The sequence below is a fragment of the Spea bombifrons genome, chromosome 11 (genome assembly GCF_027358695.1).
Source record: "Spea bombifrons isolate aSpeBom1 chromosome 11, aSpeBom1.2.pri, whole genome shotgun sequence".
NCBI lineage: Eukaryota > Metazoa > Chordata > Amphibia > Anura > Pelobatidae > Spea > Spea bombifrons.
The window spans coordinates 18,883,277-19,005,568 of NC_071097.1; the positions used below are offsets into that span (position 1 = coordinate 18,883,277).

At 37.7% G+C, this 122,292-nt stretch overlaps 2 protein-coding genes and 1 long non-coding RNA gene across 5 annotated transcripts; 1 reads left to right on the forward strand and 2 right to left on the reverse strand.

Moving 5' to 3' along the window:
• The first annotated feature begins 2,423 nt into the window (after positions 1 to 2,423).
• Positions 2,424 to 95,683, forward strand: PLCE1 (phospholipase C epsilon 1). 3 transcript variants are annotated; one of them, XM_053451278.1, is made up of 33 exons: positions 2,424 to 3,681; positions 31,916 to 32,177; positions 53,033 to 53,349; positions 63,725 to 63,870; positions 64,547 to 64,805; positions 66,126 to 66,334; positions 69,588 to 70,260; positions 73,165 to 73,347; positions 73,918 to 74,035; positions 74,675 to 74,837; positions 75,173 to 75,295; positions 75,377 to 75,513; positions 76,468 to 76,706; positions 77,215 to 77,276; positions 77,362 to 77,527; positions 78,095 to 78,202; positions 78,467 to 78,583; positions 78,678 to 78,836; positions 79,115 to 79,241; positions 80,943 to 80,984; positions 81,533 to 81,657; positions 81,769 to 81,886; positions 83,034 to 83,165; positions 83,460 to 83,750; positions 85,123 to 85,286; positions 85,952 to 86,213; positions 87,707 to 87,825; positions 88,260 to 88,388; positions 90,054 to 90,269; positions 90,359 to 90,526; positions 91,406 to 91,624; positions 92,414 to 92,626; positions 94,519 to 94,606. In XM_053451278.1, the coding sequence occupies exons 1-32, from the start codon at positions 2,518 to 2,520 to the stop codon at positions 92,591 to 92,593; spliced, it is 6,897 nt and encodes a 2,298-aa protein (XP_053307253.1). In that variant the 5' UTR covers positions 2,424 to 2,517; the 3' UTR covers positions 92,594 to 92,626; positions 94,519 to 94,606. The 3 variants fall into 3 exon arrangements, with proteins under 3 accessions (XP_053307253.1, XP_053307254.1, XP_053307255.1); XM_053451280.1 differs by lacking the exons at positions 2,424 to 3,681; positions 31,916 to 32,177 and adding an exon at positions 42,560 to 42,686 and having other exon boundaries at positions 92,414 to 92,531; positions 94,519 to 95,683; XM_053451279.1 differs by lacking the exons at positions 80,943 to 80,984; positions 94,519 to 94,606 and having other exon boundaries at positions 2,425 to 3,681; positions 92,414 to 92,666.
• LOC128469460 (uncharacterized) lies at positions 42,577 to 44,290 on the reverse strand. The gene is made up of 3 exons (XR_008345941.1): positions 44,230 to 44,290; positions 44,065 to 44,103; positions 42,577 to 42,639 (listed from the first exon to the last, which is right to left on the reverse strand). It is a non-coding gene; the product is annotated as an uncharacterized LOC128469460 (long non-coding RNA).
• Positions 95,684 to 98,121: 2,438 nt separating the features above from the next.
• Positions 98,122 to 119,091, reverse strand: NOC3L (NOC3 like DNA replication regulator). Its single transcript, XM_053451281.1, has 21 exons — positions 118,993 to 119,091; positions 117,385 to 117,592; positions 116,992 to 117,115; positions 116,560 to 116,717; positions 115,457 to 115,513; positions 115,238 to 115,368; positions 113,952 to 114,113; positions 111,453 to 111,546; positions 110,736 to 110,911; positions 108,648 to 108,776; positions 108,039 to 108,170; positions 107,730 to 107,810; positions 107,021 to 107,121; positions 106,294 to 106,366; positions 103,966 to 104,029; positions 102,660 to 102,731; positions 100,803 to 100,984; positions 100,434 to 100,562; positions 99,605 to 99,702; positions 98,601 to 98,685; positions 98,122 to 98,513 (listed from the first exon to the last, which is right to left on the reverse strand). Exons 1-21 carry the CDS (start codon positions 118,999 to 119,001, stop codon positions 98,394 to 98,396), a joined length of 2,385 nt encoding a protein of 794 aa, XP_053307256.1. The 5' UTR covers positions 119,002 to 119,091; the 3' UTR covers positions 98,122 to 98,393.
• Positions 119,092 to 122,292: the final 3,201 nt, after the last annotated feature.

Below are 122,292 nucleotides of genomic sequence, written 5' to 3' on the forward strand. Positions count from 1 at the left end.
CAATCCACACATATATACCAATCCACACATATACACCAAACCACACACATACACCAATCCACACATATATACCAATCCACACGCATACCAATCCACACACGCATACCAATCCACACACGTATACACCAATCCACACATATACACCAATACACACATATATACCAATCCACACGCATACCAATCCACACATATACACCAATCCACACATATACACCAATCCACACATATACACCAATCCACACATATACACCAAACCACACATATACACCAAACCACACATATACACCAAACCACACATATATACTAATCCACACATATACCAAACCACACATATATACCAAACCACACATATACACTAATCCACTCTCACTGTCACTCTATGCTTTCCTACCTTTCCTCTTTCAGTTTCTTTGCCTCCTCTTCGCTCTTCTTCTTAGTTCTTCTGTCTTCTCTTCTTCCGGGTCAGAGGGCACGGAGACCGGTGGGCGCGGCTTCAGTGCTGTGCGCCGGGATCTGACAGCAAACCCCGGCGCACAGCAGCTGTTGCCGCGGGGATCACAAGGGAGCGGTATCGGAGGTCTGTTAAAGACCTCCGATACTGCTCCCTTGCGAGCCTGCTCCTCCAGCGGCGGACATTACTGTCCGTCTCTGGAGGGGTGCCGGGTGCCCCCATACTGGCGGCAGCGGACCCCGCGGCGGCAGGGGCGTCGGACCGCGCTGCGGCGGACCCCGCGGCGGCAGTGGCGTCGGACCGCGCTGCGGCGGCGGCGGACCCCGCGGCGGCGCCCCCTGGAGTGTGGCGCCCTGTGCGGTCGCACAGGTCGCACACCCCAAAGGCCGGCCCTGTGAGCTATCACCATGCTTCACAGCGGGCATGGTATTCTTTTCGCTATATGGCGTGCTGACCCCTCTTCAAATATAGTGCTTACAGTTGTGACCATAAAGCTCTATTTTGGTCTTGTCGCCTCAAATTACAGTGTGCCAGAAGCTGTGAGGTGTGTCAAGGTGGTGTTTTGTGGCATTGACGCAGTAAAGGCTTCTTTCTGGCAACGCAACTTTGCAGCTCATTTTTTTGTTCAAGTGTCGTTTTCAAACAACCACACGGTCTTTTCCCAGAGCAGCCTGTATTTCTCCTGAGGTTACCTGCGGGTTTTCCTTTGTATCCCGAACAATTCTTCTGGCAGTTGTGGCTGAAATCTTTCTTGGTCTACCTGACCTCGGCTTGGTATCAAGAGATTCCAAATTTTCCGCTTAAGTGATTGAACAGTACTGGCATTTTTGAGGCGTTGGGTATCTTTCTATATCCTTTTCCATCTTTTTAAAATTCCATTACCTTGTTACGCAGGTCTTTTCATAGTTCTTTTTTGCTCCCTATGGCTCAGGATCAAGCCTGCTCAGTGCATCCACGTGAGAGCTAACAAACCCATTTATACACAGACACTAATTGCAATTTAAAAAGCTACAAGTGTGGGAAATTAACCTTTAATTGTCATTTTAATCTGTGTGTGTCACCTTGTGTGTCTGTAACAAGGCCAAACATTCAAGGGTATGTAAACTTTTGATCAGGGCCGTTTGGGTGATATCTGTAATCATTATGATTTCAAAAGGAGCTAAACAACTATGTGATGATAAAGGGCTTCCTATGATCTCGCCTTAAATAAAAGATGTTTTTTTTGCATGATCCGAAATTTTAAAATCAATGCCAACATTTCAAAATTTCTGCCAGGGTATGCAAACTTTTGAGCACAATAATATGTAAGCATCATTTTATTATTATTATTAACAGTTCAAACTGTTTAACAGATTTATTCTTTTCTGCAAGTGATTATTGTTAAGCTTCTTGGTGTGTGCAGAGCTTCTTATTCTGTTGACATAGCAGGAGTTCGCCGTTCAGAGTTTCTGCATTAATATCATTATTATTTGTCTCTATGAAACAAAGTATTGTGAGGTTAAACTCTTTCCTGTTTTAGTAATGTATGGGACATAGATTTTTTTTCTTTAGGAGCAACTTACTTACTCGTAAAACAACATATTTAATCTCCAATCTTGATTTTACTTTTTTCAAACCATTAAAATCGTTTACTTTTACATATAGGGTTTTATTATTTTGCATGGTTAATTATATTCTAATCTATTAGCCTATACACAAACTATTAAGCATTCCCTTATTGTATTATAAAATAAACGCATGCATACAATGTGTATCTTATCTATCACTTTTGTTTTTACAGAAATGTTGTTTCGTTCAGGCCACGGCAACAGTAGAGCCTCTTCGGAACAGAATGGACAGTCGCGTGATGGTTATCAAAAATTGAAATAAGAACTAAATAAAGAACTGATAAGAACTGCTTCCATGTCGCTCGTGTAAACAGCTGGATCAAACACGTCTTTAAAATGCATACTCTGTGACATGCTGTTTCTTAAGGGTTTTGAAAGAATATGACCTTCCACCAATAAACTGCTAACTTCATAAAATCGGTGACAAGGAAGACAGATAGTCGTTGTCTGAGTGTCGAGATGACCTCTGAGGATATAGCAGCTTCTGTTGTTTTTCCACCAGCGGAGGGGAAAGTGATATCCACTCAGTCAGCCGGAGATGAAGATTCTATGAATGCTTTGGATACTAATGTTATAAAAAGACGAACCACAGAGCTGGAATGTGAGAAGGCTGATACTTTACCCTGCTTAAGTAGGTTAAAAGGCCAGTATGTCCAGAACTCTGTGACCAAGACCTTTTCACTAATGAGTAAGGAGGAAAATGCAGAAAACCTTGATAATATTGATGCCGTGGAAAAAAACTCTTGCATGTCACATTCAGTTCAGTATTTCAACGTTAACTGCAAACTCTTAGAGAAAACGTGCAAGGCTAACCTACGTTTTAATCAGTTTTGCAGGTCTTACAAGCCTCTGAAAGTTAGCGAACTTTGCGTGGAGCCTAGAATTCCTGCAATGCTGACTGAAATTAATTTTAAAATGGATAGATCTGCAATGGACAGGAGGGCATTAAAGAGTCATTTAATAGTGGATGAGTGCTGCACAGATGCCATGGGACACATTCCAGAGTTACAGATAAGTTATTCCGCTGAGAAGGGCGCTTTATATGCCTCTAATAACCGTTATATTTTGGGAAGACACTCGCATTGCACTGACTGCTACACCACTTGCGCTTGTGATGTGAAGGAGCCCTCTGATGGTTGTGGTAGCAAAGATGGTCAGTTAGTCCTCTGTTGCGAAAATGATTGTGTGAACGCTCAGTTGAGGTGTGGGGTGGAAAAGGCCCCAGTCTTACCCCAAAACAGCAGCAACAGGCAGACATTGCCATGCAACATGCTGCTGAAACCCTCACAAAACTTTTTGGGGAAAAGTGAACACTGCTGCGAAGACGACGTAGATAATGATATTTCGAAAAACAAAAAGGACCGCTCAACGCTACTGATCAGGAGGTTTTGTAAAAACTACAAGGAAGTGAAGAAATCGGTGTATACTGGAGCAAATTCAATTGTTAAAACATTACCTTCAGGTCACATTGGAATCAAGGCTTGCACTTACATTGAGAGAAATCCAAAGAGCAGAAATGAGCGCCAGTGTTTTGGGTTTGCAGATGAGCACTCGTCACATGTCCTCAGTACTATCGGGAAAAGCGGTTTTCTATACTACTTGGTGAAGAGCACGTTTTGCCAGGTAAGTGTCCCGCATTCGTAATAAAACTGTGAATATCTTTGCCCGCTAGGGACACTTTCTTTTACTCTTTGATGATCACATTCAAGTAAATTAGTTTACTGTGTTGCTATGGTCTTCTGATTTTGATTTGTAATTTTATTTTTTTTTATCTTTTTTTTTTAAAGACCTTGATATAGCGTGTGAATGTGTTAATTTAATCACTGCTCTAAGGTGAATGACTAAACAGTAGGTCTTGTCATCATTACAACCAATTGAATGGTCTAATGACCTAATTAACAGCTCATTGGTTGTTTATAGAGTAATAAGACCATTTTTCTAGTGGTAACATTTTACACATAACCTCCATAGTGTTTTAGACTGTCCTCTATGTATGTGTGTGTATATATATATATATATATATGTGTGTGTGTATATATATATATATATATGTGTGTGTATATGTGTGTATATATATATATATATATATATATATATATATATATATATATATATATATTATACTTATTGTAAAGTATTTTCTTAATCAAAGTTAGGACATGAGGTTAAGGTAGGTCACTATATTACCTGGCGTGAGGGTAAGTTGGGTAGCTCTTTGTGAGCACTGGGAAGAAGACATTGGCATTTTGTTTCTTGAAGTTAAGGTTTACATGGTTTGACTTCACTGAGAGGGTGGTAGATAAGTAGAAAAGCATCCCAGCAGACGTGGTGGATACTAATACAATGAAGGAGTTTAAACGTGTATGGGATAGACATGTGGCCATGACTAAAACAACATATGTTTAATGGCCAAATGAAAAAGTAAAATAAAAAAAATAAAAAACCAAAAGCAAGCTGTTTTATGAGTGGAAAAGGGAGCTTAGCCCAAGACATGGTGGTAAAGAAAAATGAATACTGCTATGAGGTATTCTCTTAAGCGCTACAATTCTGAAAAGAACTCTTTATTCTGGCCAGCCAGAGCTCTTTACAGCTTTTCTTTCTTTTTTGTATTTTTTTTAACATACTCGTGGTTAACAGAGATAGAGAACTCGGTTAGATGGGTCGAATGGTTCTTATCCGCCATCAAATTCGTGTATTTCTAATTTCAAACATTTATGTAAGAAAACCACTGAAGTAAAACAGACAGAATACGCCATACAGACATACGATTTTGGCAGTTTTACTGTGACAATGAGGCAAATGAAAAGCCATTCAGTGCTGTGCTTCCCAACACATTTACACAATTTGCTTTTAAAATGTTTCCCAGGGTTGTGCTTTTATCCACTTAGTGCATGGCCCTCTTGGTAATAGACACAAAATGCAACAAGATGATGGCATCTTCTGATTCTCATTAAGGAGAATGTACACTTAAGTATAAGAATTCTCTGAATAAGTTACCATAACTTTCATTATTCAATATAGTTGTAAATCCACAAATGGTTGCAATTTACTGAAAATGAGAAAGCTTGTAATCAACCTGAAATTATCATCCAATATATTTGTAATTACAGTTTTAAATGTAAAGATTTATTCATTAATAGCAGTCATTACTTGTTGGCACTGAGCTCACATTTCTGTCTAATGCGCATTGTAAGAGCTCAGACGTTGGTTATGTCTCGATGCGGCACGATTAAGTTAAATTACACGGGTGAAAATTATTTTATTGCTTTAAATTATTGTGCTATGTTGGAGGAAGAAAATAGCTTAAAATCCCAACATCTTCAATGATTACAGCACTTAACCTGCAATATGTAGTGTAATATACAGTGTCAATCCCAGTTCAGGTTTTCTTTGTATTAAAAGTAACTTGATATGTAAAAGTATTTATGGTCTCTATTCTATGGATGACTGCACTGTGTTTTTTGGCATTTGTTAAATAGAAGAAATCGACTTGTTTTTGTAAGCTAATATTTAAGTACATACACTACTGTTTCAAAGCTTGGGGTCACTGCAAGGTTTCCTTATTTTTAAAAGAAAAGGAAATTGTGTCCATTAAAATAACATGAAATGGACCAGAAAGAGAGAGTAGACATTGTTAATGTTGTAAATGACTATTGTATCTGGAAAAGACTAAGTTTTAATGGAGGCCCTTAATCGCTCCCATCACTCCTGTGTTCCAACGGCACGTTGTGTTCGCTGATCCAAGTTTAAGTTTAAAATGCTTATTGATGATTAGAAAACCCTTTTGCTTTTATGTTAGCACAGCTAGAAATGTCCTTGTTTTCCCATGAAAAGTGACCCCAAACTTTTGAACAGTAGTGTATATGAGTGTTTATTCAAATGCACATATGCGTAATTTTATTTTGTTAGCCGATTATGGATTTAAGTGACATTGCAGCCATCATGTGCACTTTATTGTCACTTTTTTTTGCGTGCAGATGTATAAACTCCTTTCTGGATTTGCTCCTCTTTTCCAAACCAGCTGTTTGCATTTCAAGAGCCAAGTTCTGCTGAATGCTTCTCCTGGGGCAGCTGTCCGCACAGTATCGAAACCCACCGCGCTCATGCGCACAAAGCATTCTCTTTATCTTGCCCTCTTCTTGCCTATCACAGCTCTCCTACCTGATTGTGGATTAGCATCTTACTCGATCTCCTGTATAGTTTTGTAAATAAAAAAAATTGATTCAGATTGGCCATCTTCATTGTTTCTAAGTTGGACTGCCATTAAGATACACGCCACTGCATGTCATAAGAGTAATTTCAGCGCGAGGGCACTTTAGGTCATGTTTTATTTCTGTATAGCTGAAGTTTGCAAGACGGAGTCAGCTATTTGCGTGGTGGTAAATATTGTGTTCTTAATACCCCAAAATGGTAGATAGTTGACATCTTTTGATGTCTGCTGAATTTTGCTTAATGACACTGTAAATGATAAAGAATTTCAAGTGATATACCGTAAGTTGTGTTGGTGAAAAGAGCATGTTGCTTTTGTTCGGCATAGGGACAATAAACAGCCAAATGTCTAAAATAGGAAATGTCTTTTTTTTTTTTTAATGCCATGGAATATGACACTAAACCTAATAAAATCAGTATGACAGAAGGCATTCTATAATTGGCAAAATGGCCTTTTATATGAAAGAAGCTATGGACATCTGCTCTGTATGTGAACTGTAGGAAATTCCCAAGGATCACTAACTGCAGATTTTCTGTTTATCCAACCCATAAAATAAGGACACAATGTGTTTTTTAAGATAAGTTTAAAGTTATGTTGATGAACTTTCTGGTTTTCATAAAGCTGAACTGATCAGTCTTTCTCCACCTCATTGGATCTGTCTTTCATGGGATGTTCTACGCGAGCTCGCCTCGCGGTTTGCTCGTAAGTATTTTTTTTTGCGATTTGTAATGTTGGATAGAAGCCACTGGCTTGAGATGCCTCATAAAAAATGAAGGAGTGATTATTGTTTTGTAATATACACCGTTTCACAGCATGTGCACAAGTTGTATACAAGGCAGCATGCAAATACATCTCTTTGTGCAGGACGTTTTGGATTGTGACCTACTTATTTGCTAGTAATGGCATACCTGCTACCGGTATTTCACAATCTGTTGAGAAATATTCTACCTTCACTTTTTTTTAAAGCTGGATATCTGATATTATGTCGTACACTGTAGAGAAAATTATTGGGAGATATAATTTATGTGAACTGCCATGTAAAGTTTTAGGCGTGTGATAGGTATGTATATTTTGAATGGTAGTATACATGTAGGGTTATAAGGCTATTATATGCCCAGTGGTTTTGAAAGGAACCGAGCTGCTAAAGATTTTAGTAGGACAGCTTCTGAGCATGTGCTGGAAGCGTACTTAGGAATTCTTCCTGCGTTAACTTATTAAGTATCAGTAGAGACAGGGGAGAAAAATTACATAGAAAACCAAAAAGGAGTCCAATATGATTTAACATGAAATTAGGGTAGCTGTGGCCCCGTTAGTTTAATATGTGTTGTGTTTAATTAATTTTAAAAAAAAAGCAATTATAAAAATACTAAACTGATAACAAAACGTATTTTTCTATAACATCTTGGTTAGGAAATGGATAATAACTTACAGTAATCCTTTTGAATTTCTCAAACATTGTTAGCTGACATTTGTGCTTGTAATGCTTGCTTTGTTGGGCAATAAAACAAAATGTACTTGCACATAGTTTTTTTTATTATGTCACATTTGACACACTCCCATATCCAAGGGACAAACAAGTATGTTGGGGGAAATCAGGGTAGTATCTTTATGCTCTTTGATTTAAAACAGGAAAAGGGCGCACATCAGGCGCGGCAAACAGGTCTCAGGTGTTTCCCTTTTAGCAAACAAGGACTACTGTTCATATAGTTCATAGGATGGGTCAAATATCTTTTTAAATGCCACTGTAGTGGGTCCTTTTTAAATGTGTTAACAGGAAGTGCTGCACATCCAACTGAAAGTCCTGTTTTATTTTATAAAAGATTTACTGATGAAACAAAAGCCCCTCCATAAAATGTGGTTTCTTTGTTGCCTACATCTGTTTAGAACACTTTAATGAATACATGATGTGAGTGACCTCTGGTGGAGAATGGCAGATGTTGTCCTCTGTTGGATTTAGAAATGTAGTATGTCAGCTTTTGTTGTTCAAGCTGTGGAATGTGTCATGAAAATAAAGAATGTACAAATGAGTTCCCTAAATCATTCTATATACATCCAGCCAACCAAGCAGCTCGCAAATATATAAATCTATAGAAAGGTGAATATTTAGAACACTAAGGATTATTACATTTACTCGTTGTCCTATAGACTTAGAAGTAAGAAGCTCAGAACACTTAAGACCGTCACCGATAATAATATTTTTGTCTCCATGTAATTAAAACTAATCACCAATATTGTTTTTTGGATTTTACAGAACATGCATATCTATAAGAACAAAAGAATGTGTAGCCTGTTTTTTCCATTCTGCTTATTCCCGCCATTAGATTTGGTGTTGGCATACTTATTATGATACAACCATTCAGTTGTGATGAAAGTAATCTTCTACCAACTGATGTCTACTTGTGATTATCCATTCTATTATCCATGGTAAACAAGTGAAAGGAGCCACCATGCGCACCAAACATTGATCTAAAGGTGCCATAATGCCACCTACTTTATTAAAGAACCGCAGTAACTGGCCATATCGCGGCACAGATATGTCATATGACATCTCCTTATCTGTGACGTAATCCATAATTATTAAAAAAAAGGTGGTATTCGTGCATTTTTATACTGCATGGCTGGTGTTTCATGTGTTTTTGGCGATCCCCAATTGCTGTTCCTCGCCTGTAGCACTTCCATCTAACATTGAGCACTATGTAGGACCTCGTTTGTTTATTGGCATAATTACATAATGTACAAAGAAATCTTATAACCTTCCACGTATGAATAAAACATTGAAAGCATGTTACATATCCTGAAAACCCACGGAAACATTTTATATCTACCATAGTACTGACGAAAACACCTACGGCATAATGTTGAGTGCTGCAAATAGCACCATTATTTATGGATTCCTTGTAGTGTATAGCATTTCAAGAAGAATGACAGCAGGTGTAGAGCTAGAATAGTACAAGTGATAATGTTTAATGACTTGATCTGTAACACAAACAGCGTTCAGTTTCTGTATTAATAAAACATTTAATGAAAACATAGCTTTCCGTTTTATTCCTCAAAAGGGACAGTTTAATGTCCCAGATTGCTATTCCGAAGAATAATGCATATTTAAGTACTTTCTGAGTACTTTAATATATACATTACTAAAGCTCCATGTCTTCTGTGCTCCAGCAATTATTATGATTACTTTTCAGATTTTTTTTAACCATCGATTTAAGCAGCCAATCGGTGGCAGGAAAGTGATCCCATTGAAATCTATAGGAGCACTTTTCATCCATGTGCAGTGGCATTTCCAGAGCTAGAGGTGACAAATTCATACATGAGTGCCATTATATCTGCCCCAAAAAGCTAATGAAGAAGAGTGATGTTATTTGTACATAATAATACATATGCCAACGCTTCCATACAGCTTCTATATTCACTGTATGAGCTGTTTCATAGTGCATGTGTGTCCTTTTGGCTGAAGTTGGATATGATCAGTTGACAACTTAGTGAATAGAGCCAAAAGGTGAGGTGCTATGTCTAAATAATACTATTCTTACAGTTACTATTCACTTATTCTACTACTACTTCTAATAGTTGGACTCAAAAGGTTTATATATTGCCCCCCCCTCTCCACAACACACAGGTTGAGGGAAGAGAAGGAGTTGAGTGTTGCCTCCCCTTAGTTAATATAAAGTGCTAGGGAGACTTGTTTCATTTATCTTTTTTTTTTTTAATGTTTGATGTGACACACAACGTGATTAAAGAATCCTCTAGTCGTATGTTTTTGTTTTTTTTAATCAACTCAACACTCCTCCAGTCCTTAATTTACATACATTTAAATGTATAACTGTGATTCTGGTGCAAGTTTTTTAAAAAGTGGCCTTATCACAATATTAATTATAATGTAATGGTCCAGTCAGCATGAAGATTTAATTTCTGCCTGTAATGGGAACCAGGGGGTCTCAGTGGATGTCCCTGGCCTCCTTCGTTGCAAAAGGTAGCTACAAGATGGGTGGCAGCTCCAGGTCTCAGAGTAAAGGTGCTCCTCTGGAGAAAAGGGGTCTCCCAAAGATCCGTACCACCAGTCACAACATGACATGCCAGTCAGGGAACATGCTTTATTAGGACTGGGCATAGTGTATATAGCCACTTTACCAGGTGAGGGGAAATTAACATACACAGGAAAGGATTAACATAATTAACACAACACAATGGCAAGGGGTTACACAGACAACATCGGCACCAGACTAATTTCATCACTCATAAAACTATGGCAAATACACAAGAAGTAAAGAGATTAGGGAAGTAACACTTAAATGTAGACTAGATGGTGAGTCATTCTTAATGAAATGTAGAGTGTGAGAAAATATAAAACGTTACACTTAAACCACTGCAAGTCAATATAAAATTGCAGTCCCAAAAATATTCTTAAAACAGGACACCAATGTTAGAACTATAACCAACAATACAAATACACAGTAATTTCTACATTAAAACATTTCAATAGCATGAACAAAACAGGGAAACTATAATAAGTGATATAACCAAAATAATATTGTATTAACAGAACCATATCCCGTTACATCTCACCCTTTTTCAGTCATTTGGGAACAGAGCTGCCTTGCTACGGAACTCTGCTTACCACTATGGAGGGACCAACAGGTTACTTGTCGTTGTCGTCGTCGTTGTCGTCGTCGTCGTCGTCTTATGATATAAAAAATAATAAAAAGTCTAATTATTAAAAAAAAATCCTGACCAAAACATAGAAAATATAACAGGGATTTTAACCAAAATAATCTCATAGTAAGAGAACCCATGTTCTGTTAAGATGGCTATAGCAACAATATTGCTTTTCAAACGTCTTAACAGAATCATTTTTTATGAAAAAAGCTTCTCATTCGTATTGATCTCATCGGGCTTTGTTTTGCAGTCTGCTGTGCTTCTGGATACATCTGATGCTCTTGTTCTTTTACTTTGTTCATGAGTTACTGAAACCCTTTATAAACACCTCCTAATTGCATAATTACAGTATCCGCCTTTTTCATGAGTTTGTTAATGTTCCTGCTCTTGGCCTCACATTAAGCGCTGTCTGTCTTGACCTGTTGGTCTATGACCCAACTACGATTTTGTCTCTCATCTCAATACCTCGCCTGCGAATTCTACTTTAATCACCAGGAGGAAAGTGGTCACTGATTGTCTGTCTAAAATATGAGTCTCTGCCTGTTAACCCATAGCTATTGCATCATTAATCAGATCTTCCAAAACCAATCTCTCATAAAATATTTTAGATCTTATGGATCTATTTTAGATGCAACAAATGTTACATTGTATAGCCTCTCTTGTTAATTTTTAATTATAAATATAATAATTACCTTTTTGGTGAGCTTTGGATCGTATATGAAAACAAGCTTTTTACATAGAAATATTTCATTGATCAATCAAACAACAAAATACAATTGTAGACTAGTTGCTGGACGTTTGTTCTTGTGTTTTACAGTGGGCGTTTCTCTTCACAAAGAAAACAAAACACATTTTTATTACACTGTTTAGATCTTACAGAATTATCTGTTGACTTAAAACAGGATCCCTATAAAATGTAAATCCTTTGCATTGTTTGTGAAGGCGTGGTACCCATACCATAATCAACATGTAATGAAGGATATCACCTATAACTGACAAGCCTTGGCTAGTTAAACATTTAAAAAAAACTGCCTAACAAGCATATGCGCTAATTCCGGAGATTAACACCTTTCAGCAGCATAAGAATCCTAAAGTTAAAATAACAGCAGAGCAGGTAGAGGCATCAAGTCTTTCTTAACATTGGGCCTTTTCAGATAACAAATCATGTTATAGAATATGGGCCTGGGTTTAACATGGTCAACCACTGTATATTTAAGAAAAAATAAAGTAGTAGTGATTGAACTGGGCTAATCCACCTTAAATCAAGTTCCGTAGGTTCTTCTTTGTCTGTATTTATTTGACCGTCTTGCCAATAACACTTTATTTTTTAACCGTTTTCTTTTATTGTGCTAAACCTCTGGATCCCGACCATTCTTCTCATATATTATTGGTAAAATTGGCAAGATCTTTTTTTTGAAATAGATATTCCGTTCTAAACGTTATGCATTCGTTTGTATAGATCGAGATTTGTACCACGCTACAATGTGGATAATGTTGTACATTGTTATACAACACATTGTGTAATATATTTATTGAGGTTCTTTAATCTGGAACCATATCCAGGGCCGTTCAGTGAATAATAGACCTACAACAGTATATGGAAAACAAGATATGTTCTTTGGAAAGTTGCGGTGGATTTATTAAGGCGTGATGTCTAGGAGAGTTTTCACTCCAATAAGCTGCGTTTCCATTATTTTTTGAGATATGTTTAAAGTGTTTACCGTCTGGCGAAGCGTGTTGGAGTGTGAGCTGCTTAATATCAGTGTTTTGGTCCTCAGGCACGTAAAGGGCTTCCCTTACATAAGGGGTGAGTCTGGATTAACGAGCTGATCCCGGGGTCTGTCCTTGCTCAGCTTGTGCCGTGCTCCCCTCCACTGACATAATTAAACACTTGATATGATAGCACAGACACCACTGAGGTCTCCCCGCCGTGAAATATTTCTTTGTCGATCTTGTATTTATAAGAAGTAGCAGAACGTCTTTGCCTGGTTGATTTATATGCCAGAAACTGATCACTTTGGTAATGGACTAAATTCTACCAGTTAGCGCTTTAATTTCCACTACTTCACAAATACAGGAAATGTTATTTCCTAGTGAGAATTGGGTTTTTAGAATTTGTAGCTGGTGGGTCATGCAGATGATTATACATTTTTTTAAAAAATCTGGGTAATTGTAGGTTTTAATGAATTTCTTTCAAGGTTATAGTGGAATAATGCAAATAAAATGGTTGAAAATGAAGTGTTAGGGTCACATGACCAGGAGAGGGAGACATTGCCATTTTGTTTGGGAAAGCAGTTCAAATTAATTGTAACCAGCACATCTTCCAGTGTTCCTTGGCTCTTAACGTAATGGGATAAGTAATGTTTTGAATTTCCCATATAAGGGAAATTACACTTTATTCCTAAACTCATATAATTCCGAAATGAGCCGGCACATTTTGAAAACCTAATAAAGACATTTATCACCAATGACATTTATGCTTGCTTTGAATCATGCACTGTTTGTTCTATTGAAGCAGCGTAAAATATGCCCAAACTGTATTTGCAGAACAAAAAGAAACCTCCATAGATTGCAGGAATATTCTTAAATTCTTAGTTTGTTTTTATGTTTACAGCTAGCCTATTGCATCAAAGGGTTATTACTATGTGCATCTGAATTATTAGGAGTAATCTTATTTTCTTTTTGCGTTCCACCACCCATCCTTAGTCATCTCTGGTAATGCGCAACTGTTTTTAATGATACATTACATGACTTTAATTATCAGCAATGTAAACATGCAAGCATGAGTGCGCGTTCACAGAAAATGACAAATGCCAGATATCAGCTTTAAGTTTTTTTTTTTCTCTCTGAGTCTTCAAGGAGCCTTTTCCTCATTAACTGTAGCAACAAGTTTCACAGGATCTGCTGAGGTGAGGCAGGACTATGTGAAATTCAGCAGAACGATTATGATTTGGCTTCCAACTGCTTTTCTGTTCATTCATAGACATTTCCTCTGATGAGAAGCATACTCGGTACTGAAGTGCTTGTTCCTCCTGCCTTTTTTTTTTTTCTTTAAATCCGCTTTTGTTTCGCAAAATTTAATTCCCTTTTTAAGTGATTTGTGAAGAAGTAGATGGGACCCAGGAAATGTGTTGCTTTCTAAACAGGTACACAATTTTCTTTACTTGATTGTAGCACTGTATGTAATATTGGGAATTGTCATATATTTTTTATATGTGTTTTATGTGTTTTATGTCAGAGTACATAAGATAAGGCGAAGCTTTGTTGCTTTAACATTCATAGTATAAGTACAAAACAAGTTCAATGTATTGATGGCTATGCTGTTCTAACTAGCTAACTACCATAACACTTGCATAACTTCCTATTGTATTCAGTTTCTAGGAACAGTCTCTGTTTTATAAATCCAAGTATCTTGCCACTACATTATTATTTACAGCCGCTCTAAAATTAGGGTTTAACAGACTATGCCATTCCCGATTTGTGGTTAATTTATTTTACGTATTGTGATTGGTGTTGTTTTAGTTTCGTCTAATGGAAGAGTTTGAATGGAAAACATTTGAAATGTTGTTAAACACTGTTCTCTCTGTGAATGTCTCGCATTGGAATTAACACAGCATTGCCATATTTCACACGTGAACAGAGATATATTAGAGTTGTATTTTATTATAATAACATGAGGACGAAGTATGTAGAACAGTAATGGTTACCGTCTTAGATAACGATGATATAGTGGTAGCGTAGAATAATTGGGACAAAGAATCGTAAATAAATAGAATCATGTCTTATGTATCCCCTTGTTTGTATCATGCTTTTGTTATCTTTGAAAAACGTTGCCATTAAGTTCATGTTCCACGCTTTTTTTATCATTATTATTATAAGCGAAGCAGTACTGAATTCGATGTTATTGAGTGGTGGAACTGCGTTTTATATCCAGTCTCTTTGGGGGTTATGAAGGAAAGGTGATTCTAGTGCAAACTTTTAAAAAGGGTCTTATCTCCATAGCAACCAGTGCAATAAGCAGGGTCATCCCATTGGTTGCTATGGGGATATATATATATAACCCCCCCCTTTGTTACCTTAGCAATACCCAAAGGGTATTTTTACATGGAAACCTTTTAATTACGGCTGCAACTAACGATTATTTTCAGAATCATTAGTTGGCAGATTGTTTTTCAATTAACCGGTTAAAACAACAATATGCAAATTTATTTAAAATAATCTAATGAACAAACTGGGTGTTAAAAGCAAACAGCAGAATAAAAAAACTTAAAATTTACATGTTTACAAGTGTGTCGTACTCTGTGCACAGAACAGTTTTATCACAACGGCATTTCTCTAATCTTTTTTTTTATTTTACTATGACATAAGAATAAAAGCTAAAAGGTAGAATAACGCTATTTCTCAAACTAGGTTTTAATACCTAAAAAAGTTTTACTAGTAAATATTCACATGTAAACTATTTTTTCATATTTCATAAAAACTATGATTGAGAAAATGCATTTCTTGTTTTTATTACCAGTTATGTACATCTGATCCCAGTCTTGCCACTCAGTCCCCCTGATATGCCTTATGCCCCCCCGTTATGCCACTCTAGACTTACTAATGCATCCCCAGACTTGCCCCCCGTGTTCCAGACTCTCTGGTGTCTAGTGGAGACAGCCAGTGTACATCTGCACGATGCGCGTAGACAACCTCTGCTGCTGCCCAGCACCTCCGCCGGGGCTTCTATGATGGAGCACCGCAAGGTCATGTCATGCCAGCACTTCGTCATAGAAGCCCCAGCAGAAGTAGCGGGCAGCAGCGGAGGTTGTCTGCATGCGTCACGCAGACGTCCGCTGGCTGCTAAAGAGGAGGATCCAGGTCTCCTTCAGCGCTGTGGGGCATCTGGATCTTAGTCTTATAATCCGGCCTCGATTTGAGGTCGAATATAAGAAGAGGGGTATTTTTCAGAGCGGTAAATTGATAATTGAACTAATTGATAATGAAAATTGTAGACAGCGATTTTCATTATCGATTATTATCGATTTGATCAATTTAATTGTTGCAGCCCTACTTTCATTTCATTTTTATAAGGTCGTACATCATTAATGGCATTGAATAATGTTGTACATGACCCCCCTTCCGCCTATTCCCGCTCTTAGTTTTGGTGTTTGCAAACTCATTATTATACAACCATTCAGTTGTAATGGAAGTAATTTTTACCCACCGATGTCTAGTTGTGATTATCCATTCCATTATCCATGGTAAAGAAGTGAAAGGAACCACCATGCGCACCAAAGATTGATCTAATAAAGTAGGTAATACCTACTTTATTAAAGGACCGCAGTAACGGGCTATATCGGGGCGCAGGTGTTTCATATGGTGCCTCCTTATCTGTGACGTAATCCATAATTATAACAAAAAGGTGGTATTAGTGCGTTCTATACTGCATGGCCAGTGTTTCAAGTATTTTTGCTGTTCCTCATCTGTAGCATTTCCTTCTAACACTATCTAGGATCTCTCGTTTATTGGCATTATTACATAATGTACAAAAAATCTTATAACCTTCCACCCATGAATAAAACATTGAAAATCATCCTGTTGCTTACTATGGGGAATATAAATCATTTTTTATACATAACCCCCTTTGTTACTCACCTTAGCAATACCCAAAGGGTATTTTCATATGGAAACCTTTCATTTAATTTATATCTATTATATTGTATATATTGTTTTTTATAAGGTTGTGCATCATTAATGGCATCAATTAATGCTGTACATTTTGGGAGAGTCTCGGTGGGTTAAAAATAATGCAGTAACCCTGATTCCACTCCATGGTAAGCAACACAGCCATGTTAGGATTGGAGAGGACTTGCCAAGATTGGAGTAACTGTGATGTAGCGGCTGGTAAAGCACTATATGGCCATATAGTAAGATGGCCTACCCAATATTTATGCTTGAAACTTGTTATTAAATAGCATTTGTTAGTATGTATTTACTTGGTGTGTGAGTTTTACTAAGTGACAAATTATTAAAATCAGAATTTATTGAAATTTCTGAACGTCACAAATTTTAAAGTGATGAGTAACAACTTGCATAAGGTTGATTTATTTATGCTAAAGGTCATCTACCTTGTAACTAGGAAATACCCAATTAAGCTTTTCTGTAATGAGATATTCTGTCCACACCGTGGTTATCCTCAGCAGGTAGCTCCATTTATACAAGGTGGGTGTAATTTAGCAACATATAGAGACCAGACTACTTGTCTGCGCTAACCTGTTTTTGGTATATTTGCATTACCCACAGTATTTGTGTACTCGGAATACGTTTAGTTTACTTGATCTCGCTGTATTTTTTTTCCCCAAAGCAAGGAGCAAACATTGTCCTCATAGAGTAGATGTGGTGATTGGTAGCCTCATATCTGACACTGTATCAAAAGCCTTGTAAAAAGTTTTAAACTTGGCTCTATTGACTCACATATAAGCAAAGTAATTTTGAGACACAACATGCATAACTTTTCAAACCTTTTTTTTCCTCTTTCACATTTTATTCTTTTTATTGTGCCCTCTCTTGTGAGTGCCAGAGGAAACGTCTTCTTTTTGTTGTAGGGTAGAGATATTGTCAAGACTAACTTTACAATACATTGAGACGTAAAGTGAAATTTTATTCTTATTTGCATCTTTTTAAGCACCTTGAAGAGTGACATATAGGTCACAGAATAGCTGCGCTTAATGCCAGGTGATGCATATATATGTCACTCTGAGCACATTCAGAGACAAGGAGTGGTTTTGTTGATTCCCAGAGACGCAGGCAGCAATCTCAGAGATTTCCGCACGTGTGATGGCTTCTAGAGACAATCACGTGCGCGTCAACCTGCGGCTGGCAAACGCTTTCACTTCTCTTTGCCACATGAGTTGGACTGCTGGAGATCATTTTGATAATCACACATACTGTGTTCAATAACACATGGAGGCAGAGCCTTGCTCCCTGATAGTTTGTGATCAGCAGGAAGAACGATCACAATGAGAAGACGGTTTCTGCCTCATTAAACAAGCGGAAAGAGATGTGACTTTTGATATTTTGATACTTGCCTAGTAATTACAAAACCTAATGCATTAGTTGTTTTTAGAATCAGTACGGATACAATTTTTTTTTTTCTTTTTTCATTTGCACTAGCTTGCAAATGAAAGCCATGCTTGTTTGGAAACCACCCCTCCCTCCAAAAAAGTATGTGATAAGTAAAATATGGTTGAAAAGACATATTAAATGCTTCAGCTTTAGTCCTTAGGTTAATTAAACATCCCACATGTCCTATGAATATATACTCTTCATCATACAATAACAATTTTTAAAATCAATTATTTTTGTTACAAAATAAGCAAAATGTTATATGGATATCATGGGGAAAAGTATCAATTAGTTTAAAGAACATTCACAAACCTTTTTAGCACATTTTCAAGAAATGGCTTTAATTGCTTTATTCATCAAAACTTGTTTCACTTCATTGAACTGAATTAATATGTTGCAATTAATCAATTGCGCAGTTATTAGTATACTAATAAACTGCATATTCACAGAATTTACCTATTCAGACATCTGGAGAATAAACTTAAGAATCAGATTTTGATTACTAGCCATTGGTAGTGACCGGTTTAAGGTATCATTTTTACATCACTTTTGTAATTTATTAAAACAGTACATTGACTCCTATCTGTGGTTACAAATCAATGGGATGAAAAATGTAAGAATGTCCTCTTATACAACAGTCATAATTGAAAATACAGTTTTAGAAAGCAAAACTCTCAGGCTAGGACAATCCCATGGAAGAATTGTTATATTTATATCCCTTGGGGCTGAGACAAGATCAGTTCAAGTTTTTTTGTTTTTGTGCCAGATGATCTAAATTGGAATAAAAAACAAACAATCTACATTTGACTATAGTGGGAAAAGATGATTGCCTGCATTAGAAGCCATGTGTTAGACAAATGTAAAATTCTGAGTTTAATTGTGTCATGATCTAAAATCACAAGATACACTATATAAACAAAAGTATGTGGACACCTGACCCGTAACGCCTATATAAGCTTTTTGGACATCCCGTTCCAAATCCATGAGCATTATTATGGACGCCCCCCGTCACCCTCTTTGCAGCTATAACCGCCTCCATTCTTCTGGGAAGCCTTTCTATAAGATTTTGGAGTGTGTCTGTGGGAATATGTGCCCATGTATCTAAAAGAACATTTGTGAGGTCAGGCACTGATACTGGACAAAAAGGCCTGGCTTGTGATTGGCGTTCAAATACATCCCAATGGTGCTCGGTGGGGTTAAGGTCAGGGCTCTGTGCAGGTCATTCAAGTTTCTTCACACCAAACTCATCGAACCATGTCTTTATGGACCTTGCTTTGTGCACTGGGGCACAGACATGCTGGAACAGGAAAGTGTCTTCCCCAAACTGATGCCACAAAGTTGGAAGCACACAATTTTCTAAAATGTCTATGCTGTGGCAATAACATTACCCTTCACTGGAACTAAGGGGCCTAGCCTAAACCCAGAAAGCCATTTCCACGAAGTGTGTGAGATCTTCTGCTGCGTGGTTGAGCTGTTACTCCTAGATGCTCCTGCTTCATAATAATAGCACATACAGTGGACCGGGACAGATCTAGGAGGGCAGAAATTTCATGAACTGAGCTCTTCATTGTAGCCCACTCTACTGTTGATGTTTATTTATGGCGATGTGCTTTATTTTACGGATGTAGCTAAATACACCTAAACTCAATAATTAGAAGGGGTGTTCCCATGCTTTTGGTCATATAATGCATACTAGTTATAGAGAAATGCATTTGTGTTTACAGTCACATTGAGAAGTTCTTGTTATCCCTGGGATGTGTGCCTTGTGGGGTCCTTGATACATTGTGGTATTGAGGATTCTATATTGGGTAGCTTGCTTTGTTTTTATAATGTAGAATGCTTGTGATTATTCCAATGTACACTTCTTTAAGAAGCTTTACATAATCATGTGTTACATCAGAAAATACAAGCAACGTGCAACTCACACCAATTTCATTTTGAAAACCAAATTTATTTTTATCTACTTCTAAACAAATTATTTTTTGTGAAGGTTTTTTAATAAATCATGTGCTGAAAATATCTAGCTACACAAGAAAAATGGAATTTTAATATCAAGGTTTACTATGCACCTTTCTTTCTTTTTTTTCTTCCTTTAACCTATAACACATCTTGAAGATGCATCACATAACCTCATCATGTTATTTATGTGAATTTTGACAAATATATCAGCATCAAGATAACTTATACTTAAGTACTAAAATCTGTTAGATGTTGCTTCCTATTGCCTAAGAAATTTTTCTCCACTAAAGAATGAAAACATGCTTTGGATAGAAATAAAGCTATCCTGAATCTAAGACAAGAGAATGATTAAGGTCTTTATATCAGGAAATGCTTCTTATCTGCTGTCAAATCCAATAAACACCCCTCCTGATGGCTTTCATATACCCCCTATGTCGGAATACATCTAATTCAAGACTACATGCTGCGAAATTAAGAGATGTTCTCTTGCAATGCTCCGCTACCGAAGGCAATTTTGAGCACATCATTGTAGAAGAAACCTTTCTTTCCCATGGGGATTTGTAAAGCATTTCTGTCCTTTGCTTTAGTTGCCCGTTGCATATGTAGCATGTAAAATGATTACAAATCTCTGTGGAGGATCCAGAGAGCAGGGTGGCCTGATTCTCTGACAACGTGAAAACCTGTTTTAAGAATTCCAGGCCAGAATTCACTGTGGGCTACTATAACTCCCCAATGGAAAGTAATGGACCCTCACCTGGATTTAATAATCACTCATTTATTTAACTTTCTTAAACTGTCAGGTTTAGATAGGTTGCCCTACACTCCAGCCAGTAGAGTAACGGGAAAGTTGCAAGCTGGACTGGATAAATCTATATAGGAGACAGAACACATTTTACAAGCCAGCTTTATTTTAGAAATTGGGAAGAGAGATCTTCGAGAGAGATTAATGAAAAATAACATTTATTCCACCTGTGAATATTGTGTAGACGTGATTGACAGACTGTGTGTTGTAGTGTTTCTATATATGTGGCTATATGGTGAGGATAAGTCCCACCTAAAACTGCTATACCTCTGGTAAATTAAAAACTATATATATAATTAGATGCAGCGGATATATAATGTTTTCATATGTTTTTGTGTAAGGATTACTTACCGTACACTTCACTGGTAAAATATGCAGCAATGGTTTAATGAAATAAGGCAAAAATATATCCCACAGGCAGTCCTTAACAGGTTTTATCAGCCTTCTTACCTTCTTTGTGTGCTATATCACAGTTCACAGACAACACAAGTGACACTTGTTTTGTGAGTTGTGAATCTGAACATGTATGTACATGCCAACCCTGACCTCAGTTAATTTGCTGTTAGTGTTTACAACTGCTATAAATTACTTTAGGTGGTCTGAAGGCCCACAGAGGGTGGTCCCTTACATAATCCCAAATAGTGTGGAACAAACTCAATTTGCCATCGCGTGCCAAACTTGCAAATGTTCCAGTTTTTAATAATTTGAATAGCTATAACATCATTCTGAGCCACCCATATTGAAGTACATCTACACAGAACATCCCCAAAACGTCAGCATTTGTTCATAACTAGAAAAAGATTCACACTTTTTAATGTTGAGATATGTTTGAGCCATACAGCTGTTTCCCAGTCTGATCTCTTAAAACTCAGTAGAATTTAATATTCTATCTGTAATATTAATTGACCGGACATTGAGTGGTTTTGTATTACTGGTTTCTACCATTGTTAATGCTATTTTGAAAATGTAGGTAAAATCTCTTTGGTATTGTAGCCAGGCTTTAGTAGTGATGTCTCTGAGTATCTGTTAAAACACACGCTGCTCCTTACATTTGCAGTCTACTGTACACACTCCTTGACGCTTCCTGGGGTCAGCAACCAGTAGCTCTCCCTCTCCTAGGGGAATGGCTTTGCGTAGATGCAGGGCTAGCAACACCCGAGACTAGTCACTGCCCAGTTCCCTCCCACTAAAGGCCTTTTTTCAGGCTAACACCACCCTATTCTTGGGACTAGCTGCACCCCCATGTCAAAAGTGAGAGGTAGTAGGCAGAACATGGGAAAAGAGTGACCATAGACAAGTGCCACTCCCCTGCATTCTACTGGTTTAGCGGGTACTCGATACTTAGCTCCTCTGCTGCCTCCTCTCCCCGTCCCCCGGGAGTGTCGCAGTCCTCGCCATACACGGTCCGTGCTGTGCCCGCGTCTGACGGGTGCTTGCGGCGTGCCTCCTCCGCTGCTGTCCCAACAGGAGCAATGATGTGCACGTCCGTGTACGCCATGCCCCCTTCTTGTCCCATACCCCTGTGGAGGTGACAGAATGCGCACTGCACGTCATCATAGTTGGGTGCTGGACTTAGAAGTGCAGCAAGTTTAACAGCAGAGCACTGTCTTCCATTCAGTGCTCGGTTGTTTTAACGGCTGAGATTACTACTCTGCAGTGATTCTGTTTCGGTTACCGTTGCTGATATTTTTGCCTGATCATGACTACCCTGATTTCTCCTCTTCTGACCGTTGTTTGGACTTCGTTACTTGTTCTTTGAGACTATTGTCACTATCTCTGCATACTGGGTTCCTTCTCTGATCCAAACGTAATATAAGATTAATTTTGGGTAAATCATAAAGATACATTTTACAAAACATTTATTTTTAGGGCGAAGAACGTAAAGGAGTTAGACAAGGATCTTGTGTCAAAGTATAGTAAATACTAATGAACAGGTGGCAGTTTCGTGAGTCTGATTGTGAGTGTATTGGTTTCAACAGCTGATTATTTTGTGGCCGGAAATTTTTGAGCTATTGGTTTTCACAACCAATGCAGACAGAGTCTGACGCTTCAACTATAAACACCTTCTTAAATCTTTAAAGCAAGACGGATCTAAAAAATAATCATCCATCTCCATCACTCTAAGCATCTCAAGCATTTGCTCTGTCCTCAGCTGATCACTGCCAGTATGTTTAGTATGTAATGAACTTCCCAGTACTTTGACACTTAGCCTAGCTATGCTAGGAAAATACTAGATTTTCTCTTTGCATTATGAAAAAAAAATGATCTTATCATGATCAATTGACAGTTCTGCATGGGGGGAAGTGATGGGAGGTTAAAGGCAAATTCTAGCCATCATATGCGTATGCTGATTGGTGCCCTTAAATTTTCATGGTTTCTCCCTATGCACTTGCCCCTTCCACCCCTAGCCCTGCTATTTCTGCCACGTGATATTCTTACTGCCAGTCAGCACCAGCCTTGTCATAATGAACATCATGGGAGGCTCTAACGAGATCCCCCATTCCCATGCATGGGAAGATCTCCCAATTTTTTTTCTGCTACTCAATGGCTGCTTCAATCACTACTGTACATTTTTCTTGTTCTGGATGACACAATGAAGAGCTAGTGACCATAATACTGTTGTGTTTTTTAATCAACTCGTGTATCTGGGATAATAGGAGATATAGCCTAAGAAGGTCTGTTTAAAAATATATACGTAAAAAAAATCTGTGTCACAGAAGCCTCTGTTACTTAGGCCTTGGGGTGCGCCTGAAGGCTGTATTTACCATTATAGATGGTGGACCCCTGGATTGCATTACATACTTCCAGCAGGTGACAGTGGACACTAACTGCAGTGCAAAATCTGGTTCCCTTGCTTGGATTTATGTTTAAGTCACCCTGTACCTGATTAGGGGTGCAGGGTAGCAACGGTGAAGCCTTAGGGAATTGAACTCAGAACCTCAAGAAGCCAAGTCCAATACCTTAACCATTACACTACTATGGACAGGGTGGCAACGGTGAGAGAGCCAAAGCTCTCTAGATCCCAGTTTTCCCCTTCCTCCTGCCTGTCTGACCAGTATTATTGGTTCTAATGGCAGGATTGTGTAAATTGGTGTTTTTTTTCTGTTATAACTAATTTGCATATGATCTGCATATTGCGTTTTACATATGGCGTGATGCATGCTGGCCGTAACTCATCGCGAAAGGCTCTCGGAGGCTGGTGGTGATTGCTTCCTCAATAAAGTTAGTTCCTGTTTTACCTCAGTACAAGTCCTGTCTTGTTCTTGGGGTAAGCCTCAGCCTTTTGGCTAAGATCAAATGAGTACCTCTGAGAGAGGGAAAGCTTGGTCCTCTGGCCTTAAGGCTGGGGATGGCTTCAGAGAGACCGAGGTGTTATAGCGTCCCCTAGCATGGATCCGCTCGGGCACTCGGCACTGTGATGAGTGTGTGGGGGTATACTTTTTTTTTTCTCACTTTGCAGGGGTTGATAAGCACGTTGTAGTCACCTTGGATCCCCCTCATGATGCACTTTTTATACCCACTCCCGAATTGCCCAAGCCATTGGCTGGTGGTGGAGGGTGAATGTGTTAGCTCCAGCCAATGGCTGGTAAGATATCACTGGCACTTATTTAGGCACTGACACTTTTCTGTTTTTTCGAATTCAGAGCACTTTTGATTCAGGTTTCGTAAGTGAGTTAAGCACCATTGGGTAGCCTGAAGCTACAGTGAAGCTGAGCCTCCGAAGACTCAGTCCAGTATCGGTGGGGGAAGTGGTGTGCCCCTGGCCCCCTGAAGGTCTCTCGCACGGGAGGATGAGAAGACTTCAGTGGATCTCCTTTCGGGGAGATCCTAGAAGATCTGGCCCACCCAAGGCTTCTGCCTAGGTGGGAAAGAAGGGGATGCATGTCCTTTCGGGCAGTGCATGTCCCAGAAGACAAAGATTGGGGAGTCTGCTCCACTGTGGCTTCCACAGTTTGGATCACGTTTGATGAATGCACGACAGAAGATGACCGAAGGGCATGACCTCTGGCATTAACAAAAAAAAATGTGGTAAGCCTCAGTGCTGCCCTTGTCAGGGGGCTACAGCACTGTATTGCTATGCTTTATATACTACAGTTCCCAAAGAGCTATGTTTTCTGCTGTCTTCGACGCTAGTCCTGCCTGAGGGTTGAAGAATCGTGTTCCGGTGGCCATGGGGAAAAGGAAGGATCGTCTGGTGGGTGTACCCAGTCGGGGGACAGGTCGTTCCTGTCACAAGCATTTTCTGCTTCCATGGTCACTGGCAGCTTGTTTGTTTGGCTGCTAGGCTGTGACATCTTGATTACCAACTAGACATCATGGGGTCACGAAACCAGTAGGTGCTATATCAGGCAGTTGGAAAGGTGTCTCACATCTTAGTATCCTGATGGAAGTTATGTTTCTATGGTCCCCTGGCGTCTTAATTTGGTGCTGGCTGTGACAATGCACCTAGTTTTTGGATTGGATCAGAATGTTGACTTTAACCTCCCAATGTCAAAGTTGCATGATGCAAGCGTTTTTTCCGTCTAGAAATATAATTATCCTTTTCAAGCAAAATGTATCACAATATAAGATTGCTTGAAATTATAAAATCTAAAATCTAAGTGTATTTATTTTTTTATTAGGTTCTCTTATGCAAAGGTGATATTTGCAGTTTATTTGGATTGTATTGGATATTTTAGAGATAGAGTTAGTTGTTGATGTGAGAATTGAGGATGCTGATGAAATCAATGCAATGTGTAACCAGATTCTACTTAGGCGTGAAAAAATATAGATTTTTCTTAAGTGTAAAAAAGTGAAAGACCAGGCTTTATCTATGAAGTATGGAAAAGGAATGAACGAAACATTTAAATGTAATGGAAATATACTTGGTTTGCTAACATTTTCTTAAGATTACATTTGTTAATGTCGCCATTATCTGACTTTAGGGTAGATCACCACATGCGTCCGTATTTACTAAACTTATTTTGGAATTGGCTATGCCCACATATACTTTTAATTGAATACATTTCTTAATATATCATAAAATATTCTTTCAAACAAATATTGCTTGTTCACTAATGCATAGCTAAGCTGTAAATATGGTTAAAATTAATTTATCTCTTTAAATAAATTTAGATTCATGCTCGTTTTATATGCATACTTTATGACATATAACTGACGTTACAGGCTGGCAAGTTAACCTCATTTATCACTAGTGTTCCCTAACTGAAAAAACTTTATCTTCTAAGTATTACAACCGTTGAAAACACACACATTATGTATAAATACATACAGATTACATACACATATAGTGGCAAGAAAAGGTAAATTAAACTTTTGGAATTACCAGCATTTATGCATAAATTTGTCTTAAAATATGATCTTCATCTGTTACAATAATGAACAATCTGTTTTAGATAATTACACAAATTGTTGTATTGTTCTTGTGCATATTGAATACATCATTCAAACATTCACAGAGTGGGTTGGAAAAAGTATGTAAGCCCCTAGGTTAATCACTACAACAAAAGTCCACTCAATGAAATTGAGTTTGCTACTCTCAAGAAGCTTCATCTGATGTGAACTATGCCGGACGTTTGCCAAAGACCACCTTGACACTGCACAACACTACTGGGAAAATGTTTTGTGGACTGGTGAAACAAAAGTTGAATTGTTCGAGAAGAACACGTAGCACTATGTATGGCACAATACCCACATGAAAATCTTGTCCTGATGCTCAAGTATAGTGGAGGGAGCATCATTATTTGGGGCTGCTTTGCTGTCTCAGGGCCTGGACAGTTTGCCTTCATCGAGGGGACAATGAATTCCCACGTTTATCAAAGTATCATACATGTCAGGGTGGCTGTCTGCCAGGTGAAGCCCAGTAGAATCACCCTAAACATCAAAGTAAATATACTCTAGAATGTAGATGTTGATCACGTTTTATGAACAATGGTACTAACATATAAGGCCCTCCATAACACTTCTCCTACATACATTTCTGCCCTCATAAAAATACATACTCCCCAACTTGATCTTTACGTTCGTTCCATGGGCTAAGGCTCTCCTCCTTACTAATCACCTCCTTCCTTTTCCCGTCTACAAGACTTCACTCATGCTGCCCCACACCTATGGAACCTACTTCCACCAAACCTCCCAACCTTCAAGAAAAATTTCAAAACCCACTTCTTCAGAGAAGCATACCATCTTAGTTGCAAGAACTTCCCTGTCTCTGATACAGCACCTCTCATCCTTCTCTGTTCCTCATGTTTCTCCTCACCCCATGCCCTCAAGATTGTAAGCTTGTGAGCAGGGCCCTCTCAATCTAATGTGTGGGTTTGTCTTAGTCTGTCCTATATTCTTGAATATATGTATTGTAAGAAGGGCTGCATAAATTGTTGACACTATATAAATAAAAAAAATATTAATAATAAAGATAACAATTCATGCAAAAAAACAGGTAATTGCAAAGGGTTCACTTACTAAGTCACTATACCCAAAACTAAGTTGGCTTTATCTGAGCTGATGATGGTGTTCTAACATCTCTGTCAAAACCGGAACAATGTGACAGTATTGTGGTATAATTCTGAATTTGGGAATATATAAATATTTCTAAAGTAGAAAACCAAAAAACGGTGGTTTGTTTATTTAGATCACAGCACATTCTTAATTCAAGTTGTAAATTATGAAGAATAAATAATTAAATACTAGTCCTGAGCCTTCCACGAAGAGGAGCAGAATTGGAAAATATTCTACAAAGAACAGATTTTCTGGCGACAGACTTGAAGACTACTTTACACACGTTAGAGTAACACCATTATTTCATATATAATCCATCCGAGGAAACACTGTCTCCTTTTTTTGTCAACAATGCATTTTTTCCTGTAACTGTTACAAGATACTTTAATTTAGTGTAGACATTAAGGCTTGCTTTCTACCACAGATCTCACATATTTTGAATGCTTTTTCTGGATTGTAACTTCTATATTTAGACATAAAACATAGCGTTCATTAATTCTCTCAGGATACACTCTCAAAACAGAATTATATTAAAGCATTTGTGCAACTGTTTATTCCTATTGACTTACTTAATGTACATCTCCAAACCCGTTCACAGAGGCAGCATCTAAGCAGTTTATGTTTGGAAGCTAACTTTATGTATAGAGAGGCATTTAGCATAAATATATGTCATTGCTATGTTCAGCTATCAAGTGGTGTCCTCAATTAAAAAGCAAAGCTCCCTGTGTCATATACTACTAAAAATAGATTGGTAAAACTCAATGACCTTGTGTTTACTTTGCATATATACCCTTTACATCATCGATGAATTGTGTCAGTAAAATAATTTCCTTCTCATAAACGTCAGGATGGAAGTCTCCGTGTAAAATTGTAAGATATCATTTAATACTCTCTATTAACCATCATATTCAGCAGCTAATATGAACCTCTCCTAAAACAAACATAGTTAATTTTGGCTCTCCAGAAGCAACAAGTTCAAATTAACACCATGAAATTTAATGTATCTCCGGCTAGAGAAACTCTTGGATAATAAAACCTCCTTCTCTGCGGAACACAAAAGTCATAAATAGGTTTATTACACAAGATACTCTGTGGTGGCTGATATAGGATTTCAAGTCTTAGAAGCAAATGGCAACCACTATGTCACTCTTATCCAATAACTATGCAAATAAACTTGCATTATGATTATATACATGTTGGTTTATGTAGTCAGTGGGTGGTGTTGGTGCAGAGCTAATGCGTGAGATTTTATTTTCTTTTTATGTAGCTGCAGTATCTCCAGGGACCTAAAACCACATACTTGCGTTACCATGGGCAATCTGTGCCAGTAAACCGGGATTCGTTGTGTTATTATCCAAGCATATATGCATGAGTTTATATTACATTACATTTATTAATATATAGTGCCAGCAGGTTCCATAGTGCTGTTTGTCCACAATAAGTGGAATAATTTTAAGTCACACACAATAACATACTGGTACAAAGGAGAAGAGGGCCCTGCTCTTCCGAGCTTATAAGCTAGTCAATGGTTGATGTTGAATTGAAACAGTAGGAGAAGACTGCTTGGATAGGGGTGAGTTGATAGAGTCTGGATGATCTGTAGAAGTTGTTGGTCGTTCAGATGGCTTGATTAGGATGATGGCTGAGAGTGTTCAGTAGAAAGGTTGTACGCTTCTCAAAAAAGGTGGGTTTTCAAAGAGGTTTTGAAAGCCGTGTATGAGAGAGAAAGTCTGATGGAACTGGGAAGGGAATTCCACAGAAGGGGTACAGCGTGGGTGAAATCCTGAATACAGAAGTGAGAGACACAAGTCATGAGAAGACCTGAAGAGAGTGGTTAGGGTGTATTTTAATAGGAGGCCAGAAATATAGGTGGTGCAGAGCTGTTAAGGTCAAAGTTTTAATCTGACTCTGGATAGCATGTGAGCCAATGGAGCGATTGGCATAGTGGAACAGCAGAAGAGGGACAGTAACTGAGAAGGATTAGTCTGCAGTGTTGAGGGTGGATTGGAGCGGTGGAAAGGCGTGACAAGGGGAGACCAGTTAGTAGGAAATTGCAATAATCCAGATGTGATATCGCAAGGAAGTGGATTAATATTCTTGTTGTTTCTTGTGTGGGGAATTGGTGAATTCGGGAGATTTTTTTTAAAATTTGGATTTGAATGTGAGGGATGAAGGAAAGACCAGAGTCAAGTGTGACACCAAGGCAGCAAACTTGGTCTGTCGGTTGGATGGTAGAGTTGTCAACAGTAAGAGAGAGGTCAGGAATTGAGGACAAAGAGAATAGCGGGATTGCCATAAGCTAAGTCTTGGAGATGTTAAACTTTAGGTAATGGGACAATCCGTAAAGTAATCCATCCGTAAGGTAATTCTTGAAAGACAGTCTGTGAGGCAAGCTAGAAGAAAGGGTGAAAGGCCAAGAGAGGAAATATAGATTTGGGTACTGAAAGCCAAAGGAAGATACCAGGAAAGAGGTGTAGATCAAGAATAGTAGAGGCTCAAAAACGGAGTCCTGAGGAACACCAGCAGATAGCAGTAGGGGGAGGAGCAATTTCCAGTGAATGAGACACTAAAAGTACCATCAGAAGTAAGATTTGAGCCAGGAAAGAGTGGTGTCAGATGCCATTAGCGTGGAGGGTTTGTAGGATTAATGAAATAAAATAGGTTTGTTTGGAGAGATGGAGGGTCAATAAATAGGAACGGAGTATGAGTTTTTAATAAGTGATGTCTTCAGGTGAACAAGACTTCCTCCACAGGTGCTCGGCAGCATATGAATACCTTTGGAGGAGACAGGTCAGTGTGGAATGCCATGACTGAGGTTGATGGTGTGAGTGTGGCGCATTTACAGGAGCAACCATATCTAGGACTGAGTGCATGGTTGTCCTGAGCTGTAGCATCACCAGGACAGGAGGAGGTGGAGATACTTGTGAGAAGTGGCTGGAGTGTGTCTGTAGGCTGTAGTGTTGAGGTGGTTTTTTGGGTAGTGGAGGTATGGGAGACATGTCTCAGAGAGGAGGAGAGAGAAAGTAGTTTGGAAGCGCCAGGTGAGGAATGATCATCTAAGTATATTGAAGTCCCCTTGGATTAATGTAGGGATGGTGGAGAAAAGAAAGTGAGGGAGCCATGCATCAAAGTGATCAAAGAACTTGGAAGTAGGGTCAGGAGCCCGGTAGATATCTGCGACTCAAAGAGCAATTGGGGAGACGGACAGCGTGTAGTTCAAAAGACGAGAGGGAATTGTTGGCAGACATTGAAGGAATCAGCAGGGGGATAAGAGAATTCTGTCTCCATGTCTAGGTGTGTGGCTAAAGTGTAGAGTACCACAGAGAGAGCAACAGTAGAGGTGTCGTCAGACAATGTAAATGATGTTTCGGTGAGTGCAAAGAGACTGAGGTCTATAACCACCTCATGGTTAACATGAAAAGGTCGTGGACAGCAGTGAGTTTGTTGCACATAGAGCGTCCGTTCCGGAGGCCACAGGAGAAAGAGGTGCTGGGGTAACAATGGACTAATATTGAGATTGGAGAGATTGCGGTGGTTTGTATGGTATGGAAGGTGCAGGACAGGTTGGAATGGTGGGTCTAGGGTTAGTAAGGATTGGGGATTTGTTATGTAATCAATGTAGTATAAGTGTGAAGTTGCGAGCAGCTTTCTATGATCAGGGAGTGATCCACTCTGCTGCAAAAAAGAAGCTGGACCCATCTACTGGTCACACACTTCTCTGTCAGCACCTCGTGTCTGCCAATTAGCTGGGGTGGACACTGGCACCTTCCATAAATGACAAGATTATTTATGTCACTTTTAACACTTGGGGGCCCTTTATTTTTCCTTAAGATCATTCTTGGCAAACTGGCACTTGGCAAACTGGCACTTGGTCCAAAGAACTTTCCAACAACACTCATTCTGTAGGTCCAAAGATATGTTTGGAAAGTATATATGTGACAAAACTTGTAGCCCAAATATACCCAAAGTAAAGGCATGTATGAATGCATTAATTTAGTATCATCACTAAGAACTTTTAGTCTTAAAAAAGCAACTTTGATTTCTGTTTTAGGAAAAGAAAGAAATGCTTAATTTCATGATCAATTCACCTAGCATTATATTCCAAATATTTCTTTATCTATTGTGGAATAGAAAGGTCAGACTGTCCCAACTTTGATTCTTGTTTGTTGAAGCTGATTTCCGCTGAAGAATTTAAAGGCTGAAAGTTGACCTACTTATTAAATAAAAAAAAGTCCTGCGGCATAGTTTATAAGGACGGTCCGGTCAAATCGGTATTTGTGATTTATAAACGTTTTATGGGATATGAACCATTTTAATCCGTTCTAGAAGTTAAGATTTCAGATGCACACAGTATGTTTACATTCAGGCTCTAAGAAGGTTATTTAAACTAAAGTAGTGCATTTAATATTTTCTGAAGTAGCTACTAGAAGTCCCTGACACCTTCATGTATTTTTCACACATTATTAGTTTCAACATGGGACAGCTAAAAAATCCAGGCGCCTGATATTTTAATTAACACAGTCACATAGGTTTATCATGCAGACTTAATGTAACGTCTAAAGATTAGTGACAGGTCTGCTTTAATTCGTACTTAAATATTGATGCTATTTATGTTTTCGCAGATCTACAATGTAGGACAACGGGAATTGGATGATGATTATCCTCTGTACTTGCTAGAGAAACGTTTGATCTCGGTTCCTTGTAAGACGATCAGTCACCGGTCTGCAGAGCAAGATGTTTGCACTGGATTTTGTGCAAGCCTGCACAGGACTTCAATTTCTACCTTCCTAAGTGGCGCACTATTAGAGGCAACTACATCGCTGGGGGCAAGAAGTAGTCCACTTAGTCTGTTTGGCTTCTCAGCTGTAAGAACAATGCTGAAAGGTAAATGGATAGTACATGTTGCATGTGTACGCTATAAACTTTGTGAAAAATATTGTCATCTCATTTCAAAGCAATCGTTCTCCCAGTCTGAACTAATTAACCATCCCATGATCATGCCGTTTTTGAAGTGCAGTAGGCACCACAGATTTTCATATTATCTCCACCGTTGATAGGAGGATTGGGACAAGACAGCTTGTCTCTTGCTTTTAAATGCATCAGAATAAACTCTTGAGTATATACCACCCATTGGGAATAAATTACTCCTGATCTATTCTCTATTGTAACCTGCTTAACAAGTAACCCCAACTATTATAGTCTAGACCATACAGCTCCTATAGTTAGAGCTTATTAAATGCACCTTTACTGCACTCTATAACTCTGGGGATATAAAATGAAGTTGCAGTCATCTTTTTGGTTACGTCACTAATGAATACATTATTACTTTCTAGTTCTTGCATTACTAGTCTTGCCTTACTAGTTTAGTGTGTAGGTTGCTTCTGTACTGTTTGGCATAAATATTTGTATTAAATGTATGTAACACAGTGTTACCTGTTTGTTTTTTATATTTTTTATTGCTGCTTTTTATGCGTATCATTATAAAACTATTGGATTACCTTTCTCTCCTATTGCATCATATATCACATCTTGCTGGTGTCTTTCACTAATTGGAAGCAGTGTCATATATTGTGATGGAAATTGAGTGTGTTACCATGTGTGTACACCGAGATTGTTGCACTGTTTAAACACTCAATTACTTGGCGTCCCATTAAAACCGCAGGGCTTTGGATCATTTCTTACACAGATTTGTACAGCCTCCGAAACTTAAAGGCTTGAATCCAAACTGACGTAATGATTTTTAATAAGTAATTTTCTGTGAAAGCTATTTTTTGTTATCAATTTTACTTAAGCAGGACCTCAAATGTGCATTTTTATGGTATTGGTTTATAATGCGATTCTGCCATATAATTAGATAACACAATTTGAAATGCATTTTTCTGTCCTTAGCATATATATTTAATGGTTAATTTCATATTGTTACTGGCTTCTAGGCAAGGCTAGATTGCTGAAACCGGATATGGAACATAAAGCTCAAATCAAATAACGCTATAGAAGCCACACAGACGCTATAGAAGCCACACAGAGGACCCACTATTAAAAAAAAGATCTTCAAGAAGGCTATTTTTATGACCTCTTTCACTTGTATAGCTTTCAGATCCCATACAGGGCATATAAATAAGTCAACAAAGGTATCAAAACCAAGTAGAATATTGAAATTTACTGAGCTGAACCTGCAAGTTGTATACTTCATTGCGTAGGGAGCCTTTAACGTACTTCAGAAATCTTAATTCTTTGTGTATAATTTCCTTGATTACCTATTTCTGTCCACCTCGGTTTAAGAAATATTCTTACTTTTTAATCAATTGATAGCATGTGCAGATTGAAATATTATTGGAAATAATTTACCTTGAACAATTTACTTTTGTTCTGTGTTCTAAATATTGTATTAGCATAGTTTCCAAGCTAAGCTTTTCTAATCCTGTTCTGCAGGTCACATTTTACAGATTTACACGAAGGTGTTTTTATTTTTTTTTTATTTTAAGGAATTATTTATTTCAGAGTATTTTAAAACAAGGAGCCATATCTCCTGAGAGTACTTATTGCCAGTAGAATGTACTGAGTTTTGCTTGGGACATCTTGGAGTGAATAGTATGCTCTTCAGATTCGGTAATTCAGATCTGGAAGTAGCGAGGACAGTAAAACCTCTGTTTAGTGATAAAGCACTCTGGTGGGTAGTTACAGCCCAGAAGCCATAAATTAGAAAGAAAGCATGAAATAATACTGCAAACCATCTGTGTACAAGCTAGCGGTGCTTTGTGGCTTTTGTATCATTAAAAAGGAAGTCCCATGGAAGAAAAGATTTTTTGCCCTGAGCATAAAATACAGCACTATTAACAGTAATGTAGCATTGACAAAAAAACAGTTTTTATCCCATTTTGTTCCAGTAAATTGCCAGTATCTGCAGAGATGGCCAATGTTGTCAGCCATGTGCTAAAAAATAGTACATTGAATTATTTGCCCGACAGCAGTGTCATTTATGTGTGGGGGCATTTAACAGTTGGTGTGATGACTGCACAGAAAAAGGGATTCTTAGAATTTGATGGATATGTAGGAACATAATGCAGTTGAGAGATTCCATTAGCTAAAGTCTGTGTTAATCGCAAACTTTTTGTAGTTTTGCGCAGCTTCATAGGGCATTTGGTAGGCCAGTAGTTAAATGGAGGATAGGGTTTCAAGCGACATGTTTCCGTTTAGTATAATAGTTTTCTGGTTGATTGGTGGAAGTTTATTTTAAAAGACGAAGCCCTGCTGAACGGTTTAAATAAAGTGTTCATAATATGAAATATTGCTTAAGAATAAGGACGATTAAACAAGGTTGAAGTTTGAAGAGGTGTGAAAGAAATAATAATGCTAAAAAAATAAACTGCAAAGGATTTTTGATTTCAGAGAATAATTTACAGATACTTTGCTGATCAAAATGAAAATAAAGTTCAAAACCTTTAAATAGTTTTATTAGGGGATATATTTCAGAATGTTTTCTGTGGTATTGATGTAAAGAGCTTTAGGTTTCATGCAAACAAATAGTTCATTTTCCTAGTAATCACTGAGACCAACATTATATACATATACAGTACTATGCAAGAGTTTGAGGCAGGTGTTGCTGTAAAGTAAGAATACTTTCAAAAATAGGCATATTAATAGTTTATTGTTATCATTTAACAGTGAGTGAACAGAACAAAAATATAAACCAAATCAGTATTTGATGTGACCACCATTTGCATTTAAAACAGCATCAATTCTTCTTGGTACACTTGCACGCAGTTCAAAACATCTTGTAGAACTAACCACAGTTCCTCTGTAAATTTAGACGCCCTCGTTTGCTTCTCGCTCTCTTCGTGTAATCCCAAACAGACTTGATGTTGAGGTCAGGGCTGAGCCAAACCATCACTTCAAGGACCCTTGTTCTTCTTTACGCTGAAGATACCGTATTGGCTCGAATATAGGCCGCACTTTTTCCCCCCACTTTAAGTCTTTAAAGTGGGGGTGCGGCCTATATTCGGGGTCTAGCGCCCGACGCCCGGGACATGCAGTCCCGGGCGCCGGGCAGGCAGCGGGGTCAGGATACAGATCCCCCGCAGCGGTGCAGGGGACTTCCCACGGGGGGGAGTACCGGCACGGGAGGTTGTCTAAGCGATGCGCCGTTGCCGGTGAACGTGCGCACGATGCATTCTAACCCCCCCGACTTACCAGGGCAGACTCCCGGGTGTCTTGCAGGGCCGGCGGAAGACATCTACGCAATACGCGTATACAACTTCCGGTGCCGGCACTTCCGCTGAGTGCCGGTACCGGGAGTTGTATACACGATGTGCATAGATGTCCCCCTCCGGCCCCGTAAGACACCCGGGAGTCTGCTCTGGTAAATCGGGGGGGGGGGGAGGACAGAGTGGCAGCATATCGCGGGGAGGACAGAGTGGCAGCGTATCTCGAGGGGGGGGACAGAGTGGCAGCATATCTCGGGGAGGGGGGGAGGACAGAGTGGCAGGATGTTTTTTGGTGCTTTTTTTAAAGAAAAAAACTTTTTCTTTAAAAAAGCACCAAACTTTTAGGGTGCGGCCTATATACGGGGGCGGCCTATATCCGAGCCAATACGGTAATTCTTAATGATTTTGGCTGTATGTTTGGGGTCATTGTAATGCTGCAGAATAAACTTGGGGCCGGTCAGATACCTCCCTGGTGGTATTGCATGATTGATAAGTATCTGCCTGTGCTTCTCAGCATTGAGGAGACCATTAATTCTGATTAAATCCACAACTGCATTTGCAGGAATGCAGCCTCAAACGTGCAAGAAACCTCCACCATGCTTCACTGTTGCCTGCAAACCCTCATTCTTTTATTGCTCTCCAGGCCTTCAACAAACTTCTGCTACATCTAAATAGTTAACTAATCAATTCAGAGCATCTGCTGCCAATTCTGAAAAGTTGAGTCGCTTGGCCATGTTTCTATACAATGCCTTGTTTACGTAGTGTCCATATATTTCTTATAATGATAAAGCAACTATTAGAAGGTGTAATCTGCTGTTCCAGCGCGGTTATATATTTGGGTTTAGACTGCTGGTTTGTAACTGTGATAACGGGCAAATAAATCCTGAATTTAACACAAAAATATATACTGTATTGGCCTGATAATAGGTCGCACTTTCCCCCCACTTTAAGTCTTTAAGGTGGGGGTTCGGCCTGCAATTAGGGTTTAGAGCAGGGATGCGCAATTTGTATCGCTCAATGCCTGGGACATGCAGTTCCGGGCACTGGGCAGGTTTTTTTTTTTTTTTTCTTTTTGCTTTTCCATTTAGCCCTGCTGAGGGCAAGCAGCAGGGTTAGGATCCAGATCCCCCGCAGCACTGCAGGAGACCTGGATCCTCCTCTCTCACAAGATGCAGACAACCCCCGCTGCTGCCGGCACTTCCGCTCGGGCTTCTATGGTGGAGCACCGGAAGGTGCATGAGGTGGAGCACCGGAAGGTGCATGAGGTGGTATCATTATACTCAGGAGATGTTGCTAAACACAGTGTTTGACAGAGACGGATACCAGGAGCTATAAATTCACACCTGAAGTACAATGTGTGTGGGGAAAAAATTACTACCACAAAGTTTGACGAAAGCTGGTAGTAGAATTAGTGCATGGAAAGAGTTTAAAGCACTAGCATGTGAAATACCCTGGGGTGTCTAGTTTTTAAACATATATGGTTTGATGGGGATACATTGAATTGACCAGCTTTAAAGATGTCCCAAATAGCACATGGGGGCAGAATGGCCAGGTTTTGAAATAGCAGAATGCTACTTTTACTTATTGCCCTATAATTTGCAAAATTGGGTATTTGTAAACTCAGAATAAATATTAGAATCTCTTTTGCAGTTTTTTTCATTAGCTTTTAGAGATGAGTATAAAAATTCCAATAAAAGTAAAAAAGTGCTGTTTTTCAGTTTTTCACCATATTTTGTAATTTTATATAGAAAAATAAAAAGATATGATCAAAATAATGGTTTCTAAAGAAAGACATTCTTGTCTTCGAAAAAAAAAGACTTGTGTGGGTACACAAAATGATAGAGAAGAAAATTACAGCTAAACACAAGCACCGCAGAAATGTTAAAACAGCCATTGTCACAAAGGAGTCAAAATATAAGAGCTGTGTCCTTAAGGGGTTACAGGAAATTACTTACAGTAATCCTTAAGACACTTTCACTTTGCAGAATAATCATGTTCTCAAAGATGATATCTTCAATTCTAAGAAGGAATACTTTTTGGCCTTATTTTATAAAGCCTGTCAAAAATCAACTTTAGGTCCATGCCACTAATTGTCAAGAAATCTGAATTTGATAAGATGGGATTTTTGCTCCATTAGGATGATGATTTTGTTTTTCATAAGGTGTGTGCTTTCAACTTGATGCAGGTCTGTGAGTTTACAGGTCTCGTGTATGTATCGGCATGGGTTTGATGCTAGTGGGTGGTATACATATTTTTCTACTTTGCATTGAGATTTTTTTTTTTATTTTTTTTAAAGAAAACGGTTAAAAGAAACAAATTTTAAAAATGAATTGGCTCACTGGCATCAATGGTACTTGTGATGCCAAAAGTGAGTAAAAGCCAGGATTTCTGAGACCTGATCAGTGATACCTGATGTGACAGTTGATGTTTGAGATATGGGGCCATTATCTGGTGCTGAAAAAAGTTTGCATTCTCTGTGATGTAGAAATGGGCCTTTTTTCCTTCCTTTCTAACAACTAATCTAATACTAAAGAACCGGAATCTACATTTAGGGAAAAAAAAAATTTTTGTTTACATTTTAAAAATCTGATATTCATAAAAAAGGGGTTCAGGGGGAATGACGAGCTATCTGTGGGTAAGACATACCAGACATACTATGCTGTCCAAATGGTCTTCCTGATACATCTTTAAAGGCATTCGAGTACATCCATGGGGTTGCTAAGGAGTTAAAGAAAGAGTTGCAGACAACCTTCAAGTTTTCTTTTTTTTTAGTAGATTTCTTCGATATTCTTTTGACTAAAGTTCTAAATATTGATGTGGGATTTTAGAAGTGTTTTTGTGTATATAGATCTGTGAACCTATATTGATTAAATACATTTCATCCTTTCTTAATATACATTTGTGTGATTTACCAATAATTGTTTTGCCACAGATTTAGTTTATAAAATTGATTTTTATGCTGACAGCTACTTGAGTGAATCAAAAGTGTGAGAAAATCGTATTACTGTTATTCGATTTCAATTTTGTCTAAGCAGCATGGTGGCAATTTAGATTTTCTTTGGAATCTAAGGAGCCATCACACAATGTTACAAGAAACATACCTTTCTGAGATCTGGTTTACTCCTAACACCCAAAATATGAATTGTTTCAATCACCACTGCTTTTGTAATTAACTGTTTACACCGTTGTATACTGTTGTCATCATCTGCAGATCTTAGATTGGCTTCCAAATTGTGTATTTGTTGTAAAGGGTTCCTCCCACCATACTTTTATATAATTTTGTTATAGTGCTTGTTTTAACTTTATTAGTTATGACTGTGTTTCATGGGTGTACATACCTACCTATGATCCTCTGCTATTTGAGAACCTAGTTCCTTTAACGTGGAAGCCTCTTGGAGATCAGAACACTTCACTGATTGTGATGCAGGGTAAATATGGATGCCACAAATGGCATTAAACATTTACAGCAATACCCTGCTTTTACATATGGTGCTTCTGACATCAGCTGAGGCTTTTATCAGAAAACTGGAAATTCAAAATAACTGGGTGAACCTTGGATTTCCCATTGTTAAACTGATGAAAACCACCCATTTATGTAAGCTTCTCTGCTCTTCTACTTTAAGTAGCAAAAAGCTTACACGGCTACGTACCCTACTGAAATATAAATATATATATAAACATAAAGGGGGTTACGTTCATTAGGAAAAGCTGTTTCCAGGTGTTAAAACTATTCAATCTACTGAAAAAAAAAGCAATAGACTATCTGCACATCCAAGTTACTTAAGGAGTTCACTTAAAGAGATCAACAAGTCTCAGGGTTAAAAGTTTGACCTTTTGGGTTGTCATTTACTTTCCATTGGCATTTCATCATTGCCATTTTCATTTCTTCGTAGATTTTGTATATTTTATATTCTCTTCTGCGAGTTGATCCTTTATAATTACTTTTCTGTCCTGTCCCCTCCTCCGTACCTGGGAACTTCCCAGGGTAGGCTACCAAGAGCTCTCCCCTTTCATTGGGAGGGGCTTTGTGAATGGGCGGGGCTACATATGTCAGGGAACAGGGCTATTCCAAACAGCTTTTGGACTAGGAAGGGAGTGGGTGGGGCTAGACAGAAAGTGGGTAGGGAATGGTCATGGCTAAACTTAGCTCCCAAGGGCTTTACCGAGAGACCCAGATAGTTCCTATGTATTCTAAGTATTTTCTAAGGCTGACAGAACCAAGTGATTTAACTTGGAGGCTAGTTTAAGGAGGAGAAATCATGCAAACCTTGAGAAGAGGCGGTCAAGATCACTGCTTCTACTGGTATACACATTAAGTAGCTTTGTAATACTGTATGTATACATTGCAAATTTGACAATACAGACCCAATTACATAATTTACTAAGAATGCTGCATTGTGAAATGAAGGGTTTGGCAGAGTGACAAATCCACTTTAGCAGTAATTGTAACAATTTTACTTAACCGCACAGACACCTTCTACGTGTTTTAGTTGCAAAACATTATTAATTTCTTGTTTTTATTTTTCTGAATTTGTCAAATGATCTATTAAATCAGTGTTGAAATATTCCATTTAATTTATGGCACGTAGACTTCACATTTGTGTCTAATTGGTTCTGGGATTAAGAGATGGAGAGAACTGAACAGCAGGGGGAGAATTAGGGTAGAGCTAGGGACACTTTTTAAGGAAAAAGACCAGCAGTGTGTAATGTAATTCTATAGTACTGTTGGTTTGAATACTTTTTGCCAAATATTTATGCTCATTGTCTTTACATGAGTCAGACAGATCCTCATGCAAAGTGTTTTTCCTTCTTGAGGCATTATTATCTGGGTTTTCATTTGTTAAATGGACCCTAATAAACATGTTATATTCCATGCGTAAGGTGTTCACTGTCTAATGGGGGAATGGGTATGATGTCCATGGATTCACTGAATGACCGTGGTCAATCTGCAGCCTTGCTCTGGCAGGGGGTTTCAATGTAAATGGTAACACCATAAACACAGTGAGTATAATCAATTAAAAAGGAGATTACACTTAAAATAAAACAAAATTATATTACATATACTGGAATATTGAAATAAAATGATGATAAAAATATTGCTTATATATGAAAGTTGAAACTAAGGTTAGAGTTTTCATTTCCCTCTATGCAGTAAAATGAAGCCTCTTTTTATTGCATATTGTTGTAACCTTGAATATAAATACGATACTCAAAATTTCTGTTTTGGGCCAAACTTTTCATTTTGTAAGATGTGTTTTGTTGAACGTGTTCATTAAACAGGTATCCTTGTGTACACTAAAAACAGTTAATTAACGCATTCTTAGCATATCTGTCCAAACACTCTAGCTGTAATGCTCTGTATGTATATCTGGTTTGACCTTCAATTGCTTAATATTCTAATCGGCATATCCAGATATTACTAGAAGCACTGAATCCAAGATCATTTCTCCATGGTTTGCATCTTTGATACATTTAGGATAACTTGCTGTCTGTACAATTCACAGAATGTTTCCATTCACGATTTGTTATTTTGGTGAATAAATTGACTACACTAAACTAACTAAATAATTTCTGTGGAAGGAAAGTTTTCTCGCTATCCCAAAAGATAAATTATTTGTGTGATACATTAAATGTTCAGTGTTCCATTTCCTATAGTTTCAGTTGCTGTAATGTGCATTTGTACATATTGTAGTCTAGGCTATTGTGGGCAAATGAAGATTAGTAGTGCTTTTGCTTGTGATAGGCGTGGATAGTCTGATGTCTATGGATCGATTCTTTCATGTTGGCTTCTAAAGTTATGTTACTGGCTCCTGGTTCGTACGTACATTTTATCCAGCCGTATGATTAAAGTAGGGAAATGACAATATGAAAAGTGACATGATGACAGTTTGCATCTGTGATCCTTCTTGTGTTTAGACCATTACTATGGAACCTGTCCTGTGAAGTCGTGCCAGTTTTGAGCATAAATCACTTATACAGCTGTGTCAATCACTTTCATTTTTTCAGATATGTTTAGTTAAAAGGTAAAGGAGCTATTCTTTGCGGTGGGTCTGCATTACTGGTAATTTAACTTAAAACTCCCTTCTGCTCACGGAAAGACATCAGATTATATAAAACCAAAAGGTTTAAGAAGGAGGAATAACCATGTATTGTAAGTAAGAGGAAGTTAAGATCACTGCTCCAGTTTGTATATATATGTATACTGTCTGTTTCTAATGGTTAAGTGCTCCCTATTTTCATCAATGAACACTTTCATGTGTTTAATAAATATACTAAAACGTAAAATGAAGGATTTGGGAAAGTAAGATATCCATGGTGAAAGAGTCGAGTGTTTACACAGGGCAATTTTTCAGCAAAAATTAGTAATAGCACGTAACAGGGCACTTCGACCCACTAAAAAGCAAGTGAGATTGCTATAACAAGGCTCAGAAACAAATTGGTGTCTTTTTGGGAGCTACATTTCTTTTATAATTTCCAGAATACCACCAGTTGGTGACTTAGTTATGTAGGTCATGTTCCTGAGACTCTTCTATATAATGCAAAATTATTTTGTAAGCTTCTTCTTTTGAATTACGTTTTACATAGACTGTAAACAAAAATATACTGTGATATACACAACCTTGGCGACTGCTATTTTTTTTTTTTTGTTCCAAATCTGCATTATTGGTAGATAAACGAGTAACTGTGCAACAAATCTTCTTTTTGTCCGAACACATACTCATTTTGGAATAGGAGCTGCTTGATTGCACTTCAAACATCTGTTTTATTATATAAGACAATACTTTTTAACGATAATACAGCCAGCTCACTTAACTGTCCATCTGAAAGCTTTTCCTTAGCATCGTATCACGTACATTTTTTTTTTCTTCATCGACTGGAAGGTTGTGTAACGTAGTCTAGGTGCTATAGTTCCTCTCTTTGACTCACAGCAGTCAGACTCGTACTGGGGGGAGGTGGTAATTCGACCTTCTCACAAGCGAGCCAAATGCATTTCTCCTTATGGCTTGCACAAAGCATGTCAGCTATTCATTTGGCCATAGTTCGCAGCTTTAATCTGAGCAGCTGCTACTTGACAGTTTAGTGTTCGGGACAAGTGCAGCCTGCTATCATTTGGGACCTCTGGAGTACGGGACCTGCTCATCCTGGATTTAAAAAAGATATGAATCTTCAGTGGAAAGTACATTAATCGGTAAGATCCCAAATGTTTTACCTTCTCTTAGAAAACCCATAAATTAAGTTGTCTGTGTGTGTGTGTTGCTAACAGGCATCAGTTTGTTTATCGTAGTGTTCGCCGGACATGCTGTGACTATTTTAATCTGATGATTTAAGCTCCGTTTACTAATAAAGACTATCAGGTTTTCTAGAAGCACATACCGTCATGTATGGGTTTGTTATAATTTGGAGTATTTCTTATAAATTCTCTTACAGTGCAGACAAATATTTTAAAATCTGTGAGTCAAAAAAGATTGTGTGTGTATAGATATATATATATTTTATATATATATTATATATTATATATACACATACAATAAATCATGCAAATCAAATTAAAACATACCTTTAGGAGAACCATAACATGTCTTATTACATTGTTTTTATTATAGATGTTGTGACATCAATGTCTGACGTTCTTTCTCTAAGCATTGAAAGTAGTCATTGTATACATTTTACTTTTTACATTTTACTTTTTTTTTTCTTATACCATAATCCACAAGCATGCAGTTTCGTTTATAACAGTAACAATCTGAAAGTACATGTTCGTGAAGGAAACCTTCTCAAAATCTATTGGAGACTGGCATGTTACTGAAGTCAATGCCAAAGAAAGCTATTTTTCAGCCAAAACATTTTTTCCCAATAAAAAAGCAATAAAAGTTAGTATCTTTCAAATGCCTTTGCCTTTTCCTTCACAGTGTATTAATAAAAAAAACTATCTTTTTGATGATGATTTAAAGTAACCATGCATGCAAGTGCTGATTAGTTGGCGAAAATACAGATCAGTATTAAGGTGTTTTTGGAGGTTAATGTGAAAAGAAGATGCTTTAAATCATACAAAAAAAGAAAGCCTGTAATTAAAATCAATCTTCTTTCAGTGTGTTGATAACTCTATTATTGTTCAGTAAAGAGACTGGATCTTTTTCTAGACCAAAGGTAAGCAAAGACGCTCCAGATGTAGCTAAATGCAGAGCTCACCTCTCCTCCTGACTGAGAAGTGCAATAGTTCAGTAACAGCTGGACTTCCAACGGCTGCTTACCTACCCATCTAGATAAAAGTTCGCATTTGATCTAGAAACAATCATTTTGGTAAATCCTACATTTTTATCACCGGCCTCCTTCATCAGAAGTTTTTAAAAGTTCCCCCATATGGTGTATCTGGAACCTATGGTAAATATTTTTCTTTGTTTTAATATGTAATATATAAGAATAGCAATAACTTAAAGCTGAGCTATGATGTTTGTAATTTGCTACGATGTTTGTAATGTATTATAGAGCCATATGATTGCAGCTAATTCTTTGACTCAGGAACCATTTCTTATTTGTTATTGCTCATCGGCAAAAAAACATAATACTGGATTTATGTTGGTGCCGTCCACATAGTTTCAAACTGACTGCATAATGCAAAGGAAGAACATTCTAAAATTATGTCGCAAATGCTGAAATGCATTAGAAAATGTGCCGTACAAAGGTTATAAAGTGCATAGATCATTATTATTCTTATTATTATTATTACTCACATGTTGTCAGACGCTCAATGAAATTTATGCTGAACATCAGAGTAGAAAAAGAAGACTTGTTATTGTAAATTAGTTGTTTGTACAAATATTGCTTTCAGTAATGGCAATCCGTACAGCTCGAACCCATAATATTGTGATTGTCAAACAAGTTTCATGTTAGTACTATACATAGACTGTAGTGATTTTCTGGTCAGACCTCACTTTGACTAGTCTTTGACAAAAAATTATATATATATATTAATTCTATTAGTATTTCAGGTTCTTAAATGTTTTTATGTACAAATATTTTCTTAATGATTTATTATTAGAAGAGACTATCATTGCAATTTGAGATTTGTTACTTCCATGTCTTATGCGAGTCTCATGAGATTGATCAAAAGAGGGGGCTAGTAAATGAGGTCACAAAAATATAAAATGCAAAAGTGATTTCTGAAAAAAATGAAACATTGAATGAAAATATTTAACATGATAACAAAATAAAATAATGTAATGTCAGTGAATAGAAAGATGGGTAGTAGGTAGATTAGAGCAGGTCTGCCACATTGTTCATTTCAATACAATGAATAAACCCATAGGGAAAGGCATCCTATGTTTTTTGTTATGATGGTCTGCGTTATTTTTCTCCTCCATTAAGTTATTCCATATCTGTTAAGTTGTTTATTGTGTAGTGAGGAGAAGGCAGAGAAATTCGGGACAAGAAATTAGTTCCACAATGCTGGCTCTGCAACGTATGAGGAACTGTAGGCCTCAACTTCCACGACATGGCCTTTCCAAGTATCTCCAAATCAGTTACTTTGATTGGCAAGTTCTAGGTGGTTTTAATTAATGAACGTAGGTATGGATAAAAGTGTCTTGGCAAAAAGTGCCCTTTTAAAGGCTGCTATGACGGTTAACAAGAGATGCAGGGAAGGGGTTACAGTCATGATTTGATATTTGGGTGGGTAGTTATAAGATATGTTTAAGGGATTGGCCTTTTAATAGAGTGGTATGAAATAGGCAAAATGTGATCTTAACAAAACATAAGAATTAGAATGAAAAGAAAGGGGTGGTATATGGGAACGATGCACGAGAGAGGGAGGGTAAATGTAGAATTGTGAGTAAGACCAGAAAGCATACTTGGGAAGTCTCACCTCCCTTCCCGGACAAATAGTGATTCATTCTGTCTTCACCCATTCCCAACCTAGACAGTTGGTGCTGTGTTTCTCAAAGGCAAGACAGCTTGTTAAATGAAAAAGGCTGTGGAGCTGTATAGTATTAGCTGTATGCACTATAAATAGAGCAGGTGGACATTGATAAAGGATGGAGACAACCCTGAAGAAATTTACCATTTAATTCCATTTCTACAGAAATGTAAAATATGCGGTCAAATTAATTATTAAGAAGTTTAGCGTTTTATGCATGCTCGATATCATAATGCATGTTCCAGGGACCTTGTAGTCATTTCAGTGCTGGTGCCTAACATTTTGTGCAATTTTATGTGGATTTCTATTGCAGTGTCCCTTCCAGGCTTCAACAGTCATGAAGCAGGATAATACATTCTTCAAAGACTTTGTAAACACAGCATTCTTTACATAAATTTAGCAGCCTTGGTTAATGTCCCAGCTTCCATGGGTATGGAGTCTGCAGATAGTTTTGCACGTGCACTGCCCAAATTGGACAGGGCATATATGGAAAAACATGCAGACAAGAAGTTCTATGGGCAGAACATCCCATAACATCACAATATACCCTACATAAAATGGACAGACCTGCACATGCCATAAAAACCCTTGGGTGTTCTGGGAAATGGACATAGAAACATAGAAAGTGACGGCAGATAAGAACCAGTAGGCCCATCCAGTCTGCCCAACCTCTGAGTACCAAATGTTGGTAAGTTACAAGTATAATGGTACAAGAAAGCTCTATAAAATTATCATTATATAAACTACACATGACATACAGCACATTTAATAATACAGTTTAAGCTTTATTGTGCGTTTTACTTGCGGTCCCACGTGCAGCCAGCCGGGTGTCTATAGTAATTGGGACTTTATTGATGGAATCCTTTCTGTATTCTATTTATGTGTTTGGGATACGACTGGTAGGACAAATTGACTATGTTGTCTGTCAAATATGTTTTTGGCCACTTTACTTCTAGTCCACCTTGATATTGCTCCCTGGGCTCAATATTGCCATGCCAGCCCTGTACATAATTGTGGATCAGACCTACATATTAAAAAATATGACACGGCTAGTCAAATCTTCTTGTTTAGCGTGGATAGATCGGTGCGCTGTTACGGTCTGCAAAACATTGCTCTCACAAAAAAGAATCTTAATTCCTTTGGCGATGTGCAGTACAAGTGGAAATTGCGTTATATGTTTTGAGCTACAGACACTAGGACTTGGAATAGTACCCCACTATTTGTTGAAGTAGAACACGAGGTAAAGATGTTATATCCCGATGCAACACTTCAACAAAGAGGCTGCGCTGCACGTAACGGCACACTTGGAAGGTATAAGATATGGAACACAATAAAAACAAACCCAGTTTATTCACTTTAATACAATTCAAAATGTCTACTGAGAACACACTGCTGAAAAGTGTTTTCCAACTGCATGCGTTTGCAGCATTACAAAATTGATTTACAGTTGAAACAATGCCTATGGCGTAGAGTTACTGTTAATCCCGATGAATGCCTTATGTTGAGGGATTTACAACCAAAACATTTCATGCAAAATATTTCATGCATATCTCACGAAGACAAAAATGCGCCGGACGCAATTGCACAATAAGTACACAGCGGACAGTCTTTTTATAGCTCTTACTTTATTGTTGGCTATGCAACAAGTGTGTGTAATTTACTAAAAATAAAAACCATTGTATAGTCTAGAATCGCATGAAAACTGTCTTTGAAGGATTTGTTCAGCCTCTGCCACAACCTAATATATAGACACTTGCAATCCTATGTAATTTATTTAATAATGGTTTAGAGGACCCATAACATCGAAGAACTAAAGGGAATATCCAAGGACCTTTTACATTTGAGGATTTGACACCTTGAAATGCGTGATATAGTTAGTGTTACAGTAAAAGTAAGTCCAAGGCCCATTTTTATTATTGACCACCCCATATTTTGAGCAATCTATCTTTTATGAATTCTTATTATATGGATACAAATAAAATATAAATTGTGTTATGTCAATGCAGTTTTAAACAAAAGTGCTTGGTAGAACAGTGGTAAAATACATGGCCCTCAAGATCTTTTTTAAATGGTCATTTGGATGTAGAAGTAAGTGATACTTTTTAGTGGTCCAACATATTAGAGCAGAGGTGCCCATCTACATCTTGAGCTCTAAAACAAGGCTTGTGTTAAAGGTAAATATTTGCCTAAAATTCTGGTCTGTTTGAGGTCCAAGAAGCCTCAACACATCTTAGAGTAAGATATAAAAACACAAAATCTTTCTAGACCTCAGAGGTCTATACTTTAAATTTGTATTACCTTAGACTTTAGCGTTCAAATGAGTGAGAGAGATTAGAAAACGTGAGCATCGTGCGTGGAAGATCATTGTTAGGGTCTGAAAGAAGTCCCAATACAAAATGCAAGATCTATGTATCCTAGTATTGCTCATCTACTTTGTCTAACTTTCTTTTTTCAGTCATTTTAGATAATCTCGGTGTGTCCCTTAAAGTTTAACGTCCGTATGTTTACTGAAGCCTGGCCAAGCACAAGTATCTTTTGTGCTATTGCCACGGAGGATTATTTATGTTTTAAGAGGGATTGGCCTAAAAAAGTACAAAACAAATCTTTAATCTACTAAATTACTCCTGTGGCTGTCTCTCTTGAAAATCTCTTTACTAAAATCTCTACATTTTGCCAAATGCACCATCATTGCAGTGGGGGAATGGCCCCCACATAACATAAAATTCTGTTATATACTGATTTTATGGAGCTATTCTCTTAATTCTAGCTTGTCTACTAGGCTGGACAAACTGCGGGTCTGGAAATAATTTGGTACCAGCCCTGTATTACAACACACAAGTATAGCACCGGTTCTGATTTCCTGTATCACATTCTTATTTCCCTTGTCTGTCTTCATTTCTACCTGTCTCCTTAATTTTTACCACTTTCATTGTAATTTGTTTTCACCTTTTTCAGACCTCTTTTCGAATTTTGATCCTTTCCACCATTAGTAAGTAAACCCCCCCCCCTCCATTTAGGGATCAGTTCCCTTACTCCCCGTACCCTTGTTTAAGCTTGCCTGATGACCATATGTCCTTATTAGCATCTCCTCACAGAATCTTCTCATCTTCCACTACTTATCATCAGCTTCTCGTTACCACATTTCCATATCAGTTACTTCTTCTCATCAGAAATTCGTTTTAGTCCCCACTCTCATCAAAAGTTATCTCCCTTTCTTTTACCATATTGTAAAGATTTTCTACTTATATTCACTTAGCCTTATAAACCCCACTCTAATTCTAAACAATATGTCTATGAGCTCCCTTTTCTTCCTAGTTATTTATTACGTTTTTGCCACATGGACCCTCATCTCAAAGCACCCCTTTGACTACATGCAGTTCAAATGATTTTTTATGAGCTTATTATATTATTGCTATTAGTTATTCTATGTAACAGGAGACCAGAACAAGCTAACCCTCGCGTCCCCTATTATACGATGTCACGGCGCCAGAGATGCTCCTGTTTGCTTATGTCATTTAACATTAAACATCCGGTAGGCATCGAGTAGTTCCAATGCCTGTCTTTTCCTCCTTCCTTGCAATTTAAAGCTCTTTTATGTGTGTTTTCTTTGGGTAGCCCTCGCATATTTTTTCCTCTTATAGTATGTGAGCATATGACATGTAACTTAGATAAAAATGTAATTTAGTTGCTGTGTCCAGTGAAAGAAACCTCTCAGTGAATGTGGTGTTGTTGGCTGTAATTCAGACTGTGTGGGGCCACTGTTGGATGCCTTTTTTGGACTTTCATATCTAGGCCGTGGAATACTGCACACAGTCGGCATCGTATGTGGTAAAGTGAAAGTTGTCAGGGATACAGCTTTGTGAATACCTCTTAATGTGGTGCTAATTAAGGCTACTTAGTTTGAATCATTCACACAGTTTGCCTGAGCGTGTTTTTATCATGGGATTATACTGTAGGTCACATTACGCAGTCCCTCTTGTCTACACAATAACCAAGTCCTTTTAAGCGTGAATATGTTTTGGAACGTAATGTAAACATTCTTGGCATTTCTCACCACCCAAGGGCCGCTGACTGTGTTCCACTAGACGTGGTGATCTAAAGGCATTGTACATTTAATGGATAGAGGAAGCTGTGCAGCAGACGTCCGTTACAAGGGTATATTGGGCCAAATCAGTTTTCCATGTTAGTTACTCTAGACCACCTACTTATAAAGACTGAACTATACGATAAGTAAAGTGTATGTTTGCTGTTTCCTCCTTTCATAGATCACATTAAATGTTATTTCGCAAGGTTTGTCCAGCTCTGCGCCTTGAATTATTTTTGGACTTCCATCCCTGGAATCCTCAATAGCAGTGGAATGCATTATTCCAATTTAGCTTTAAAAAGCATATTCCATTTCTAAATAAATCTATTTGACCTGAGAATGTCATACATGTCATTTGAATTTGCCGCATATACGCACATACGTGAATCTTTGATTGTTTATGAAAAAGAATCTTTCAAAGAACTGTAATAGAATAAAGAAATAATGTAAGTCAGTAACTAGTAAATTGCTTAGTATACTGCAGTTTCTTTTTTTAAGCAAATAAACTTTTTAATTTAATGTTAACAGTGCAGGAAATTGGCATAAGCCTATTGGTTGGGTTGTTATGGGATTTGTTGATTTCAAACCATGGCGACACAAAAGCTGCTTTACTGGTAAGCCGTGGCTTATGTGGATTTCATTGTAATATTTGAAAGATCTCCTGTTTTCCTTAATTAACATCTGCAGTCCTGTTAATGAGCTACGCTCCTTCTTTGACCGTTAACCATTTTGTTTGCTTCACCTTGATCAGTAAAAAATGGAGTCTTGGAAAGTGTGAATTGCTGGGGTTTATTCTCTCAGCCGTTCAGACTGCATCGGTTAAAGCGACACTCATCAGATTTTTGTAACAGTCATGATTGTACCTATCGATGAGATCTGTTACCATCAGTCTCCCCATTGTCTGCAGATGCCTCCTCTGTGAAACACTCTGCAGGGACTGACCCTAAGCATCACCCCTTCCACTTGACCATATGTTAATTGGGACAGACGAGAGTTGACATACTGCTGCTAAAGCAGAATGCACCAAGAATGTCCATATGCACTCCACAATGCTTGTGCAAAGCTGCCCATGCATGGAAGACCTTGTGGTTTTGGCTGGATTGCTCATTTGTGGTATTGTGACCTCTTAGCCACCAGTCTTCTATACTTGTTTTCTAATGAAAACTCAGTTGTTACGCATAGCAGCCAATTTAACATCCTGTTCTCAGGATCTGCATAATTTTTCATCCAGATTAAATTTTTCTCCCCATAAACTATTCCTCTTTTCTGGCAGTTGGCTTCTTCTGGCCAGCTTTGTAAGGGTGAGGGAGAAGACATGGAAATATGCCAGGAAATTCTGTGATATGCCAGGAAATTCTGTGAAATGCCAATCCTGGCACATTTGCCACCTATCTCAGCATCCATAACTTAAAATACACTTGAACCAAATTGTTCAGAGTAACTATTCTAGTCTTTATAAATGTCTGATATACAAAACACATAGTTTTCCTCTGGTGGATTTTAATGAGGACAACCCTTATACTGGCGGTGGAAAAAATAAGCCTGCCCAATATCTGAAAATTTGATTTTACTAAACCAAGAAGAGAAAGTTGTGTACTTTATACCTACATTATTTTTATTAAAAAGCGCTTTACTGGTCTTTTAAAATGTATTTTACAAGGTGTGGGTTTGTTTTAAAATTCTGTAAAAATGAATAGAAATTGCGGTGCCAGGCAAGTTGATTAGACAGAAAGACAAGCTGTTTTCATGGGTGGAACATTGTGTGACATTGGCTTGAAATGGGTAATGGCTTAAAAAATGATTGACAGGTAGCATCAGTGGATCTCCGTGTGCCATGGTTGCAATTTAACGACAAAATGTAGTCCTTGGTCAGTACAAATGCTATATGGTTTATTGGCACTTGCATATGCTAAAGCATCTTCTTCAATTAGAGATACATGAAGCTAATTGCCAGCAGAGTGCCCAAGCTGGCCATAGGGCTAACAGGGCGAATTCCCAGTTGGCCATTATTATTCAGTTATTCAGTTGCAGGGAGAATGTAAGGATTTGAGATGTTGGCTAGATGCTTTAAATACCAGGGCCTATTTTAGTCCCTGTCAGGTCATAGTCTGTTACCCCTTTACCAAAAATAATAGGCTTTGTATGGGAGTTGTGCTCTTAGCTCCATCTCTTTACTATTCATGCTAAAGAAATGTTCACTTCTTAACGAAGGGCTGAGCTGGCTCTGTGTAATGCATACATCATTAGTTGAGAAGGTTAAGGAAACCTTGGTGTTTTAACCTCTTCCTGCAGGGAGAGCTCACTGGGGTTAAACCTTCATCATGAATAGTGAAGTGATGGAGTCTCTCCTTCAAGCTCTACGATTTACTTTTCTTTTAGTGAATCCCTAGGTCTCAGAGGGTACTATGTTTCTGTACGAACTGAAAAAAGGTGGCAATTTCACAATATTTCTATTTATTGAGACACATTTTGAGTCATGTATTGCAGTGTAATACCAAGGCTGGTTTCTCACTGTGTTTTATTATAAAAATGCTTAGATTTTTGGTCATGTGGCTTTTCCATTTGTTTACAATGGCTTTACCAAATGATGCCATAAACAGTAATGTGTTCAACTAAGTAATGATTTTTTTAATCTTAATCCTAAACACCTTATTGGTATTGTGATGGTCAACATGTTAAATGTTATAAACATATACGTTGGCTAAATTTGATTTGTAAAATCATATCCATGTTCTCTACAAGTGGATTATAGAATTACAATAATCCCTACAAAGAATACAAAGTTAGTTATTGCTGGTAAAATGTCTACATATGTTGTAATCATTTCAGTGAAAACTTAATTCCTCCCTCATCTGCCAGAAGTGATTGTTGTATAGTTCTTCGTGCAATCTTTCACTTTGTATGATTATTTGTGAAATCTAACGTCTGCAGTTTTATTATAAACTTGTAGTAACTGAAATTCCTTTTGTGAGGATCTGTACAGCAAGATTTGTTTATTATTGATTCTTAAGATAGACATGATTGTACAGTATAGATTTCCGTGCCAAGTTTTAAAAGGCTGCTCTCAAGTGCCTTTAATGAAGTGATTGTTTTTAAGCAGTTAGATGTATGATGTGTGTCACCCTGTTGTATCTTAAGCATTACCCAAGGCAATGTCTGTGTCTGTATAGTAGTATTATGTTTTAAAATGGCAAGAACTATCATCATTTGTAAAAAAAAATAATAAAAAAAAAAATTACATTAGAATTCCAGGTCCATGAAAAATTTTAAAACCTGAATGTGGGATTAAGAAGTTCTACTAAAAGTGAAATACCGTTTATTAAGCAAGCATTATTGACATAGATCAGAATCTTGAATAGGCACAGTATGGGCGAGATGTGTTTAATCTAGTTTGGCTTTTCCATTGGATGCGTTCACTCATGGGCTTTAGAGTTGGAATAAAGGGTTGTCTCCACCTAATAGGAGAATCGGAAATCCCACGTGAAGCCAATTGTAGAATAGTCATATTATAAATGAGATTTCTTTTGCTTTGTTTTAGAACGCCAGCTGTGTTCAGCGATGGCTGCATCAACCACAATACCAGCGAATGCAGCAGGACTGAGTAAGGAGTTGGTGGATCTACAACACCTCATTCAGTTCCCTGAGGAGATTGCAAGTATACTCACAGAACAAGAACAACGGATTTACCGAAATGTCTTGCCGATTGACTACCTTTATTTCTTGACAAAAGATCTTGGTAGTGTTGAATCTGAGACTTCCTTTCCGGACATAAAAATGTCACTGTCTGCATCTCTGTTGAAACTGAAGAATGGAGAAAACAACGCTGTGGAAGGACTTGTGGCAAGATTTAATGAGGTAAGCTGGGCTTTCTTTAGGTGCATCGTGTGTACATTATAATCCATTAAAAATCCGAAACAAAGATATTGCTAAAAACATAAAATTCCTGCATACCTTGAAAAGGAAAAATACCACAACCTCAATATTAATGAATACGTTTAAACGTTTTCATAAATTTCACAAATTTCATACTTTTTCCGCAGGGTAACAGAATGGGGTATCCATGTTTTTATTTGCTATAAGTGTTATCCTGGCTCGCTCACTTTTACTAGTTGCAGTTAGACTGGCATAAACCGCCACTGGGGTAAACAGAACAGGTGTTGTGCCACAATGACCGCCTGATTAAATCGTGGGTATAAATGATGACAACCATGCTTCTGATGAGTGCCCAATCTGGCAGAGGAATGTTGGGAGACTTTTTGGTATGCGTGGAAAACTTAAATATAAGCTTGATGGTGTGAAGGTAGAAGAACAACCAGGAGCGGGTCTTTTAACTGCGGATAGGTAGGTGTGTTTGAATGTACCATTCTGATACTAAATATGCACTTTTTTGTGCTTAATTTTGTGTAAGAACATGGATTGGGATTGGGGTAGAATTTGATGTTTAAGGATTTTCGTGGGCTTAATTCAAATATTTTGCTATCTGCATTGATGAATAGCAGATGACTGTTTAAATATGTCAGCATATGTCCACTCGATCAGGCAGGAAGGCCTTGACTCTCTTCTTCCATCTTTCACACTATGTGCATCAATCCCTTTCTTGTTGAGGAAACAATTTTTTTTTCATCAAGTTTGATAGAATGTAATAAAATGATGTAGAAATGACACTTGTAAGTCTGTTTTGGTGTGTCCTACTTCTGACAAGTAAACCAGGTTATCTTTATAACCTTGCTTTGGTCTTCTTTGAAACTAAATGTTTCTTGTGATATCATGACTTTTTTGGCTACATGAACCAGTGCACATCAAGCAAGTGCTACTTAAAAAAACCCACCATATATTTCTCAGTCCAGCACTATGTGAAATTACCCCAATCTTGATGAGTCCTACCTAGTGCTAAAATGCTTATTTTGCTTACCATGGAGCTAAATTAGAGGTACTGCAACCAGTGGGCTCTTTACCTTTAATGTTGTGCTGCCTGCTCCCTCCTCCAAGCTGCTGTCCTTTCTACTGGGCATTGGGTTATATCCCAGCGAGCCATATGGAAAATATGGAGGTCTGTGCCGACACAGACGTCCGTAATGTTAATGGGCTGGGGGGGGGATCAATGATTTCCTTTTTAACCAGCCCATTGAGTAGTGGCGTTACAGGGGGATCAGGCTGCCTGTTATGTGGCAGAATGGGCTGCTACCCCCTGGGTCTAGTCAGCCACGTCCAAAACACGCCACTGACTGCAACACTTATAACCCGCAGAGACTCTTATGCAATTTAAAGCTTTCTCTGGGCACCATTAATGAGGCACCCATGTGATGGGACCCAAGGTGAGTTCACTCAAACCTTCATCTTATGTTTTTAATTGCAAATACCACTCCTCTTAAAGAAAGCCCGTGTGATTCTTGTTCCCACTTTATATTTTTGGCTGTAGGTTGTCCTAACATTGTTCATGCCAAGGCTGGACAACATGCTGATGTAGAGTCATCGGCAACTGAAATAAATGTTTCTCAGATCTGCTTACGTTATCTAACTAATAATCGAAAAAAGCAGAGCCGGGCAAATTACAGAAACCTAGTAGCAGGAACCTGGTAGCCCGGTACCAACATGTTACTGCTGCAGTAGTTATGTATACCTTTCTGGCTCCTCCTAAAATCGTCTGTCTGGCTTCAAAATTCATAAACTAGCCCCTGGGTATAAATCATGTTCTCCAACAAGACCAAACAGTCTCATATTGTTGAAAAAAAGTTTTCTCCCAATATTTTTATTGTGCTCAATATTACATTTAGAGCAATGCAAGCAGTAAATCCCACAAAGTCTCTGTTTTATATAACTAGAGAATTGTGTGTATATGCACGGGCACTTCCTCCTGCGAGTAATAGCATTTCTAAAGGTCCCTGTTTATAAACTTGCCGGAGAATTCTTAAACAGAGAGTCATGCTTTTGTTGGCTTCAGCTGGTGAGTGGTTGATGATTTTTCTGGCTATTCGAAGGAAAAAAAAATCTAGAGTGTATTTACACTGAGAGAGCCAGGGTGAATTTTGGAATGACAGAATTCAGATATATAATCGGAGGTAGATATTCTTGCCTAAGCTCTTTGATCTCAAGAAGAATTTGTTCGTCCTTGATCTCGAGAAGAATGAAACATCACAGAAAACATCGATCTTTTGTAGAAAATGTATTTCCATCGTTACTTTCAACTCTTCTGAATTGGTCTAATATTGCATGTCTCGCGTCTCGTTGCGTGCCCAGTAAAGGCATTAAAAGATAATGTACATATTATAGTTTACCATAATTTTATTTTGAATTCGGGAATTGTCTCCAAAATAATGGACATGACTTTTGCTGTCTCTTTCCTGTCTATACGAAGTGTTATATTATGGATGTCTTTAGTCTGTTATGTACACAGTCCGTTTCGTAGAGCTGAATTCTTCCCATGTAATAATATTATAGGGCTTCACTTGTAACTAGGAAAAATTACATGGCATGATAGCTTTCTTTCCATTTAATTTATCATACTTAGGGAAGAACTCTGTTGAGTGAAATGGAAAATGTAGTCTTAATATAATATATCATGATAAACTATATGCTGATAGTTGTAACTGGAGAAAGTGTAGACGTATATACAGACATCTGTAAAGGGAAATTATATTTTAAATAAGTGGATTTTGTAAGTGTTTTAAACACTGTCTCAATGCATCCATTATCTTGAATGTTATAATTGCTTTTTTTAATATACCATCTTTCTACAAGGCAGTTTTTCTGGCACATAGATTCTGTAGAGTGGGGGATCCCAACCTTGATGTCTTAAAAATGAATGCAAAAACAAAATGATTTTCTCGATACATGTAACACATTTATGTCACGTTCTTGAAATCATACCAGGGTAAAAGTTCTAGGTCACTTTTAAATTGGGAGACTGCGTGGAAGGCATAACATTTTCTTCTCTAAATTCAGCCTGTTACATTTCGGTACATGCTGTACTAGAGAGGCACTACTTTTTGTTTTTTTTAAGTGACATAACACAAAGCTGCAGCACAGACTACTTGGACAGAACATGATCGTCTTAGAAATATAAGATGTGTACATCTTAAATTGGAGCGTAGTATCACGATATTAAATGTTACAATGCCAGTTAATGTCACCTTTATAAGAGACATCTAATCTGTGGCGAGTTCCTGCATTTGTCCCAAAAGTAACCATTGTTAGCTTTAGATCTCCTTTGAAAGCCCCAACTGAACCAATGACCAAAATTGCATTTTTTTGGTCCTTCAAAATGCCAGGAACTTGTTTAATTAATGAGGAAATATATCAAACTTGTCATATCTGACTATCCAATTTACCTTTGAACATGTCTAATACACGTACATAAAAGTGGGTATAAAATCTCCAATCTACACAAAACTTGCGTTATGAATAGGATTAATCATCTTAATCACCAGAAGTTGCAGCTGCCTTAGGGAGGATATTTAAGTGAATGAACCTAATTCTAATATATAGATACTACATAATTCAGGGCTGTCTCTCCAGTCTCTAGACTGCCATCCTCCCTATTAGTGACACCAGAAAACCTTTATCACAGAACACGGTGGAACTCTATATGGTGCTTATCTATGAAAGCAGCCATTCCTGCTGGATATGATCCAGCAAATCACTATATTGTATGCAATCACTCTTTCTGTTTGGTGTTTTCTATTATCCAGATCTTTAAGCCTACTCTGCTTTCATTCATTTTATATGGGTTCTGCATATTATATAAAGTGTAGTGTTTTGTCATGATATTGTCATGGTTTTGATGGTTAATATGGTTCTCTGTTGGAGCAAGATTGACACACAAGGTCATTGCACCTAGATATATCTGCATTGGCCCAAAATGGAATATTGGACTCTCATCAGGGCCATGTCACTTGGAAAGTATGTAATAAGCGACATAAGAGAACAGTACTGAATTTGCATTGCTATGTAGTATGGTATGTTCAATATGCCATAAACACTTCTTTTCTCCATGCTTCCACACAGTTATGCAGTAGCAATCAGGCTTCCACATCATGAAAACAAAATATAAGTTTATTAGAAATTGAAGCTGTATCATTTATTATTCTATTATAATCTAATGTGCACGGTGGCAACAGATATTAACAAGACTAGATCATCCCTCGACACCCAACCTATCCGTGCTGCAAATTAAGGTGAAAACAACCCCTCGTGTGTATTATTATTAATAATAATAATAATATATCATCCTTTATTTATTAAGCACCAACATATTACATAGCACTGTGCAATTTTTAATGAAGTACATAACAAATATACATTTACACATACAAACAAAAGGCATTGAGGAACTTGCTGTCTATCCTTATGATACTTTTATACAAAGTTCCTGGCAAGAATGGTGGGCTTATGAGTTTCAAATCTAAAAGATGATAATATGTGAGCATAAATCATTCAGAGGGACAGAGCTACTCATCCTTGGGTCGTATTTTGAAGCCCATTGACGCAAAGCATTATCGGGTCTTTTTTACTGCCCACTCCTGTCAGCAGTCCCTGCATGACTTGTGAAATAACTTGGTGTACCTTCTCTCTCCTCTGTAGCAATTAGATATTCCTGTCTCCCTACGTTTAATGTTGTCCTGTAAGATTTAACAGCTGTACTTTTGTGATGTGCCGTTTATTACAGACGAGTGGCACATTCAGTACTTCTATTAATACAAACATTTAATCTGATGTTGTTTGGTTTATTCCATTATCTTTATATGGTTTGCATAACACATAACTCTCGCCATTCTTATAAACTCCACCTTCATCTACATTACTGGCTGTAATTAATAATAACTAAAGTTATTCGTCCTCCTTTGTAAATCTTATTGTGGCTGTTTTCTTATTATTTTTTCTTGAATTCCCAAACCATGACCAGAAATAACCTTTTTAATATAAAAAATGATCATATTTATCAAGAGATTGCTTAACTCTGCACATGGGAAGGTCACAGATAGTTTGAGGTTTCTCACGTGGTGGCCCAAGATCCTTAAAGTCCTGTGTTTGAATGCTTTAAGAAATTATGGTTTCAGGTGGAACAGAGCCTTTAAAGCAAACATGTATGTAATCTAAATCTATTTTATTGTACAAACATATTATAGTTCTGTTTTTAAAGTGATGGCAAGTTCCACACATTTGTGTTTATCCTTAAAAACCTTTTAAAGGGGCTCTCCAGCCATCCTATGCACTTTTAAGTTATACAATAACTGAGAAGTCCCTTTACATTTCCATGTGGCCCCCATTGTGAATGTATGGGTGGATTCTGCAGAATCCCCTAACAAGCATTTCCCAGATATTTGACGAGGAAGAGTTGTATTCGACTGAACATACCTCCCGCCATGTTATGTACTTACCGTCGGTCAGCTTCGGCGCTGGCTCTCAACACATCTTGTTCTTTTCCTTCACACATGAGCAAAAGTGAAATCTACTTTTCATAAAAAGAAGAGAAATGTCGTGAACTCCACTAAATGGCACTCAAGGAATGTACAAACCATTTATAACAATACACATTTGTACACAAAATACACAGTTTATTCTAATTAAATATAAAAATATATAAAGTGCTCCCATGTGACCCAAGAGATTCCCCCAATCACACTCAAGCATATAGAGATATACCTTCTCCCTGTGAAGAGACTCCACGTTAAACAGACAAAAATATCCAGTTAAATAACTACGTTGATCCAGTTAAAAAACAAGCACTGTGACTCCATGCTGTTGTTATTTTCATTAAGGGAATATATTTATGGCATAAGAAACAAAACCCAGTCCTGTAGCTCCCATCCAAATGCTCATAAGAACATATCCAGAGATATATCCAGTGTTCTGACCTTCTAGATGTCACCGAAATTCCCCAAAGGCATCCACCATAGAAAATCCTTTTTCATGAAGATTCATTCCCAGCATATCGTCCTTCTCCCGGGGATGATTCAGAAAATAGGAGTCAATAAAGGGTTACACACACTTAAAAAACATATGTGCAGATCTGTATACCTGCGTGTTGTAATGTTTAAATCAATAGGCTCTCCATCCTCGCGGTTCTCAGTCTCTGGACTGAGTCTCCTTTTCAGACAGATCTAGTGAGGGCAACCTCATTTGCACTATTGGCTTTATTATTGTTCTGCCAAACAAGACGTAACCCTTCAAACTGTATTCAATAATATCGGAATCATATTTCATAGACGTTTAGAATATCAGTTTGCTGCTCACCCCTCATGCTGGATGAGACGGTATTGTAGTTGATCGAGAAAAATACCGTACATGTACTTCTGTAATGCCTGCTTTTTTTTTTTTTATAAATTTCAGTTGAGTAGGTCATGCTAAGGGGCATTGTATAGTAGAGTCCAAAACATCCAAAGCAAATAAGCATTTTGGCACTTAAAGCCGGTGATGGTCATATCACACAATTGTTTTTTGTCTTATACGCTAAAATATTCCATGAAAAATGCTCCTGGTTGTCAACATTTTTTGTAACGAATATAAGAATGGAAACACGGAGGTCGGGTAAGACACGTGGCTGAGCTTGCTATTAATATATGAGTGCAGTAAAACACCTTCATTTGACTTAATAAGGAAACAGTGTAGGGTCTTGCTTACGTTTCGTTTGGTTCAGCATATGCATAACCTCTGTCAGCACGCAGAATGGTAAACATGAGCAGTGTACAACCGAGAACGCTTTCCAGATACTGTCTGTTACTGTTAATGTGCTGCGTGATGCCACTTCTTGGAGGGATTCCATTTCTGGCTCTTTCAAATATGCAACGACAAACCAATAATGCGCATTTACATGGCGGTTCTGATGTCCTGCACATGTAAGCAGTGTTTGCATTAAGATAGCATGGAATCATTAAACTTAAATGTGTGCGGCATGATGTACAACGAGGAATCTCTATTAAAATACATGCTTTGTGTTCATTTCCTCTAATATGTAACAAATATATGAACAATATAAAGTATTGGTTGAAATTATCTTGTATGACATTACCACTGTGTTTATGCAAATCTGACAAGAAAACGGAACACTAAGGTTTAAAAAAAATTGTGAAAGAGGATTTAAGTCCTTTTTTAACATGCTTTATCAATATTCAAAGAAAATCATCATTATAGTCACCCAATAGAAAATTAAAATTTGTAGAAGAAACCAAAATATAAAGAGATAAATAATATCTGGGTTTCAGAAATTATCACAGAGCTTCAGTGCACGGTAACGTTTCCACAATTGTTTCAATTCCAGAAATGGGATTACGTAATGCTTCAAACAGGAGAAATTTGATTTGCTTTACACACAAGATCCTGGACGTAGATTAGATTACTGTGATTACTCTACTATTTGTTCGGATTTACGTTGGCATATCATTCATCTCTTTCCGTTCCTGCCTAAATTCTACCCATCTGGCTTGTAATTGGGATTAAAAACCTAAATGAAATAGACACAGATCACTTTATGTATTGCAAAAATAATATAATCTGGAATTTGAGATACACAAGACCATTGAAGGACTTTATTGTTAAAATGTGAAAGTTGTGATATACATAACATAGGTGCTTTAATTAAGAAGTCACCACCTGCCATTTTTCCGTGCCTTTTATAATCTTGCTATTGTTTTATTTATATATAGCGCCAATAATTTACGCAGCCCTTCTTATAGTCCATATATTAAAAGGGAATGATGAGAGAGACTGGCAGGACAAACCGATACATTAGGTAAAGAGGGCCTTCCTCACTCGGTTTAATATCTAGAGGATTAAATTATAATAAAAACATTGTTGCCTAGTGATACTATTTTGTTGAAAGCCATAATTTATAAGGAACAGTATGGATCCCCTGGGGCTTATACCAAAATCATTTTCTTTATAAACAAGGCAATTTCTGTGATCTATCATGCCGACGTAAGTGTTGGATTACTATAACAACAAGTCTGTTAACTCATAAGTATTGGCGTGGGTAATATTTATAGAATATGGTACATGCAGTGGAAATCTTTTTGTATGAATAGTTTTGCGTCTGAGACTCATGGGTGCATCTTTCATTGCCTGGCAACGCGTAACTAATGATTTAGCATTTTCCATGTTGAAAGCATATTTTTCAGCCCATAATTTAAGGTTGTCTTATCAGAATATTCTTTAAAAAATGCATCGGACACTATATCGTAATAGATGAACAAGGAAATTTGGATTTCTGCCCACTCCTTCATATTCATGTTTCGCTCTGTTGCTAACCTCGGGGTCTCACCTTTAGCCAAACCTTAAAGGTTAATGAAGCAACTGAAGATACTGGACCGGATTCAATCACAAAGAATTCAATAGCGATCCTTCCACATTCTGAGTTGTGAGCATGATGTGGGCACCAACCAGAAATATACTAAACCAGATAAAATATATCGCTGTTTTACTGTATTACTGCGCTATTTGAGAAAATTGCTGCTCAGATAATTGACTTATCTCCAGCAAGTTAATATGTATATGTAATTTTTTTATATATATTTCTCATATAATTTCCTTATATTGTAATTGTAAATGCTCTTCGTGACATACTTAAAAGAGAGAAAACTAAATGTATTCTATCTGGTGAAATACTTGCTAAATATAGTGCTAGAATTTTCCTTTTTATTTTTTTTTTTTATTTTTTTTAATTTACTTACATATTGAATATTATTATTATTTTGAGGAATAAATTATATATTGTACTCAAATAAAATATCCAAGGTATGATTTGCATAAAAATGTACATGAATCTTTAAAAAGAATTAAATATTTATATGAAAGAAATATACAGTAAATATAATAGATATTAACAGACAGTATAGGAAACGTACTAAAGTTGTTTGTTGAGAAACATAATACTGACTAATTGAATAACAAAAGAGACATGAAATTGTAAACCGACCCTAGGAAATATAAGTTACAGTTGACTTGTAATTACAGTGTCATTTCCAATGTATTCTTCTTTTTGTAAACTGAGTAAGGGAAGCACTTTATATACATAGAATATTCTTATGTAATGCCGGTGCCTGAACAAGATAGCGGCAAGTCCAGCTCCCAAACCATCAGACCCAAGCTAGCACTTAGACTTGCAGGGTGTATTAATATCATTGAAACACGTTATCAAATGAACGAACTCAAAAAATATTTTAAGGGGGCTGTTTCGTTGCATATATCCACATTTTTAGTAGCGCTCTTTTTTCCAGTTTTATGCCATTTTTATTGATTTGTAAGGCATTAACCTATTCCACAGCTCTGTGCACTGGGACATTACAAGTACTGCATCACGTAACAATTTGATCGGCGAGGGGCCTGCTCAAATGAGCTTACAATCTACGAAGAAGTGACAGTCCAAGTGAGATCGACCAGCCACACAACTGTATCTCAAAGTAAACATTAAATAAAACGTCAGAGTTTAATCTTATGCTGAAGACCAACTGTCGTGTCAGCATCAACTTTATGAACGATGAATTAATTTTGGCCAAAGAAGTTCGACTCAAAAAAGTAGTTGATGCGTGTTAGTGTGAAGTTTGTCACTCAAGGTGGCCTAGTATACAACTCACATGTAATGAGCATGAAACCGGTTGCTGTTATTCACATACATTGTTTATGACGCAGATTAAATCAGAGGTGATTAGATAATCCTGTACAAGTTTTAGTACTGAGCTGTTAATGAAACATTTTACTGTATTTTGACTTTTTACATTGACCTTGTCTGTCACAAACAAGATGAGTAAGATGAATGCATACTGTCTAATGTATAAAAATGTGTTTTTAATGTACTGTAAAACTGCTAGGTGTGAAGCGGTGCTTAGCGTTAACTAATTACTGGCTTCATGTTTAGTACAGGCTTTAAGAATTGTTGCACCCCATATAAAGTTGTCTTGGGTTTATTTAATGTGCAGTAACTGGTTGTCACTTAAATAGAAAGTAATTATATTATATATATATATATTGTTAGTCAACCGTATTATTCTATATTGCAGTAATTTATATATATGTATGTATATGTATGTCATTTGACAAGGAAATCCATGTTTTGGGAAATTTCTGTAGGCTATAGTGCATTAAATGATAGCGTGAATAGACTGTCACCCTCCATCCTTTAATTCTAGATGATTATTGTCCATCTTATTAAAAAGTTAGAGTATGTTTCTCAAGACAGTGGAATACATTAGTTTCTTACATGATTAGCTGATTTGAGATCTCTTGCTTCCCTTTGAAGGTTAGCTCCTGGGTGACTTGGCTGATCCTTGCCGCTGGATCCATGGAGGAGAAACGGGAAGCCTTCTCGCATTTGGTTCACATAGCAAAGTGCTGCTGGAACATGGGGAATTACAACGCTGTGATGGAATTCCTGGCAGGACTCAGGTACCCCTTAATTAAGGAGAGGTAAAAGCTGCTATTGTAAACAGCAGCCAGCACTACAGTTACAGGCATTTGGGGACTGTTTTGAAAAAATTTAAAGAGGTCATAATGTTTACATGCTTAAAGCCGTCGTGTTTAATCTTCTAAAATAGTAAGTGTAGTTAAAGTAAATCCAGAAGCTGCAAAAGGAGCTGAAAGAATGGAACCAATTAATGATGCAATGACAAATTACAGTTTTACCACAGCACCAATAACATTTTGGCTGTAACAGTGGCCAAAACTGTATTTTAAACTGCACTTCCAAACATTAAGCAAACAGACTATGCAATGGCTTTCTAGCACATAGACCACCTAGACGGAGCTAATTGATGGCAAAAAAAATAATCAGGGATGCCATGACTGTCTGATCCAACTTGATATTGCGAACCGAACAGTAACGTCTTACTATGACACGTCGGTTTGCCTTGTGTGAGGTTTGTAATACACGGTTCGTTGTACGTTTAAACATATCTCTTTACTTTATGGATAGGTGATTGGTACTGGAACCAATCATATCCCTCCCCACCCCTAAGTTCTGTATCGACTTGTCACAACCTGGGGCGTCGTACAGTAGTATTCCTAAGAAGAACTGTTTTTGTTTTGTTTCATGTTTCTCTTCTTGTTTTCTTAATTTTATCAGGTCAAGAAAGGTGCTAAAAATGTGGCAGTTTATGGATCAATCTGATATTGAAACCATGAGAAGCTTAAAAGATGCAATGGCTCATCATGAATCATCCTCGGAGTACAGGAAAGTGGTAAACAGGGCTTTAAATATTCCCGGCTGTAAAGTGGTTCCTTTTTGTGGCGTGTTCTTGAAGGAGCTCTGTGACGTTCTTGATGGAGCGGCAAGTCTCATTAAATTGTGTCCACGCTTCAATTCTCAGAATGAGACTTTAGAGGTAATGCTACTGCTTTTGAAGTATTTATTTTTAATTTATTTTTTTTACTTTTATTTTGGTTTATTCGTATTGTTATTTTCACTGTGCTTTCTCTTTAATTTATTTTCATTATTTCTATTTCTATTACTTTCTTGTATGTCTTTTCTATCTTTCTTTTGTCTTTATGTCTGTTTTAATGTCTTTCTAGTCAGACTAATGTTTTTTTCTCCCTTTCTTTAATACTCACTGTCCAGTGAAAATAATTAATGATTTCTATAGATAGAATAACATAAGATAGGTTAGTTCAGCATTCTATATTACTAGTTACTAGTTTTCCTTGTGTAGAGCAGAGATCACACATCAGTGAAGATGGGGCAACCTTATGGTGGGATTGGCTTGGATTTCAAAGATCTAAAGAAATATTGTGTCAAAGATTTCTGGGTGTCAAATGAAATTTCACATATATATTAATGTTCAATGGTAAACATGCTAGGATTGTTTGAAATCACAATAAGCACCCTATTTCCATCAAATGCAACATTTTCTTTTAAATGACCACCTGTATAGGTTCTTTCTACATATGCAGTAGTTTTTTTAAGGCAAATGTATAATTTTCAGCAGAATCTGGTTAGTATGGAGGCAATGAGTTATGGTTCTAGAAATGGGACTTGGAAGTTGTACAACTGCAATGTTATCATGAACCTTGCAACTGTCTCCACTAAAAAGCAGTTTGATTGTATATTGTCTAAACCTAAAGGCCCACAAAATAGTTCCAGGCCTTTAAATCATACAAAAAACTGTCTGCGCTTCTCATTTATATTATGTTTATATATTTGTTGCCAACTTTATTAGGGTGAGAAGCGCAGACAGTATTTTGTTTTTTGTATACATTGTACAGCCAACACACTGTATTTGCAGCATGCTCACACTGTTTGGTAGGCCTCATATTATACATTTGTATTTTTTGAGCCTGAGACTAGCTTAGCGCACCGACATTTTTTCTTTTCCCTTTAAATCATACAAACCTGTGACCCATGTGATTACATGCTTTGTGAATATAAAATATAAGCAGTAGCCAGACGGCATGTGCCCTATGGTCCGGTCATACATGGAGATAAAATATTATTCTTCCAAAACTAAACGATAGTATTTGTCCGCTGAAAACATGGTGGATAAATTAAAGTACTCCAGCAGCCGAGTTAATGCAATGAGGAGATTTTAGCATGCAGGAGCACGTAATATTTATTTTGAGCAATAAAAACGTGGGCAAACCAGATGTGCCATGTGGTTCTTATCTCCTATTTTCTGCAGTTTAATTACCTTTTAAAATGTGCGTTTCAGTTTGTTTCAGACTATAACGGACAAGACAACTTTTTGCAACGGATAGGGAAAGATGGATTAAACAACACAGAAAAAGAATCCACCGTCAACAATATCATGCAAACCATTCGCAGCTGCAACCGCAGTCTGGAGTCAGATGAGGGAGACGATGGATTAAGTGAAAGTTTCAGCTCGAGGAAGAACTCGTTTATCGACAGAAATAGATTTCAGTAAGTGTCGCTCCCTTACACTGGGGTTTTGTTTAAATTCTGTCCATGTGCTTTCAGCGACAGCTTTTATCATGTCGCCCGTTTGCAGAGAATGGCAAAAATCAGATCGAATCCAAGAGTATCACCAATGGAGCCTTTTTTGGTCCAGTTATTTTCTGCACCAAGCATGCTTCTTATTTTGTTTCCCAGATACTTGGATTCTGTCTGGCAGTTTATCTTCTTACAAATAGCTATTGGAAGTAGGTTAGAAACTGAAGAATTCCTCTATCTTTGTTGGCATTTCTCACAAACTGAACAATGCAAGAAATAGTTTAATTTGTTGCACATTGCTTTTGATGTATGTTTAAGAGAAGAAGTCACCCTTACGAGTTTGAAAGGTATTATGGCTCTGTGGACTTTAAATATACCGTTGAGAGCATTAGGTTTGCAAAATATTGTGTCGCACATAGAATGTGTCGGCAGATAAGAACCATTCAGCCCATCAAGACTGGCAACATATGGCACTCAAAAGTATCTAAATCCAATATATTGTATACACACACGTCTTAAAACTGTAGATCTGTCCAGGATTCTTCTTGTATTTGCCATTGTCTTTGTAAATGTCCAAGTGACTACATCACCGCTACAGCTATTGTCATGTCTGTTTAAATTTGGTGCATTCGTTCCATAACGTTTTCCATAACAGGCCATTTTTGATTCTGCACGTGGACAATCTTTATGACTTCATCCCTGTATTCTCCCTTATGATAACAAATAATGACATTTTTTAAGGACCTTGGGTACAGACAAAATTAGGTAATTTATTTTGTCTATGAAATAAGCAAGCAGTTTCCTGAGCAAGTCTGCTTATTTCATTTACCTGCTGATTTAAATCTAATTTTAGCAGAATAATTTGTTTTACTTACTCATTTTTCTAATATTATTAAAAGCATCTGTTGTAAGATTTGGCTGAGAGAGCTAGAATCTGGTGTAAACAAAGATTTTACTTTCTTATTTTCAGGTTTACTGTATTAGGAAATTTTAACAATACATACCAGAACATCACAATTGCCCAAGAATGACTGTTTTTTAGAATAAAATATTCACTCTGCATATTCACCTTATAATTGACCGGTAGGGCATGGCGTTTTTATAATGTGTGCCACTATACTGCTATATATGAGACCTTCTGTTTCATGTAGGCATCTTTTGGCGATACCGTTTAGTTCATAGTTAATGAGCCATTTGGCTTGTGTATGTGCATGCATGTATTACAAGCAATTGTAGGGTTTGAACTCCACCACAACCAAGATGTTCTTTTAGAAACTGACAGTGTACCATCACCTCTTTCTTTATACTTAGGGAATGTCCTGATCTCATGTAACTGCTGTGCCAATCCCAAATTGGTTATTGACTTCTATGAGGAAATACGACAAAAACTTTAAGATCACGTTTCATACTGTTGTGAGAATTAGTAATATTTCCAGCAGGTACAAGCAGAGTATCATGTTTAGTAGGATAGTTTCATGTTTAAGACAAACACTTAAAAAACGATAAAACTGTGTTGGAGGCATCTGTTTGGCTGTAACCGACATGCTTGCCATGCTACATTGCTAACAACTAGACACGTGATCCATGGGGAATCTCTCCTCTGGCTACCATAAAGCCAAAAATAGAAGTTATGGTTATCTGTATCTGGATGGAACTGCATTTTTCCACTTGGTATATGGGATTTCATGTCTATTGACTTTTCAATAAAAGTGGGAGCCATTTTTTTAACAATACACCTTGGCAAGAGCTGATGGACACCATTCAAACTTAATTGGCCATATTAAAACTTTATGGTCTGATATAGAGGAAAGGTATTGGCCATCTGTATTGTTTATTATATATATATATTATATATCTGAGTTTTCTTGAGTATAGTAATTTATTGTAACAGACTCACAGGTATGATGTTGTATTTGTGCTATTCTTCTTCTATTCTTAACCACACTATTCTACAAGTTACATATGTTTAATTGACAACACAAACAATTATGAATTATTATATTAAATGGCAAATATTATTCTGTAAATCGTATATTTATCATATAGCAACAGCTAAAAAAAAAAAGTTTCAGAAATGTTATAACTCTTTCTAGGGCAAGACAAATTATAGTAGTGAAAAGGTTTTTGTCTTGTTTTTATTTCTTGGCCAATAAAGCCTAACCTTCTTATTTAAATAAAGATATATGTTAGTCCGAAGCACGCCTGCATTCCTTTTGTATTGATGGTGGAATGTTCCCTATAAGAACCTTTCAGATTAGATTTCTGACAATGGACAGCTAAATCTTACAGCCCCTGGTGTTTGTGCCGATCGCAGGCAGGATGAAATATTTCAGTCCCTTGCTTACATAATAACTCACTTGCAAAGTTGTCTGACTGTACTAAAGAAAACACGAGCAGCCAGTTTCTCAGACTTGTTTGTGGGTTTCTGGTTAGAAAGAAGATATGCGGTCTGTAAGCGACCCTTTAACTCATGATTTTTTTTCCCCTCTTTTCTGTCTCCAACTTTTTGTGTGTAGTTCAAAAAGAGCTTATGAGTCAAACCGGGTTCAGTAAGTGAATATACTGCATTTGCTGATAATGTGTAGTTGGTGTCATGTGATGTCTCAAATGCATTCCATAAAAGCAGATGACCCTTTAAATTGCACTGTTTATATGCATGCTAGTGTTTTTTTTTTAATGGATTTTTCAGAAAAAAAATATAAAAGTGCTTTTAGAAGTGTTTTTTGTTTTAGAATAATTATTAGTAAAATCAGACAAACAGAACCAAAATGTCCGACAGATTGATAAAGATATTGTCCTATTTATCACAAGATACGTTTCTACAATAGGATAGATTGTACCATAATTGAGGTCTTGGTATGTGTTGATTGTGTCTCAATTATATGTAATATTTGCATGGATTAGATCAGGCAAACACCCCCAAATACAATACAGTGATATCCGACCACAATCCTGCATGGACAATGACAATCCATTAGCCAAAAAATAAAAGAAATATGAAATTGATGTTCTTTGTAGGCTGTGTATGCTTGCGTTCTATAACAATAGAACAAGTGGTGTTTCCTTTTAGAGTGTTTTTGATATTTTTTTTTCTTTGGTGCTATAAAGTAAAATGTATTTGCATCATTTGTTGGGGGGTCTGTATTTAGTGAATAGCTAAGGGTTGCAAACTTTACTTTTGCGTGCCTTCAGCCATTCATCTGCATGTTCTTCTACATTTTAGATTTATCATGGGTGACCTCTCTGACTCTGAAAATGACATTTTTGAGCAGTCAAAGGACTGGGACTTGCATGGAAACGAAGAACAGCAGAAGGCATTTAGCCATGGCACAGAGCTTGTTCCCTGGTATGTCTTATCCATTCGAGCTGATGTCTACCAGTTTCTTCAGCAAGGAGTGACCGTCATCCGATACGACCAGGAAACGCACTATTCTGTCCGTTGCTTCCTCCAGCTCCAGCCCGACAACAGCACGCTGACTTGGACAAAACCTACCACAACTAGTGTTGCGAGCACTAAAAATAAATTGGGTGTCCTGGGGAGCAGTGCAGATATTAAATTTCAGTTCAGTGGTAATGCTGGAATGAATGGACTTGCCGAAGGATTCTTGGACTTGTTCTCGGTTAAGGCTGTTTACATGGGACATCCGGGCATCGATATGCACACTGTGTGTGTTCAGAACAAACTCTGTAATATGAACCTGGAAGAAAATGGCATCACACTGCTTTTTGGACTCCATACTACTGAAAACAAGCTGTTGCACTTTGTAGCTCCAAAGTACACAGCCAGAACTATGTATGAAGGACTGCTGGAACTAACCAAGGCAGTGAGGAAAATAAAAGGCTTCCCTGATCAGAGACTGCAGTGGTTACGGAAGCAGTACGTCAGTCTGTATCAGGTAAATTCTTGAGTGTCAAAATCACATTTTATTATTATTGTAAACATTTTTTATGTGATCCATTTCAAAGAGTATGAACATTTTAGCACCTCGGTATTATATTACAGTGGCACGCAATTACCATTAAATGTGCATAAGGCAGTGATTCACCGTAGTCACAAAATTATATTGTACAATATAAACGGTGTATGACTGGCGATGATATGTCACCGTAAATAATAATTACAATGTGTGTCATTATCATATTTTTTCATTCATAGGGAGCCAGCTGTCCTATAGAGCACCCGAGCTTTAGAAAGAACAATACAGGACACTATTTCAGTTGGTATTTAAGGGGTTTTCTGGTGCAGGAAACTTTTGAGGCCCTCATTTTTTCAAAAAAATGTAACTCCTACCTAATGTTTGTTTTAGTAGTATCAGATTAAAAATACATTTTCAAGAATACTCTGCATATTAGCCAACTGTATGTAATTGATCTTTGTCATCTTAGCCTGGTATGCCAAACAAACAATAGACTGGCCCAGTCTTAATCACCCGGTCAGACTCTCTGAGTAAAGAATATCTGTGGAGGAATGGATTTCTCTAGCATCAGCTCAGTGTGGTGTTTAAGTCAAGGACTTCCAGCAATGGCAGCCTCCAGGTCTGCAGATAAATTAAGTTTATTAACACAACGTGACATGAACCAGGTTTTTGTCAGTGATAATCCACATTACCGTATACAGCACTGTATTTTATGCACAAGGAGAATATTGCCCTTTAATTCCTAGAAATTATATTCGTTCTATTATAACCCAGAGAAAACCCAATGCCGTATTCAATGACACAGGAAATTAATTTGGATTTCTTGACCCAAGTGCACAGTTTGTATGTCATCAAACTACTGTAATAATAAAATAAGCAAACATCTTAAAATTAGTAACACAATGTAGGGGAGAGATATCTTCATGCTTTCAAAGTACATAGTCAAGATGGTTTTATTAGTAAGGCCACAAGTTGGTCAGTGGTTGTGTTCTGTCACATAATGTTTAGCATTCAAGATGTCAACCTTGGGCATCCATCAACATTTTCACCCAAAAGGTTATGAATACTCCGGCAGTAAATAGATTGTTATTATAGGCAAAGATGGGGATTGCTATGGTTCAAGGTAAGACTTACAAGGATCCTGTCAGTGGGCAGCTTTTCACCCACAAGCTTCAGCTTTATTTCATTTTTCCTTTTGGAAACAGTTTTTTTCTACACTTTATTATTCATAATCTTCACTTTAGACACACATTTTAGGGTAAATCTAAAAACGTTAATGCTCTAGCATGCTGTTTATGTTACTCATTCACTTTATGTGCTTGGGTTTCCATGACCGTGGACAGTTGTCCCAGGGTTCATAAGCATAGCATCACAATGTCTGAACCACGATCTATGATTAAGATTATTGCTCTGGATGCATGTTGCCAGGATTGGATCCTTTTTTTTTCTCTCAAAAAAGAGTTTTTGTAGTTTATAAAGCCTCATTATTTTTCTGCCTGCTATCAAGAATGAACGTTTAAACTTGCTTGCATGAAAGTATAACATTTTCCATAGGGATTTATTTGTTAAAACAAAAGTCACCAGCTAGTTCGCGACGCAGGAAACTTACATACACAAACTGATTTTATTTTATAACAAAACACATAAACTTTACACTTCGGATTCAGCATATGTTAGCAGTAGAACAACACATAGTTCATACAACATAAATATATCTTATCGTGAAACGTACCATGTGCGCACATAAAATTTAACGTGGTTTAGACTTCATTTTGCTTACGTAAGTCTAGTCTCCGTATTAATTAAAAGTCCCTGATCTTCCGTTATCACGCGTGGGGTTTTATTACAATACATAAACTTACCACATTTTGTAATGTTTCCATTCATTCAGATGTCTAAATTACAGTAACATAAATGGTAAATGCTGAGCATCTGTCTTACCTTCCTCGAGTTTTAAACATTTCATTGGGATACACAAAGAAGTATCATTTGAGACTGTCTTCGGTTTTTACTAGTATCTTGCTAACTGAGATGCCTAAATCATTGTGGACCAGCAACCTAAACGATAAGTGCATGAGCATGAAAGAGATTAAAACATTTTGAGACCGGATGGTCTTCTGTGAATATTGAATATTTGAAGGTCCAGTTAGCTTTGAATATGGAATCTTATTAAATAGCCAAGTTCCTGCATATCAGGTATAAAACCCTCTGGTCTTTTTTATTTATTACCTAGCTCAGAGTTCTCTTTAGTGATATTATTGGAGTCTCGCAAAATGCAGGTCTTTAATGGTTAATTTGTAACAAAGACAATAATTTTCTGGAGGACTGTAGAGAAAATAATTTAAACAAATGGATTCTAGGATAAGAATGGCATCTGATTCACCAAATTCAGAACATTATTATTATTATTATTATTATTACTGACTTACATAGTTCCACCATATTCTGCAGCACCATATTATGTATAAATGATTTTAGGAGACACAGATGTAAGAAGAGCCTTATTGCTCTGATAATGGCTGCTTGCAGATAATGCAGTCAAAATCATTACATGGAGAGAGAGAGAATTGTTTTGATGCACTGATTATTTAGAACTCAGTACCATGAACAGGCTACATTATAATCTAAATGTGTTTGCTGGTTATGGATTATATGGAATATTATTAATTTGGGTTTGTCATTATATTATAAAACAAATTCTGAAAGGTGGGGGACAAAGTGGAGAAACAATAAAAGAGACATTAAGTGTAGGAATCCTGTTATGTCGTGTGATGAAAAGGGCTATGTAATCTTTGGGATCAGATACTGATGATAATGGCTGTTCTTTAAACAGTGGTTTGGTTTTTCGTTTAGAATTATTATTGTTAACATTACTTCATTTAGGAAGACAACCGGTTTGAAGGACCAACATTAGCACAAGCCGTGGAGCTTTTTGGAGGAAGACGTTGGAGTGCCAGAAATACGAGCACAGGGACGTTAACCAAGAGCACCGAGAAACCAAACATGCAGAGAAATAATACCTTGGGGATCAGTACGGCCAAGAAAAAGAAGAAAGTGCTTATGAGGGTATATAACGATTCCTGTTCATGGTTTGATCCTGTTAAAAATCATGTTGTCCTGAGTATGATAGTTATGCAGCTCTAATCATTTATTCCTATTTTAATGTCTGAAACATCAGCTTTTATCACCAGCTGACACGTTTAAGTAGCATAGCTGCTTTTATAATCCAAAAGGAAAACAAAAGCAGACCACAATTTAAAAGGACTGTTGAGTGATTACATCTTTATTACAAGTATCCTTTGAATAGCATGTGTATATGACCATCCATAAGATTTTGAGCTTGCGTGTATGCATAGCAATAAGCACATAAGAATAAAGCCAACTTTTCCAAAAGCAGGAGGGGTGAGACCTTTGAAATCCAACAAAGAAGATTAAAAGGTCAGCAGTAGGCATGAAAAAAGCCAAACGTAAATACATTCATATTTTAAACATGTCCAAATAACCATGTGTATTGAATAATGTAGTTTGCGGTTGAGGTAGCTCGCTAATACTATGTTTCCATTTTTGTGACTATCTTTGTTAGTCTTGTGTCGTATTGTATAAACAGAGTACCGATGTAATAAACTATATTTCCAGGGGGAAAGTGGAGATGCTGCTGATGATGAGATGGCAACCCGAAAGAGTAAAAGTTGTAAGGAGAGTCGCAGTAGAAGTGGTTCAGATCCTCCAGAGACTGATGAGCAAGAAGGTAAAGGTCTAACATCAAATGCCATACTGTCAACAGTGTTTACATTGAATTTCATGCATTGTTACTTCGTCCGGTAGAGTTATTTTCCTGGATTATGGATGACACATAAACATATACATTGTATACATTGTTTTTTTACCTACACATTTGACAGCCAATTGAGAACCCAAAAACTTGATATAAGTTCTTTTCGAGCTTGCAATCAGGGGGCGTAACAATAGAATAGGTTGACTTATATCCCAAACAGGTCATTTACATGTCAGTACAGGATGCAGGAGAAGACCAGCGTCAACCTCATGTGTGAACACTTAGTTGTAATGTCTAAACCTTGTGTTTTTATGCCTGTAGCAACAAATGGGCTATATGGAAATCAGTAGCCTGTATATGCCCTGACCAAGTATTAGTCCTGCTACTGTGTATCGCTCCAGTTCCTGCTACACCAATGGTTTATCTACGGAAAGGGGCATTGATTTGAAATGAATTTCCTTTAGTTACTACTATAATGCTTAGCATTACCAGACTGCTTTAATCAGATGTAACAGAAAGGAGGAATAAGGCATAATTTGTTTCTATACTGTCAAACACAAAACCATCTTAAAATGTCTTGTATTATAATAGTTATTATAACACTATGTTAATTGACAGACCACAATACTCCGGCTGGTGTGCCTTCATCTCAAACCCTTCCATCTCGAAGAGCTCATTCAGTGTCTGCATCCGCGTCGCCCAACCTGACACCTGGATCATCAACACCAATGCGTCCAGCCTCTTCTCCTGTTCTGTCCGCCTCAAACAAACCCCAGTCCAAGTACGGTTCTTTCATCTTAAACAATTTCATGAAACAAAAGCTGCTTTGTGTAGTTTACTTTTATTATGGCATACATTTGGACATTTTCTACTTCTATTGTTATAAATCAAATCTTTCCCCCCCATGGCAATAAAATTGTCTTTGTACTTTTTATTGTTTATTTGTGCCAGTGGAATGTTCTACCCTCTGTCTGTTAACTGATGCTGCCAAAAGTCACATTGATCTATATACTTTAACTAATAAATTGGAATTGTTTTCATTTACTGGAGACTAGTCTGCCAAACCTACATCAGTTGGTGCGGTGTGTTCTGTAGTGATTCTTTTTCCTTTTCCAGTACATGGAGCAGTTCAAGTTGGCATGGAAGAATCAAGGGTGGGATGAAAGGCTTTCAGTCATTCATGGTTTCTGATAGCAACATGAACTTCATTGAGTTTGTCGAACTTTTCAAATCCTTCAGGTAGGCAAATGGTATTTTGTATAAATTAACTAGATGTATCCATGGTTATTGTTCTCACTCAAATCACGTTCTTCTCTTTAGTGTGAGAAGCCGTAAGGACCTGAAGGATCTTTTTGATCTATACGCCGTGGCCTGCAACAAGATGGGGTCAGAGTCCGTTCCGCTTTACACAAACTTGTCGATTGATGAAAATATCAGTGGCGTCCAGCCGGATTTAGGTTTGTTTGCAATAACTGCCCGCACCAAATAAAACCTTTGATTGAAAACCTTTTATTTTGTACTTTTAACATCATTGTATTTTACTTGTGATGCCATAACAGTTGTATGCCTGTTTGGTAAGAGGAATTTTAAAAACACACCAAATGTTTTATAGTAGCCATCATTCTTATCAGTGTTTAATCATTGCTTTTTACATTATTTTAATTATATTTGTAAACATATTTTATACAGTAAAATCATGAAAGTTACATTGCATTACAATATGTACAAGCAAACAACGTATATCAAGAAAGATCCTCGTATTTGCAGTTCCCTGGAGCGGATTCATAACGCTTGATATTATAATGTGCTTAATATAATAATGTGTAATTTATATGACCGTTCTACTTGACAATATAATCTATGGGAATCTCATATTAGTCATATAAGTACTTAAACAGATCTCTTCCCGTGTGGTTAAACTATCGCAGGAAGAGATCTGTGAAAGGCAAGATTTGCATAGATTTATGAAGAATTTGTGGCGTTTTGCTTAATGTGATGCTTTATATTTCACACACTGATGCATATAAACATACAATTTGATGTCAGATAGGAACCATTTGACCCATCTAGTATGTCCATTTGCCATTGTACTAACCTCATTCTATTCTGGGTTGTGTCTTATATTCAGTATAGCCGTATGCCTAGCCCATGTAGTTAAATTTCCTCACTCTATTAACCTCCGTTACTTTTACTGAAAAGCTGTTGACCCCCTCAATGAAGATAACGTTATGTTACATCCAAGCCTCTGGCCCTCCAAGACCATGACATCTTATCCTAGCAGTTATTCTCCGATAGTTCACAATTAAGTGTAGTGATTTCTGATAGATGACCCATCGAGCGCCATGATATTCCCTTATGTGCAGGTTTGTTATATGCTTGTGTGCTCACATGTTTTATTATCATCTTTTTAGATCTTTTAACAAGGAATGTTTCAGACCTGGGATTATTTATTCGCAGTAGACAACAGCTGTCTGAAAATCAAAGGCAGATTTCTGATGCAATTGCTGCTGCAAGCATCGTAACCAACGGCACAGGAGTGGAAAGCACATCCCTGGGGATATTTGCAATGGGAATACAGCAGTTTAATGATTTCCTGGTAAACTGCCAAGGCGAGCACTATACTTACGACGAAGTCCTCAGCATTATCCAGGTTAGGGAAATTTTCCGTTACTAATATGCCAGTGCCGCTAAATGTCTGTCCTCCACCCAGTGCCGGGCTTCCACTTCATAACTCAAGGATGATACTAAAGATCAATTATGTGATTCCTAATTCTCTGGGTGGCAAACTTATTTTCTTTGTGCACAGTTGGGCACTCTTAGGGTTCTTTTTTAATTACCTGTGCTCTGTGCTTGCATTAAAAAAAAAAATCCCAAAAATGTAAATAGTTTGGAGTGGGGTAGTTCTAATGCGTGGTGGGTTACAACATTGTATGCAAAAGTCTACGCAAGTCTTTTGATAGACTTTTAAAATTGCCTTACACTATTTTACAAATGTTAATAATATAAAGAGTATTTCTATTAACTGTTAGCTTATACTTGGAACCACTTTAAGTAAATGGAGATTGAGTGTCCCATATAGTGTTGTTACTGTATTGAAGAAATGAATTACTTTACAATGCTCTAGGGTCTTAAACCTTTTTATGTTTTTTCCCCCCCAGAAATTTGAACCTGGTATAAATATGCGGCAGCAGGGACTGATGTCCTTTGAAGGGTTTGCAAGGTAATGACATGCCTTTAATATATTCTCATAACACATTTTATTTTTAAAACGTTCTCTCGGGTGATGCTGTATTTCCATGTTTCAGGTACCTGATGGATAAAGACAACTTTGCATCCAGAAATGATGAGTCACAGGTGAACATTGATGATCTGCAGTTCCCTCTATCGTATTATTTCATTGAATCCTCCCACAATACCTATCTTACCGGCCATCAGTTAAAAGGAGAGTCGTCGGTGGAGCTGTATAGCCAGGTATGAAAGCACCATACGCAAGTCATCCTCTGTAATGCAGCTTATACTGATTTATCTGACATCTTTTGGGTCGTTTATAGTCTACATTGTAACTTATTCACGAGATTACAATATATATAGTTTTATGATACAGTTTCTCCTTTTACATAGCTTTAAATGCAGCATGTAACTAAAGACAATTATTTTTACTAATTTATTAGACCAAAAAAATCTAAACATGGTTATTTCTTTTTTTTCTTCAAATTACTTAATAGTGTGGTTGGAAAATGTGATACGCTGGAAAGCAGCCAATATGGACAGCAATATTTTTTCCTTTTCATTTATGCACTGCAGCTTTGTTTGGGGCAGAAAAATGGTCATCGTAGAATACTATTTTGACACAAGCTAGTCTGACCTAAACTGTTAAATTTAAAGTTTCCCACAGGAAACACTCTTGTAAAATGCCAGTTGGCTTTTAGTGGAGAAGACATTTGGACCTTATGTAAGCATGGCCGTGCAATACAGCGTGTATTTCTGCTATCAAAGAGATTCCAGAATATCTTACACATGTTGATAATATTGTTTCAGGTGCTTTTGCAAGGCTGCAGAAGTGTGGAATTGGACTGCTGGGATGGAGATGATGGCATGCCCATCATATACCATGGGCACACACTTACAACTAAAATCCCATTTAAGGTAAATCTAAGGCTGTGTTGTACATTAGAACGTTGAGGACCACTTTCAGGATAATAGGCTTGCTGGGTTATCGAGGAATCACCAAGCAGACCTTGTGACCCCAAGAGCAATCTTCACTAAATACAAATTAATATCTCTCATAATGATAAAAGCAAGATTGGGTAAACTCTTCTTGATAGCATTAAAATGTTGCGTTATGTTATCTTCTTACAGTTTGAATGTTATGTATCAGTTCCAATTATAACCCAGTACAATTATTTACAGGATGTCATTGAAGCTATCGACCGTAGTGCATTTATCAGCTCAGAGATGCCCATAATACTGTCTATAGAGAACCACTGTTCATTACCCCAGCAACGGAAAATGGCTGACATTTTCAAGGTAATGTAAAATTAGGTTTTTTAATCTTTATTTAATTTATGGTTTGGTTTTGTTTAAAAGATTGAAGATCATCTTTGGGTTTTTTTTTCTCCAGACTGTCTTTGGTGAGAAGCTGGTAACAAAGTTTCTGTTTGAGAGTGACTTCTCTGACGATCCCATGCTTCCTTCTCCATGGCAATTAAGGAAAAAAGTACTGCTGAAAAATAAGAAGCTCAAAGCACATCAAACGCCTGTTGATATTTTAAAACAAAAGGTTTGTTGACTTCCTCTTTATTATTGATAGATGAACAACAATACATTTAAGGGGTAGAATCTAGCAACCCTTCCCTGTAATCACACACACCAGAGAGACCAATGGACATCCATCCCCGACTGTACAAATGGGTAGCAATAGCAGCCATGAGTGCTTGATAGTAGAAGTAATGTGGATATCATGTTTACATCTAAATCCATATAGGTAGCAAATTTGTAAATATGAATGATTGTTATTCACATTTCTTTCCTATAAAATGCACTTTTACATTTCTCTAGGCTCATCAACTCGCGTACATGCAAGCACAAGCCAACAATGGCACTGCTGTGATGAACACCACCAACAACGAAGAAGAAGAAGACGAAGAAGATGAGTATGATTACGACTATGAATCTCTTTCTGATGGTAAGTAAATTTATCTTGGCCATTTTGTAGAAAATAAAAGTTGTCTTTATTTGTTAATACAAAACAATCGAGGTCTCTGATTTTAAACATGCAAACATATTTGTGTGTAAAATATTTATGTAAAAGAGATTGTACTTCAAGTAAATGTTGCGGGTTGCTGATTTAGTGGTCTGTGCTTGTGGAGAGGGTCTGAGATGTAGATTCAGTATATTGGTCCATGGAGCATGCACCTTTTACTAAATTATCATTTCACAAGGCAATCGTACTCATGCCTCCTGTAACATATTCAACCGTATCTTCCCATTTTCCATAGCATCACATTTATCAGTATGAGAAGAACATTTCTTGAAATCCCCTACTTACTAGAAGTTACGAGGGTACCAACTAGACTTGTGTCCAAAAATGACACAAAATTTGGAGAGCTTTTTCCATTCAGAAATGTTATCACTCAACCTCACTCACGCTCTCTTACGCTGTCTCCCAATATCTCCCTAACTTCTCCACTGACCACTTCCGTGTGCCCATCTCCTTTTCTGCAGCTCCACTTCTTGTCTAGCCTCTTCATGTTCTTCTTTCTTATGTCTTCTTTCTTCATCTGCTCCTCCCCAGTATTAACCCAGTTAACCAGGCCTCCCAGAGGGCTTCTGCGAAAAGAGCGGAGACTCTGTGCAAACACTCACTGTTGATTTCATGAACGTGGAAGACGGTGTCCCTGTAATGTGCGCCGTGGCTCTGTCCTTTTGCGGAAGTGCTCCAAAAGGCCAATAATGCAAGTGGATCCGTGGAGAAAAAGTAGCGTTTCTGCTCCTCTCTTTCACCGCGAATCCGTCTGCATTATTTTGACCTCTCGGAGTACTTCCTCAAAATAATTGATAATTATGGTTAGATTTTGCCTTGTTTTTAGTTTTATAGTTACTTATTATGGAAAATACTAATGTGTTTTGGACAAAAGAGGTTAAACCTTTATGACTGTTTAATGACCACATTATCTACAATCAAACAGTCATTGATACTGGAAATGAAAGCAATAGCAAATCTTGGATATAAGGTTCTGTCTTCTTGATGTTGACACCAACCCGCTAGATATACCATATTTTGGTATGAAACAATTTCAATGCTTAATGTTGGGAGTATTATATTTTCTGTAGATGTTGTGATATAACCCTTGTTTTGGAGATACTCCCTTTTTTGCTTTTTAGCAGAGATGGCCTCTTTTAGTATTTGATATTGCTTGAGTAGTGACCCTTTGATTGCTACTTCATTCCATTGCCTTGAATCCAATGGCTCAAAGTTCCATTCACCTTCTCTCATACGTGACTTGATAGTATCACTTATTAGGAGCACTAATATCATATCATAAGTCTACAGTCAAGGGCAAGAGATCTGCTAACGAACAATTTTTAGGGGAACAGAGCTCTCTGTACCCCTTGTGGCTCCAGGCTTACCCACGGCTTCATCCCCGGCCATCCAAATTCTTACAGGGTATATGTTTTTTTTATTGCTAATTCACACTAATTTCAGTGCATGTATCCCAGCTTATAACATGGTCTTCTACTTTATTACCTTGCCTAGATAAGTCACTTGTGTTATTAACGCTTCAATTTGTTGCTCAGTACCACCAATTAATGAATCATAATGACCTGTATTGTCTACTGATTAATGTTTCCTTCTCTCATTGCTTCTTTAACTCTTTTCCTGTAGCTGATGTCCTTAATGCTTCCCCTGCTCCTAACAGCCAGGAAGGTAAAATAAATGGATGGATATTCTAACTGCATGGATTTGTCCAATTTATTTTATGTTAATTAAGCACATACTCAATATACTCGTACGAAATGCTAAATCCAAGAAGGTCTGGACGTTTGCATGTGTCGTATCGTGTCTAATGCATACTACATTATGTTCTAGATACCATGCACTCGTTATGCATTTTGCACTTTATACTTAAATGTTACTTAATTTTGAGCAACATAGTGCATGCTCATGCTACAGTTTTTATGTTTTTTTTTATTATGTATTTTAATAATGTAAAATGTTTAGGAGTTTTCGTTAAAAGACAAAACATATAAAAAATGATATATAAATATTTGTAATGGCCCATGAGTGTGTATTTCAGGTGTGTTCCTGTGCCATGGACGATGTTACCATTTAGTCATACCCGCTAGTCTCCTGTCTTAACTGTTTGAGTTTTGGTGGAGATTTAAGCTGTTTCTTGGTATCTAAAAATACATTACTTTACATGTAACCCTAAATATATATATTTACAATGTCAACCAAAAATTAACTCTTTGTAGATAATATTCTTGATGACCGACCTGAATCTAAACAATCCAATGACAAACTTCAGTTTGAATACAATGAGGAAGCACCCAAGAGGATCAAGAAGGCTGACAGTAACAGCATCAGTAACAAGGGAAAGGTAGCACATTTTGTTTCGGAATTGTTATCAATAGGATAAATGGGATTTGCCAACACTGGTGACTTGTGCAAATGTTAAGCCGCCTGCTGAATACATGTTACTGTGGCATAGGTCTATGACATGGAACTGGATGAAGAATTTTATCTTCCTCAAAACAAAAAAGAAAGCAGACAGATCGCTCCAGAACTCTCTGACCTCATCATCTACTGCCAAGCTGTGAAATTTCCTGGTATGTATCCCTTGTAATGATTGTAATCCTGAATGTTGATTGCACATGGGAGTGTTTGGTTTAAGCTAAATCAATAGCGTTTTCTTGTTCTGAATGTGTTGTTTTGATGTATTTGAATACGGGAACAATCTAATTTGAAGGTGAGATTCACACTGTTGTGGATGCTTAACCACCCCAGTAACGATTATAGTGCAAAGAGTTCCATTTAAAGCTAAATGCTTTTATTGACACTTCTCGGAATAACACCAATATAATGATAAAGAGCATCCCTCTTGGCCGAGCTCTTGTGTACTGCTATAGCTCAGGACCCTCAGCTACAAATTGAAGATAATATATGTTAACACTTAAAAGGATATACAAAGCTTACTTTTTTGTTCAGTATTTGCAGGGCTGGTTTGGAACCATATTCATGTTGTTGACATTTACCAACCCTTTTGGTATTGTCTGAATAGAATTAGTTATTACTATATTCAAGCCAGCCCACCTTCACATAAATAACAAATATATTGTTCTTATACACTGCAAATGCAAACATCCTGTAATAAGTTTTAGTTTGCAAATCGCCTACAGCATGGCACCTATATATATACAGTTATAATGGGGAATACAGCCCCATGTATAATTATGTAATATATATAATTATAATTGTATAAGTCGAACTCTAAATAATTGGCAACCATAAAAAGGCTAGATAAGCAGCCTTTTGATGCCAAAGCAATTTGGAAAGAATATATGAACCGGGGCAGTGATTACTGATAATTCTCCTGTGCAACTGATCTTAAAAGTTACGTTACCCTGGTGTGGGTGTATGTGTAGGATTAATGTGTATGAATTAGAATGCAATTTGACTGTAGGCTAATAAATAAAAGCTAAGTAACCTTGTGACTGGCATTTGCAAATAGTCAGATAAGAAAATGAAATCTACTAATTAAAGTGCATTTTAAGCAAAAAGTCTCTGTGCAGCGTTTTGCATTGAATATTACTTTAACTAGATTTGGAGCAAAAGGCAAATTTTAGATTAAGTAGTGTCATGTATTATGGAATAACCTGGTTCAGTTCCATGAAATGTCATCTAAGAAGGCTAGGGGAAATGTCATGCCCTCTTGGTCTGCTTCTTGGTTCATTAGTCTTAATTTTATGGGAACAGGCCTTTCAACATTAAATCCGTATGGATCTGGCAGAGGAAAGGAAAGAAAGAGCAGGAAGTCAATTTTTGGCAACAATCCTGGCAGAACAAGCCCCGGGGAACCGACGACACTTGCCAAAACATCTGGAAAAGGTATTGTTTGTATATTACCATCTGATTTAATAATGGGTTTGTGGCGATATTCTGCAGCATGTACAAGGGCTCCTGATTATATTATTAATTTGGATTATAGTTGTCCAACTCATCTTTCATGTTGAACGTTATGCACATTTCACAAAAAAAAAGTGAAGAAAAAAAAACAGATTCAAATATGCTTTCATCATGTATTTATTTTTGGTCATTTGTTTTTTTCAGATTATTTACAGGGTACATAGTTAAATGTTAGGTCCTCCAGTAACCTGTATGTATGCCCCCATTTTTCTGAAGGTACATCCGACACCCGCCAGAGCTGGGATGAACCGTGTTCTCCTCCGTTTAACCCTACAACCTCTCTAAGTGCGATCATTAGGACTCCTAGATGCTACCACATCTCTTCACTAAATGAAAATGCGGCCAAGCGTCTATGCAGGCGATACTCGCAAAAGTTAATTCAGCATACTTCATATCAGCTTCTACGGACATATCCAGCGGCTACCCGCATTGATTCTTCAAACCCTCATCCTTTAATATTCTGGCTCCATGGCATACAACTAGTTGCTCTAAATTACCAAACAGATGGTGAGTTCACAAAAATGCTTCTAAAGTATATACAAATGTGTATATTATATTTATAAATGTGGATATTCATATCATGGAGCTGTGTTAGGGCAGTAACGTGATTTGAGCTCCGTTAAAGCACTTTAGTTAAATGTTTCACAAGAGTATAATATGTACCACAGCCGTTTCACTACTTCCAGCAGAGATGGCCATGCCAGCCGATTATCAAGAAATACAACTGCCTCAAGAGCGTAGTCTTACCTGTGACATTTTGTGAAGCAGTGGCTCAATGTGTGAACTTATATGTGTCACATGAATTTCTAAGGGAGCATTGGAGTTCACATTCAGGTGGGAGTTGGTGTTCACTTGTGGCCCTCTTAGAATGTTTTTTTCCAGAAACAGTTTTGACTTGTGGACCACGCACAAGCCTTGTCAAACATTGTTCTACACACCTCTTGTGTTCATGGTCCCATCATGACCTCAGCTTGGAATGATGATTGCGCTGTCAAAGAGCTTGTATGTAGTAAGTGTTATAATCATTAGGATTTCACACAGATTCTCCCATTTTATATGAATGATTCTGAGGACGCTTAACTCTGGTGCTCTTTATGAAGTCAGTCATCTTATATGTTAAGTTTAAACATTAGAAATTACATCTTCCCATATGTTTGCTTTCTTTGGTCTTCTTCCAAGTACTCATAATGATGTCGTAATCTGAGGTGGAATCTTCCACTACCCATGGTCTTGGTTGCTGTTTATTTATTCACTGGTGAAGTGTTGGATGTAGATGAATCAAAGCTGCTGTCACAGTTGTTTAAGAACCAGGGGTGGGTTCATTGACAAGGTGAATATTAAGCAAACGGCGGTGAATTCATATTTGGTAATATGAAAACCATACCAAATATTTCACACAAAAAAGGCATCTCAATATTTACCAAATAATTATTCTTGAGTTATTCACATTTTCTGTCAAGCAACCATGTCATTGGTAGCTACAGAACCCTGAAAAGTTCTCATCGCTAAAGTTAATGTGCACACGATATACTAATTCATAACATTTTAATATTTCCCAGCAAATGTATAATGCCAATACAGAGACACGATACAGGGATTTGGTTGAAGTTTGTATCGGTTCATCCAATCCTGGGTAATGTTCCAGAAGGTTCATTAGAGTGCAGATTCATAGATGAAATCCACACATACTTTTCTGCACGTGACACTCAGTGAACAAAATCTCATTGGTCGTCTAAATGTACATGTAAAGGAAGATTGTAAATATTAGATAAAAAAATAACATAATATGTGAATTATTCCCGTGGCTGTAGGATTCCACATTCAAATTGTGGTCATGTAATTGTACAAATCAGATTTCTTGTTTCCTTTCCTATAATAGATCTTCCAATGCATTTGAACGCAGCCATGTTTGAATCTAATGGAGGATGTGGATATGTCCTAAAGCCGCCTGTATTATGGGATAAGAGCTGTCCCATGCACCAGTTGTTCTCTCCATTAGATAGAGACTTGGAAAGTATGGAACCTGCAATATATTCATTAACAGTAAGAACTTTATTTTTACATTCATTAATATGAAATCTAAAAGCAAATATAACAAAAATATATATTTTAGATTCACTGTTTATGTGTTATATAGAAACATTGTAAGTGTTTTCATTCTTTGATTCTTCAACAAATGCTTGTATTAAAAGTTGGTTCTCGCCAGATTGTGAGAAAGCAGTATTATAAAAAGCTTGCATTTAGTGGTATGATTATGATTATACTACTAGTGTCATGGGGACTGATATTCTACAATGGTCAATTCCTCTGTAATGATAGTATATATATATATACTATTAACACACGTGTGCTATAAACCTTTATTACCCTACATTTCACCTTTAAGACGTAGAGTCTTTTTGAAAGCCCCCTCCATCTTTTGTCTACTGAAATCACGTAAATCGTAAGGCATGTATATACTACACCAGGATATAAGAATAGTAAGAGTAAGAATAGCAAAATTATAAGATTTAAGATTTCAAAAAATGGACATCTCTAAATTTCATGTGTAATTTAATCTGGCATGAATATAACCAAAATCCCCAATTCCATTATCATAAGGTGGTCTGGGTAATGTATTGACAGTTGTGCTTTTCTAAGTTTCTGAAGGAATTTTAATTAGTGATGTAATATGATTTGATGTAATACATGTAACACTTGTCGTACAGATTGTATCGGGACAGAACGTATGTCCAAGTAACAGCACTGGCAGTCCTTGCATTGAAATTGATGTCCTTGGGATGCCGGTGGATAGCTGCCATTTTCGGACGAAACCCATCCATCGCAATACCTTGAATCCCATGTGGAATGAACAGTTCCTGTTCCGGGTTTATTTTGAAGATCTTGTATTTGTTCGTTTTGCCGTAGTCGAGAACAACAGCTCTGCCATCACTGCGCAGAGGATTATCCCTCTGAAGGTGCTGAAGAGAGGTAAATTTGCATTTTCCACATACAAAATTATTTTATTGAGAGTTATGCTAAATCCAAATGTAGTTCAACCAAATTATTTATTATGTTTATTATTTTGATATTATTATAAAAATTACATCTGTAGGTGCTCATGTGCCATTTGTTAACTATGCAGAATGCGGCTAGAATACAGGAAGCATGTTATAGTTTGGCATAAAAAGAAAAAATGATCTGTCCTTGGAAAAAACAAATTATGTAGGTACATTAATCATTGAAAAAAAGAACTGTGATTGTGGCAAAAAAAAAATCCTTGGCTACTAGGGTGGGAAACCCCTGGTCATGAAGGGGTTAACACTGACCTAGTACTCCATGTAGGTCTGTGCCATTAGTAAAGAAAGGATAGAATAAAAAGAAATCGAAAAGAGAACGGAAACAGCAGCTCCAAGCAAAGACCAGACGCTCGCCAAGAAATTACCTTAAATGACACAAGCTGGTGTGAGCTGTTAATTCAGAGATACGAAATTGCAATTTCCAGAAAAACGTAAACATTTAATACAATAATAATAATACAACTATAAAAGAATATTTCAGCAATTTACAAAGCTTTTACAAAACAGCACTAGAAATAATGACCTTGCTCTCATTGGGCAACAATGAAAAAGTATAAACCACTATTATCTCTAGTGCTGATTTGTAAAATATTTAAAAACATTGTAAATTGCTAAAAATTGTTTTATGGGTGTATTATTATTGCATTCAAATGTTAAGAAATTGCAATTTTAAGAAAAACATTAACATTAGCTTTAACCTAGTATGGAATTATTTTTATAACATAACATTTTCATTCTTAAATGTCACTGTTATTCCAATGTGACTAAACATACCCAAAATGTTATAGTAGTATTACGGCTAAATGTATTCTTTTGGTAAACAATATGCTCGAGAACACAGATAATACAAATAATTGTCTTCGGGAATTAGTGTCCCATCTCGGAAGTTGTGTGAATAGCTTTTTATAGTACGTTTATTTTTGGTTTGTTTTGACATGGTTTCTCATGTAATAAAAATAATTCCTTTTGTGTGACCTGGGGCAGACTGGTACAGATGTGAGCCGGTTTCAAAGGCCATATTTTACATTCAAGTTGACGTCAGCAGTCCCTTGACCCCTCTGGTCACAAGGGATCGCAAAGTATACAGATGTTTACTCTAGAAAATTAGACGTCCGCACACACGTTAACTCAGATTTGTTTGCGCTGCTATAGTTCTAGTCTCTGTTCACATGATCCGTTTACTATTTAATTCTTAAAATACTGGAAAATTCTCACGGCAAAATACTATACAGTTTTAGATTGGCAGTCAAATATCTGTGCTTTTGCTCTTTGACATTGTATTGGATGAATTGTGCTTTGGTCATTTGGTCACTAAGAAATACAAAATCAAATCAGGAAAATAAATTAAATGTTAGATCTTATAGTAAAACCTTCTGAATTTATTTTGTGAATTATGTCATTCAGGCTACAGACACCTGCAACTTCGTAACATACATAACGAGTCCTTGGAAATCTCCACTTTGTTCATAAACAGCAGAAGAATGGAGGAGATTCCCAGTGGAAGTGCACTTCCAGCCTCGTTGGTAGGTCAATGTAAATATTTCTAGAATTTATGCTACATTTTATGACTTTATTGCGCTGAACAATTTTCTATTCTAACTTTCTCCACATTTTCAAAGACGGTCTCCGTTATTGCCCTAAATTGGCAGATTTACAGATTAACAGATATTATGAAATATGAATAATATATTTAGACGACTGATATTAGTAATGTAAAGCATAAACCGGGTGGCATCCACCATAAGAGAGAGTATCTGGAGCATTTTGTTTAGGGTGCTATAGGAAGATGGGGCTGGTGGGACCCCAACGCACACACCATGCTCTACTCATTTGTAACTTCACACTTCTCCGCTCCCCACTGTGCATTCTCTGATTCAATCAATGTTTAGCTGTATGTTTATGAAGTATGATACAGGCATACATTAACCATGTGTTTTTCCCCCCTGATTCTGTGAAGTTTTTCAGCTCTGAGGAAAGGAAGGTGAATTCCGTGTTTAAAGTGACAATACACGGAATCCCTGGGCCAGAACCGTTCTCCGTATTTAACATTTCCAACGGAACCACTGCCAAGCAACTGCTCGATCGTGTAAGTCTACTGGGCTGCCCTAATGTGCTTTTACAGCTTCGTTTTTTGTACTAATATTTTGTAACTACATTGAAATATCTGTTTTGTTTCATTTTTTGGAATATTAAAGGATCGCCACAAATGGTTAAATAATTGGGATTTCAGCACAAATATATATATATATAAACTCACCAGGTGATAATTAAGTTGTAGAGTGAAAATATGGAATTCTGCTTGAATATCACAATGAAAAAGTAAATCATTTATAGTAGACGGTTGCTGGTTACTTACACGGATAAAGGTTTTGATGGTGGGTTGGACCCTTTAGGCTTTCCTTTGGTTTTTGAAATGATAAAAGAACGATTCCCTCTTACTGTATTACGTCTCCCATCTAAAAACGGCTGTCTCCGGCATCCACAACTCCATCTAAAAAAATATAAATGACTAATGCAACCCCAGAATGTTCTGCCCCCGGTTAAAGCAGAAAGTTTGCGTTTTAGCAGAAAGTGTTTTCGGTTAATTATCTCGATTGATAACAACTTCTTCCTAACAATTTAGCATTGTGTTTAAAATAAAAAAAAAAGTAGATTCCGGAAGTACAGCTGTATGATTTCAAACGCAGGTGTTTATACCCGTATAGTTCTATAGAAACGAATGAAGAACATACGTCGCCCCTCCAGCTTTACAGCTCTGATGAGAGAATCCTTAATGGGCGAATGAGTTAAGGACACAGATATTTTAGCTATTAGCCTCCAGAATGTTTTTGCTGGAACTTTCCGTTCTCAATTAACACACAGTCTGTAACGGTCTCTGTGTATGATGCAAGGGTTCTGTGTGAGCGCCTGGCATTTATAGACAAATGCTAATAAGTCATTAACGTTAATTTCAAACTTTTTATAAAATAATAGTAAAATGGTAAAAGTGTAAATTCTTTTGAGTAAAAGGGAATGAGTGAAGACGTTTGCTTTAGTTTTATAGTGTATAGAAACAAATATAGCTGGCAGGTCAACGTGCGGATGCAGTGTCCATCACAAAATATGAAACAAGGAAGCAAAGAAACATTTTTTCTTTCTAGATTCTACCTTTTTGTTTCTGTAAATCTAAATTGTTATGCCCTATTTGTTATGTCCAGGTTTAACCATTGTTTAACCATTGTACATCACCGCGGAATATGATGGTGCTATGTAAATCTATAATAATAAAAGTGCTGTAAGAATATGAAAATTATTTATACAACAACGGGCATGTTCTATCCGCTACCGCTTTGTCTGAGCATGACCTAGAAAAGAGTGAAGCGACAATACTCTTTAGTCTTGTAAAGGTTTACTGTAACGCGGCTTCTGCTGTGCATATTACAGTAATGTTCTTTTGATCACAAATAATACCTTTATGGATTGATGTGTCATTACATGTATGTAGGCCACGTTTTAGGCTACTCTTTTGTTAGCGTGAACTATTCTGTAGAAAACAAACTCAGGTTTTTAGAACTGGATGGTGCATGCGGTATTATTTATAAATTAGTTTATGCATTTATTTTTAGCTGTAGATTGCTACTGAAATAAACATGTTTATATACTGTACATTGATTTCGACCTTTTCCTTTTTGACCGTATGTCAGTACTAAATGCAATTACATGATGAGATGAAAATCAGTTTTATGAACTTTAGAATTTGGCTGTCTTACAGGTTTTGGCGACTGAAACAATGCAAAGGCACGAGACAAACCCCGCTGATTATTTTCTGATGGAGGAAAAATGCTTCATATCAAAAGAGAAGAACGAGTGCAAGAAGCTCCCATTCCAGAGAGCAATTGGTGCAGAAGAAGACATCCTGCAGATTCTGAATGGCTGGTTCCCAGAAGAAGGATATGTGGGAAGGATTATTCTTAAAACTCAAGAGGAAGTATGTTAAGTTCAGTTGAGTCCAAACAATGATAAGCCGTGTTTGTTGGTAGTACCCTTTGGTAACAAACTTTCTTCTGTGTTTCTCAGAACATGAATGACAAAAACGTTTATCAAGAAGACAAGGAAGAAAAGGAAATTGCTGTTAGCTCAGACGACGAGAGTTTTTTTGTCCAGGTACATGATGTCTCTCCTGAACAGCCGCGGACGGTTATTAAAGCGTTACGATTCAGTACCGCGCAGGATGTTATTCAGCAGGTAATCACACCTCCCTTTCAACGCTGCCACGGACACCGATTCCATTATCATATTAGGCCACTGAATAGTGAAGGGGTTAATTGTAATAGCTTTTGTTACAAATTAGAAGGTCATTTTAAAGGAAAGATTCGATTTTATATATAGTTAGATGGTCAGACAGAATTATTTAACTGTGTAAAATGTTTCATCATTCATAATTTTTGTTGGGATCATTTAACTGTCATGTGACACAAAATCAGGCACAGGAGCAGATTGTTTCCATAGTAACCGAAAAGGCTTCTTACGTTTCAGTGATTACACTATTGGGAAAATAATATAATGAGAGCCCTGCTTAGGTTTATTGGCTTAACAACAAAGTGCACACAATATTTTGTGTGCGTTGAACAGCACCTTTGAAGTTTCATACTCTTTTGAGTTGTTGTTAAAAGATGAATCAGAGCTGCATTTTTCATGTAATTACGTAGCATTTTTGAGACTATATAGTTGTTTTGATGACATCACCATGTTAGATCAAAATACTTCAGAACTATTATCATGCCTAGGGCGTTGCTGGGTTCAGTGATGGTTCTGTTGAAAGGCGCACTCCAGCCCTGTTTTCGTGTTTAATGCATATAGAAGCCTATTTTGTATAGACTCCAATACATTTTAACTGCATGCTATTAACATTATAAAGTTAGATTTCTATCTTATTTAGCATCTTTCTCTGAACCCTGACATTTGCTGGCATACAATGACTTCAATGGGAATGCATGAAGTATGCCACTCGCTTACGCTTCCTTTTCAGCACATTCAGTGTTCTCACTTATACTTTTACAATTTAGAACATATACAGTGTTATCTATAGAATTGAAATGTGGCCTTTTTGTTTTAACATTGCAGGCTCTGAGCAAAGCCAAGTATTCATACAGTATATTGAACAATCCAAATCCTGGTGACTATGTACTTCTGGAGGAAGTAACCAAAGAATCTTCAAACAAGAAGTCATCTACTGCCAAAATAACTCAGAGGGTCCTCTCTGACCATGAATGTGTCTACCAAGCTCAGAGCAAATGGAAGGGAGCTGGGAAGTTCATTTTGAAACTAAAGGAGCAGGTCCAGGTAACCCTCCCAAGATTTCACTTCCCGCATTAGGAAGGCATGACATGCAGGAGAAATGGTTTGGGCTAGATAGTTTTAGCACTTTATCCAATTTCAGAGAGGATGTCTCATTTCCGGTAGGTCATCTTCTGCAGGATTAAATGTCTGCTCTTCAGACAGATGCATTTTATGGATAACCTGCCAAGCACCTGCTTGTCCATTTCACTCTCGTGTCCCTTTGAAGATAAAATTACCATTACAAATATAACTTTCTGAAGGTTAACTAGTGAATCAGCATCTCTTAGAGACCAGAATAACACGGACTACAGCACAGTGACGTGGATTTACATGGATTTTTTGTATTAATGCACCTTTATATAACATTTCATTACTTCTTATTGAGTAATCTAATTTGTCATTTCTGGACGCATATATTATTCCTCCTTTTTTGGCCATGCAGAACAGGATGCCTTAGAGAGTGGCCTTTATTTTATTCACTTAACCATTCCAGTTAGCAGGATCACCTGATTGCTATATTGTTAAAAAACAATAGTTTACATTTTTAGAGCACTACTGTGTATTCTGCTGTGACATGTCATGTGGGTCTGTTCTGCTTCAATGTCTGTTTTGTATAAAACCATGTGAAATCCTGTTGCAGTTGAACAGCTAATGTGCCATAAAGATATTTTTAAACATTGTACACGGATGCTAATACTTTAAGATGTATTAAGTGGGTCCTCAGATTTATGTTACATTGTATGAGATGATTAGATCACTAGCTGTGTGTTTAATATAAGTGATTCTTTACAGGCAGCGAGAGATGACAAGAGAAAGGGCATTTCAATTGCCAGTGAACTTAAGAAGCTGGCAAAGTCAAGCAGGCAGTCACGGAACTTTACGCTGTCACCTCAGATAATGTCACCAGAAGGTACCCAGAATAGAGATGAAAAACCTGCATGCAGTGTGTCCTTCAATGACATCAGTGAATAGCGACTATATTTGCTTGCAGCATAATCCGTGCAGGTATGATGTGATGTTTCAAAACATTCCTCTTCCTTACCATACAAAAAAGAATACGAGTAACTCAAAAATGATAGCTACTAAGGTGTATATTGCCCTTGGAAGAAGCTTCCAGGAGAGTAGAAATTGAATGTGCTTCATGAAGGGCCATCACAGTGAGCTTCACCTGGGACAAGACAAACACAAGCCTGTGTACGGTATAGTTAATGTGGGAACATCTATTAAGCCACCTCACCAATTCAACTGGGCATTCAAGTCGAGCGCATCCCATTTCATATAGGGTAACACCAGAGTTGAAATATGATTTACTTTTGCATAGTTCATATATTTACAATTTGATGCAAGCCAAGTCCCTGGTATATCCCTAATAAGACCGCGTGCAGTGATACTTGCATTGGATTTATTTTTTGTGCCAATACTCTAGCAAGTATACCTACTATGAGGATGGTGTTCTGTCACAAAATGCTTGTAGTTTAGGCACCTGCTGTTACTATTATTATGTCTTATTTTTGTTGTGGAATCACATTCTTAGACTATGCCAAGACAACGTTGGTTTGTTTCTGTTCAATTTAAAGAGGCAGTTCTACTTACAGAGAGCTCCTTTACCCTCTTCCGTACTTGAGAAAGGGCAGAACTCTGAAACTCTTAGGGTTGCCTTCAGTGAATAACAAAGACCCCCCAGGTAGAAGCAGCTACCTGGCAAAAAAAAATAATAATTATAAAACACTGAAATAGAAAATAAAGGGAAGTAATGAACGTGTCATCAGGGAAAAGAAGTTCTCAGTAAGTAGGACTGTTTCCCTGCGATCCCTAGTGACACCATAGAGATATGCCAATGATCAAAATAAAATAATGGGGGGGGGACAATTCAGGAACATTAAATAGCTGCGTCCAGGATCTAAGAGCACATCCTTCTCGCAGGGAAGTTGACAACTTGATTGACAACAAGATTTTTCAGTACTTTTAGAGGCGCTCTGACCCCTGTTAATTCCAGAAGAGGTCACAAACATGCTTGAAGATTTTTAGTTCTAAACAAATAGTAAGACATCTCTTCAAATCGTAGATATGCAAGGCTTCTTCCACTGATTTGAGTGAAGGGGAAAAAACACGGGAAGAACAATATCCTGCTTTTTGTAAGAATTGTGGTGGCAGCGAGAGTGTAAGAGGAAAGGAGTGTGTGAGTGCATGGGGTGAGAGAGAGCATGAGAGTACGAGAGTAAAAGTGAAAAAGCAACAACATGAATGAAAATTAAGAGCTCTCTGCTTCATTTTCGCTTCCTCCTTGTTTTTGGACATTTGTATGAATTAACAATATTGCCTAAAACTACCTTTGGCCACACACTTATTAGTTTTATTTTTGAATAGTGCTATAAAATAGGAAAAGGTTCATTTACAAACCAGAAGCGGTAATTGCCGGCACCTGACCTAAAGACTGGTGTGAAAGGATTTGAATACATCATAACCTTAAAATACGCACACAGAGGCAATAGCAAATCTGGCATCCAGAACAGAGTTGATTGTAATAATCTGATGAGATTTTTATGCTGCATGTCTTGATTTTGGATTTGTGTATGGTGGTATTTAATCCGCATGTTGGCTTTCAGAACGCCTTAACGGTTTGTTTTGAGAATACCTCTGCAAGAAGAACAAATGTGATCTATACATTACTTTACATAAAATTACAGCTGACTTGATGAACCTCATCAAAAACATGTTAGCTGCAAATGCAATAAATGCGTGAAATAAATTCAAAATGCATTACATCGTGTCAGCGCCCACATACCAGTATCCATAACCATATTCTTGCACACCATTTTCTTTTTGCTGTTGTGACAGTCGCATAGATTTTATAACCTAGCTACACAAACGTAACCACATCTCCAACTGTTTTTCAGGTTACCATATAAGTACCGGATTGTTAAAAATAAAAATGAAAATGGAGCGAAGGTCATCATCCGTTAATAGGCACCCCAGCATCCGCTCATCCTGCTGTAGGAGGACTTCTTCTGCCTGGTACTTTTTGGCACTGAAGAATTGGAAGCTGCCAAAATGACACAAGAAATAACAATCTTTTGGAATACACGCAGTGGGAAAATTCTTGGAGCTCAGCGCTCACCTTTTATGACGGGCGCCGCTGTTCTCTGCAAAAGGTCAGGAGGATCTTGTGTCGGAGGTACCTACCTATAGCCAGATGAAGAGGCGAATGACATGGCACCTTAGCAGTGGTTAAGATGCTGGAGATAATCAGGATATTGAATGTGAGGAGAAACACAACAGGCTTGTTTAATTTTTACACAGTATCAACCACATGAGATGGGCCTTTTTCATTCATTGTGCTTTAGAGGCATTGTGAATGGCATTATGTGTTTGATTTCATACATAAGTGAAGTGATGTGGCCTTTCTTGTCTACATTTACTTACTTTAGATAAGTAGCATTATTGTTTATCAATTTATTAAGACACTACAACCACTAGGATTCTTTGTCACATCCTTTACATATGGTAATGTGTTTTAGTAACAGACACGTATCTGTGGTCAAGTAGATCTCTTGCTGTTTTAGAAGCATGCGAGGCATTGGTCGTCGTTGTTTTATAACGCCTCGAGCTACGGCGTTCATATACGAGTTAATCTGCTTGGTTTACCACTTTATTTCGAGGTATTTCTAAACCTATTTCATTTAAAAGGCTTGCGCTGTTCAGTTGTATCATTTGCACCTTAACAAAAACATGGGAGTGTCGGACACTAACTTATTTATTCCCCGTGACGCACCATGTACGTTCATTTTATTACCATCCCTTTTGGTTTGTTTTACTGAAGCAATCGTGTTGTATATTGACATTTAGGTCATTGTAAATTTGTTTTTAACCCCTTAATGCTTTGCATTTGGAAAGGTTTTTTCCTCTCACAGTGTTGCAGTTAAACTTGTGTCCAGCATTGGTAATTTATACCAAGGCACACTAGGCATGCGCCGTAGGTAGCAGCACACATTTATAAGAGATTACGTGAACCCTTGGACATTTAACATTTTAACCTCAAAGCGTGGCTTGTTTAGGACAGAAAAGGTAAACCTTCTGCACTCGATTATAGGGTTAAGAGTATAGATTAAGGTTTGGGCACTCCTAGACTAGTACGATCATCCCTATAGACCACATCAAAATGAGCAGATATTTTGGGGAGAAAAAAGGGTCCCCTCCTATTTATTAGTTTATACTATATAATCCCAAATTCTGCGTGCGGGTCAACATTGTTAGGAAGATGTGTTTTTCCCCCCTCTTTCAATAGGGTCTCAGCCACTTAAACAAATAGCTGCTCTAATTGGTATAATTGCAGCTTTTAACTACGTGGTGGTGTGCTTTTTTAAATTATTTATTTATACACTTTTATTTCTGTATTCCAGAACATTTTTATTATTTGGATAAGGATCTGGAACCTAAACCCTGATGGTGCAAATTAAAATCAGGCATATAGTTCCAGGGGGTATTGACGTATTTTCTTGAATAACGCAGTTCTTAGCAGTGGGTAGATTCTAGGTTTAAATACATTTTAGCTGTCTGCAGATTTTATACACAAATATAAATATATAATTTTGTATAGATCATAAAATAAGGCATGCTTGTCTTAAGCTATATAACCTAAACACATCAAGTGAAGAATGCATTTCATTTGGTGAAGTATTTGGCACATTTTCCATTACTGGATGAACGGTTGCTTTTCCATTTCTACTGCTTTAATTGGTACAAGGCTGTATGTTCATTTATATTTTATGTCAATACAGAAAGCAGAATGACACTGGTACAGCCGTCGCTGATTACTACTTGGCTATAATGTTATTTATTCCTGAGAAGCCAGGAAATTAGAACATGTTTTCAGCAAAATTAATTGTATGATTTAACACTTATGAAAACTCAAATATTTTAAGTTTAATTTTACGGGCCAAGTATTCTGTGGAGAGCTCATTCAACCAATCCATCTCAACGCTTAACTCTTCTGTGGCCAGTTAGTTGCTCTAAACCCCAATTAACAAAAATGCCCATGAAGGAAAACTTCTTTAGCGCAATTGCTAATCACATTTTGGAGAACTAGAATATATAACCTATATTCCTGAGCTATGAACAAAAGGGACAAGATAACTCCCACCATAATTGTATTAGTTCTATGGTTGTGATATAATACTTGTCGCACAAAAAGTCACATGAATAGTACCTATCATTTATTTCTGTGTTTCACTTAAGTACTCGCTATCCTCTGAAAGGTAATTCCCGCAGCTTGGGGGTTTCTGGTGCCAACTGCGTCACACAAAGCGTGGCATAAGCGTGTAAATATGGAGGCCACAAATGGCGTCCGCTATCCTTACTCAAGCCACATTTTGTCACCTAAATAGCAAAATGTAGCTGTATTTGTGACAATACTGTTGCTTTACATAGAAGTGCGTCTTACACCATCCTGGTCTGGTGCTGACCCTTAGTGTCAAAAGTCCAACTAGGAAGGGTGACCCTCAGCTGTAGCAAACACTGGATCTAGTGCCTGTAAGTCACACCGGGAAAAATAGGAGCTAACGGACACCTAATAAGCATATTGCTACATAAATATGAAACCTACAGAACAAAACAATAATGGTGGGAGTTCCCCGATAAACATAATATGAATACTTCATTAAGTGTATGCCCCAGGTGCCGGTATTTTGTCTCCACAGAAGGATGATGAGGTGATTAACAGTTTGCTTCTCCGCTCCATAAGTAATTTGACGTTTTGGTGTCTACTGTGCAGTTATCCTGCTGCTATAACCAATTTTACACACTATTAATAGACCGCCTAACAGTATTTGAGTCTAAAGATGGGAAAAGTCATTGGTTAAGTAGCGTCTTATCCAGTACAAAATGTTCACATTTAATCAAAAAATGACTACCGGAAAAGTTTAGGCCTACAGGTACATGGCAGGTTCCTGCTATTTCTTAACAAAGGGGAAAAAACCATGAAGTAGACCAAAAGCAAGTGAGTGCCCTATTCCTGAAACTAAACCAAGTGTAGAACTGGGAATATTCTGAAAACAATGTAGAAGCGTAAGCGAGAACTGACCGCTTTTTAAGAGGAATGCCACCCCATAAAAAACTTTCGCACACTTGATGCATATCTGTGAGATAATGAAGCGTCCCGTAAACTATTTCCACTCAGCATCCCGCACATTACTGTTCAGATCAAGTGTAACAGATGACTGAGTATTTCATTGTAAATGTGTTGCTTTGTGCATTTGTCATTTTTGTCTTGATTGTGCCTAATTTATGCATGTCATAAAGTGTTACTATATCTGACTTTTTGTGCCAGTTGTGAGATCTTGTTGGATTTGTAAAACGTACTCTTCATCAAGACTACTTAATGTATGGAGACTTGAAACACTGTTGTATTTGTATATCTTGAAAATAAATATGGATTGTGTCACGTCTCTGCTAAGGTTTATTGATCAGATGCTGTGTAGACTGTGGAATAATAAAATAGCATATAAAAATCATTTTTTTACTTTTATCATAACAATAAAACATTTGTCTGCACGTGGAGGCCAGTCGTCGAGCACTTTACACAATAAGACATTTTATTTTAGGTTTTTGCTTTCACACCAAGTTCTTTTCCGTCTTCAAATTTAAATCCTGATGTAAGTAGAAAGATAACCAGCGCTATTCCCGATTTGAATGGCACGGGGTCCTTTTTCCCTTTCAACGAATAGCTTTAAATAGAATTTTTCTTACAACCTAGATGTCATCAGTCCCACATGAATCAAGTAGCCTGTGCCTTCAAATGCGATGAAAAGTCCAGCTGTGCCGCAGGTACCTTTTCAAGGTGTGTCTGAATTAGCTCATGTAAATCTTCCGCCAGATTATAAACTTTAACCTTAGCCTGTAAAGAAAAAAGATATATAATTCAGATAAAAGGAACAATATCTTACAGGGGCAGAATATATATTTCTCCAGATGATGTAAATACCTTTCTCTTGTGAGCAGATTCTGAAACAGGAGGATTAAACGTCATCCCATTAATAGAGAAACTTGCAAAAAGTTCCTCTGTAGACCTGCATAATATTTAAGAACAGACTGTTATACAGGATTAATTGTAATGTAATGATTTTAGTATAATTAAAAGGCATCCTTTCTAAAAAAATAAAAAATAAATAATAAATAAAAAAAAAGTGCTAGAGACTTCTGATGAGAGGAAATATGAATGGCAGTTCCCGAGGATTAAACCGGAAACCATTGTTCACAACGATCCAGCGTGATGCTGAATAACATTTTATATTTTTTGGAGATATTCTATTTAGAAATTGACATAATGAAGGCTAAGATTAGGATGTTGAGTAAAGAATCTCTTCACTCTCCCAACAGTCAAATGTTACCTGAACCAATCAACAACTTAACATTTGAATGATGGAGGGGCTGACAAGTAAAGAGCCTTCAGGAAGGTCTGGAGAGACTTGTTTATTTTTTCATGGGTGCAGCCATCTTGCGAGACCCAACATCTCTCACAACCGCTCTCCTGAGCTGTGTCAGCGCGCCCTGAGGTGGGTTTTTGGTGTCTCTGAATGTCGATACCGAGGCTTGCAGCTTAGGAGCTGAAAATGTTACTAGCTGCTTAAACTACATTATTGCAGGCTTCTTGCCAACAACATAAAGGAACAATTTGCCTGTAGTAATGACCGTCTAGGAGAACTGTAGCTGGGAAGTGTTTGCCTACGACATTGTATTTGAAAATTCAGGACAATGGTTTTCTAGCAGAAGATATAGTCAAGTTCAAGGTGCTTCGATTTGTAATGTGGAGGTCAGAAGTTCCAGTCTGAGATCCAGACACCAAATTATTTAGGTAGTATTTCTAGATTTATATGGTGCTATAGTGTTTTGCAGCACTGTACAATGTAGTAACATAAAAAAGACAAAACAAAGTTCGCAAGTTTAAAATGGAATCCAATTGTTAAGTAACTAAACAAATGGCCTTACTTGCGACTTAATTCTGGCCTGAGAGCTTCCGATCCTTCAGATGGTGCCCCGGCACAAAGGTGAGCTGCAAACACTCGTACTACAGGATGATAATGCCTCTGAAAGTCACAAAAAAATAAACACTTCAAATAAAAAATATTTAATATTGAGATGAAAACCATCTTAATTCAAGACTCTGGAGTTGAGAAATGTTCGTTTATAAAGTTTACATACATGATATATTTTGGTTTTATATAGATTGTACATATCCACATAAATATGCCAAATGCTAAACTACAGTAACACATTATCGCCGAGTCCCATCATAAAACACATTTACAGCTCGATCCAAGCCTAAAGCCACAGGATTACAGTGATAAGCGCTGGCTTATGTAATGCTTTTGGATAGCTTTGTGTCTTGGATTTAATCTTTACTGGGTCACAACTTTCACACAACACACGGACAGATATGAAATTGTAAAATGTACATTTTTTTTTCTTTTTAAGACAAGCCGGACACATTTTCTGGTTAGCGGCCTGAATAGCTTTGCAATTCACACGGAGATACAGAAGATAAATCATTCACTGGCTGGCATTCCAAACCTCCTCATATTTTTCACATTAATGTCAAAATGTCCATCACAAATCCTATCACAAAGGTCATCTTGTAATTAAAATCTACTTGGCACAAGTTAACTGGGTTAACGCAAGGAACATTATACACCTTGCAAAAAGAAAACCTGAATCTCCAATGTCACCTGCTGTGTCGATCAACGCAGACAAAACATATAGACAACTAGAGCTTATATCGCATAGAAGGTACGGTATACGGTATGGAATAATAACTTGCCTGTAAGCAGTGAAGCTCCCACAATGCAGTATTCTGGGCATTGCAGTATTCTGGTTCTTCAAGTTCTGGTAGGTAGATGCCGCTGCCTTGAGAATCATTGTCTAGAAGGATGTCTGTTTTGGGGAATGTCTGGAAGTACAGGCGAATATATATATATATATGAACTGTGCAAAGAACCAGAGAGGCACCCTCCTGGCAGGCCTGACAAAACTTTTTACTTACACTGCCCTAAAGCATTGCTCCCTCCATACTAATTTAACATCCGCTAGTTACCCTGAATACTTTGAAAGTTGGGTTCGGCCTGGTCTCGTTTCACACCCACGATTACAGGTTTGACACAGTATATAGATGGCATCGTATGGTCCTTACTTGCATGACTCCTCTGTTGGTGGCCAAGATCCCAATGCATGAATTTGGGAGGACGTGCAGGGCTAGCGTAGAAAGACGCTTTAAGAATGCAAGCGCTCTCTGCTGGGATACTTGCTTCCTGCGTTTGGTGAGCATCACTTCCATGCACTGAAGTGCTATCAAAGTGTCATCATTGGTAACACCTGCAAACATAGCATTGTTATGACTCAAGAAATACACAAAAGACAAGAATAAATGATGCATTTCATTCGTCTAGAACAAGAACTACTAAACAGGGGATAGCCGGTGGAGCTGCCTATAACAGTACTACAGAAAGTAAAGCACTGCACTAAATACTATATACAAGGAATTAGTTTCTCTAGTGAAAGTCCCGTGTTTTTGACAAGCCTTGTACATTTTAATTAATTGGCACTGCAACCCCCAACATTTGCATTTCAACTGAATTGCTGCTAACTGGCAATGGTGTGGAAATGGCTTCGGCCATAAATGTAATGTACGGTAAGGTTATTATATATAGGTGCGGTGTTAATTTCTACAAAAGCTAATTCTAGAACATCTGATCTCACAAACACAGCAATGGTCACAAAAGGAGCAGCGGGGATATCATAGCTCTGCATCTGCGCAGCACTCGGCACGGCGTATTTTTCCCTAAATCCGTTGCAAACTGGAACCTTGGGCTGGCTGCCTCGGATGATACAGATCTTTTTATATGAAGAGTAGACCAGCCGAAGAATGCAGTCTCTACTACTTAAAAGAAAAAAAAATAGACCCCACATACTCTCTGTAATCATAAAACATCGCACAATGAGTCATTTCAGTAAAACCTGCCACCCACATGATCCTGTCTGTGGGATTTTTTTAAAATTATATTTAAACAAATATTTCAACTATTCTGGACCGCTAATATTTTACTTCTATGGAAGGGTCACAATACTTAAGAGGTGGTTGCTTGCATTCCACTGGCCATTAACAGGTTAAACGGCCCAATTTGCGAAATACTTAACTTTGGAGCAATCCTACCTACCGCTTTATTACATTTTGTCTAAATGCATTACTTGCAGCCCGCGATCACCACGCACTAGCCGTCCGTCCGTACTGAAATCCCCGGGGTACCGGGATTAGTTTCACAACAATCCATTTGATTTACAGGCAAGGATAGCGTAATGAGAGGATATAATCATGACTTGCGGGACATCTCCAGAGTGAAAGGTCATGAGAAATAACTCAATTTTATTCCTTTGGCTCCAAGCATCTTCCAAAGAGACAACTGAGCAGAGCAGATGGGAAATCCCATATTATTATTCTACAGCGGAAATGGAGCGAGCCTTTCAGTGATCCACAACTAAACTAAAGTTTTTTTAGATGTATCCCGTGGAGGAAACCACACCGCAGAGACACTTTTTCAAACAACCCAGGCACTGATCATAAATATCAGAACATTTAAAAGTTTTTAACCACGGGGCAGCAGTCTGTTGCTTATTTTCCCGACATGCAAAAAACACTAAAAGGCTAAAAAAAACCCACTATTTCTGAACAGCTGAATAGATACGGACGGTTACTGCTGTCCTTGGATGTATTATTAGTTAGAGGTAATGTAAGGAACAGCCTTCCAGCAGAGGCGATAGCAGCAAATAATTTAAACATACATGGGGCAGGCGTGAAGCTATCCTGAATCCAAGACCAACACCGTCTAAAGGTCTTTACATCAGGAAGAAATGGGCAGACTAGGTGAGCGAAATGTTTCTTAGCGCTGCGGAATATGATGGCATTATAGAAAATAATATTAATATTTATAGTCAAATTCTATGTTTCACAGGTTAGTGTACTACAACAAACAGATAAAAACATATAAGTTACCTGCGTGAAGTCCAAATAATGTTTTATAGAGGTGAGTATAGAATTTTAGGGGATCAATGTTGAGAACATCACCTGTTGAGAAGATGAAAAAAGTATATTGTAATGTTCGTAACATTATGAAAAGTAGAAGAGTCTACTTCCCTACTTATTTTCATCATTTTAATTGCATAAAAACGCAATAAATTCCGAATTATTTGCTGCAATTCAAAACGGCCAGGGTCACCTTACACTTTCATGCCTATGAGAGCTGGATACACGTTGCAAGTTTACTTTCCGGCAGGAAAGCAAGGTCCTGTCATTCGAAACGAGAAATGTCTCACCTCGATCCATAACATGTAATGTTTCACGTCCACATTGTGACCCCTCAGTACTTCTCCTGTCGGCCATACTTGGGTATCAAACAAGATTTGTTGTTCCAGCGATGGCACTTACTGATCTCATCTCATTTGATACCCAAGCAAGGTCCTGTAGCCCATGGAGCGAGTACAGGCCACCCCGAGACTAAACCTACTTACAGTCCCAAGCCTCTTGTGTGAGACAGAGGTACAGATCACTGGTGAGACCTCACTTGGAGTATTGTGTACAGTACTGGAGACCATATCTCCAGAAGGATATAGATATGTTGGAGAAAGTGCAGAGAAGGGCTACTAAAATGGTTTATGGATTACAAAATAAACCTTACCAGGACAGGTTAAAGGATCTTAACCTATATAGCCTGGAAAAAAGACGGGACAGGGGGGATATGATAGAAACATTTAAATACTTAAAGGGAATCAACAAAGTAAAGGAAGAAAGTTTATTTAAAAGAAGAAATAAAACCGCAACAAGAGGACACAAGCATAAACTAGAGGGGCAAAGGTTTAATGGTAACATCAGAAAATATTACTTTACGGAAAGGGTAGTGGACGCATGGAATAGCCTCCCAGTGGAAGTGGTAGATGTTAATACAGTAAAGTCATTTAAGCAAGCATGGGATAGGCATAATGCCAAGCTAGATATAGGATAAGGGCAAGTACTAAAGGAGAGTACTCAGAGGTTGGGCAGACTGGATGGGCCTTCTGGCTCTTATCTGCCGTCACTTTCTATGTTTCTATGTTTCTAAGTTCTTAAAAGGCTATTCAATTCCTACACATAGGGATTAAAGAAAACATTTAAGAATAAACCTTGCATTTATTTCTGCTGTATCATTTAATTCCATGATAGATTCCTTTTTAAGCAGAACAACTGCGGAACGTGCCAGAAACCTATTTAGAGAGAGCTGTCCCAGCCTCATTAATGTGAAATAAACTCGTAAAGAAAGCCTTACCTTGACCAGAAAGGATATTAAATGCGGTTTGAACACAATGCAGACTTTCCCTGTAGTTAAGATCCTGCAAGAAAAGAAAAGGTAGTTCTTTAAAATCATTCTATATAGACAATTGGCTGAAGAACTGGCGCTCGCAATTACATGTATGAAAGAAGAGCATAAAATGGCTAGTTAAACGTTATTTTTCCCTTGTACAAGGGAGGCAGCCACCTGTAAATAGTTGTTTGCAGACAGTGCTGAATGATGATAGCTCAAAGAAATTAAAGCAAAACATTTAGAATCTTATTTTCTGTAGATCCATACATTTGCTTACAATTCTGCTTGCTACGCCACTGACAGGAACATACCTGCCATTCATTCTGCATCCTGCCTACTTTGGGACAATAGAACAATTACTGATATACACACTTTGGGGAGGACAAATGCAAAACTAAAGGCAACCCAAATTCACAGCTGTCTAAAATTCCCATGAAAGCCAACAGCATATCCAGAATTCCAGGGATAACAACAACAATGCTGACTTTAACCACAATTACATGACTTGGACAAACCAGACATTGTCTTACTTACATGTCATGCAGACAAAAGAAACAAAGAAGAACCAAAACACTAGCGGGCAAGGCTAAGGGTGCCATTTTTCCATAAGCTGTCACATTCAGGAAATGATCTCTGTAAGGAACCGCATCAAAGAACATGTAAATCCTTACACTGGCCACATAGGACAGCGAGGTCCTTCCGGTACTTGTTGGTTCTACAGAGCCACCCTCTGCTGCAAAACCACACGTCACCTTAGTCTGTTAGGAAAGGAGCTACGTGTAACTCCACCACTGCCCTCTATTAACGTAGAGATGACCACCAGCCCCTACATTCTTAGATATCGTGTTACGGACAAGCTGGTCGGCCATAAAGATTTTGGTGGTATTTATGTAAACAAATGATTTTCATGGAAACTATCTCTGATTTGCTTCAATGATCTCTGAAAAAAGGTCATTGTGTTTATGTAAAACTGCGAGATCACTCGGCACCTGGCACCATACCCTTACATAACCTCATAAAAAGGAGACAAGAACACCCCATAAAGTCAGAATCCAAGAACCTTGAGTTGCTAGATGCCAAGGGACATCATTTGGAGTGAACAGCCTGGCTGCAGTTTCTCCCACTGTTAACGTGTATTTTATTAAAAGAAAATATTGCTTGAATCAGAGTCGTAGTTAATAAACAAAAAATATTAACATGATATGGCTTTTCTCTGTTTGATAGTAAATCATATCAGCATGTGGTATTAAGATGGAAATCTAGGAATGAAAACACTGTCTGGAATTATATAGTATAGGTTAAGGGAAGATCAGCAGTATATTGAATAGATTTAATAAGCTGGCAATTTGTTACTTTACGCCAACGCATCATTGTATAACTCGCAGCAATGTGCTTGGATATATGTTAACTATAAAAGCAACTTCATTCTAATAAACGCTCCTTTGCATAGTATTTGTGGTGCCTTTAGTTCCTGTTCCAATAGGAACACGGTATTCCTTAATGCCATTGCCTCTTTCAGCAGCATAATGCTCCCTGCCACAGAGCAAAATAATTCAGGAATGGTTGGAGGAACACAGCAATGAGTTCAAGGAGTTGACTTGGCCTCCAAATTCCCCAGATCTCAATCCAATTGAGCAACTGTGGGATGTGCTGGACAAACAAGTCCGATCCCCACTGGCACCACCTCCCAATTTACAGGAGTGCGAGGATCTGCAGATACCACAGCACACCTTCAGAAGTCCACACCTTGACGGATCAGAGCTGTTTTGGCAGCAAAAGGGGGACCTACACAATATTAGGCAGGTGGTCATTATGTTATGGATGATTGATATATATATATATATATACACACACACACACACGAATGTATTTCTCTCCCACATGCCCATTTAAACTGATTAACAGTCTGATCTCCCATGCAAAGAGATTTCCCCGCCACTGCAAAATCATCATGATGTACAGATAAATCCTTAGGGACATCTTGTCACCTTTTTTGTGGACATAACTGTATGTCTATAGGGGCATGAAGAGGTTAATCATAGCTTGTTGATCCAGTGAGAAATCAGATTCTCATTTGACTGTGGGAGTTTTTAACTCTCTTCTGAATCAACTGGACAAGGAAAAATGAAAGTTTGAACTTTGTTGTCTAGCAATAAGATATGCAACTGAACAATATATAATTGAATGCATTGACTTTTTATACTTAAACATTAAATCCAGAAATCAGAGAAACATATTATAGACACCAAGAATTGCTCTATTATGTTTACCAAAAAAGCGGGTTATACTTACACCAGAATCGATGAGATTATTAAGGACTGCGATGAGATCATCAAAAAATTCCACGTTGATTAAATGGGCAAACCTAAAATGTTTGGGAAAAGTTTAGTAATCAATGAAGGGTTGATACTAGATACTAAAAGAAAATACAGGAATTCAGTTGAATCTTTTTTTTTTTTTTTACAATAAGGGGCTATCTACATGAAATAAATAACAAATGTACACTTTGATCTGTGTTTTGCAAAAGTATTATTTTGGTTATAAGTAAACAATGTATTTCACAGGATTCAAATTACAACAATTTGACATGTTTTATTTAAAATAATGTACAATAATAATTACACTCATCTTCTTTTCAACCACTGCATAATCCTGCTTATGCATAAAATTACAAACTAGTAAATGTGCCTGGCATCTGGCAGCCCCTCTTCTCCATACATATGGCCACTATGCTGGAGCCCCTCCATTAGGCACACACCATCATCAGGAAGCAACCCCCCCCCTCAAAAAAAGACCCCTACACCATCCTGCATGCCATCCAGGAGAGTGTGTGTATACATTATATATATATATATATATATATATATATATATAATATGTGTGTCTGTGTTTTGATTGCCCACTGTTCTAATTGGCAATTTAAAATAGCCACCTTTATCTTGGGCGTGTAAAGTTTTTTTTTTTTGCATAGAAAGTCATATTCCACAGATTGGCCCAAAAACAAAACAAATATCCTTACTTTGCAAGACCTTCCAAAACAGCAGGAAGCAGAACAGATTTCTGAGCTCTCTTCAGTATTCTGAAGTAGGTTAAAAAAACAATGTTCAATGTCTCTGTATGCTGTGGGAAAATTCAAAAAAAAAAAATCCATTAGTGAATTATTTTCGGGAAAAGCAATCTTTACTGCAAGTAACCCTTTGGATCCGGCAGTGTAAACAACTTTCCCATTAACAAAATATCTGTTACCCTCATCCAGCCTCTCCGCAGCAGAGCAAAGGAAAAACGAGCAAACATCGGCTGAAGATAAAACGACGAGGTCTATTCACGGACATCTCAACTCCTCAAATTCAGCGACCTTATCCTACGAGGCTGCATATTTTTATCAGGGGGCTTGGACATGGAGCCGCCATCGCATATACCAGGAACTAGCATGGAAGGTTTTTTATGGCACAAATCATAATTGATCTTTAGAATAAAGTAAAATGAATGTGCTGACAGCTGGTTCAGACCAAACAGTTGAATCCGAGGAAACGGGTCACTGCGCGATAAAGTACGGCCGGATCGCTGACACCAAGCGTTCACCGGCAGCACGTCACGGTGTACGTGTTTAGCCTAGTTTTATATAGGAATCTCAGTGTGACCGTATACTATTGTCTGTAGGTGACTAAGGCCATGTAATCCAGAGCTTTACAATAAACTGTCAAGCTTTGATTTTGTGACAATCTTACCAGCTTCAGCTTCTTCTCCTTGTTTTCCGAAGCCTCGGCTTCCAGTAGCTCTCGCTCCAGTTTCTCTTCCGCTTTCTTCCACTGAAAGGAGGAATAAGTGCAACGTTAGGAGGGCGAGGTGAAATAAATGCAGATGTAGCTGAAAAAACACCTCCATGATATACACAGGTTGTGAACACACAGCAATCAACCACGTTTTTTTTCCCCACACCAAGACTTCAAACCAAACCTACTGATCTACTAACTACTAACCCTTACTTCTAGTGTATTGTATTTTCCTCTTTAAGAATAGGACTGCTGAGGTTTTACCTTTCTCTGCATTCTTGAGAGATTCTTCTTCTTTTCTTTGTAAGTCATAATCTTTTGTTTTCTAATAATATCCTCTGCATCTTTCTTAACTTCTACCTCCTTGATCCGTAAGTGAAGCAAGATGTTGAGTACCTGTTAATTAGATGAAAGTTGTATGAAGGTGCTACACAACACTTTCAGGCACAAGCCCGGCATTTCAACCCCACATTCGCGTGTACTCAGAATTCCGATGAAATCCCGTGTCATAACAAGTGCAAATCTGGCATAGTTGCTTGGCACATAGTCTCAACAGTAAAGATACCAGTGTGTGAATCAACAGGCTTCTTCCACGGTTATTATAATTAAACAGTAATAATATCCCTAGGGGTGAGAACAAGATAAACACAACGATAGCGGAAATCATTAAGTGGATTCAAGAAGGGGTTGAAAAGTTTAACATTATGATTTACGATTTTATACCAAAATATACATTAATAACTGATCTTGGCATGGTATTGTGTAAATTATTTGTATTATAAGGATTTCATCAGAACATTGACATTTGCCCTCTGCTGCTTCAGCACATAACAATGGAAAGAACCAAAGAAAGAACTTGTGGCATTGCTTTACCTCCGGGCGAACGTCGTAGTTCCTGCTCTTCACCAAGCCGGAAATGATTTTTACGGCGGCCAGGGAACCGTGGCCAACCTTATCGTGTCTGAAAAGCTTTTTCACCGCCTCCATGCAGATATCTGCAATCTGAACAATGGTTTACAAACACAGATGATCACTTGCAAGATATTACCTTATTATTTTAAGCTTTTGCGTTATTTTACTACCCAAGCCCCTTTTACGTAGCCCATAAACAACACAGTTATGCAAAGAAATTCTAACATATATAAGAAAAAAGGAATGTAATAGAAACAGCACATTTGGGTTCTAAGTTTGTTATGTAAACCTGATGCACTGGGCCTAGATGCAGTTTGAGGGCTCTCTATTCACTAAGCAGTCATTATTAATTAAAGGGGATGTTCATCAAACTCAGGGCTTGGGGGGGCCGGGATGAGGGAGAGTTTCCCGTCTGAGTTCAATGGGTCAGGTCTGTTGCAAATATTTTTGGCATTTGAACTGTATTTAAATGTCCAAAACACAATCATTAGACAACATAATTGACGGCCACTTCCCCATAACAGCCATCTACTAACGGTTTGTGATATCATACGTGATCTGTGAACAATTGCCAATCTGCTGACTATAATTACAGTTCATACGGGCATGGGGCACTGTAGAGCACTAAACAGCTATGGAGTAATGTTGGTACATTGAAGCCCGTTCTGACATGAAACATAGAAAGTGTTTGCCCGGGTCGTGTTACCAGAAACAACGTGGGAGAAAGAGACATCATGGAATTATTCTTTATGGCATCAGAGGACACCATACATTTTCAGTTACACCACAAAATTGAACAGCAGATGAAGCTTTCAGTTTATAAGATAACATGAGGACAGCACTTATTGATGCAATAATTGTAAAGGTCCCTAAACGCACATTCCTGGAACGTGACCTGCACATGTTTCTTTTCAAAAAATGAATCCAATTAGCTGCACCGCAGCGCTGATGCAACACAATACTGCCCCCTAGCAGCAGGAGAAAAGTCTGCTACTACCACTACTGCCACACTGATATGAGGATTACGTGGCAAGGCATCTGGAAACCGATAACGGAATATAAAATTCTTGGGCACAAGTTGAATATTTGTCTAATCAGGAAATTCCCTATTTTTGAATAATGGAGGTTTATAGTCATGTCGACTAAAGGGCAAAACGTTTCTTTTCTTTAAACCACGTCTGAACTACCTTGAACCTATTTTTTTTCCTTTGTGAGACATACAGGACTGATCCTTCCAGTTTGTTAAATATTTTGTATCCTTCGCTAGATAACTAAGTCTTAATAAACAGACCACATAAAATGTATTTGCACGGCTTTGGGTTTTCGATGAAAAATAAGCTTTTTAAATGAAATTTTAAAACTCCCCTGAGGAACATGTTCTTTGGCGAAACGCTTGAAGTGCTTGAGCATAACATCAGTTGTGCCAACACCTGTTGTAAGTGCAATTTTGTATTTTATTTGAATTATTATAATAATATTGCACTATTGGAGTCTTTGTCATCATTTTAGAACTTTAAAGAAGATATTAAAGAAGAAAATCTTACTACTATCTCTGATGGGCTGTCTTTACACTACATGTTTGTGAGTGCAATTTATTTTTTAATTAGAATATTCTGTCCATACATATTGCACTATTGTTTTGTATTATTTTTTCTTTTCCCATGTATATGTGCCCCAAGCCGTGCAAATCGATTTCCCAAGAGGAGTGTTCTCTGGGCTGCTGCAGTTACTGGGAACGTAAAGAAGTTTATTATCTCTTTTATATTTTGCTTTCCCAAGTGGGATTGGTATATTTTTTCCCCGTTCACATAATAAAATGTGACTGGGTGTGCAGAAAACAGGAAATCAGAGATTTTGTTCAATAGGTAAAAGACCACTTAGCTCTACTTTGTTTGGGGTAAAATATCTCTTTAGGAGATTATTATTAAGTATTTTAAATGGTTGCATCCCTTTGCTATCTACAAAGGGGAAAAGAAAATCTAGGAAGAAGCTAGGAACAGACAGAAAAAGTAAATTACAAACATGTGAGAGAAGAAACAAAAGCCTCACCTGCTTGGATTTGTCATTGATGAGAGGAACAACTAAAATGATGATGTTATTGTGGAAGTTGAAGTGCGACAATGATATCATCAGCTCACATAAGCATTTCACTGCCACCTCCGCCAGCCCTTTGTAAGACTTTAGTGAGACCACCTCACTTTTCTTGGCCTTCATTTGCTTCCAGTCTGCAAGAATAACAAAAGCGTAGGTTAAGAACACCGACTGGAAACCCACCTTTATGCGATCGGTGATATCAGCAAATTGCGATAATTAATTTTCTCCAAACACATAACAAAGAAAACATAACTAGATTACCCTTTACACGGCTTAAACAAAATATTATGGACCTATTTGTGGTTTAAGATAATATTATTAGGGGAATCCCTCCTATGCGTTTACCCCGTACCCTCTCCTCAAGTTTCTTGGCATGCAGGAGATCAATAGCAGCTTATGTGAGGATCCCGGAAACAAAGACATTCTCCATGGGTCACTTTTGTTTTTTAAATGTAGCGCAGCAAACATTACTTGGGTATATATCCACTTTGTTATTATGAAAACAAGTTTTAACGTGTACAATTCTTACTTTAACCCCTTAAGGACAATGGGCGGTCCCAAAACCCATTGAAAACAATGCATTTTGAGCGCGTACATGTGCGGGCTTTGTCATTAAGGGGTTAAACACAAAAAACAGCGTATTTACTGGCAAGAAAGATCATTAAAAATTACCTTTTATTGTCTGCTCCAAATTTTCCAAATAAAACTTGTACTGGCTGACTAAACCTTCTTCAAACTCCCTGAGTTTCTGAGTTTCTTTCTTTACCTGTTTTCCAGGAAGAAAAAAAAAATAGGAAAAAAAGTGGAACAAAGTTTAGACAATATGCAATAGAAATCACAATATTGTGCCGGGTAGACCCAGTAAGGAAGGCTGGGTACTTTAATATACAAGCGGAAGGGGAAAAAAAACTGCAGCAGCTGCCATCTTCCTCTGTGGTACAATGATTCTTGCTACTCATTGGCTGCTTGAAGCAGCCAATCAGTGGCAGGAGAGCATTCCCAGATCCCCACAGTGTTCGCCGAGCCAGCGCAGCACCTGACTGCAGGTGAGTAGACCATGAGATGTGTTCAGCCACGGCATCTAGCTGGGAGGATTGGAAAGGGGAAAATGCATATGCGGAGTGTGGATTCTTAAGAATTCCTCCATGAATTTGCAAAAAGGACAACATGAAAATTTAAAGGGATGATGTGCCCAGGGTAATAAATCACTTGTTTGATCCCTGTCACACTTACTAAAGAGACCAATGTGTCATCAGACTGGAATGGGTACAGCCAAACTTTCTGAGTGGTTCTGCTCACAAGCGCACCTTTAATAAACCAAGTCTGCTACCTCTTCATTGCTCCATCATAATTCCTGAACTAGAATGGCTTCAAGAAGCATCTACATATGTTAAAAGGATCCTTTTTGGAGTAACGGATTAAATATTAAACAATTACATTGGTTAATTGTCATGAGTTATAACTACAGAAAGAAAGGAAATCCTTCAATGACTAACTAAAGAAACTAACAAAAAAAACACCACTGTTTAATGATTTGCTGGAACAAAAAGTACCAAGTACTGTGCATATGAACAGGGTTATTCGAACTTAAGCTTTGGAGTACCTGGTAGAAGTACTTGGCCCTCACCATACAATAGCATTTAACACTATTTGCTGATCCAAATACTTTGGGGCAGTGAAATACAAACAGTATTATTTAAATATATTTGATGCTGGAAGTTACTGGCCTCTCTCATGTACCAAAAGTTACCCTCCGTGTCATTTAAATACGCCAATGGGATGATGAGTATGTTACAGATGCTAGGGTCATGGATAAAATGTTTGAAGAACACTGCCCTAAAAGGTACAATAAGAGAAGATGCAGGGATTTGGAGAAACTACAGGACAGTTGTAAGTTGGCCAATAAACCGCATTGCTGTGGATAGTGCTTGACCGATTACACTGTGACTGATAAACACTGATTTGGAAGCGTTTTAGTTGCTTTCTGCGTTCTCTAGAATTCCCCTGCTGCAAAACGATATCAAACATTCCATTCCACTTATATCTCACTTGGAGAGAGCGCCATGAAGACATCCAAGCTTTTCCCATGGATGTAAAGACAAATTATTTTTAAAGTTGAATTCAGGGAATCCTCTAAACGTGGTTTTCCTAGAGGCTCACACTCCAACTATACATAATTATGTGTGTACCATAAACAGATGCAGATGTAAAAGAAAATGTATAACTTCCAAGCTATTGTACTTTATCCATCCTAAAAGGTAAGAGCTTTTAAAAAGACAGTCTAGTGCACCATACTAACGAAGAATGGACATTAAAGCACACTGTTAGTACTTCAATATCTATTCTTTACATCTGTAGAAATATAAAGTCCACTTATCTTCAGCTCCAGGACACTACCTCTTTGTGCGTTGCTATTCATGCCAGTTTTGGCTACTTGAAGCTGCCAATCACTGGCAGGAAATCACTCCTGTTGAACTCAATGGAGGCAATTTCTGCACACTCATGTGTGCTAGCTTTCTAGCTGGCCGATGGCGTGTATGCACACATGTATGCAACAGTGCAGCATTTAAAGGGGACACACAGCTATCATTTTCAGGTGCATTACGTGTTTTATACTATATGCATGCCTTGTTTTTATCACTAGTGTTGTTCTGTCAAACAAATCTATTACCACTTTATCTCGCTGTGTTGTAGCCCAATTATTCGGGTTCAAATACCAGAAAACCCTGTTAAGAAAGAGAACGTCTGCTAACATTCAGCAAAAGATGGGCGCTGTTGTGGTGATACATTTAACTAAGCCATCCCAAAAGTCACACATAAGGGGATCCACCTCTCTGGCAGCTAGCGAACATTGCGCATGAAAAGGGAATGTACACAGTGTATTCAGGATGCCAACCAAAATGGGGGCCAGCTGGGGACACTGCCCTAGGTCGGGCCCAGGGCAGCCCCTACACCACCGCTGTAAGCTTATTGCAAACACACTCTTCCCATTCTTATAGACAGTAGTAAAGGGATTTATAGTGTCTAGATCGACACACAAAGCAAGAATGTGGGTGCGCGCTCTTGAGGCAAAAAGGTACTGGAACACACAAAACGTATTTCATCCCCCCACAAGCTTCAAAGCAAAGTTACTATTGTGATGGGTATACAACAGTTACATGAAATTCTTACTCTCGTTGCCTTTTCCTCTTCTGTTAGAGGTCGAATCTTGTAGGCTGGCGCAATGTCTTTAAAAACTTCCATAAGCGATATAAGAACAAGTTTCCTGACAGTCACAGCCACGGTAGGGTCTTGTTCCATCAGCATGGACCTCAGTTCTTTCAGTTTTTTAATCTGTTGTATGGAAGCATTACCAAAAGAAAAAGACAGTAAGAGCCAAGAACATATTACTTAAAACTTTACAATAAGAAAGCAGCCTGCCTGTTTTTTTGCTTTAAAGACTCATCAGTCCTTGATCTAATCATGTATTTAGGATTGCTAACACCATGTTTACGTTCCCTTACCCTATTAACATCTACCACTTGTTGCTGGGCTGCTGTTCCACTTACGTGCCACCCTGTCATACAGACTCTTCTAATGTCCCTGCCTTCTAATGGAGCCAGCCTTTTGTTTTTATTATGAATTTGGGTAGATGCTCTCCCTATAACATACCAGGTGAAACTATCAACCTAGACTACATGACTGCGGATTGATGTTCTCAGAACCTATGACTCCTGGGTTTGGCCTGTATAATGCAAAGATAAATTAGTGAAAATCTTATCACTTATTGACTATGCAGGAGAAATGGGCCAAGGATGACACACCACAATGCATGGAGTCTGGGTCAAAACACCCAGAAATAAACGTCACTGAGATTGCTGTTAATTTACAAACAACAGAGCACAAAAGTGCTAATATAAACAGATAATCTGATGGCAGATAAGAACCATTCGACCCATACAGTCTGCCTGTTTTAAACTGATGACTGAGACTCAAACCTTAATCAGTTCTTCATCAAGTTTTAAATTTAGGACAGCTTTATGCCTATTCCATGCATGTTTAAATCACTTCACTGAATAAGCCTTTATCACTTCTGCTGAAAGACCGTTCTACTTATCTAACACTATCACAGTAAAGTAAAACTTCCCAACATTACACCTAAGCCCCTGACCCTCTAATTTTAATATAAAATGCAAGATAATGAACTTAAAAGCAAAAACCATGAGACTTAGAGAGTCCTCTACAGGAGTTTTATAAATGGATTACTTTCTTGGCGTTTGCATTGTATAAATGTTTGCGTCTTATATAAAAACATTAAATATAGACCATAGAAACTATTTTTATTACTTTGTAGAAATACTGTGCTGTGCCACTGGGGTTTATCTAGTTAGCATTCCAGCTGGGATGAGGCTCAGCAGATTTTCACATCAAAGTATCGGCTCATCTTGATTTGTTAGCAGATAATACAAACCACTCACACTGTTCTCCGGATCTGCGAGAACAGAAGAAGCTAGCGTAGCAATCTGGGTCTTCCGCTCCTCCAGCTTGGCTCTCCTCTGATGCAGCAGCTCCTCTGTGGTAAATACACGCTGTGGCTCTTCGGGTTCTTCTAAAAACATAGGAACAAGAAGATAGAAAAATGTCTCCCAGAACACAGAAAGAAAGTCTATGGCAGTATGATTGACTTCTAAGATTACCTCCAGATTCCTGAACTTCCATCTCCTCTTCCTCCTCTTCTGCCTCAGTTTGAACAACTGCAGAAAACAGGTTCTGTTAGGTTGAGTGATATTGTGGATTACATACGGGATTTATACACGAATGTGTGCTTGTCTGTGAGCTGAAACATTACAGTTAACCTAAAGGCCAACCCAGACATGTCTGCACAGCGAGAACTGAATTAGCCCTAAATAATAAAGTTAAAGGGACGCTCTATCTCATAGTCTGATGCGTATAGCCAAGTGTTCCCTTTACGTGATGCATCGTCAGTTTTCCACAAACCTCAGCAAAACGTCGTGCAGGAGATGTATTCAACCAGACATTATCTCGGGGGCCGTGATATGCTCACATACTGATTTCATTGGAAACACTTTTGTGCCACTGACTGACAGCGGCAAGAAATTCATGGCGATTTGGCACTATGGCTGCAAATTCTGTGTCCAGTAAGTGCTCTGTTTTGGAAGAACGCATTTTAAAAGTACTCACAGATCCCTCTAATACACAGTCTTGCATGGTAGGGATGTCAGACACTAAACCCTTACTCTATACATTACTACTTGGAGCGGTAGATAAATGAATAAATAATTGCAGCTATCTCAACCAAGAATAAACTCTAATAGCAAACCCTGTGGTAAATCCACACCCATGAGCAACAGATGTAGAAGAAATACTTGGCCCACTTGGAGTAATACAAAAGAAAAACTTCAATTTGCATATCATACTAGCCCAAAAAATGTGAGGAAAGCAATCAGACGGACACCTGGACCTCGTCTGAGCTTTGCACCAGCCAGTACTATTAAGAACCTCCAGAGAGGGCTTCCATGCCTGAACAACCTTGAATCATGGGTTGGCAGCAAGAAGCTTAGAGATGAACATTTTAATAAGTGCCAAATAAGAGCAATGATGCTGCGTCCATCTCTGTCCTGAAGGCTTAATGAAATCAAAAAGCAAACTCGTCCAAGAGCAGCTCAGCTAGGAAGAGACAAATCCCTGATTTCTTGCCCTGCGGCCAACCTTAGACACACAAGCCTTACAGGACAACTCGGAACAGATTTCTTAAAAGGGTGACAGTGGAGCAGAGTACCTGGCTTCTCAATGCTCTGGGGAATGATACCACTTTTATCTTTGATGGGCAGGAGGTGGATGACTTCTTTCTCGGACTCCATTTTCATCCGCCTTGGCATCTTCTCATACTTATCAATCACATTCTCCTGTTTTCTTTTGTTGGCATGGATTGGCTCACTGGCAAAACAGATGGTTATCATTTAGCCATTTACTTCTGAAAGTAAAATACATTTATATGTTTTTTTTGCTTATCTACCCAATTCCCAGTGGGCTAGAGAGATAGCTGTTTTATGTTGTTTTCTAATTAAAAACCCTTAAGTATTGTGTGTTTGTACACCCTTATGGTTTTTCACACCAATAAGCTTCATGCAGATTCCTGGTCATCATATTACTTATGACATAAGACTTGGTGGTATTCAGGCTGCAGAAGAATGCAAATAATTCATCAAACCTGTAAGAAAGGTCTCGGGTCAGGAACGACGCTCTCTGAGCCATTTCTTTCATTAGCTGCAAGTCATCCTCGTCAATCATGTCCAAGGGGAGGGCATCATCATCTTGCTCATGCTCTTCAACAGCTGAAGATCACACAGAAGATCAAATCATTAAAAAGAGCAATCCTAGACTGGAACCGATAAGTAACTAAGAGCGCTCCATGAGCTACACTAGTAACTACTGTGTGCTATAATGTTTTGGGCTAAAGTACAGAGCTTGGACAAGAAACCAAGGATTATACACTGGAATATAGCATGTATTAGCAAGGTAGATATAGAAGGTTCTGTACTGGTACAATTTTATGTGTATTGTGATATTTGCCACCAAAAAAAGTATTGATATGATTAAATACCCGAAAGCTTCTTGTGTGGCCGATCCAGTGGCACCGGGGTCTTGGAGGAAACATCTCGCACAGCTTCCCGGAGTTTCTTCTGCTCTTTCCTGCGTTTCTTTAAAGAACTCTCCTGCTTATACTGCTTGTTTTTTAACTTGTTATCAAGTTTGATCTTGCTGGTTTTTAGCAGCTTGCGGAAACTTGGAGCTTGCTTCCGATTTCTTCTCTAAAAATAAAGATAGGTCAGCTTTGAACCCAAATCACCCCAAAAACAATTATGGCATCAAATTAACACTAATACCATGCACAGCGTAATTTGTGTTCTGGTTATGGACTCTTTACCGGGGAACATGTGTTTTTGGACACAACTGGGCACAAAGAACAACGCTCGTTCCAGGCTTTTTAATACATATGCTCAGGGGTTCCACCTGCAAATGCATGGTGGGATATTATTGAATCCTCAGCATAATGCATTGGATTCTTTGCGATTTTTTTTCCTGCTTGGCACGTGATATACCTACTGACAGTAGCCTCCAGCTCTGGCAACGCTGTGGGGGACTGATGAGACCAACGTGATTTCAATGAGAGTTTTCCTGCCACTGAGCAGCCAATCAGTGGCTGCAATTGTTAGACCACAGGTAACGGTCACTACAGCTGTGCTGCTGTAGTTTCCACATCAGGTTAATATTTTATCACTATTGTATTTTTTGTTTCTGAAGAACGCTTACTAAATCGCTCAATACGTCAATATACAATCCTATTTAGTGGGGCTATATGTTTGTGGGATGCTATATTACCAAGTCATTTGAGAGAAAATTTGGCAAAGATGTTACTGGTTAACTTAAGTATAAGTAGACTGCAAACTTTCAAGACTATCTAGGCCTCTTCTTCATACAGATGATACACCTGAAGAGTAGACAGTCTTGGACGCCATCAATTATACTTCAGTTAGCCAATACAAGCATCATCTCTACCAAATGTGATCTCTTTTTCTAAGACTAGCATGGTCCTGCTCTATACCCAACGCATTTGAGAGGACTTTCCTTCCATTGTATCCTCCCACAGACTGCATGAACAAGGCCATTTTGTACCTGTATGGGTTAATTGTTAATGTCATTGTCCAAACTTATTCATTTTAATTCTCACACTATTCTAATTACTAATTGTAATATCGCTACAGAATCTGCTGGCACTCTTTATAACTAATACCTATGTAAAGTTGGTTTGTGTTTCATGATGACAGATAGCAATTCCAAGTAATGTCTGATAAAGGTATAGGCACTGAAACTCAGTGAGATCAAATCAGTGATTTTAGTTGGCAGATCTGTCAGTGTCATGCGATTAACTCCATAACCGATTTAGTGCCATCACTTTACCCCTTAGAGCCTTCTCGGTAGATGCGACTCTCACGCGTCTTGGACATGTCCGATTTGCGACTATTTGGGAATACTACAAGCCCCCATAAACGCACTGCATTAACGTGCGGCGCCCGTGTCCTGTTCAAAGGTCCCTATAAGAATTATCCGCACTGTAAGTTTAACAGCGAGTCCCACCAACTAAACGTCCCGAGCTGCTCATAAACATGGAGCGTTAGTCATAACATACGAATGACGCCAACTAACTTACCGGCTTCATTGTGCAGCACCGGAACCGAACCAACAATTCAACTCCTGTACAACCCCGCACACACGTGTACTAACAGGAAGCACTAACACGGGAAAGTAAGTTCAGTTACAGGCAGGACAAGCCTTGCATTGCTGTATAGTGTCTGAAACTAAGCGCTCCTTCTAGTGGCAGGAAATAGGTACTGATTTAATGTAGACAACCACAAGGGGGCACTATGAGCAAAGAGTTGAAGACAAATCTTATCCCATAGGTCTGCTTTATAATTGCAACAACGGTAATAAAACATCTAATGCACTGCTATAAATTAATTATAGATCTATCAGTTTTCTATTATATAACATATGCTATAAATTCCACACAGATTATTAGGGCGTCACTAGCTCACGCGTATGTCATTACCCCATGCAAAATGTAAAGCACCATTTAAATCGTTTCCCTTTATAAATATTTCTAGATTGTAAGCTAGTTAGGATAGCCTTACCTGGTGTTTCTGTAAGTCAGATTGTTATATTATGCACTACTTGTTATGTTCTGTTTACCCTTTGTACGGCGCTGCAGAACATGATGGCACTATATAAAACAATAATAATAATCAATACTCAGAAGCACAAGGCCTGTTAACACTGTTGCTAGTATTACTAGATGCCCAATAACTTGACAGAAATAGCATAGAAACGGGGGGGGGACTTTTTATTGTGTTTTATGTGCTTATGCATTCAGAGCAGAAAATAAAATGGTAGACCTGCTGTTTACTTGCTTAAGATGGCTATTAATGGCTCGCATACATGGTATAGCATCTTAAAAGTGGTTGCCTGGTGATTGATGGCAAAATATTTGGGCCCAAAATCAAAACCCTCTGATAAATTACGTGGAAGATTCAGTTTCTCACTACTCACTACTCACTGACTTTGTCAGGACATCCTAATAACGAAACCGGTTTTAAACAACTATTACTGGATCCTTCTCCAGTCTGCACCAAATAACAGGCTCCATTTTGGAACCGGCACACATATGTAAACAGACGTACTCATACCCATATACACATTCATTCTAGCACACACTCCATATCACCCCACTTACAGAGAAATACACATCCATGCATTTATACACCTATACATACATGCATACATACATACATACATACATCCCGCCCCCGCTTACCTCTCACCACTCTAGCAGCATTATCTCTGGCTGCTTGCACACTGAACCAGTAACAAAGCGTGTTTCGTAGAATCTTTTGATTGTAAGACAATACAAACATTTAACCATGTGTGTGTTCTTGAAGAATGTGGCTGATAACTTCGTCCCTGGTTTTGGTAATTTTGGCCGTCTCAGAAAGCTTATTTTTTTCCCTTGTGCGTACTTCTTCCAACTGAAGGATGTCCCCCACCTTCCGCATCGAGTCTCAGCCCTAATGCGGAAGCGCTCTAGGTCGTCAGGGTAACACAGCGGATCACCAGAGAAGAAAGAAGAATGATAATGCGAAGAATGAGAACACGAAGAAAGAGAAAAAGCAGAGAACATTGAGAGTGTGACAGAGTGTGAAAGCATGACAGAAAGTGAGTGCAGAAAACAAAATTCAAACGAAAATTCTGATTTTTCAGTTTTTTAAATTTGTTATGTTGGAGTCCTTCCTCATTTTTGGACATATGTACGAAAATAAATTAAAACTATTCCCACTACAAAATTCTAAAAAGCCACATACTTCTTCTTTGAACCCTCGTGAGGATGTGGATCTAATTTTAATAAAATAGGCATTTTTTATGGGCAAATAAATGACACTTTGCACAATCTTTAGCATCCGAATTTTATTTACATAGTTCAACTAGTGGTTTCAAATGAAGGCTAAGTCCCTTCTATTTACAGGTTTGTTTCATATATATATACACGTTTATACTTGAAAAGTAAGAAAACTGTACAAAAATTAGAAATACCTTGAATGAAATAAAAGAAATACATAAATTATATATATGTAACATTGGAGTTTTCACACACTGAGTAAAAACAGTCTTTGAACGGCAATAGAATCAGGATACTTAGCTAATCGAAAGGAAATAAAGTCTGCACGTTAGATTTCAATGCACAAAAGTAACTGTCCGAGTTTTCAAATACAATGAAAGTTTTACATTTGTGTCGGTTCCACACAGAAATACAAAAAAAACACATATATGCAAGGTATGTACATAAAATACTATCAAAAACGGTGTCACTTCTGGTATGAGAGTGATGTGAGTTAGGATCAAAACGTGTTTTATTGTAAGAAGGAATAACACCAGCTGTCCATTAACCTTCACCCTGTGTTTAATCAATCAATCAACTTCTAAAGAGGAAAAAAGGGAAAAACTTAAGATTTGTCGTTTTAAACTCTTACTTCACTATTCATTATGAAGAGCAAACACTGGCAAGGTTCTCCAGCAAGAAGGGCTTAGCGGACCCTTCAAAATGCATAACCTAAGAGGCGAGGAGAAGAAGAAGACATTTCATGGATTCACCTACGCATTATGCAGGGCCAGCCAAGCTCTTCCTGCAGCAGAAGCTCACCGAGGTTGAACCTTCAAATTGTATAATGAAGTCAAGGAGCTAAAACAGCTCTCCAGCAAACTCTCCTGTCATAAAACCTCCGTATTGCACATTATAGAAGTGGTAAGAAAAGACTATTTACCCTCGAGTGAGATACAACCAAAAAACTGTAATTACAATGCAGTTTTACGATGCCCACTTTCAGAAAACGCTACTTAAAATCCTTAATCTAATAACACAAATGTCCCAAAATAACTATAATTGTTCCCCAGATGTTACATCTAATAACCTCAAAATGTGTTTAGTGTTCATAAGCACCCATTACCTAGGTAGCAGACACAAAATGACAATGTATTGGAAAATAGGAGAAGGTAACTTTTTTGGAAGATTGGGTTTGAGATTGGACACAAAAATCCCACATCTCAGTTACTTTGCAAGCGAGCTCGTACATCGTGATAACGCCAAGGGTATTTGTTAAGCTCGTACAATGTATAGATCTTGGCGTATTCACCCGAAGACCTATAGTGCAGATTCACCCTGTCTGAAGCTCCTCTAATATTATTAAATTAAAAACAATGCATTATCTGGAGTAACAACAACCTATTGGGATGAAGAATGCATGATTCTATTAAAAAATACAAATATTATAATAGACGGCAGGCAAATGTATATAAAAATTGGAACCCGGAAAAAAACAAAGACGCTAGCAGTAGAAATATAAGGAGCGATAGGTTAACTAGTGTCTTTATTATTAAGGGCATCCACCGCATGGCAAAACAG

What these genes read in the sequence shown, in the direction of transcription:
- PLCE1 (XM_053451278.1), top strand. Translation starts at nt 2,518, where the DNA reads ATGACCTCTGAGGATATAGCAGCTTCTGTTGTTTTTCCACCAGCGGAG. An exon ending in CTCAGAATGAGACTTTAGAG is followed by an intron (nt 64,806 to 66,125) that starts GTAATGCTACTG and finishes TGTGCGTTTCAG; the next exon opens with TTTGTTTCAGACTATAACGG. An exon ending in AAATGGCTGACATTTTCAAG is followed by an intron (nt 78,584 to 78,677) that starts GTAATGTAAAAT and finishes TTTTTTCTCCAG; the next exon opens with ACTGTCTTTGGTGAGAAGCT.
- NOC3L (XM_053451281.1), bottom strand. An exon ending in ACCCGAGACCTTTCTTACAG is followed by an intron (nt 116,718 to 116,991) that starts GTTTGATGAATT and finishes CTGTTTTGCCAG; the next exon opens with TGAGCCAATCCATGCCAACA. An exon ending in TAATATCCTTTCTGGTCAAG is followed by an intron (nt 102,732 to 103,965) that starts GTAAGGCTTTCT and finishes TCTTCTCAACAG; the next exon opens with GTGATGTTCTCAACATTGAT.